Genomic DNA, 144,179 nt, shown 5'->3' with positions numbered 1-144,179 from the left:
CCACGGCAGCAGAAGGGGCAGCTGGGACCCCACAGGGCCCAACAGGGGAAGATGGCACGGAGTCATCCAGGTTGGTGGGGGGTCTGGTGGAGGAGGAGGCCGTGCAAGCACCAGAGACGGGGTCTGGAGGTGGGGATCCAACTGGTGCTAGTGGTGCAGTCCAGGACCAGGGACAGGAGGCAGCACAGGCCGCCGCGGAGGTGCCTGTGTGCAATCATGTCCCCGATCCTGTCCCTGCATCATCTTGCACCAGCAGGGATGCCTACGTCCAGACCCGTTTCCAGGCAGGGGATGAGCTGACGTCAACTGGCCTTCCTCTGCCTGCGGACGTGGCTATCCAGGTCCGGGTTGAGCCTGTCCTGGCTGGTGTGGCGTTGCGTCAACGGGCCATGCGAGGTGACCTGCCGTCTTTTCATGGAGAGACTGCACGTCATCTCGAATGGCTCGTTGACCACGTCAGCCTGCTGGGACAGGTCACCCAGACTGGATTCCTCCGTCTGATGGGGCTTGTTCCGACCCCCTCCTCAACTGGACCCCCTACGCGCCAGTCGTCCTCTGTGCCATCTTCCCACCCATCAGTCACCTGGGTGCCCTGTGGAGCTGCCTCTGACAGTGCGGCCAGGCTGGTGGAGGAGGCATCCCTGCCACAGTCGGGAGTCGGACGTCCAGCAGGGGTGGCCACATCAACAACTGCACCCCAGCCGGCGGAGGATGTGCAGGCAGCAGGAGGCAGTGCACGGGCAGAGGCAGAGCAGCAGCAGCAACATGGTGGGAGCCATGAAGGCTCGGGGCCTTCGACATCGGAGGGGCAGGCATCGGCCGGAGGGCAGGAGGACCCAGGACAGAGAGTGTCTTCCGTGTGGCAGCGGTTGGGCCACGCCATAGGTGCGGAGCGGCGGCGGGCGGAAGAGGCGCGGCTCACAATGGTCAGGGCGGAGAACTCCATGCGCAGGGCCCTGAGGCGGGCCGAGTGCCTCGAGGCAATCCGCAGGGGGTTGAAGGAGGACACGGCGTCGTCCCTGCGGACCCTCGGGGCCATGGAACTGGACCGCCTCTGGGACATCGAACAGGAGTTCGATGATGCCCTGGCCCGGAACACCACGGAGTGAGCCGCTGGACCTGCCCGCCGCCTTTGTATATAGTTTTTTAGTTTTAGTTTTCCTTTGTTTTTTCTTATGATTTGGAGTCGACGGACACTGCTCCACTTTTTGTATATAGTTGATATTTAGGTAGGTTTTTTAGGAGGTTTCCTTAGTTCAGTTGTGATGATGGACCCTTGTTATTTTTGTACATAGTTCTTTGTTGCATGGAGAGTTTTTACATTTCACTTTGGACAAAATTTTTTGGATTTGATTTTCTACTTTTGTGTTTTTATGCGGACATGCAGCTTATTTTTTCACATTTACATTGTAGTTAGTTTTCTTTCTTTAGCATTCGTATTTTTGTCCAATACATTTTTTTTTCCATTGTTCACTGTGTGGTTTCATCTCATTGGTTTCATGCATGTCATGTTGTGTGTTTTCCCATTCAATTGGAAAATATGTGTGTGACGGACATGGGTTCATTTGCTTCATGAACATTGGGGGTGTAACATGTGTTTTCATTTCCATGTGGGTGAATGGGTTACTTGGTAGGGCTTTTTGGCTGTGGAGGCTGACCATTACGCACATGATTGGGGATTGTGAGGACCTGGTGGGGGCTGCACATGGTGGCAGGGGGGTGGGGGTGGTGGGAGACATGAGTGGGGGCCTGGTGGAGGGTGACCCTGGTGGCGGGGGGTGGGGGTGATAGGGGACATGAGTGGGGGCCAGGTGGAGGCTGCCCCTGCACTGCTGGGGGGTGGGGGTGGTGGGAGACATGAGTGGGGGCCTGGTGGGGGCTGCCCATGGTGGCAGGGGGGTGGGGGTGGTGGGAGACATGAGTGGGGGCCTGGTGGGGGCTGCCCATGGTGGCAGGGGGGTGGGGGTGGTGGGAGACATGAGTGGGGGCCTGGTGGGGGCTGCCCATGGCGGCAGGGGGGTGGGGGTGGTGGGAGACATGAGTGGGGGCCTGGTGGAGGCTGCCTCTGCACTGCTGGGGTGTGGGGGTGGTGGGAGACATGAGTGGGGGCCTGGTGGAGGGTGCCCCTGCACTGCTGGGGGGTGGGGGTGGTGGGAGACATGAGTGGGGGCCTGGTGGAGGGTGCCCCTGATGGCGGGGGGTGGGGGTGGTGGGAGACATGAGTGGGGGCCTGGTGGAGGCTGCCCCTGCACTGCTGGGGGGTGGGGGTGGTGGGAGACATGAGGGGGGGCCTGGTGGAGGGTGCCCCTGCACTGCTGGGGGGTGGGGGTGGTGGGAGACATGAGTGGGGGCCTGGTGGAGGGTGCCCCTGGTGGCGGGGGGGTGGGGGTGGTGGGAGACATGAGTGGGGGCCTGGTGGAGGCTGCCCCTGCACTGCTGGGGGGTGGGGGTGGTGGGAGACATGAGTGGGGGCCTTGTGGAGGGTGCCCCTGGTGGCGGGGGGGTGGGGGTGATAGGGGACATGAGTGGGGGCCTGGTGGAGGCTGCCCCTGCACTGCTGGGGTGTGGGGGTGGTGGGAGACATGAGTGGGGGCCTGGTGGAGGCTGCCCCTGCACTGCTGGGGGGTGGGGGTGGTGGGAGACATGAGTGGGGGCCTGGTGGAGGGTGCCCCTGGTGGCGGGGGGGTGATAGGGGACATGAGTGGGGGCCTGGTGGAGGCTGCCCCTGCACTGCTGGGGTGTGGGGGTGGTGGGAGACATGAGTGGGGGCCTGGTGGAGGCTGCCCCTGCACTGCTGGGGGGTGGGGGTGGTGGGAGACATGAGTGGGGGCCTGGTGGAGGGTGCCCCTGGTGGCGGGGGGTTGGGGGTGATAGGGGACATGAGTGGGGGCCTGGTGGAGGCTGCCCCTGCACTGCTGGGGTGTGGGGGTGGTGGGAGACATGAGTGGGTGCCTGGTGGAGGGTGCCCCTGCACTGCTGGGGTGTGGGGGTGTTGGGAGACATGAGTGGGTGCCTGGTGGAGGCTGCCCCTGCACTGCTGGGGGGTGGGGGTGGTGGGAGACATGAGTGGGGGCCTGGTGGAGGCTGCCCCTGCACTGCTGGGGGGTGGGGGTGGTGGGAGACATGGATGGGGGCCTGGTGGAGGGTGCCCCTGGTGGCGGGGGCGTGGGGGTGATAGGGGACATGAGTGGGGGCCTGGTGGAGGTTGACCCTGCACTGCTGGGGGGTGGGGGTGGTGGGAGACATGAGTGGGGGCCTGGTGGGGGCTGCCCATGGTGGCAGGGGGGTGGGGGTGGTGGGAGACATGAGTGGGGGCCTGGTGGAGGCTGCCCCTGCACTGCTGGGGTGTGGGGGTGGTGGGAGACATGAGTGGGTGCCTGGTGGAGGGTGCCCCTGCACTGCTGGGGTGTGGGGGTTGTGGGAGACATGAGTGGGGGCCTGGTGGAGGCTGCCCCTGCACTGCTGGGGGGTGGGGGTGGTGGGAGACATGAGTGGGGGCCTGGTGGAGGGTGCTCCTGGTGGCGGGGGGATGGGGGTGATAGGGGACATGAGTGGGGGCCTGGTGGAGGCTGCCCCTGCACTGCTGGGGTGTGGGGGTGGTGGGAGACATGAGTGGGGGCCTGGTGGAGGGTGCCCCTGCACTGCTGGGGTGTGGGGGTGGTGGGAGACATGAGTGGGGGCCTGGTGGAGGCTGCCCCTGCACTGCTGGGGGGTGGGGGTGGTGGGAGACATGAGTGGGGGCCTGGTGGAGGGTGCCCCTGGTGGCGGGGGGGTGGGGGTGGTGGGAGACATGAGTGGGGGCCTGGTGGAGGCTGCCCCTGCACTGCTGGGGGGTGGGGGTGGTGGGAGACATGAGTGGGGGCCTGGTGGAGGGTGCCCCTGGTGGCGGGGGGGTGGGGGTGATAGGGGACATGAGTGGGGGCCTGGTGGAGGCTGCCCCTGCACTGCTGGGGTGTGGGGGTGGTGGGAGACATGAGTGGGGGCCTGGTGGAGGGTGCCCCTGCACTGCTGGGGTGTGGGGGTGGTGGGAGACATGAGTGGGGGCCTGGTGGAGGCTGCCCCTGCACTGCTGGGGGGTGGGGGTGGTGGGAGACATGAGTGGGGGCCTGGTGGAGGGTGCCCCTGGTGGCGGGGGGTGGGGGTGGTGGGAGACATGAGTGGGGGCCTGGTGGAGGCTGCCCCTGCACTGCTGGGGAGTGGGGGTGGTGGGAGACATGAGTGGGGGCCTGGTGGAGGGTGCCCCTGGTGGCGGGGGGTGGGGGTGATAGGGGACATGAGTTGGGGCCTGGTGGAGGCTGCCACTGCACTGCTGGGGTGTGGGGGTGGTGGGAGACATGAGTGGGTGCCTGGTGGAGGGTGCCCCTGCACTGCTGGGGTGTGGGGGTGGTGGGAGACATGAGTGGGGGCCTGGTGGAGGCTGCCCCTGCACTGCTGGGGGGTGGGGGTGGTGGGAGACATGAGTGGGGGCCTGGTGGAGGGTGCCCCTGGTGGCGGGGGGTGGGGGTGATAGGGGACATGAGTGGGGGCCTGGTGGAGGCTGCCCCTGCACTGCTGGGGTGTGGGGGTGGTGGGAGACATGAGTGGGGGCCTGGTGGAGGGTGACCCTGCACTGCTGGGGGGTGGGGGTGGTGGGAGACATGGGTGGGGGCCTGGTGGAGGGTGCCCCTGCACTGCTGGGGGGTGGGGGTGGTGGGAGACATGGGTCGGTACCTGGTGGAGGGTGCCCCTGCACTGCTGGGGGGTGGGGGTGGTGGGAGACATGGGTGGGGGCCTGGTGGAGGCTGCCCCTGCACTGCTGGGGGGTGGGGGTGCAGGGGGACATGAGCAGGTGTGCAGGGTACTCCCCTGTTTTGTGGGCTGCCTTCAGGGGCCGTGGAGGGTGTACAGGGAACACCTGTGAGGACCCACCCAGCCTAATTGCGTGTGATAATTCCCGCACACCCCTGTAATACACGTACCTGGCCAAATCGCATGTGAGAATTCCCGCGCATCCCTGTAATACACGTACCCAGCCGAATCGCGTGTAGAACTTCCCGTGTACCCCTGTAATACACGTACCCAGCCAAATCGCGTGTGATAATTCCCACGTACCCCTGTAATACACGTACCCTGGCCAATCGCGTGTAGAACTTCCCACGCACCCCTGTAATACACGTACCAAGCCAAATCGCGTCTGATAATTCCCGCGCACCCCTGTAATACACGTACCTGGCCAAATCGCATGTGAGAATTCCTGCGCACCCCTGTAATACACGTACCCAGCCGAATCGCGTGTAGAACTTCCCGTGTACCCCTGTAATACACCTACCCAGCCAAATCGCGTGTGATAATACCCCTGTGATACACGTGCCCTGGCTAATCGCGTGTAAAACTTCACGCGTACCCCTGTAATACACATACCCTGGCTAATCGCGTGTATAACTTCACGCGTACCCCTGATATGCACGTTACCCGCTTTGCGTTTCTTGTTTGGCAGCCCTGTGGACTGGTCCAGGGTTAGCGCTGCCCTTTGCGATGATTTAGCGATTTTGATGGCTTTTCCTTGCGCGAGGGCGTTCTTGGGGGCGTTACTGGCGCTGCTGCAGGTTTGCTGCGATACTCTGCGCCACGGCTGGTTTGGGAGCCTAAAATCCATGAATACGCTGTGCGCGGAAATCGGTTTTAGCGCACGTGCCTGGCGCAGACAATCGCACGCGGACACTCTGCGCCAGCCGCTTGCGACACTTTTCTGCGAAATTCTATGAATTACCCTGTTAATCTTTTGAAAAGTACTCCTCCAGACATTCAAGTTTGCTTGCCAATTCTGTCAAAATATAGAATAGTGATATTTTCTTAAGAGTAATTTTTATACAATAAATAGGAAAATAAAGTTTACTTACTATTTTGTCACAGATTAATTTGCACTGTGTGGTTGGTGTGTATCGGTGAGTGTGAAGAGCTGTAGTAAACTGATAATATGAGGTGTACAGTTATGCTTTGTGTTTGGTATACTGCATAATATTATTTGATAAATCAAAAAGAAAATGTTTTGATTTGTAATTGTTGAATTGTATGAAGATGTATATTCGAGTGTACTAAATATTAGTAATGTTGGTTTAGACATACATTAATTGGTATTACAAGGTTGGACAATATTGTGTTGTCCCTGTGATTTTGGGTTATGTTGCTGCTAACTGTTGTCAGACAGGTCTGCAGACTTTTATACAGGTCTGCAGACGGTACAGCTGCTACTTTGCAGGTGAGTGTCATTTTTAGGTACATTCATTGAAATTAGATATATGGAATGTTTAGGAAATTAGGGTGCACACAGAAAACCCTATGAAATTCAGTAAAATAAATTGTTAAAGGGACATTATGGTTAAGTTGCACTAATGAAAACCTATCAAATTCACTAAAACAACTTTGGTAAAGAAATGTTATGATTCATTTGCACTAATAAAAACCTATCACATTTAGTAAAACAAGTTGTTAAAGGGACGTTATGGTTACAAGTAAAATCGAAAAACCAAAGCATTGTGCCATTTATGGTAAGCTATGCAACCATAACTTGTGCACCCACCATGCACTGCTGAGACTAACACCCAGGACATCAAATATGACTTCACAAATGACATCATTGATGGCATCACTGATGACACCACATATCTAGAATGTTTATTTTTGTTTAGTAACAGTGTGAATCTTAAGTTGAGTATGTGGTATGTTCATACTGCATTAAACACATTATAGACATACTGTAAAGGTGCTGTGTATGCACACCTTACCTTTCTGCAATGTTCTAAAGTTACTTTCCTTAGGGTCTGGCCCTAAATTCATGGTGCACATGCATGGGAGAATAAGCAGGCACCAGGAAGACAATTAATTGTTTGTACATGATGAAGACCTTTAAAGTTAGTGTTGTTATCTGGCCAAGGTGTTGATTGCTTCCTTCTTACAAGAGCTTTCCTGTCTGTGCCTGAAATGTGTATGCGTTGATACTGTCATATGTGTTTCTTTTGTTCTGACAGTTGTGTGTAGTTATTGTTAACAGTTCATTCATGAGTAAATATTCTGATAGGTTTGGATTTATGATTCTGATGGCCAATATTACGAGACTGAAAATACCCTTCAATGGTGCATGCTGCAGTCATTGTCTATATGTATGTATTATTATATATTTGGATTAACAGCAGCACTTCAATAGAACGTTGATGTTGCTATAAATAGATTTTGTGATATATGCAGTGGTTCGTGAGAGGTCTCACAATCACTGTTTATATGTTGCCAGCAACATTCTAAACAAAACCCTTGAAGAAACTGTCCAGTGCAATCAGTGGCATATGTGATTTGATCACTGGTGCCATCAATGGTGTCATTTATGATGTCATCTTTGATATCCTATGTGTTATTCTTAGCAGTACATGGCAGTGGCACGAGTTATGGTTGCATAGCTTTTCCATAACTGGTGAATTTTGTGTTATGTTTTCATTTTAGTTGTAACCATAACGTAACTTTAACAAAAACATTTCACTACATTTCATGGGTTTCTATTAGTGCAACTGAACCCTAATGTCCCTTTAACAATGTTTGTTTGCTGAATTTGTTAAAACACGTTAGTTTCGTTAAGCACTGTTAAGGTGAAACAATCGGATGCAACAAAACCCTTGAAATTCTCTGAAAAACGCTATATGAAGTGCCGTAAAAGTACTGATTTAAAGTCACAAAATGCCTGAAATTCAGCAGGTGCTCAAAGCTGTGCCACCTGAACCACAAGGCACCATTGCACAGCCCGTAAGCACTCTGAAAACATCACAAATTACATCACTGATGATATCACATATAGCATAACTTATGGAATCCTGAGAGGCATTACTGGTACAGCAGATCACGTGTGCAAGAAAGAGATGCACATTTAAGATGGGTGTTTTTGCATGTAAGGGTGGATTCTGCTTGGTTGGAGTTTACATTTAAAAATACTGTACCTGTGATAATTATTTGGGTAAGCTGCCCGTACATTTACATTTCCCAGTTTGTCACATTGTGCCTCTCGTCATGGCCACATTTTCATGCAAATCCACCCTGATATCGACATGTACATTCACTGAAACCAACTAATAAATGCAGGCCAATGTGTAGGCCAAGGTGTGTCCACACTCAACAATGCTCGCAACATGTACAGCCCTTCCACTTAACCATATTCTCATTCCAAAGGTCCTCACCAAATACATGACATTCTAAACTTACTCCTCACTCCTCCTAAACCTAAGATTATCATGGAGTACTAGGAGGAGGGGGAGGTAGGTGGGGTAATGGATTACTGGTACCGGGACGTTGATGGTAGAGGTATGTGGGGGATTACTAATGTGCTACTGGGAGGAGGAAGAGGAATATGAAAGATATGCAACATATTAATAGGACGAATATGAGGAAGAGGGAGGAGGAGATAATGTACCAGACTACTAATATGGTAATGGGATGAAGAAGAGGAAGTTGGGGCAATGCAAGAGATTACTAATGTAGTACTGGGATGAGTAATACAGAGCTGGGGTTAATGGAGTACTGAGATGACGAAGAGGGGAGGTGAGAGTAATGTTATGGATTAATAATGAGCTAATGTGAAAATAATAAGGGATGTGGTGGTAATGTGGTGGTAATGGAGTACTGGTTGCATTGTACTCTTCTTAGCACTTCTCCATTAGCACCACAGCACCTATTTCTTATACCCTAACCTATGCACTTTCACGTTCTGAACTCCCACAAAGCATAGTAGGTGCATCTCCCCTCCCAATTTTTCTTCTGATTTGTTGTACTGTCAATTCAATTGTGTATCTCTGTTGTAATTCATTGCCTCTCTTCCACTGTCCCCAACCCTGTTGCCCTGTGGGCTCTTTCAAACAATGTTTCTAATTGTATAAGCACCTAACAAGTGCCAAATAATAGTAATGGGGTACTGGCATGAGGAAGTGGGAGGTTGGGGTAATGTAACATATGACTAATAATGTACTGAGATGAAGAAGTGCGAGGTTGGGGTAATGCAACATAATACTATAGGGGTAGTGGTACAAAGAAGGGGGAAGTGCTAATTACTAATGTAGTACTGGTATGAGCAATAGGGAGGAGTGAGCGATGTAATAGATTATGAAATTGGGTACTTGGATTAGGAAGATAGTGGCAGTGGTAATCGAGTGCTGGGGTGAGGAAATGTAACGCTCACCCGGGATCCACAGGGACGTCACTCAGCCTGTTCTGACCTATTACGACCTCGAACCCTTCCCTGGAGTCTACTCGACTAGAGACTGGGCCTGAAACACAGGATTGGTAGAGTTTAACTCCCTATTGTCTCTGTGTGCTTCAACTCCTTCTTCCCCGGGGTCCAACCCTTCCCTTTGATCCACAGCTCACCTTGTTTTCTTGGAAAGTGTGCTCTCCGTCCTGCTTTCAGCGCAGAGGCATGTTGATTGATGCAGGCTTGTTGCTGCCTAGTTACTTCACTGGCAACAGTCCAACAGGTAAGCATAATGAGTCTTTTGAACAGTTCTCTAACTTTGTTCCTTTCCTTCCTTAGATGATGGCCGGCATCCGGGAATAGCGACGTGCTGCTGAGATGAGTAGCGCTGAAGGTGAGTGAGAGTGCGATGTGCAATGCAACCCTTTCGTATTTGTATTGAACTGAGTTCTTTTTCTGTGTCTTTTAGGTGTCGTGACGTTTTCAGCGTGGATGCCGGTTATGAGAAGAAATGTGGTGAGTAAGCGCGGTATGCAGCGCCTCTAGATGTTTCCACGCTAACCTTGAGTGTCTTTTCCCTCTTGCAGATGGATGAGAAGTTCCAGAGATTGAGTTCCCCCAGAGTGGCTGGGATTCAGGTAAGCGTTTGAAGCTCGTACAGTGTTAAAAAATAAGCGAAGATATGCTGAATGCCTGCTAATGCCTTTTTTCTGTTCTTTTCCCTTTTCCTTAGGAAGCAGTATGCCGGGATGGGAATGACACCACTGAAGATGCCCGCAGAACAGAAGAAGCGATGCATGATGGACAGAAGCGCTGCAAGGTAAGGCTGTTCCTAACAGTGTTCTTGTTCTTGCAGGAGCTGAGCGCAGAAGAAAAATGCAGTCCTACTGGAGACCGATCCGAACACAGTGATTGTCACGCTGCAGGTGCAGAAAACACAAAGCATGTTTCTCAGCCAGGGCGTGGCTTAAACAGTCTCTGGGTATCCCAGGTGTCTGTGGGTGAACCACACCCAAAAGACTAGACTGCACATGCAGTTCTGGGAACAGAAATATGTGGGGGCATCAATCTTGTCCCCATCAATGCACTACAAGTCCAATTCCCAATGTTATCCTATGGGAGTGATTGAGTCTGGTGCCACAAACGCCAAGTCTGACTCCAAGTGGATCTTTTGGGGGATGGAGAGGCCCTTGAGGGCCGTGTAGGTGATTGTGGCCTAGCTCCAGCCTGCCATCTTGGAGGGCTGGGAGCATGAGGGGCAGGAATCATGACAGGAAACGGCTGGTGGTTTAATGTAATGGATTACTAATGGGTTACTAGGACAAGGAAGTGAGATGTGGTCATACAATTATGGCTTCATATTGTGGCAAAGGAATGAGGAAGGGGGAGGTGGGGCTATTGGAGTCCTGGGGCAAGAAAGTGAGAGGTGGGGGTATTGGACTACTTGGGAGAGGAAGAGGGAGTTTGGGTTAAGGATGGATTACTAATGGGCACTGTGATGAAGAAGAGGGAGGCACAGACATCCTTCACGTATATTTGAAATTAGTCCAGACAGAGTTTCCATGTCGTGATCAGTTCTCCGAGCGGGAGGACAAAATGGACACTTATACATATGTTTGTCATGTTTATTGCTAAATAAGGCTCTTCCAATTCCGTGGCTGGGTGGAACAATGAGTGTGCAGACGCAAAGGGACTGAGAATTGTGCCTGTGATCATACAGTAGAGCTTACCGTTTAGAACAAATAGTTCTTTCTTCTCAAGCCCGTCAATTGCATAGAAATATATCCAACATGGCACCTTGGCCTGTTTCTCAAGCCCGTCAATGGCATAGAAATATATCCAACATGGCACCTTGGCCTGTTGGTGTACTTTTGTTCTGCAACAGTGTACTGCTCTGCTGTCTCACAAAAAGATGTGAACATGAGGTGCTGCAAATGAAGGTTAATCTACGTGGTTGGGTACATGGGCGTAGGACATGGAGGGACAGAGGGGCCAAATCACCCCCACAATTTTAAGTGGGGGCGATAGAATGCCATTTATCCCCCCCCCCAGAATAAAAGTGCTTGTTGGGTTGGGTCGTGCACTGTCTGCAGTTGCAAACGTCTGCAGGATGCTACAACCATCGCTGAGTGTGTGCAAAAGTAAAAGTTTGTAAATGCCCTTATTTTGCTTGGGCCTTTAACTTGGGCCTAGGGCCATTGCCACCTGGTAATACCCTTGGCCCTGGTAATACCGTTGGAATAAAGCATTTTTGCTTAACAATGTTACAATTCTTTTTGTTGAATACAAGGGGTGGATAAACAATTTGACACAATTTATGACATGATGATGATGACATCTTAAACGTAATGATGCCAACAGCAAGATATCCTGCACAAAAAGATGCTGCAATGGACTCCAATGTAAGTTCTTGTCCCGTGAAGACAATGTTCTAATTGGCTTTTTACACCTCGCCTCTGTGGTACTCTATTTGCCTTAAATGTCACAAACACTTCCAATCTGACAAACGCCTTGTGGCCGGAAACAGCAGAAGGTAACAGTGGCAAGGTCAACACATGCAGACAGCAGCAGGCCAGCACATTAATAACCTATGCTGTGTGATGTTTTCTTATGTAACGTTATTATGATGTAAATAGCACAACATGGGCATGTTCATGCTCTCTTGTAGCCAGTAGGATGGGACACTGTGCCAGTGAACGTGCTGCAGAGAAAGCAGTCAGATAAAAGTGATTGCATTTATAGTTTACATTACCTTTCACCACATTTGTTTAAATGCCTTTCCTCAAAAATAAGTATGTTTTCATGAAATGTACAATATTATCTATGTATTAGATAAACATAAGAAATCAATAAAAACAGAAAGTGGAAACATCAGACAGATAGATAGGTATGTGGTTAGATAGATAGATAGATAGATAGATAGATAGATAGGTAGATATATAGGTGGTAGGTAGACAGACAGACAGACAGACAGATAGATAGATAGATAGATAGATAGATAGATAGATAAATAGATAGATAGATAGATAGATAAACTACCACAGTGTTCAATGTGCTACCTTTAGACTTTTGGGGGGAAGCAGCGTTTTCCACAACGAAGGGAGCAGCCAGGCAGCAACGCGTGCTCTCGTCATGCTGACTGAGAACTTGAAGGCTGGGCTGCCCTCCGCTGACAGCGTCATCGAGGAGGGAGAGAGAGACAGAGACTCTACTTGACAGCTATGCACTATTTAAGGTAAGTCAAGTCGGCCGTCTGGCCCTGTTGGGCAGATACAACAGTCATTTCCTAACTTTCCTGTTTGAGAAGCATCGTGCTGTGCCACACTTTAAACCACTTCCCCAAAACACTATTAATTAAACTTCAATGGTGGGGCCACTCAACGAGTGACTGGGATCCAACCCTGTGACAGTCTACAGTTGTTAGCTTTGGGGCCAAAACGTTGCTCTCGGGCTATTTTCCCCAGCCCATCTCTAGCAACTTAGCTACTCCTTGCAGGCCCCTTTACTGGTGCTATCTCTGTAAATGAAACATGCGTGTTCAAGGTAACGGGACCCGTCGGCCCTTTAACACTTCTAATTTTTGCCGTGATGCTTGTGACAACCCGACTGTGTGTTTTCATGCACCTGTGCTGCCTGTGCTCTTGACGCGGCTTACCCAAAGGCCCTGTTGTCCTCCTTCTTTAGTTTGCTGACTAGAACATTGGCCCGATCCTTTCCACTTCTCCATGTGCTCTTTGTAATGCTGAAAACGATCTTACTGTGACTGTTGCCTCCATTTGCTTCTGCGCTCAGTTTGATGAATTGCAACATTTCGCCATTTTCACTTCAAACTTCCAACTTGCCGTATTTCGATTCTGCTGCCCACCGTATCAAAATCGAGCAGAAGTGCATGAGGAAAGGAACCAGGAGTCTGTCTGGAGTTGAGGGACACACTGTATACGCCAAGCTGGCAGGGATTGTCAGCTAGTCATTCCAGGCTCTATGCACAGGGCCCATGCACCCTGATCTGGTTAAACTCTAGTCCCTCTGGGCAGGCATAGCACCACCTGGGCCGAGCCTTCTAGCACTGATTTAGGGTCCTTTTGCTGACTCCGAGCAGGTCGGATAGGTGCAATTTTGAACTGGCTCGTGGGGGACCAGTCACAAAAGCAAAGGGGGCTTGGGGCAGAAAGACAAATGTGAAATGGCAGTGACATTCAAAAGAGAAGAGAATTAAGGGCCTGGGAGATAGGAGATAGGGTTGAGACTAGAGGAAGGGACCTTTGTGTGAGGGAGTGAAAGAGCAGGAAAGCGAAGGGGATGGGCGAAAGATGGGGAGGGGAAGAGAGGAGGAGGAAATTCATTACATGAATGGAGAAAGAAAGAGAGAAAGAAAGAGAGAGGGAGTGGCAGTTTGAAGTTGGAGAAGTCTTTAAAGAGAGAACTCACTTTCAGAAGAGCGTCGAGGGGGCTAAGCACAACATCCATATCCTGGTTCCTTTCCTCACTGCTTTCCTTTTTCTTAATTTTCTTCTGTTTTCTTTTCTTCTTTTCTATTGTTTTATACAGTGATGATATATGTAATTTAATACGTACTGCTATTTTAATTTTGTGGAAAGTTGAGTTCTTTGACTAAAACACAATAAATAAATAAAAACGCAAAGTCCCTAAGGTGTCCCCTGTCCCCTGCCAGTTTTTATGTGTCTCCTACACCTGTGGTTGAGTAAATCGCAATGGTTGAATTGAGGGTGTTGGTGCAAATGGTGTGACCGCTGACGTTGAAGTCTTAGAGACTTGAAAATAAGGATGTCCACGCCTGTTGGGGATTTCGGTCAGCATTTCCAAGGGCATTGTCAGGAAACAAGTAGGCTAAAACGAAACATGAATGAAAGACATCCTGCAACAGGATTAAATCTTAGGCCATGTAACCTTGTTTAAAACATGTTACCCACTAATCCGAGGAAAGTCCATTCAACAATAGAGCATAGCTTGGATGAAATTGACAGTTTTTGTTCCAGTATTTTAAAACTTATTAGAGAAAGTCATTCTATGTACAATGTTAAACGATCTGTAGTAGAAACGACGAGAATAAAGGGACTGGTTTGAGGTTGTTAGGCTTATTTTATTTTAGGAATGCAAATAAATGACATGAAACAACACTTCCATTTTTTGTTCGCCCGGTAGTGCTGCTGTTTAGACTCCAGACTGCGACATCATAATGGATGCGACCTTCCACAGCGATTATCCAAAATAGTTTTCACAACAAACATCACAAATCTGCCAGTCACATGCTAGGAACCACATAGTGTTCTGCAGATCATACTCTATTGTATCACAGCTGTATTAATTACTCAAATTAATGTGACAGCCACGGGAACATTTGCTATTTTTCTCTGAAGTTTATGAGATTTCAAAGAAAGAAGACAAAAGCCACGTTAATTCTCAATTAATTTGCATTTCAAAAGCTTGATAAATGTGCATATTCCATGGATTTCTTGTCCTATCTTCCGAAGAAACACTTTAAAGAAATGCCATGCCATGTACTTTCATGTTAAGAACAATGCAAGGGAAGATGACAACTTAACACAAATGCTTAAGAACTAAAACAATGCCTGATTATGATTCCTTTCAGTAACTAATATGCAAAATCTGTTTTGACAAAACAGATAGAAAAGGACTATCGGTGTCTTCACAAAAATGCGCAGTTGGAAGTAACCTTGGATCCTACACGATATTGGATGTGCTAGCTTATACAATACAAGAAATATGGCTGCTTGGGGATTTTTTTTATTTTAATTTTGTGCTAAATCCCCAGCTGTTTATTTTTTTTATTCTTCTGTTTAATGGAAATATATGCCTCTATATTGTCAAGTTGGATAATTGCCTTTTCAAAATCAAAATGCAAGAATGCTGAGTTGCTTCTTCAAGGAAAATTCTGCATCGTTCTTCTGCTTTATTCTACCATTCTGGTTTACGTCAGCTATAGGACAAAATATGTCATTTCATATTTTAGAAACCAGTTTAAATACAAACAATCTGCCAGATTATTGTGAAATTGAATGCTATGGAAGGGTTGTGTGAAAGTAGCTGGTATTAAGACGGATTTTCCCAACTGTAATCCAATAAAATAAAGGTCTCAAATGTAACTTCCTGCTTAATAACCAGTCCAATAATTAAGGGGGTTAAAACAATGTGTAACATGTTGGTATTACCTGGTTGTAAAGACCGGAGGGGGGGTCTGCACTTCCGCTCTCTATATGATAGAGGGAAGGCACAGAGACCCCTGCCAAGATTCTCTATTACGGTAGCAATGGACGAGCAATCAAGGCCTAGCTTATCAGTAGGTGATGCGAGCTGGTTCTTTAGTACAGTGTAGTCCCAATCACCCACAAAGGAATGTCCACACACTGTATCGGTTACAGCACAGTCTTAATATAATTAATGTTCAAAGGTATATACAATAATCACGATAACTCACTTTGTACGCCGAAAATCAGCAATGGTAAATATGTACAGTTTGTAAAGTGGTACCACTAACGTTATTAGATCTCATTAAAGTGCATACGGTCAGAATGACACACAGATCAGAATAAAGAGGAAACCAGCAGTAGAGAGAGGAAGGAAAGCAAGATGGTTGAGCAATTGGCAGAATACTGACCCGTCACCTTGTTGGGTGTCCTGACCCACGTTTGAGCTATCATGCTGCAACATTTGGTGCTGTGGGCTTAGAAAATCCAAGATGGCCAAAAAGCCCACAAGTGCGCCAGAATCCAGGAGAACCACGCAGTTTGTGCGCACACCAAAATGGTTACCTCACTTGCCACCCACCAGTGTAAAGAAAGATCTTTGTTAACAAAATCCACTGTTACTGATGTCAAAAAGTTGCTGAAATCGTGGCTCACCGGACCACTTTAAAGATTCAACCCTTTTGTGCGGTTCCACATAACCATTTTACTGTAAGGAGCCCCATCAAAACAATGTTAAGCAAGGATTATTTACTACCATGTAAGAACCATTCCTGTTTGGAATGCATTAATCCAAGAAAGATCCCAAAAATGGATTCAGTACCAACAAAATCCTCAAGGCGGCACTAGCGGTCTAAACTCTGACAGGAGAACTAAGTGCAGTTGCTGACAAAGGGATTTGACTCAGCTGACTTCAAAGGCTGCATTTTAATTAAAAATTAGCCACCTGCTGTTCCCAGAGGCCAGAAGCCTGGGAAAACCTCTCACCTCCAGAGATTCACACCACAGCCCAGGTTATCACATGGTCACAATAATCAAATGCAAAGTGACCCCCTGGTCTGCTGACCTCAACCTCCTGGAGACCACACAATAGGCTATTGCACTTGAATAGAATATGTTCATTTTGACTGTTTCCTGTCAACAAAGGCCTGCCTGCCAGAAGACACATGTGATCACTGACCCACCCAAGTCTTGGAGGCGGACTCCAACACTCTGAGAACTGAATTGAAAGCAAAATATATATTTTACAGAAACACTGATAACTCTTTGTAATCAAATGACAGGAATGTATAACTTTGAGAGCCTTCATTTAAAAAATGTACCTTCGATTCAAGCCCACACTCCAATTTGTGTGATGTTCTGGGGCAAAACCCTGCTATTTATGTATACTACAGACTCTGTGTTTACGCTAGAAACATGGTAATTTACTGGAGTATGTATGGACAGGCCCGTGTACATGATAAATCTGGAGAAAAATCCGATGTTGCAAAACCCACTAAAAAGCACCAAAGGTTGCCATTTCTGAATGCAAGCCCCCAGGAAGAGCAGAATTGGAACAGGGGCTACCTCATGTGATATGTGATGGGTGCATGTAATTTCAAACCACTGTGTATCTATTAAATATGTCTTTAGGTCAAATATAGATTATGTGTTAAGTTGACAGGGGTGGGTTCTCTGTATCATAAACAGACCTCATCATGATGACACTTTATTTCATTCCCCCAATCAAGGGGAAGAGGAGGAAGTGGTCAGTGACAAGTGGAGAGGGGTAGGGCCTAGAAAGCTAGCCTCTCCACCCACTTTCAAAACACATAAAAGCAGACAGTCAGGAAAGATAGGGACATTCTATTCCATCTGCTGCGGGACGCTCTGCCGGGAAAATCCATACTTTACCTCCTTCAACCTCCAGAGAGCCAACACAGAGACTTCAATCTATCCACCTTCAGAGACCAAGACTTTACTTCAGAATTTGTAGCAGAGAGGTCAACTACAAGCTAAATCCCTCTTTAGCAGGCCTCAAATCATTGCCACTATTCACAGCCAGGCGAGCTGTTTGAATTCTTTGCAAGAACTCTGGCCATTTGCCAGGGAGCAGTGTTGTATCCAGAGAGAGACCAGCTGAACCGGAGACCGCTCTATCCGGACCCACAGACCTGATCAGAACCAGAGACCCAGACCAGACCAGCAGAGTAGAGCTGACCCAGACGCTGTGCGCAGAAACCGTCCGTGGCGAGTGAAGAAAACCTGTTGACCAGATCTGTGGCGAGGCCTATTTCTAAATATATTGTGAGTACCTAGCAGAACTGTGCAGAACCAATCTCTTAGTTAAAATAATATAATTCAATCTATTTTAATCTAACCAGAACTGCCTCCTAACTGTCACCTGTCATTTGCAAAGCTGTCACTTGTCATTTTCTAGCTGCAAGCTGTAACCTGTCGCTTTGAACTTTTAAAATTTCAAATCCGAAAAACTACCTTTATTTAATCGTCCGTATCTCTGGAACCGTTTGGGCTAGGAACTTAGAATCTCAGCTTTTCAACAAGCTTAGAACCGACTTGCTACTCCATATACTTTTGCCGTAATCACGATTCTCGCACTCGCAAATTTTACCGCGATTTGCGATTTCGTTAAAAATCCAGCCATGAGTGAAAACAGCAGCTTCATTGCTTTCCTTTGTCAAAAATTCGTTTAACATGCTAGTTACTCCTAGATCCTTGCTAAAGTGAGCCTGAACTCATCCTAAGTATATTTCACTCACCCTGAACCTCCTAAAGGGAATTAAAACCATTTTCAGCATATTTCTCACTGCATTGTCACCATATTCAAAGCATTTTGCCTGTGTTTCAAAACTCCTTCTGTAGTCTAAGCTTGCTGGGGTGAACTGAATTACATTTGATTGCATTTCTGAGAACTGTGTGCTTTCCTTCCATTTCCTTGCATGGCATAAAGGGGGGAGTGGATTGCCAGAGAAAAGTGATTACATTGTTTTGTTGAAATCATATTGAGTATTTCTGTACTGCAATTTCATTCCACCTTGCATCCATTTGAAACCATAAAAGTATTGTTGCTATCTTGTCCATCTTATAACCACTCATCATTGATTATAAAGAAGTGTGCTAGTGCCGGACTATCCATTATTGATTACTGCTCAGATTAAGTGTGATATTCAATTATTAATTTATTATAAAGTGTGATATATATATATATATATATATATATATATATATATATATATATTGTTTAAATTATCAAATAAACCGTTTAAACTTGCAAAACAGAACTACTTCGTGGCTCAGTGAGGTCAGGGGGATTCCAAGAGAGGGGTGTTATATAGGGGTAGTCATCCAGAACGCATCAACTGGACGTAAAGATATATCAATAAGGGTTTCCATTCAGTATCCCAGACTAGGCATTGACTTAGCTGTAGTGTTGAATTGAATCCTCTTACAAATTAGACACCGTTCTGTGTGGAGATCCCCCCACCTGGGCAACCTGTAGAAGAAAGATACAAGCCCAGTCCATATATTGTTCACACTAGACATTCCAATAGTTCTGCAACCCCAAAGTACCTTGGCGTTGTAGCGTTCCGCGTCAGGGAATCGACGGCTCTTCTTGAGTGTCCTCCCTTTCAGGCAGGAGTTACAAGTCGTCGAACGTCTGACGGAGAACAGGTCGAGCTACGATGGTGAAGTGGCCGCGTCGTTCCTAGCGGCGCTCGTTGATGGAGAAGTGTAAACGTCCCGCCAGGAAGAGGCGTGCGGGGCACCTCGGTGTCGATAGTTCTGGACCGCAAAGAGTTGAAGAAATGTGGCCCAGCAAGGGCATCGAGTCGTCGGCGTCTCTGTGGTCTTTGGGTGGCGGGACACCCACCGGTGGATGCTCTTCGGCGTGTCGACGGTCAGGCTTTCTCCAGCAGGATACAGCGGCGACGATGCAGACGAGCGCATCCTTGGATCAAATGAAGTTCTTAGGCAACGGGAGCACAGCGGCTCCAGTCGGCAATGGCGGTCGCTGACAGTTGTGGACAACAGTCTGGGCGCTTCTCCTTGGAGTTCCGCAGCAATCCCTGTATCGGGTCGGCAGCCTGTTGAAGGTCTGTCTACCAGGGAGCTTAGGCAAAGATCTGCTGTGCACGATGGTCCCTCGTAGCTCGGAAATAGGGCCCCTTACCAGGTCCTCTCTGAGTCAGTTCTTGCAGCACAGCAGCTTTCATATTGCGAAAGAGAGCAACAGCAATTCTTCTCGACCAGCAGGGTTTCAAGATCAAGCTCCAGTTACTCCAGTTACTCGTTGTAGTGGATTCCAGCTTCTGAACACGATTCCTAGCAGTGAGAGGACCCCAGATGTACTGTGGATCTCCCATTCATTCCGCTGGGTCACACTCAAGCATCCAATCACAACTACGGTCATTCATGCAGGCAGGCTGCCAATCAGGCACACGGGGCATTCAGGCCATTCACTTCTCTCCAGACACTCACAACAAGTTATGTGTATTGGGACAAGTACCGAGCCATTCAACACTCCAAGCTGCATTCATACTGGTTTCAGGCAGGGCTGTCTCAACCATTAAGTCAACCACCAGATACTAGACAGCCACAACATAGAATGCACATTCGTCACACACTCCATTCACCCAGGTCCCACCCACAGGCGTACCGACAACATACATTTCTTGAGAAGGCTCCAACCAGTCTGGTCCGCACTACCCCACACTACCATATATGGAACTTCCATCCAACAGCCAGTCAGGGGGAAGGGACAGAGGCAGGGCTTCCCGGGACTTCCGGAAGATCGAGGTAACAGGTGATGGAAGGCAAGAGGCCATGGGGCCATTTTGTCTCCATCCGGAATCTACCGATTCCAAATGACAGGGCCTGGACATCCCAAAATGGAGGACGCTCAGGGCACCAGGCATTTCAGCATCGAGCTGCCACCAGCCCGTACCCTGCTCTGTGGGTCACACACAGGTGCCCAAAAACATACACTAGGGGCACAGGGTTGCACCCCTACCGATGGGTACCATAAGGGTATCCCATGGGTCTGTTCACCAAACCAAAAGAGAGAGAGCTGCACTGCCAGGAGTCCCACATGAACTCCTGCGTGGAAAACACGACAGAACATACGATAAGAAGCAGTAAAGGACAGGGATACAGAGGCCCTGTCCCTCTGACGCATTTCCAGCATCACACTGGTCTCCACTTCAAAAAGATATTTCCCAAAAGGTTTAAGGACTCTGAACTACAATGCAGAAGCCAGTCATTTTGTTTAAACATATGTAATGTTGCACCCTTTTCTTTCACATTGCCAAGAGAGGCCCCAGTCCCCTTCCACAAACTACCATTCTGTGAATGAACATTACTGCCTCTACAGAGGGCCTCCGTACATTATTATTTTACCTCAGACAGTGTTGAAACAAGAGCTCTCCTGCTCTTCATCCACCCCTGGTATCCCAGACATCAGCGGATGCCACCACTGGATGATGATGCTCTGCAGCTGTGGGACCTGTTTGCTATGCGTCAGTATATCCTGCCAGCAGTTTGCTACCAGAAGCAACATTATCATTATTATAACTTCTAAGTAATCATGATGAAAATTGAGCTCCTTTCTTCAAGCCACCAAAGAAAGTCAGAATATGAGATGGGCTGTATTACTCCCTTGCCACTGTGGCTACCATAGTGCAATAAGCACAAGTGCATTTACTGCTGCATTATTTACTTATCAAGATGTGGGTTTCCTGCACCCTGATGAACCCAACCCAGGAATATGAAGCAAACACAGACCTGCAGTTTAGGTCTAATTTATTGTGGTGTCATTTTCAGTGTTAGATGATTTTCACTGTGTGGCTCCTAATCATGAAATAACTTATATTGGTCGACCCGGCTGTAATTTGCCTGGGTCCCTTCCCTCAGTATGGCATAGTCCTTCACAGCACAGCTCACTTGTTGGGCAGAGGTTTTCAGTCTATGGGTGTCTTCTTCTCTTCTCTATTTGCTTTACTTCATTTTATATACTCATTCATCACACTTGGGGCCTCATTATAAGTGTGGTGGTCTGGAAATAAAGGTGTCGTTAGCAATGTACCATCCCCCTTTCCGTACCGCAACACTCTGACTCTGCAGGCGGGGGCCATTACGCCTGGCAGGTCTGACCTGCCGGGTGCAACGGCACCTGTCTGCAGAGTTGTCATGGAAGCACTGGCACCGTTAACAACAGTGCAGGTATTTCCGTGAACCCATTCCAGTGGAGTCCTGTGGGGCTCCACAGGAATGAGGACTTACCAAATCTGCTGCCTAACTTCCCGCTCCGCTGGGACTTGTAATGTCACAGTGGCATTGGGAAATCAGGTAGAGGATTCAAAGTTACAAGGACTGCAGCAACCCGCCAGTAGCACCGTTGGGTTACTTCCGTCCTCGTAATGAGGCCCCTTGGTCTTAATGTAATCTTCTCATAAAATGTTACTATACACTTGAGGGATGTGGGACAGATGAAGCAGGTGGCATCACAATGTATGTTTCTTAGGCTTTATTCAAATTATTCCTTCCAAAAGGTTCTTCTTAATTCTTAGGCTACACACAAACAATGGAGACAGCAACAGGTCCCTACTCACAAGCTAGCTCAGCCCCAATCGAGAGAGACACACACACACACACACACACACACACACACACACACACCCCCCCCTCTGAGCTAGCATTCACCGTGCACACATTAACATTACTTTTCCTATTCACATTGTCCGGCAGGATTGGGAAACACCATTTCATGGTGGCTATGCCCTCCTTAGGATCTGACCCAACACAGACAGTTAACATGATCACATCCTGGGCAAAGCCCCGGCGAAGTATGGCAAAGTACTACCCTGTCAGTCAGCAACAGTCCGAGGATGGAAGCAGCCAAATACCTCTGTTTTCTCATCCTTTCCTGTCTTCTACAATGACTATAATGTTCTCCTCTCTGTGCTGCTCCCACCACTGGGTCAATATCTCGGCCTCTATGGCACACTCCTGCAGCCGTCTTCTGCCCATGACTGCACCCACACCCTTTTAACCCTCAGTTGTTCTGTTTTTTTTTCTTTTTTCTTTCTCCCCTTGTCTCCTCTTGTCCTTGCTGCAACTATGCTGTCTCCTATCCCCTCTTTCTATATTTCTCACCACAAGTCTACTTATACCACTCACGCTTCACCTTGCAACTTTAACAATCTTATATAGCCTCCTCTTTCTACATCTCTAAATCCTCTTTATCTCAGTCTCTGGAATGTGAGGTCCATTTGTAACAAGGCCCAATCGGTTCCCGATGCCTTTCTTTGTCTTAATCTCCATTCTATTTGCTTGACAGAAACGTGGCCTAATGTTGTCACTCCTGCTTCCCTATTTTCTGCGTCCACTTATTTTTTACACCCCTGTCCCTGGGACGGTGGGGGCGGTTTAGTTTTCTCTATCTTTCTTACTTCTCCCTTGCCTCCGCCCTCTGAATCTTCAGATTTTTCGGTCTTTTGACTAACAATTATCTTATTTAACTAAGCCCTTCCTTATTGCTCTACTATTAATCTACCCCTCCCCCCGGACCTTAGCTCCCTTTGCAATGATATTGTTCTTCTTTTATCTTCTCTTCATCCACTTGATACCCCATTGATTCTTGTGAGTGATTGCAATGTCTACTACCCACTGTTCATTCTCTCTCCTTGCATTTATTGACTCTTATCTTCTTTTCCAGTCCTCCCCTACATCCTCTCAAATGTCTGCCTCATACCTGGATTTTATGTTCTCTTCTCCTCTGGCTCTTACTTCTGTTTCATCTCTCCCTCTTTATTTATTTGATCATTCTCCTTTTTCTCTCTCACTTATTCCATCCTTTCCATCGTTCTTCCCTTCCTCCTCTACTTTGTCTTTCCATCGGGACTTGTGTTCCTGTGATACCTCTCTATCTCCTCTCTTATATCCTCCCTTCCTTCCCTCAATGCTCTATCTCTTTTTCAGTTGACTCATTTGCTTCCCTTTTCTCACCATGATTCTAAAGACCCTTGACTTGTTCTATCCATCTTCCTCCTTCTCACCTTCATGTAAACCATTTCAACCTTGGCTTTTCCCAGCTCTTCGTTGATGAGTCACACTCTGTGTTGTGCTGAACATTTTATAAGGAAATCTCAATCTACGTCTCACCTTTAAACTCTCCACGTGGACTATGACACTGGTCTTCTCCTTGCTAAGCAATATTTCTATTACCTATTAGACTTCTTTTCTTCTTATCCTGCCCATATTTTCCAGATCTTGAATTGTATTCTTCCCCTTTTTCTCCTGATCCTTCTCTTTCTTTGTCACTCTCTGAATCTGACTTTGCCTCTTACTTTTCCTCCAAAGTGTCTCTTCTTTACGCATCTATTGCCTCTTCTTCTTCATCTTCCTCCTCTTGCTTGCCTTACCCAGAGCCCTCTTCTCTTATTTCTTCTTTTCTTCCTCTCTCCACCTCTGATATCATTTCCTTTCTTTCTAAACCCAAACTTATGGCAACTCCTTCTGATCCATTACCTTCTTCTCTTTTCCCTGTCTCTTTCCATACCTTGCCTCCCTTCCCAATCTTTCGATTCAGGATTATATCTTTCCCTCCTCGTTTAAGCATGCTAACATTCTCCCTATACCTATGAAGCCCTCCTTGGATTCTTCTCTTCCTTGCAACTATCGTTCAATTTCACTCTTGCCTTTCCTTTCCTAATTACTAGAGAGCATTTTCTACTCTCAAGTTTCCTCACATATTAACATTGACTCTCGTCTTCCACTCTGTATTTATTTATTTATTGTGTGCAACACTTTACAAAAACTGTTCACACATACGTATCTAAGACTCATCTAACACATATAAGAAACAGAACTTTATACATTGCTAAAAATCAACTTTTAAAAAGTTAAAACAGCAATTCTCAATGATATTTCTTGTACATTTAAAATTCGAAACCAAAAGACATCAGTACATACATTGCCTTCATGATGAACACATTTATCCAAAAACGTAATGCCCAGAGGAGCTATCACAGAACAGTCCATAAGAAAGTGATGCAGTGACTCTACCTCAAGTCAACAGAATCAACAAAGCCAATGCAGCCAAGCAATATTATTTCGAGCACCTATCACATCACGTGTTTAAAATACATTAATTTTAAATGTTAATATATAATTCCTGAAAGAATGCAAATGTTTCATCAAATATAATGGAATCAAACTAAAAGCTTTGATTTTCATCCTTGAATGATAAAACAAGTTATACCCCTTTATCGACGTTCTATTCTCTATCCAATCTACTTCCAGGATGAATTAGTTTTACTTTCAGAGGTGAAGTCAGAAGCTCCTCTCTTGTAGAAAAGTTACTGTGTGCTATAGCATCACATGTCCTACCCTTAACCTGGAGCACATGACATTTATTCAATCACAACTCATTTAATTTTACAAACCAACTCCCCAACAGAGGCAATAGCACCTTACTAAAGAGTTGCATTATTGCCCACATGATTTGTGCTCTTTATGAAATGACTTGATTTTGCACACAAGACCTATGTTTGCAAATACGCTGCCTGATTTTTCTCTTGCATTTTCCAACATGGATGAGTTTGCAGGGGCATTTCATGCCGTATATTATCCACTTGATGTGGAAGTTTGTGAAAGAATTGTATTTCCATTTGATTCCGTAGAGAACAATCGCTTTGAGCTCTTTTGTAAGTCCACATATGGAGCATTTCCCACACTTGTAATGTGCAACTACGGGTGGTAGATTCCAGATATTTAACTGTGGATTCCTTTTGGCTCATGGTTCTTCATACGTGTGCACCAAACAGGCTTTTAAGTTCTTGCTCTGCTTGAATGCAAAATGCTGTTTTGCAGGCTGAAAAGTGTCCGTTTTTAAGATATCCCAGTGTCGAAGGATGGTTCCTCTCAGATGGTTACTTAATGGAGAGAAAGTTGTCACACATGTCATTTTGTCCAATTGTTGGTCTCGGGGCTGTTTCCAGAGAAATGTGACTTTAGCATAATGACAGGCACCTCTTTCTTTCCAGAGGGCCTCCCGGTTACTGAGATAGCATGCACAGTGCGAAGAGCATTATATCAGCATAGCTCCAGAAGAGCTGCTGTTTTCGCCTCGTTAACCTCGCAATCAGGTAAAATACAGCTCTCCATTCTAAACATATATACCCATAATGAAGTTTTTCAGACTGAGCAACAAAGTAATGAGGAACCTGTTGTCCTCTGTTGCCCCTCTCTGCAGTATTTATCAGAGCACTATCAAGACATATAATTGTATTGATGACAGTTCCACATGAAATTAGCCCAAGACACACAGAAACAACAGAAGGTAGGTAGTGATCCACAGCCACAAGAGCACACGTTGACACTCTCCTTCTGATCAGGTGGCATTGATAGGTACATTCTATTCCGACACCATTTAATTTTTTGTTATTTAGATTGAAGGACTGTTTCCGCCTCAAAGGGAATTCACACTAAGACCACATCGCATTCAGCAATACAGTCCTGAAGAAAGTGTGGAGGATAGATTAGACATTCAAATTGAAACCATGTTCAGACATCCCGAGCTGGAAACACAAAACGTGTCTATCAATGAAGTGTGCTGATAATGAGTACAGCACACCAAGTCACTTCTACTACTAACCCCACTATATCTTTGTTATCTCTGTCATATCATGTGCAATTGTTTGTTTGCTTTATTATTTGTATTGCGCACCAGATCCATGGGTATCACGTGTCAACCAATGAAGTGTGCTGATAATGAGTACAGCGCACCAAGTCACTTGAACTACTAACCCCACTACATCTTTGCTATCTTTGTTCTATCATGTGCAATTGTTTGTTTATTTGTATTGCGCACCAGACCCGTGGGTATCAGGGCGCATTGCATAAGACAATTTACAGCTTAGTTACATATCTACGCAATCACATACATATGAGTTATTCAGCAGAGAAGCAATATACATCCTGAAGATACAGATACATCAATAGTAATTGAATAGCATATACAACATATATAGAAATATACAAAGGTCAGCCACAAATATGGCTTAGAAGGGTTCATAAATCGCGGGCAGGTAGAGTAGGGCTGCTGGGGGACACTCTATCTGAGTTTATTTACAATTTGGAGGGTCGATTAGTAATATAATAGCGAAGCCAAGGGCATTACTTGTAAGAGTCTTTGAACCAATTTATAAGGTTCTTGCTGAAGTTTGGGTAAGGTTGATCTGCTCGCAATGTGGGGTGGAGGGGTAGGGAGTTCCAGAATTGAGCTGCCTTGACTGAGAAGTTGTGACCCCCGACTCTGGAGAGATTGAATCTTGGGTCTAAGAGTCAGTTGGTGCTAGATAGCCTGGTTGGTCTTATGCGTCTCTCCATCAGATAGCAAGGCGCAGCGTTGTTCAAACATTTATATGTGAGTAAAAAAACTTGTAGTTGGATTTTGTCATGTGTTGATAGCCAATTATTTACTCTTCTGGTCTCGGAAATGTGTTCTCTCCTAGTAATTCGGAGTGCCTCTCTAAGGGCATTATTCTGGAGGGATTGGATTTTTTGTATGATTTGCTTACTAACCCCTATGTAAAGAGCATTACAATAGTCCAGCTTTGAAAGCATAAGCGCTCTGGCCAGGGTAATATAGCTGTTATTAGACAGAAAGGGTTTACCTGATCTTATCAATTTTCAGGTATATGCCATGGCGTATGCCATGGCATTCACCTGCTTTTTGAAAGAAAGGGGGGAGTCCAGGTAAAAACCCAAGGTTTTCACCTCATTAGCAACGGTAATAGTGTTACTGTCGATGTTAAAGGCAGAATATTTGCGTCCCAGTTTTTTTGGGGTTGAGATAGTGCCCAGGATGATGATCTCAGTCTTATCATCATACAGCCATAGTCCATGGGTTGCCATCCATGCCTGGATGATGAGATATACTCTGTTCACCAAGGCCAAATCCTTATCATAATCCCCAGTAAGTGGTAGGAAGATCTGAGTATCATCTGTATAGTTTGTGTAGGGGATACCAATATGGACCAGATCATCAAAAAGGGGCTTTGTGAAGATGTTATATAGCGTGGGTGAGACGCATGATCCCTGGGGCACTCTGCAAGTGATGGGGATAGGGTCTGCAGCTGCAGTGGGGGAGACGACTCTCATAGCCCTATTACTTAAAAAGGATTATAATCATGCTATAGCTTCTTTGGAGAAGTGAGCAGCCGAGTCCAGATGGCCGCATAAGACCCCAATGCCAACAAGGTCAAATGCAAATGATAAATCCAAGAGGAGGAGTAGGGCCGATTTCCCTTTATCCCTGAGCTCATCTATCTGAGTAGGCCATCTTGTCTATAATTTTCAGAAAAAAGGGCACTGTTGTTATCGGTCGGTAATTAGTAGGTATGGCTGGGTCTAAGGTCTGTTTTTAAGTAAGGGGAGCATCCAAGATTCTTTGAGGTTATTTGGGATGGTGCCGAAGAGAAAGAGGAGTTGATAAGTTTTGTGATAAAAGGGGCCAAGTCTCTGGCAGCATCCTTTTTGTGTTGGGCAGGGAATTGATCACCCTGATAATTTGAAGGTTTGAGCGATAGTAAAGTTTTCTCAGTCTCACTAATGGAGATTTTAGAGAACTGAAAGCGTGGGGGACATACAGTGTTTTTGGATGTGAGGGGGAGATTTTAGGAAGCATAGTGGGGGCTAGTGACGCTTTTTTTCTTGACAATTTTAGCTTGTAAAGTAGTGATTTTATTGGCTAATGCTTGCTGTTTGTGGACCAAGGTTTATCTTTTACACAGTGTCTAGCACTGGGATGGGAGCTTTTAATTCTTTCAAGATAACAAAGCGTTCCTTCATAGTTGAGTTGATTTATGCTATTCTGGTGTTATTGGTTTCACGTTTAGCCAAAAGTATTTCACTCTTATAGAGAGTAGTTATGGTGCTGAGGTTGGTCATATTTTCATCGGAGGCAGTAGTCTCCAAGAAACCTCACCTTGGGCCTCATTACAAGAATGGAGGTAGCCAGGCCGCGCTATTTGCGGCATGGCTACCCCCATTACGGGTACCGGGTCTGGGTTCCCTGAATGGGGAAATACCAGGCCATTCCGACCTTGGAATGCCTGGTATTTCCCCATTCAGGGAACCCGGACTCGGACCATCCCCATTCCCATTTGAGCCCCCATAGGGCTCAATGGGAATGGGGAGCATGCTAACAACGGGCCCGTTAATGATGGGCCCATTGTTAGCATGCTGGGCTGCTCGCAGGACCCGCTAAGGACGCCTGGTAAAACCAGGCGTCCTTAGCGGGTCCCGTGAGCAGACCTCATAATAGGGTGGTAAGGGGTTAACAGCTCTGTCGCCTTTACCGGCGCCGTTAAGATTTCCACATCATTTAATGTCAAGGGGTGGAGCTAGTCTAATTGATGGATTAGAATTGGCATTAATGGCTAATTTGGCAATTGATCTGGAACTCATTTGAAATGCTGTTAGACACATGTCCATGTGTTGCTTTAATATTGGTGTAGCTTGAATTATGAATACATTTTGTTTGACCAGTTTTTGACTATTACCTGTTCATTAACAACAGAGTGATCCACACTCCTGTCCCACTGTTGTTTCCTACCTGTGCCATATTGTGTTAAAGAGTGGGGTTGCCTCTACTGACTTGTACCTTATTTCAAATGACTAGTCCCTCATGTGTCAGGCCCCAGTAAACAAAAAAGTGGGTCTTCCCCCATACAATTATTTATGTGCTAAGGAAGTGGTGGGTACACTATATAATTGGACCTGGAATAAATGACCATTGTTTAGTTCACGCGGTGGAGGACCATTGTTCAGTGCTAAATTTATTCTATTTCTTGGATTATCCGCTATCCTAACATATGTGCTTTCCTTCAGTAGCCAGTTGGGGCACTGTGTATTCATTTGTTATGGGATCAATTGGCATGGCAGCTACTTCGACCTGACATTCAAGCTTATGTGTATGTCTCACTTCTACCAACTTAAACTAGTTATCTGTAATAATTGTATGCTGTATACCCTGGGAAACTTTATCGGGTGTGGTCTCAGCTTGCTAAGCTGAATTCCCCTAGGCTCATTGACCATTGTGCTTGTGGCTCTTCTCAGCAATGTGAGGCCTGTAATCTTGTGTTAAGCAATTTTATGTCAGGGTGCAGTATTTCAGAAGGGAAGCCTTAAATGGTTTGTTCTGAGCAAGGGCAGTACTTCTGTTCATTCCCCGCAATATTAGTGTTCAACCATACCTGGGTATTCTGCAACCCTCCTACTCATGTGACTACAAACTACTTTGTGCTCTATTTGTGTTGCCCAACCTATTCTACTCTTAATGGTGGCCACTGGACTATCAATTTCACTGTACAAATACAGGATATCCCAAACAATCAACGTAATGCTGTCAAAGAGGTAAATAGTCGTAACTTCAATAAAATCAAAGCATCTCATCTCCAGAGTTGTCTACATGATGTCATGCCTAACACAAAAAACTCACCCGAGTCCCTATTAGAGACCGGTAACTGTGCTTTGACAGAAATGTTTAATAAAATAGCTCAATTTAAGAAAAAGGTTGTGATGGAAAACAACAACCATAACAAAATGTATTCCCCTGATCTCTCCATTCTGAAAAAAAGAAAAGGCAGTGTGAGCAATAGCAGTTGAAACACCCAACTGTCCCTGATAAGGCAGGCTGTAAATTATCAGAGCAAGCCTACAAATATGATATTGCTACAGCCAAAAATAATTTCTTCAATGAGGAAATAATTGGGCCAAAAACAGCCCCAAGAAACAATTTCTGATCCTAAAACTAAAGGCCCTTTCCTACTTTATCCGGTTCCATGTGTTAATATCCCCACAAAAATATCGCCATACAAGAATGGTGCCATATTTTTGCAGCAATATTAACACATTAAATCTGCAGGGGACACCACTGCAGTCCCCATATTGTTTTAAAGGGAGCCGGGGACACCTCTGCAGCTCCCACTCCCATTTACCCCAAAAATTGTCCCCACTAATAATATCGCCTATGGCCGTTCCCAACGACCATATGTGTGGCGATATCATTGGTGGGGAAAATATTACCTGATACCACTTATCCATCCCACTGACCACGATTTTGATGATCTGCAGCAGGCCTTTGCAAACAAACATGCGGTAGCCCATGACAAAATAAAGAAGGATCTATAAACTGTCCCTTTCCAGGATTGTGCTCACCCCTCAGCAATACAAAACAAGGAACAGCATGAATTCACTTTTAAACACATTACGAGCCTGGAGAAGGATATGACCATTACTTCAATGCATTTACATCATGCCGAGAAAATAGTATCTCTGCCAAATTTGTTCTGGATAATGAGAATATGTTTATCCCTTTCTTCTCTAGATGTCCCGGAATCTATCAAATTCGTTATCATCACCCCACTACTGAAAAAAGTGGAGTCAGACAATAAAGAAGCAAAATACTTGAGACCAATCACTAACTCACATTTTATCTTGAACGTTCTGGATAAAGTGGCCACCTTCCAGCTCCATTCTTCACTCAAATCATCTTCTAAATTTCACAGTAAACAATCGGGGTTCAGAGAAGATCACAGTACAGAGACAGCTTTACTCGATCTTAAGACCAACATGCTCGTGTTACTGGACATGGGGAAAATTGGGCTATTGATCTTTCGTGATTTGTCTGCAGCATTCGACCAACTTGAACACAAATGCCTGCTACACACGCTGGCAGATCGGGAAACTGTACTTTTAAATCCATCAGTTGGATTCAATCCTTCCTATCACACAGACATTCCTCTGTGTGCTGGTAGAATGCCTCATCTAAACTAGCCCTGATCCTTTGTGGGTGGTACATGGGTTTCTCCTACTCTTTCCAACTTGTACATTAGAACCCTCTGCAGTATCTAGAGAAACAGGGGGTCTTTTTCACAAACTGCGTGATGATACCCAGCTGAGAATGGAAATCAGCAGGGACCATGATTCCGATAACATCAACCTCAATTCCACCTATTGCACAATTTAACATTAACAGAATGAGAAATAGCTATGTTTAAACAGAGTAAAACTGAATTATTAATGTTCGGAACACCTTTGGCTAGAGCCAAATTGGGGAAAGAATATTCTTGCTTCCACATCAGGGACTGCACCGTTTCAATCGCTAGGAAAGTTAAGCCCTTAGGTGTTTTCCTCGACTCCTCACTTAACGCTGAAACCCAGGTAAAATATATCTAAAAAAGGTTCACTATCATCTGAGACTCTTAAGGAACATAAAATCGTTCATATCTGGGTCAAATTGTTCTCAGTTGCACAAGCAATTGTTCTCTCTCGACTGGACTACTGCACCGCAATGCTGGAAGGGGCTAATAAAACATTCTTGCAAGAATTCCAGACTCTCCAAAATGATGCAGTTTGCATTATTAAGGGAATTCCCTGACACGAGCATGTATCATCTAGCAGACAATGCCTACATTGGCTCCCTATTCCTGCTTGGATACAGTTCAAGACTGCCACACTCGTGAATACATGCCTCTATGGTAAGGCCCGAGCTTACCTGAAGGCTTGCATTACTTTATAAAAGCCCAAATATACTTTACTTTCAACAAACCTTGTCCTAGTCGCTAGGTCAGATGGTCAAATGGACTTGGAAGGGCTTTTCCCATTCTAGCAGCTCAGCTGTGTAACTCTCTGCCACCCATCATACATTTGGATAAAGTATTAACACGTATGGCACTTCATTGAAAACCTTACTCTTCAATTAGAGTCCTAACTACCCTGAGGTGACCTACCTCCATCGATTCTGTTGAAGTTTCTCTGTTTCATCTTTTCTATGTATGTCCTGTCATGTTCTTGTGCGCTCTGATGCCTGTGGGTTACCGGCACTATAGATGTAAATATATAAATACATAAATAAGTAAATAAATAAATATATAAATACAAACGCTTCAGAATTCCCTTCCCCAAGTTTAACACAGTTCCAACATCCCGGGGTACCCTTCACCAAGAAGGCAGCTCTTCTAGCTTCTCATGTACAATTAATTCAACTTGTTCAACTTTCAATATCGATTCAAAATCCACTTAATAACTTTTCAGGCTTTTCAACAATTTACTTAGCTTGCTTTTCTCTTTAGTCACTTTAACACTTGTTAGGCAAAACAGCTTCAGCCTCTTGACTTTCCTTGGTTCATTCCAAGTAGGGGTTACTCAGTCTATGTGCAGTTGTCTGACCACACAGTCCACCCATCACAGGTCACGCAACTGATAACCCTTGGCACTTTATTATTTTCATTGATTCTCATTGGACTTCCTTGCCAACATAGGCTTCCTCTCTGCATCTATGTCATTAGTCCATATGTACTTCTGTTTCTTCTTGGCAGTTTCTTGGGTCTGCCAACACCTGAATTTCACACAACTCAATTTGTGGTGTTTTATTCTTTGTCACCACATTGCTTTCAAAGTATCCAATAGTGCTTATCATTTACCTATCACTTGATTCACAAGCTCACATTACTGGCTTTCCCTTGGCTTGTACTTTCACATTATCCATGAATGTTTTTTTATGGGGTTTCACTTCTTTCGTAAATGTACATCACTTTCCTTTCACTCGTGCTGTATTTTCATTTATTTTGCATATCTTTTCCTTAGTTCGGTATTGCAGCTTGCTCAGTATTCAATACTTTCCCTTCATTATCCAGAACCATTAATATAAGTTTTCACTCGATTGGCATTTTCCTATGTCCGCGCCAAGCTCCTGGAGCGCGCCGGCATGAGTGTTCCTCTCTATCACTCACTGGTGTATGGCCGCTCCTCCCAGTGCTTTTGAGTTCCTCTCAGGCTTTTGTTCGAACCCCTCTATCTTGTCAGGAGCTCCGCCCAGCACCACTTGCTTCTTCTGAACCATCTTGCTGCTGCTTGCAGCATATTGGAGACTTCTGTGCCCCCCTGCTGCAGTGGGAGATATATGGCTCAGGGCTCTGCAGTGTTCTCGATCCTTTCATGGCCCTTTCTGGCCTCAGCATTTTTCTCGATCTTCTGCAGCTCTCGGTGTCCTTTTCACTGGTCTCTCTCCAGCCTGCTCCACATCAACCTGGCTTCCCAGGTGGTTCTCTCTTTTTTATATGCACCTGTAGCCTCTCAATTGGCTTCAGGTGAAAGTGATTTTCCTGAACAAAATTACTTCTGTCACTGGGACATGCCTGACCCTTATAGTGGTGTTCCACAGTTCTCTTCCTCATCCCAGTACCAAAGTGGTGTGCCCAGATGGAAGTGTGCATTACTACTTGTTGCCTCTTCCTCATCCTAGTCTTAAAGGAAAATGAATCAGTGACAGTTGGTGTGATTGACAGTGGAGAAGACTGGTAGTAACCTGCAATGTTAGGGGATGGTAGGGTGTATTCTGACAAGGGAAAGGGGGATACCATGCATCACCTAAATAAATCTTTCCTCCACTCCCCAATGTTCCTCTACAGAGGTTATCCTCCCTCGCATATCCACCCCCAGGGTCAGGATCCAAAAGCAATGGCCCTTCACTGGCCACCTGAGAGGTAGATCCAAGGGGAGTATATCTGAGGATGCCCTCAGGTTCCTCACTTTAGACAATACCTCCCCAATCTCAAAGTTGACATTATTATTTCCTTTTTCTATCGTGTTTAGAATACAAGAGAGGACCAGGAAGGAAAATAAATCCACCATTTGTTCAACAACATTAGTGTTAGGAAAACTATTAGGATTCAACATATCATCCTCAAAGAAAGGAGCAGAGGATGTATCAAGCAGGGAAACCCAGCCTGAAGGAATCAGTGAGCATACTGAGTCTACAGTTTCATGCTGAGGAAAACTACCTACAAGACCTTGAAACCAATTACTCCTGCTAGACGTCACTGGCAAAGATTCCATAGAGTAGGAAAGTGTAGACCCATGTAGAATCCGTTCCTCTTTATCAGCTTGTATTCATCAAATATTCGGTCTCAAATCCAGGGAAAGTCCTACCCTTTAAGAAAGTTCATGTGAGATCACAGGGCCAGAATGGAAACGTCCGATATTAAGTCAATATTAAGGCAATGTTCTAAATCACCTACATACATGTGCTCCAAGGTGAAAGAATCCATGTCTGTGGGAATTATTTCCTTATAACACTCAGACAGCCCCAGTGCAAACTACTGACCCTCTGCCTTTCGAGCAAAATTTGTGATATTGCTAGAAGTATGTCCGGTCAGGCTGCATAGAGGTTTACCGGTTCCAAGAACAGCCACAACTTTATCATATTTGACTCTATACAATTTGGGCTACCAGTTACTTGCATGGGGCTTCAGGGAAGGTAAGGGATCTTCACAGACAATAGACTCAGAGCCATTTGCCGTCATGCAAAGGCCCTCTACCTGTACATCTTTGCTTCTTATAGCGTATGCCATAACTAACGAAGGATGCAAACTTGCCAAAGTTACATCCACTTCCTATACTCTGCAGTGCCACACGGTTAATAAGCAATATAGAGATTTCTGGGATTTCCAGTACTTTCAATTCAGGTCACATCAAACTTAGAATAATCCAAAATTACAAGGAGCAGTGAATCGAAAGAGCAAATGCATTACTGCAAGAAATAACTTTCTGCCAAGAGAAACAGGCAGTCCATACCCTCCCCCATCCTGTTTCTGTCATGATGAAAACAGAGCAGGTCAGCCAGCAGGCCAACAGAGAAACCAGACAATTTGGGGCAATCAAGGAGAGGAGCAGGGAAGGCTGTACAGGCCACCTCTACCACCTGACCCACTATAAAGCATTTGCTCACTAGTCTCACAAAGCTACAGCTCCAAGACTCTATGTTCTCACTTACTAACTATGGACCTCGCTTAGCTCCACTAGGGCCGCTGCCGTCAACCATTAGCATCACTCTACTCTTTTCGGGTATCAGATGCCCAGTGCTGAATACCTTCAACCCGAGGCACAAGGACAACACAGCACGACAGCCGACCCTGCAACAACTGCTCACTTGTCGATGATAGAGGAAAGAACCTCTGTACATCCAAACGTCCAAAGGTCCAATACAGCAATCATGGTATTGTAGTGTCAAGCCACACCACACCAGATCTGAGGCCACTTCTGATCTCTCAATCTGGCTTTCACCCTTTTCACTCCCACTGAAAATATTCTGTCTATCTGTGAGTGACTTTTTCTAACTGTCACCCCCAGCAATCTTCTCTCCTGGTCTTACTCGACTTGCCATCCACCTTTGACATTGTCAATCACTCTCTTGTTCTTCACTCTCTCTGGTCTTGGTTTAATCTGGTTTCACTCCTATCTCACTAATCCCACTTACTCGGTTTCCTTGGCTGGTCTACATTTCTCTGTTCTCCCTTTGCACTATAGTGTGTCTCGGTGCCTGCTTCTTGGCCCCCCTGCTTGTTTCTCTTTACACCATCCCTCTTGGTTCTCTTACCTCTTCTTTTGGCCTTGATCATCCTTTCTATGCTGGCGATACACAGTTCTTTATTTCTTTCTTGTGTATCCCTTCTCTTCACTCAACTCTTATGTCTTGTCTTGTTGCTATCCAGTCTGCGATGTTGGCTCACTAACTTCGTCTAAATGCATCTAAGAATGAAGTTGTCTTTTTTCTGCTATGACTTTCCCTCCTCCTCTTCCTTCTTCTGTTTCTTTCACTCCTACTTCTCTACCCATATCTCCCTCTGCCCAGAATCTCACTATAATCCTTGACTTATCACTTATATCCCCTTCTAATACCTCTGCCCTTGCCCGTTCCTGTTGTTCCCAGCTTTTTATTATTCACAAATCTAGGCTTTTTTCCTTTACTGCTATTGCATTTCATTTCTCCTCCCGTGCCTTTTCCAGTCTGTTTTACTAATCTTCACTTCCTCTTTCACTCCATGAAACCCATAATCCTCCTCTTCACTCTAACTCATCTGTGCATCTTCTTTTCTCTCTATCCTCACTGGGCTCTATTTCCCCTGCACATCCCTCTCTTCAACGGCTTCAGACTTACTATTTAACTTACACCGCCTTGTTTTCAAATGCCCTCATGGCCTTGCTCACCCTTATCGTTCTTCCCTTATCTTTCAAAACTCACTCCATCCACTCTCAATCACTGTTCATGTGTTCTGTTCCTCTTCCCTGGTGTGCTAAATCTTGTTACTGCTAATTTTCCTTATTGGCTCCCAAATATGGAGTGCCCTTCTTCTTCCTCTCCACTCTTTCTTTTCACTGTTACTCTTTTGCTCACATCTCAAAGCTCACTTTCTCAACTACTCATTTGGTTTGCTCATTTTGTTCTGCATGACTTTTACCATCTATTCATTTTGTGCACAGCTCTTGGGCATGTAGCACTATATAAATCAAACCAAATCAAATAAAAATAATTAGATAAACAATGTCCAAGGACTGCACCACCAGGGGCATTAATGAATGCTTCACATCTTCACTTACGCTGCACATACACAATACACACACACACACTAACACACACACAAACACACATACACTTGCCCTTAGTTCAGTGGTTGTTTATTCACATTAGAGGCATTGCATTATATTAATTCTTGTCTACCCACTCTTTAGCCATGCTTAATTGCGACATTAATCTATTAGCTATGATGCTAGCCTCACAACTTTGTCGGTGCATAGCAGCGCAAATAAACTCAGACCAAACAGGGTATGTACCTGGTTGTAGCACCACTTCAAATGTACCCAGATTACAACACCTAATTGATCAGACAAAAGGATGCTCAGAACACTATGTGGTAGCATCATGAGATGTGGTCGAAGCCATTGATATAGTGTATTGTGAGTGGATAGAGGCTGCACTAACGGGGTTTGGATTCATAACATTCTTTATGAGATGGGTTTAAATACTCTACACTTCCCCCACAGCTAGGTTCAAAACTGGGAGTATATTTATATATATATATATATGTCAAAGAAGAAGAAGTTATCGCACTTCTTCCAGAGTGAGACGGCGGCACTCGTCAAGTTACAGCCATATGCCAATTCGTAGAATTCCTTCAGGTCAGCCCATCACACAACAACATATGTATTTCTTATATCCAGTTTTATTTAGGCATCGATAGAAACAGATTTGCTTCGTACTATATATATATATAGGCAGCTGGACATACAGAAGGGTACCCGACAGGGGTACCCGCTCTCCCCGATGCTTTACATACTACCATTAGAACCAATAGCGGCATTCCTAAAACAAGAGTACCAGGAGGCATGGATACGTAGGATACGTATAGGGAACACCACACACGTAGGTATTTATGCATGCAATTTGCTCATACCCCAGAACAGACACATGGCTTAAACACACTGAAGGCGGTGGAGGGTGTTAATTGATCAATGGTGTTTTAGTCACGACTGCCCCTCTCGCTTATGGGTAGGGTGGCTATCACGGATATAATCATTTTACCCCGCCTTCTGTATGGATTCACAACTATCACCTTCTACATCACAGCCCCCTTCTTCCAAGAATTAGAAAGCAGATTAAGAGCCTTGTTATGGGGCCTGATGAGGCACAGACTGGCAACCTCATTCTGTCTATCCCCTATGTGCAGGGTGGGGTCCAACTACCATGGCTGGAATATTACTACCTGGTGGATCACCTTAGCTTTGTTGACAAATGGCTGTCAGACAAAGCCACTACAGAACATGGTTTGCTTAGTACCCTTATACACCCTATACTATTGAGAGAAGAACTATGTCACCTTGGGAACAAGCACATAACTTACCAATTACTGCTAACAGTGGGCAGACAGGTCTGGTTGAGGACACAGAGAATGCTGAAGCTCAGCCACCCCTATTCTCCCAATGCCCCCATCCTGGTTAGCACAGTGCGATGTTGGGAGGGGTCAGGCGTTGCAACCTGGGGAGACATGTATGAAAAAGGTACCTACAGAGAACTTCCAGACCTCATACAGAGAGAGGGTCTCCCAGGAGGGCAGTTCCTAAGATATATGAGGATAATCACATTTGCTAAGCATACCTGGCCAGAAGAGCCTGCAGAACCCCGTTGAATGCACTTTTGGCACTCATGTATGATATGGACAACGGCTTGAAGTCAGTGTCCAGACCTTACAGGGCTCTACTGGATAACACAAACACCAACATTATGAGGCTGAAAACACAGTGGGAGACAAACTTAGGGACAGACATCACGGATAAGCAATGGATGTGGGCGCTCAGCTATATGAAAAATGGATCACTCAATACTAGATTTAGACTGATTCAAGTCAAAGTGCTCCATCGTACGTATATGACCTCGGCCAGAGTTGCTAAGTATAAAAAAGATGCAATATATAACTGTCCCCGGTGCGGTCAAGAGAATGCCCACTTAATGCACATGCTTTCGGAATGCGAGTTGATGCAACGTTGTGGACTCAAATTAAACATGCTTGTGAGAGTGCAGGGATTAGTAGGTATAAGTGGATACCACTGGAATGCATACTAGGTGTGTACTCTAGAAGTAACAAACATATCTCTAAGTTCATGGACTTAAGCTGTATATTGGTTAAGAGATGCAAAACTATGACTTGGAAATCAAGTAAAAGCCCGCAGTTTGAAATATGGCTAAAAGAAATGCAGCGTTGGTGTGAGGCTGAAACTACAGCTTGGGGACACTCTATAAATATACATGGTGGAGATGGAGGGTTCAATTTGAGGCATGGAAGTTTCTAATTAATTCTGTTCTCTATCCCTCTGATGACAAACCACCGTGATCTCACCCCAAAGGTCCAACAGGACTTATACTTGTTGTTTTCATTTACACTGGTCTCCTGTAAAATGAGCTGTACTCGCCTCATGCTGAACAGATCACAGACAAATGCGTACACGACCCCCTAACTAAACATGCTGTGCAATCTTTTGAGTGCAAAATGAACACTTGTAATACTACATTTGCTCACCTGATTGGGTATCTGGTTGTTCTTTCCTTCCCCTTGTTCTGTCCCTCCTGCCCCTTTTTTGTTTTTGTATAAAGTTGTTGGTTTATTGGATCATACTGCATTATGTTGTGCGTGTACATCTTTAACATTTTGCATTAACTGTGTCAGGTGAAAATGCCAATAAACATTTTAAAAATTAAAATCATTGAAGGTCTATATAATGTTTTGCAGTACGGGCTGCTTTATTGTTGTCTTTGTATACAGCGGGACTGATTAACTATGTTTTTTTTTCTATACAGCATAGTAATTTTTTTCTTTTTTAAAATAAAAAACAGTTGTGTATTTCCTAGTTTTAGTGTATGCATGTCCTTGCTCTACTGTATGTAATAATGGGTAAGAAGTGGGGGTGAGTGAGTATATTGTGTGGTCATGATAATGTTGGCTGCATATTGTTGTCCAACTCAGAATCATACAGCATTCCATGCTCAGGTGTATAAATAAAGGTTCTGTGAGTATTCAAGAGAAGAGAAATAAACAGCATTCTGAACAGCAGGGCCTCCTTTGATAATACATACTTTTGCAGATATCAACTTACCTGTCTCCCGTGGATCATTCAGGATACTTCAATAATGTTGGATGCATATTGTTGCTTGAATTATGTATTTCCTTGCGTGAGAGTATATTTGTAATGTGCACGCTGTCGGGGGTCAGTGCATATGTTGTGTGTGGTTATGATAATATTGGCAGCACATTGTTGTTTGAATTATGTTATATAGTGGTGAGGCCAGGAAAGATAACGGATAGAGGGCAGGGGGAGACCCTCTTTAGTGATTAAGTGAATTTTAAGACAAGTTGTTTAAAGAAATCCCTATTTGAGCTGTCTTTCATTGTGATGGGCTGGGAGTTTCAGTAGAGCCTGGTGAGCAGAGAAAAATAATGGAAGAAAGAGGAGGCCACTGTGGACATGGGACAGTGGGCAAGTGAAGATGAGGAGCAGAGAAAACAAGATGTTAGTAGACCGAGATACAATCAGAGAGGTACTGAAGAGAAAGACAATTGATAGGCATCTCCTTGAAGTCTTGGAGAAGAAACTTGAAAAATGATGTTTTTGCACAGAGATTGAAATAGCGAGTTATGGATTAGGCCACAGAGAGCCATCCAGACACGAATTGCATTGAGGCAGTTGGCAATCCAAAGGAGGGAAAGGAAACAAGATTTCAGTATCACAAGCAAACAGGTGATAGTGAAATCAACTGGATAAGGTTAGTATTCCTAGGGCAGAAGTTTACAGGTTCAAAAACTAATGTCGCAGGATTGATCACTGGCAGGGAGAGGGTTAAGGTCAGAGGTGTGGGACTTCTGAGAGATTTTCAAGGATTAATCTTCCAGGTAGCAAGCAATTCAAGTGAGCTCAGGATTTTAAAACTACAGGTCCTGGAGATTGAGGAGGGGAGTGCCTGGGTCAACAGTGTTTCGAAGTAGTAGAACGTAGCAGAAAAGTCCAAATGGATGAGTATGGAAGACAGTTTGGAGTGGTGAGCATCAGAGAGAAGGTTGGAGGCATGCCTGAGTGTAGTCGCAGTGGAGTGTTTACTGTGGACGGAAGATTGAAATGGATGTCCAAGGCCATTATCCTCAAGGTACTGAGCTGGTTGAAGACCACCTGCTCAAGAACCTTTGAATAATTGGGAAGGAGGGAAACTGGGCCATATTTCACTGGGACAGTGGGCCAGGAAAGGTGTTTCTTCAGTGGGGTAGGACAGAGGCATATTTGAAGGAGGCAGGGAAGAGTCCAGTCTAGAGAAAGACTAAACTAAAGTAAAATAAAAATAAATTAAAATAAACTAAACTAGACTAAACAAACCAGACAGTCAATCACATTTCTGTGCATGGACATATCTAATTAATACAAGGTATTTACGATCACGGATTGGGACTGACTTATGCACACCTAGTTACATTGAGAAACTGAACCCACATGGTTGACAGGCTTAAGTGAGCCATATAAATTGGAGGTGGGATTGTGAAACAAATAGAAATGCTGATGACAACAATGTCAGCCATGTATATTTCTATTTCTGTCAGATGTTTATATAGGGCATGAATTCTGGGAGTGTTTTATATGCACAGGAGAAACAGCAGCAGGTATATATATCAAAGCAGATTCCTTTGAAAATCAGAGATGTGAAGTTGACACCCAGCAAATTCTGTGACAACTTAGTTCTTCCAATGTAGCAGTTTTTTTACCTACAGAATCACTTTCATGATTTTTGCAATGTAAACAATTATTATTATCATTATGTTTAAAATATTAATAATCACTTTAATCCCTATTCTTCAGCAAGGAATTACCATGATCTCCTCCACATATTTCTGGGATAAACTTAAGAACATACATCAAATGAAAGACTAACAACAATACTTGGTACCCAAACAGTGTCGGTGTTATCGTGGTAAAAATGCAAGTTCTGCACAGAAAAAAGGCGCAAACTTGTCAGCTGCGGAATTAGCCAACTAAAATGAGAAGGTGCTTTGTTGATAGCCACACAGTTCTATGTATTAGGCTGGAAAATGCCTTGACTAATTGTGTTGCAAACAAATACATTTAGGTGATAAAAGTGGGTTACCTGTAAGTATACATGATTAACATTAGATTGTGGCACTGTAAAGAGGCCTCAGAGCGTGCTTGTCCCTAAGAACAAATTCAAATTTTATTAACTTGCTTAGTAGCAGCAGAGGGTGGCAGCACATTGCAAATTAAATGTTCACATGATTAAATGATAAGAAACAAACACAAACATCCTTTGATACTTTTGAGGCCAGGAAGGGAAGTCCATGGGTGCCGAGAAAGGCAGTGAATGCACAAACATTTTATATTTCTACTGACAATTTCGCAGGGCCGCATGGCCCCTTAGCACATCTCAGCCTTGGAAGAGGTTTGAAGAGTTCCTAAGATGTAACATTAAAATGGTAGCTTGTCAGTGGTTCAAGGCTATTGCAGTGACATAACCGGTTGTATTACAATGAGAAACGGATGGAGATGACCGCTGGCAGAAGATCCACTGGCTAGCTCAAATGTCTCAATGTTTTGCACTATGATGTGGGGATTGTGGGCTGGACTCTGACATCACATAGGACGCAAAGGGTGGTGTGGTAAGATTTGCAGGACCCAATCATTTCAAAATGTCCTTCTATAAGGGAGTTAGACAACTTCATCAATCAACTTCGCATGGAGGGCAATTCTGATGTTGCAATATGTGTTGATGCTAATTAGTTTGTATGATTATAAAAGCTTTTATTTTTGAGGCGTATCTTTGACAATGCCTTTCTGCAGTCTTGATCTGCATTCTGTGTGAATGTTGCTTTCCCAGCTGTGCTTGGGCCCAGAATAAATTATGTTACTGTAATGCTTACCTTAGGTCTCCACGGGAGCATAATGCCCTTTCAGCTGAGGAACTGTTGTCTGGGCACTGATTCTGTGGAAACAACAATTATAACAGAACCACTATTGTAATCCCCATACACAAACTAAAAACTGGGATATAGGGCACCTTGAAATAACCCACCCTTCTCACCTGTGCTTTTGTTTTGTGGAACTCTCCATCCTTTATTCTACAAGGGCGCGTTGGATAGGTGACTTTTGATCTGTTGGGGCTGTGGTGTTGAAATATTCTTAAATGAACAATGTCCCAAACTTCTTCTAAATGTATATTGGGCAAGTCTTTTGGTGAAAATAATAATTATATACAGTTCATCAGATACTGAACGGTCGTTATGTTGGAGAGATCTCTCTTGCTAGAATTTCCTTTAGTTTTTGCAGGTTTGTGGGTCCCTAGCAGGGGCTGATGCTGTGGTATGGCTGCAGCTATAATCGTTCACATCAGTTCGTTGAAAAAACAGAGTAATAGCTGCCTTCAGAAACAAGTGCGGTAAGAAATAAGTGTAGAAAAGCCTTGCTGAGACTTCAGGTAAGCACATATGTAACTTCTTTTTTCTTTCCTTTTTACAAGTTCATTCATTCATTAAATACCTTTGTTTTGCAGGTCTTTGGAAAAGCTGTCGAAGAAAATGCCTTAGGAATATGCAGAGACTGCTGAGGATGAAAGCTGCTGAGATAAGAAATGCTGCCGCTGCACTGGAGCTTCTGACAGACGATACAGAGACTACGAATATAACAGCGGACTGAGGAAAATACTTGGCAAATTCTTCGGTTCGGTAAGGCTTTACAATTCTACTGCTATTCTGTTGATTATGCTGTGGACATTAATATCTTTACTCTTTTTCTTCTATTGACAGGTTCATTCAGCGATCACTCGAAGCGTAACCCGCTGTCAGTGGAGAAGAGGCGAAGCGAGAGCTTCGGCGGAGGCAGGGTTTAAGTAGCTCCCTCTGCAACAGGTGTAGAATGCACTGTGAGTTATCTATGGACTTAGCGGCGGCTATGTTGAGGGTAGGCAAGGCAATGTAAGTGTAATGAGCCTATGGGTGCAATGCTAGGAGCAAGGTAAATGTCTCTTGCACCAAGCTTGAAGCCACTGTTGACCCACTCATGGATATGAAGTTCCGTGCCTCCCTAGTTTTACTGAATTGAATGTGTATTCCTGTGCTGGGACCATGACAGTTACTTATTGCCTGTTGTACACTACTTTTCTGGCTTACTTTTGTATTTTACATTGTTGAGTTCTGAGGCAACTCGCAGTATATTACTAAGGCACTAGCAGTACAGCGATGGTACAACCAACACAGGTGACACAGATACACAAATACACCAAACACATGTACGCCAAACACACACAAACATACACACACATGGCAAACGTATGAGGGAAAACTCTCTGAGTATGGAGGCACATTCAGAAGTCACAATGCAAAGGACATGTGGACATAACCATATCTACCTATATTGCCTTTGGACAAAACGTGTTTTACCTACTCAAAGGTTTAACAACCACACATCTATCATGATAACTTAACAAGATTGAGGAGGGGAGTGGCCAGGTCATCAGTGTCCAAAGTAACAGAGAAGCCCAAATCGATGACAGTTTGGAGTAGCGAGCATCAGAGAGAATGTAGGAGACATGCATGGGTGCAGTCACAGTGAAGTGTTTACTATGGAAGCCAGATTGAAGTGGATGTCCAAGGTCATTATACTTGAGGTGCTTAATGATCCCATTGAAGACCACCTGCACACAGACCTTTGAATAATGGGGAAGGAAGGAAACCAGGCAAAGGTTTTCTTCAGTGGGGTAGGCCAGTGGCATATTTGAAGGATGTAGAAAAGTGTCCGGTGAAGTGAAATACTAAACTAAACTAAACTAGACTAAACTGAACTACACTAAACTAAATTAAAATAAAATAAAATGAACTTGGCTAAACAGACCAAGCAGTCACTCATGTTTTGGTGCATGAACATATCAAATTCACAAAAAGTATTCACAATCAAATATTGGGACTGGCGTAAGAGAACATGGATGCACAGCTAGTCCTTTACTTCCTCTAAAATCATTGAGGAGCATTGAGGACATTGAGGATGTCGGAATTTGCCACTGTTGTAGTTGTTGGGTGATCCTGAGCAGTGCAGCTTGACATTTCGCTTGGTTCTTTCCTATAGCCACCGGCCTGCAGGCTTTTGGGCTTGCTGATGCTCCATTTCTATGCTGCGGCTTTGGTGTGATTCCTCCATTATTCTATCATCTTCAATAGCCGTGCCAATTTTGTTTCGCGCTGTAATGATCTACAACTTGATGAGGCAAGGATCCGGATGCTTCTGTGATTTTGGAGTATGTAGCATGCAGCTCGACTTGCGAGTATAATTAGAACTTGTAGCCAGGCGTGGCATAAGGAGACGTGCAGCTTGCCTTGTTGTGATTATTATTTATTGCATCTTTACTGTGTGCAGCAGTGTGATCAGCTGCGTCTGAACAGGCGCCATCTTTATTTTATTTGTCTGTCTTTTCTTATGGGGAGTGGCTTGATACACCTGATATACATCTTGTTACATCTTGTTACATCTGATATACACCTGATATGCTTTGCAGTTTATAACATCTCTCGGTTAGAAGTGGCTTGTAGCTGCCTTTGTTTGTGTGTTTACTATGTGTACTTGCTCAAGTGTACATTTGCTAACTGCACTTTTCTTTTGAGACATGAGTATGAGAGCTGAGCTAATATATGGTGAGCTCACTCTGTTTTCACTGCAGTCGTATTACAATATAATTAAGCACTCGCCTGCAATTGAATTTGTTGGCCTTTTCCCTGTTTCTCCCCCTTATGAGTAAGATTACTGCTTGAACCCTTATTAGTGATAAGAACATTAAAAGACTTATTTCCACTAATTGGTAATTGGCCCAGTGACTGGAGTTTGATCAGAAAATTGGAGTAACTAGCCTGTTTGGAACTCTGCCTGATAGTTCCTGCAGTTTATGGTATGGCTGCTACCTCTGTGTAGTGGTAGCAGTTATGTAGTAACTTAGGGACTGTTGCCCATTATCTTTCTGGAGGGTGTGTGGTGCCTGTATTCTGGCAAACATAACATTATTTTGCTCAACATGATATATCAATTCTAAAATAGAAACTTTGAGATTAATGTAAAAAATGGAAGGACTACAAAGCCAGAAGATCATTGCTAAACCACCACCTACTTGTGTATATTCTTTACATAGCCAAGGGGTTTGGTCTATTGGCAAAAGAAATCATGTCTTGTCTAAATCTCGACCTATGCAGGGAGTGACAGAATTCTTTATAGAGAGGATGAACATAAACACCAATGACCAAACATATTGTGAAGAAAGAGGAGATAGCCCCCTGTATCATTGATTGTGGTTACTGATCATATTAAGAAGCCAAAAACCCACATTTCAGTTTTGAACCTTGCGATGGATCGCCTGCATCGGAATGAGACTATTGCATACTCACACTCTGTAGCTTTTAACTTAAGGTAACATACTCATTGTAACTCTGCATTCCGTACTGTGCTTATCTTGCTTGCTTAATCTATACATGCAGAGGCAAAGAGAAACTTCAATTGTTTTCTTTTTTGCCCTGTTCTAGCTTTTCAAAAAACCTTATACTGGAAGCTAAAATATTCCCCACAATTGGATAATTAAAAAAACAGAAAGGATATATGGCAAATGTAACCAAACAATCTGAAAGCTTCTTTGAAGTGCAATTCTAAAGTATCCCAAGGTGAGTGGCTAAACTTAGCCCTAATGCGCAATGGAATGATTTTCCAAAAATTGCAAAAACATTATTATTAGCTCTTATCTATCCGTAATTTTTTGTTCATGTATTAGGAATGGAAACGCATCACACCATTGTTTATTTTTCACAGATACTCTCCTGATGAGCCTTCTGAATGTAAGAAGGTGAAACACGTGTATAGAGAGTCATTAACAGAAACTGTGAGAGTTACAAATGGAACCTATGAAATAAACTAAGCTCGCAAACTATTGAATGAGTAAACTGATCATTTTGGATCTCACTTTTGGAAAAACTAAACTGTACAATTGAACCTATGTAAAAAAAAAAGGAGCAAATTGTAATTAATGAGTAAAAACCATCTGAATCATTTGGCGCAAGAAGGATAATACCAATTTTGAGAAAGAATCAACTAAATGTTGCTCACTACGACAACGTTAGATGAGTGGCTGGATCCGCCATGTCAGAACGTGGACTTATAAATGAAAAGTGCATACACAGATCTGAATCCAGTTCTTATTTGCTACTCTACACTGCTAAGGAGTTGTAGTGCAGAAGCATTCTATTACCAAAAGAGAACATAAACAATCCAGACCTCTATTTGGGGACATGAACAAAAATGTTTAAAAAAACATACTTATCTATCACTTTATTTAATAGTGCTCTGTATGATTCCACCCACCACTTCAGAACATGACGATTTGAAAGAGGAAGGGGGGTGATGGGGGGCACCGATAGGGGAAATTGAGTTAGGGAGAGACAGGGAGTGAGAGAGGAAGAGACAGAGTAAAAGAGTCCGAGAAAGAGAGCGGAGATATAACGGGAGGGAGAGCACACTGTCCCGGGAGGATAGCTCAGCGGCAGCGTGCGCGTCTTGGAAGCAAGACGACACGTAGCAACAACAGGTTCGATCCCCGGGTCCGCGCTTAGCGCGTTATAAATACGTAACTAAGAAAAAAAAAAAACACACACAATTACGCAACTAAGAAAAACAAAAAAGACAATTCCTGTAACAGCGCCTCGATGCCTGCGGGCTGTGTGAGCGCTTTATTAATGTGAAATAAAAAACACTGTCGTAGTAACATTCAAATGAACATTCCACATCCTGTCTACAAGATAAAATGACAACAAGCACATATATTCCGAGTTTGACATGTTTTCTCCATGACAATTAACACCATTTTACTATACATAATGTGCATCATGCATACTGAAATGGGGCGCATATGTAAATGCCCCATATCATGCAAAGCAGGACCATACATGTTTCAATCCAGATTTTTCACACAGGTCAACTTACTTGGATTCAAAAAATAAATACATGTCTGAAAAATATGTAGACATGTACACAAACAGGTTGCTAAGAATGAATTTTTTGGCGACCCAGCACCCGGTGGCATTAATAAAAGAAGTATGCCAATCCGAAGTCATTCAGGCAACCGTATAGCATCTATGGTATGTGTCCTTTGATATACTTACATGGGCACGAGAAATGAAACGATCAAATGCTTAAAAGTTTCACAAGCAGTAGAGCTTTACTGCAAAGCAATCTCTCTGATACTTAATAGAAGCAAGAACAAAGTAACACTGGTTTCTAATCTGATTTGACCTTAATTGTCATAAATGTGCCTCCAGCGTGCTGGAAGCAAAACAAACCTAACAAGCTCAGTAACAGCCAAACCTGCAGCCTCTCTCATTACTGCACTGGAATGTTCTATGCAAATCACCCTTGCCATGCAATAATCCCCAAACTGAATCAGGCCACCTGCGAACAGATCTGCCTGACATTAAATGTTATCTGTTTTTCAGGGATGTGTTCTTGCTTTAAAACACGTTTTGTTTGATATGTTTTAAGAATGCACTCACTGTTCTTGCAACTGCAATTTGCCTGTAGCTTTTCTGTGTTTACCATCAATACCAGCTGTCAGGAAATTCATGTGCTGCTCAATAAAAGCAACTGATTTTTTAGACAGCTGTTCATCTGTGAATAAACACAATCACTCTAATGGCTGCATTCATTGTACATATTTTTTTTCTTTTTGATCTAATTATTTTCTTGACAACTCACCAAAGCATTACGAATCTACTTTCAGAACAGACATCATCAAAAATATAATTTAAGCCAGAGGCTTCAAGTTTAATTTGTATGTAGTGAGCAAGATAGATAAAGTGACTATTTCAAATTGAAAAGGTTCTAAACCCTTTAATCTCCGTGGCACACTATATAGACTTGCACAAACAAAAACCAAGGAAGGCCCTTACATTATTACATTCATTTTATCTGATAATGATTTAAATAAAAAATAAAAATAGATCCTGGTGGGAAAATACAAGAATGACTCCCATGAGTATATACTCTCAGTTGTATTCATTTGCCATGTACTAAACATGTTACTTCAGAGTCAAGGGCTTACATTCAAGAAATGTTTCAACTATGCAAGTGACGTTATGCACAGAATGACCAATAGGGCATGAAAAATATTTTTCATGGTATATTTGTCCTACTGCTAAATTGCACTGGTTTGGTTTCTGGATGTATATTTTATGTTCCCAGTACCAAGATGCCTCTGGTGGATGTACGCCTTATAAATACACATAACATAACATAACATAACATAACATAACATAACACTTACTCGATGCAGAGTTTCTCAAAACATGCTCCCAGAATTGCTTTGATGCTCAACCCTGGGGTTGTGGTTTTCCCTTTTGCCAATGACATTGGACAATTTAAGAGGCTTGATTTTGATCATACCTGGTGTGACCTCTATATGGACATGTCCTTCCTGGTATTTCATTGTTTGTAGAAATGTGGTCCTTTCAGTAAAGTAAGGTGTCAGTCCCCAATTTCTAATCCTATCCTCTGAAGATAGGTATACAACATGCATTGTTTTTCTATATTGCTAAATAGGCATGGGAGAAGAAGTTCAACAGAATCAAAAATTACTGGAGATGTCAGAATACTTGGCCATTGATCTGATGAATTGAATACTGTCCTACAGAAGCCCAAGGATGAGCAGCGGCTACAATGCACAATTAGCCCTGACACTGCTACAAACCAAGAGCCAATACAATCATAAAGGTAAAACAGGTACAGTTAAGAGATATACCTCCTGCCACGGCTGCAGTAACGTGGGCCGAGGGAAGGCTATGCTCTTAAGAGGGGTGTGATGGTGATTCAGTAGCAACCCAAACAGCAAATTGTAGCAGTCCAAAATAAAGGGAATGGTCAATCAAAGTTTTATAAAAATAGATATACTTTAATAAAACAAACAAGATGCAAAAAAAGAAAATGAAGCACTACACAAAACCCACCTATGAGGAAAGAACAGAGTATAAGCAAAGATAGAACAATGCAGCTCTCTGAGTAGTGAATCATGCATGCAAGACACATATAAAAGGGATATGATTCTTGGATGGCAAAAGGGATTAATGATCTAACAAGTCTCTAGGGACCTAAAATAGACCAAGGGGGCAGATAATTGTAATTGTCAATAGTACCAACGTTTGGTTCTTGCCGGATTGACAGCATTGAACAGCATTGAACCAGGCTTTCTCACTGTTGTGCAACTGGGCTGAACCAATTTTGAGGACTGAAGACGGCACTCTGTGTGTCAAGGTTGGTTTGAAATTAAATCACTTCAATATGGGTGTTTCTGCTGTAGAGGATCAATAAGTGACCCTCCAGCATTTTGTGTCGAGGTCTGACAGAGGGTTTTAAGCAGTGACCCTGACATTCTAGTACATGGTTCAGTGAGGTGTCGATTCACAGTCTAGTGTGATCGAATTGTTTGGTAAGAGCTGGGAGGAAGTCGGTGGTGATGTCTAGTGGTTTGAGTTGAGAGCTGGCAAGGAGAAGTTCATTTGAGCCAGTCAGGTAACAGACTCAGTGAGGTATGAGGCAGCTTAGAGGTTGTTTGACCAGTGCAAGCATGTGGGGTCAAAGAGGTTGAGGGTCACAACTGCGTGGTTGCAGGCGATGAGCAGGTGTCGATGCAGTTCGAGTCATATGTACGTTGAGGATCAAAATGGTATGAAGAGGTATGGGTCATCAGGCCGACTAGTGCCATTTCGACCATCCAGTTGACATTGAGGATGCTGGTGACTGGATGGGCAGATAGGTTTAAGCGGTTCAAGGGGGTCTGGTGGACTGTCGTTGAAGATTGACAACCAAGGTGCTGTTCAAAGGCAGGGACAGCAACAAAGATCTTGTGGGTTGAGCTGAGTCAATGATGTGTTCAGTAGGTGCAGTGTGGTGGCAAACTTGTTCAAAGACGCAGCAAAGTGGTTGGAGAAGGTGGAGGGCCAAAGGCTCTTTTGAAGAGTCCAATAGGTTTGAAGGCATCACATTGGGCTCAAATTATGCTTTGAAGTACCCAGCTTCCTGTGGAGTGCCTGTGCCTGGGAAATTGTGTTACCTGCCCTCACAAAGGAACAATGAGAGGCAATCCCTCCAGGCTACATTCCTGCCAGTACGGTAAGATCCAACTTGTCTGGGGATAATACACATCGCCCTTCCACAGCTGAACTGGGTATACATGGTGGAGACATGTCTGATATCAATTTGATGTGACTGCAAAGATTCTGACCAGTGTCATGCCCTAATGCCCTTTGTTAGTCATCAACTGTCAAAATGCCACCTGTGATCTGAACCTGCTCTGTGACATAGTAGGACAGGTGCTTCAATCAAGCTACTGATGCAGCAGTGCACAAGTCTGTACAATGCTTTTGGCATGGACCTTATGAAAGGGTAATCTTACCAGCAGATTACCCTTTCAGAGATGGAATTACTGCATCATTGTATACAATTTATAAAAATCAAAAAAAGCCAGATGCTTCTACACCCTAGCCAAATGGAAAACTGTCACAATTGGTGAATCTCTTAAACTTATAATAAGTTTGTTTTAACATCATGTTAGGTTCAGGTTCTTCAAACAGTTGGGTGAATGGTCAGAGTCTTTCCTGTCTATTATTCTAAAGAAGCCAATATTCAGTTATAAGTACCATAACCGTTGCCTCTTGTGTCAATGTTTGGCATAAAAATAAAACAAAAACAAAAACAGTTCTTGTTTTCAGTTGACAGAAGAATCATCCATAAAACACTCACGTCTAACTAGGGTGTATGCAACACATATATTTGACACAGAAATAAAACAAAAACGTGGCCTTCTAAACATAGACAAGAGTTGCAACCTGCCATTGGCCCAGCAGTATCACTCACATGTGGTTGTGCTAAAAGCAAATGGTTTCCGGATGAAGATTAAAACTCAGGCAGCTTCAGAAAGTCCAAATACAACTCCCTCCATTGACAGTTCTGCTCTGTGCAACCTTTATGGACAAGCACACTTCACTGTTCTTAACATTGAAAATAGAACACACAATTGGGGGTCTAACTACTTTAAAACATTATATAGGCTGAAAGAGTCATATCTAGCAATGTTATAAACATACAGTAATTTGCACATAATCCAAAATATATATTGCCTCATGAACTGAACGTATGTGTTTTAATCGCTCTTGTATTTTTTACTATGAATCACCAATTAGAAATATGTTACAACAACACCAATGTACTTCCCATAAATGTTGCATACTATATTTCATATATGACAGGGTTTTTAATTAATCAAGTGGGAGCATCAATAGACATACAAGATAAGACATATACATAATGTCAATTTGGGGGTCTGAGTCTAGGGGTGGTTCCTCTATTCCTGCAATGAAACTTGGAGGGATCTCCCCATCTGGCAACTCTCAAAAGACTTATTGCACTTTTGGTTAACTATCGACAGGGTTACCCTAGTGTCTAAGCTTGCCCTAATCTCTGACAGAGATCTCTACCTCTTTCTCCTTCTCTCTCTCGCTCTCCCTCTATCTCTCCCTCTCTCTCTCTCTCTCTCTCTGGGACTTTCTAGATGAGAGAAACATGGATAGTGTACTTATATTGTATTCCCTTTCATTCTGTCAATGGACTTCTGGTCTTGTTCTCACTCTGCCCTCAACTCACCTTTTCTCCATCCTTCTCCACCCTCACAATCCTATTCCTCCTCTTCCTCCTTCTCTCTCTACTCCTCTTTCCTAGTCTTTGGCGCCCTCTCACTCCTCCTGTCTATACTGTAGTCGCTTACTCCCTCCTGACATTACACCTCCTCTCACTCTCTCTGTTAGGCAGAATTGCATGCAGTACCCCCTGGGAGCACCACACATAATTAGGACTACAGGTGTAAGCAAGACCAACCTTTGGTATGAGTCTGTACCACACAGTTTGTTAGTAGCGAGCTGAGCAGCCAGGCTTATCTCAAGAGTGAATGTGAGCAGTACAAGTAGTTAAACAGAGGACTGCTAGTTAGCAGCTAGTCTTTACAGGAAACATCCGCCGGTAGGCGGAGTCGCCAGTGGCCAGCCACGAAGGCCACACAAAGGCCCTTTTTTGCGCCTGTGCCCCCATTCCATCCTTCCTCGCAGAGTGTTAGGGAGAATTCTCTGTTTAGGCTGAATTTCCTAACCTAGTGAGTGCCCCAGCAGCTTGGCTGGATTACTGGAGTTTGTTTTTTTCCATCCTGCCAAGAGTGAGACTCTTTTTCTCCCACTCTTGGACATGAATGTGTGTAATTCCTTTGAATGTCAATGTGTTCTATGGGCTATGGGGTCTTTTACCCCATAGAGTCTCATATGTTTTTCTATGTGTGTTACACCGCACCCTCCGTGCCGTAGCACTGGGGCGTCCTAGAGGACCTCCATCATAGACTCCATACCCATGGACTGACTACTGTCTCCCCGGGCATGTAAAGTCACCATTGGCTTTACTAGACCTAAATTTACTAACAGAACTAGTACACACCATCCTATTGTGGACATACTAGTAGGGGTAATTCGATTACTCCTGGGTCTGTTATTCGAGGGGGCACTGTCCTGTCCCCCCTCGTCGAGTTTTGGCTGGTGGCAGTGGAAACTACTTGTTATATTCGACCCCGAATATAACCCTATGGGATTCTTCCCATTGTTGGAGGTTAATACTTTTTCTCGTTAATCTCTAACATACCACCGGTTTATTTATCTTAAATAAATCTATCGGTTGGTATTTTCTGCCAGAACTCGGTTTTTAAAAAATGGTGTCTGTGTCTGTCTCTGTGACTCCTAAACCAAAGGTTGAGCCCTTTGTTCCACTTTTGGCGGGCCTTTACACAGAGGCCCTCCAAAGTGGTGCCATTCTGTCTGGGTACCACAGGGGGTGTGGGAAGGGGTTTATGCACCCTGGACTGAGTTGCCTTGCCAACTCAAGTCGCGCTCTGGTGTGATTGGCCCAAGTGGTGATCCACCCCGCTCACCACTTAGCGTGTTTTGAGTGACAGCTAGGCTGAATGAATGGGGGTTTTCTGCATAAAAGCAGGGCTTTTGGGACTGGATCCTCAGAAGTCACCACAGGACCTAAGAATCCGACGAGGGTAAAGCTGAGCCGACCTGCAACGACGACACCTCCGGTGGAGCCTTGCTGAACCGACTCACCACTTCCCGACGACAGTGGAGATCTCCCCGCCGGAGAGTCTCTTCCCCTGACTGGTGGGAACAACCAGTCCCCTTTGCTTTCTCTTCATTCCAGGATGTAGTGGTTGAATTGCCCATGCAGAGCACCCCGGCAACCGGATAGCCACTACCCCTGTACCGCGACCAAAAGGAGGTGCCTTGTGACAGAGCACTCCGCGGCTGGTCTCTTCCCTGGTGGTGCAACGATCTTCAACTTTCCTTCGACGACGAGATCACCTCTTCTCTTGGCAAAGACCCGACGTGCATCCACCACCAGGAACAACTGCCCCCGCTGGAGCTGTCTCCCCACAAACAAGGTACCGTGTCCGCCTGGCTTCCCTTGTGTCGGTTAGTGTGAGGTGTCTGAATCCTCGCCTCTCCATTGGGTCGCCTCCAAGCTTTCTCATCTCTCTGTTCTGAACTGGTCCAACCTTTCTATAACAATTTGCGACAAACACTCGAAGTGCATTTCCACTGTGATACTTTTTTTGGACACATCCCCTTGCCTCTCTCCGAGTGGGCCTGGCCTCTGAACTTTGCGATCTACAGTAGACCCTGCCTTACTTGCCTTGCATTTATTCATAAAAGTGTTGGTACCGAGTTGATTTCATACCCTGCCTTTTGTCTCCCGTCCTAACGTATACTAGAGTGCCATCTAGGTTAAAGCATTGACCTCTGTCTGCAAATAAGTGGTGCCGTTGAACCTAGACTTGTCGAACTATTGTTAGGCGGATTGATTTTTCTTATAGTAATTGCGCTTGAAGTGTTTACCGTATTAGTGCCAGTGGCCCTCATTACGACCCTGGCGGTAAGGGGTTTACGCCAGCGTTAGCTGCGCCGACCCCTTACCGCCAACTACGAGTTCCCAAAGCGCCATGGTCACTTTTCCGCCCGCTTTTTGCGGGCGTAAAAATCCATGGCGCTATGGGACCTTGGTGTTAATTACGCCACCGTAATGTACGGTGGCGTAATTAACGCCTTCCCCACTCCCATTGAGCCCTATGGGGCCGAAATGGGAATGGGGAAGGGTAAATGGGTCAATGGGGACTTACCGCCCCGCCAACCTCGGAATGGGGCGGTAAGTCCGCCATCCGCCATGGCGTAAACGGACTTTACGCCATGGCGGAAAAGTCCACCGATGGCGGAAAAAATCTGCCAGGGTCGTAATGAGGGCCAGTGTGTTTTCATAGATGTGTTTTTATAAATAAATAACTATATATCTTTACACGAAGCCTTGTGCCGTGTTTGCTTGTTCTACTGTGTAAATTGCCCTATTTTGTATACTCCACATACTGCCTAACTCTTCTTGAGGGAAGTATGACTGCTCAGCCACAGCTACCAAGTGAATCTGTGTGGTACGGACTGCTACCAAGTGGGTTTACTGCCAAACACCTGTAGTCCTAAATCTTTTGCAGTGGTCCCAGAGGGAACTGCACAGGTTTCCGCATAACACAGATGGGAAGAGGGCAGGAGCCCCCCCTCCATCCCTGAAGCTGCCGCTTGCACATGGAGTGCACCGCAGCAACATCGCCGGCATGGCAGTAGAAGGGCCTGCCTGACCCTGTCCCACGCAGGTGCCCGACTCCCGCATGCCAAGCGCCGCGCGGCACGACAACGAGGCTGAACCTCGTTAGCAGCTGGTCTTTACAGGAAACATCCGCCAGTAGGCGGAGTCGGCGGTGGCCAGCCACGAAGACCACACAAAGGCCCTGTTTTGCACCTGTTTGGCACATGGGAGGTGCGGCGTGGCCCACTCCTTTATCTCTGCTTCCTAAAGTTATCTCGCAAGGATACCTGCCTTCCGCCATGATGGGACCACATAACCACGCACCGTGCCGGTCCCTGCCTCCTGCATGAAACGCTACCTCCCTGTGCTTAAGTGCTACCTGCTCCAGGATGTCACCCTAAGGTACAGTGTTGCAAGCATGGCAATCACTAGCATTGCATACCTTGCCTAACCGTATGGTGAGCACCCGGCCACCATCTGCATTATTCCCTGCTCCTGAGTGCCACATGGACTGCTGTTAATGCCTTCTACCCCCACTAGCCTATGCCGACCCAATGCTAGGCACTTTCTCTGGCTGCATTGTCTTCTTACAAGCAACCGCCAGCCCATGCCTAGGCCTACCCTATCAGCCTACCCTACACTGTTCTACTTACAGCACATATCGTTCATACAGCTCAGCCATCTCACCATAGCCCGTACTTAGATGGTGCTCCGTGCATTTTAGCCTCATGTTATATTTGAAATTTAGTTGGTGTTCCATGCATTTTTAATATCTTGCATTTAGTTGGTGTTCCATGCATTTTTAATATCTTGCATTTAGAAGGTGTTCCATGCATTTTTAATATCTTGCATTTAGAAGGTGTTCCATGCATTTTTAATATCCCCCATTTAGAAGGTGTTCCATGCATTTTTAATATCCTGCATTTAGAAGGTGTTCCATGCTTTTTAGCCCTATTGCCTCATTTGAACTTAGATGGTCTTAGTCACTGCGCAGACTCTAGATTCTTGCCACTGTGCCACCAAGATAGATCCAGGCCAAATCCATGACCACACGACCATGCTGGAAACTATGACCACTCAACCATCACACCTGGTAACAAGCCTCATCCTCACCATGGCTCTCGCCTCCATTGCCCTATGCACCCCAGAGGATAGAAATATGAGACTGAGGGCAAGACTATCCCACCTCCATGAACCCTCATCCCATAGAACCTTAAGAGGCTACATCGACTCATCCAATAAACGTACACAATACCACAACCCTACCCGCCACCTGCCTCCCCCCATCCCAACAACCAACCAGACAACCCTACAAAGAAAAACCCCAACTAAAAATGTCAAACTCAATACTACCTTACCTACCAGCACTTTATCACTAATGGGGTCCCTCATTAATGCTAGGTCTATGGTAGCTCATGCCACAGAGATCTCAGACACCTTAATTAACGAGAACCTGGACATACTGGTCGTGACAGAAACCTGGCTCCACGAGGCTGCAGGCCCTGCAATCATGCTAGCAGTACCCGAGAACTACCAAATACTAAGAGCCAACAGACCCACCTCCAGAGGAGGTGGCCTTGCCATTATCCACAAATCCAACCTACCAATTAGGCTAACCACCTCCTTGCCATATCAGTCCTGTGAACTCCTGACAGCCAAACTCCAACTATCATGCAACCGAACCCTCACCATCGACGTGATCTACAGACCACCTGGACCACTAGGATCCTTCGAGGATGACCTAACCGGCATCCTGTCCAACAACACTAAAGACCACGCACAAACCCTCCTATTGGGAGACTTTACCTCGGCTTCAATGACTGCACCGATAAACATGCCCTTGCCATAACCTCACTATTAAAAGACCTTGGCCTGACACAAAAAGTCGATGCCCCCACACACTCCAAAGGAAGGACTCTAGATTGGATTGCTGATCTGAATTGCAACATCAGCATCACCACCATAACACCGCAAACTTGGACAGATCACCACCTAATCACATTCTCTACCACACTTGATCTTACCCATCCCAAACCTATACTCATGGCCCCGCCACTCCCCGCTAGGTGCAAAAAAGATATCACGGCAGAACTTCTTCTACCTCACCTTCTCCTCACCCTTAACAACCTAGACAATAACTCTAACCCCACCTTACTCGTAGAAGTCTACAATAGTACGGTATCCAAAGCACTGGACACCATTGCCCCGCTTAAAACCTAAAAAAGCAGACAACTCTCTCATCTGAACAACTGGTTCACACCTCAACTGAAAGAATTAAGAACTCAGAAAAGAAAGTTGCAATCAATCTGGCGCCACTCACCCACCGAGGAGAACAAAACTAAGCTTACCAATCACTCCAAACTGTATAAAAAGGAAATCATCAGCACCAAAAAGAACACCTGTAATGACAGAATAGCTAAAGCCAAATCCGACACTAAGGAACTATTCTCTATCCTCCGCGAAATGGAATTACCCATACCTCAGACCGACAATACCCCCAAAGACAAATCATGGTGTACCAATATACAAAACGCCCTCGCAGGTAAAATCAGCTCCCTCCAAACTAAAATTGCCAATAAAAAAGCTTCTCTACCCTCACCACCAGACCCACCCCTGGTGACCGGGGCTTCACAATAGCCTCTCAACCAATCTAAAAGTACCCCCAAGCCTTTCACTTTCAAACAAATAACTATACCAGAGACTGAAAAAATCATACTCTTGCTAATACCTTCCAACTGTAAATGAGACAACTGTCCACCCCAAATTATCAAGGATGCAGCCAGAGATCTTGCCCCCTTTATCGCCAAGCTCATCAATGCCTCCTTCAGGTCAAACCTAGTACCCAACAACCTCAAACAATCCTGGGTACTCCCCTTGCTCAAAAAACAAACACTTGCCCCTGCCATAAAAACCAACTACAGACCTATAACCACCATCCCCTTCCTATTAAAAATCATAGACAGAGTAGCCTACTTGCAAATACAGGACTACCTGGAAACCAACCACCTATTAGGCTCATGCCAATCGGGCTTCCGCCCCCTTCATGGCACCGAAACAGCCCTGATAGACCTCAAGACCAAAATTGACGAGCTGAAGGACAATGGAAAATCAGCTATGCTACTCCTCCTTGACCTATCGGCGGCCTTTGACTTGGTAGATCATGCTGTTTTATGCAATCACCTCAGCTCAGCTGCCCATTTCTCAAGTGACACCATATCCTGGGTGCAATCCTTCCTTGCCAACTGCACAATGAGAGTCTTCTCCCCCCTAGCAGCCGCCAATCCCATACAAGTCTCCTGCGGCGTCCCCAAAAGAATCCTGTGTATCTCCTATGATGTACACATCTTTACCAAGCCCTTATTAGACAAGTTGGACAGCCTGGGTGTTATCTACACAAATTATGCTGATGACACTCAGATCCTCATCCCCCTTTCGGGCAACTATGCCGAAGATTCGGACTTGGTAAACAAGATATATCTCCTCATTCAGGCATGGATGGCATCCCATGGCCTCTGCCTGAATGACGACAAAACGGAGCTGCTAATCCTTGGCACAGAGATAGCAATTAAAAAATTTGACCCAACTATACCTCTTTTAACATCGACAACAATGTCATTAAAGTGATGCCTGCAGTCAAAACCCGAGGGATGTATCTTGACTCAGCACTCACTTTCAAGAAGCAAATCAATACCCTAGCATCCTCCATTGCGTACACCTGTAAATTAATCCGAGCGTGCAGACCTTTCCTATCCGAGACCAGCTGCATCACACTGGCTAATGCACTAATCATATCCAGATTGGACTATTGCAACGCTCTGTATGCAGGATTAAACAAATACATCCTCGATAAACTACAACCTCTCCAAAATAACGCTTTAAGAACAGCCTTAAACATCCCATCCAGAAATCATATATACCCCGCCAGAAGAAACATCCACTGGTTAAAAATTAAGGACAGGATTATCCTAAAAACTCTCTCACTCACATCCAAATGCCTCAACAACATAGCTCCTCCTTACCTGACAGAAAGAATTACCAAGAGATCGTCTAACCGTCCCACTAGAAGGGCCAGCGTAGACACCTTAATGGTGCCCAGATACAAAAAAAGTACTGCCGGTGGCTCCAGCTGTCCGGTCATAGCAGCCCAAACCTGGAACAGACTCCCTGCCAATCTCAGAACTGACCAACCCTACCCAAGCTTCAGATGCCAGGCCCTCACCTGGCTACGTACTAACGACACATAACCTGACTGAACAACCTGCCCTCCTGACTATTGTTAGAATTCTTCCTCTTGGACTTGGCCCTGTAGTGTAGAAGAAGAATTCTTCCTGCCAATATATCACTTTGAATGTGCAAATAAACATACGAAGCAATCTATTGACTGGAAGATTGGATTCCCATCGAGACCTCGTGGCTGTAGAAAATAAACAAGATTGATATGATTAGAATAACTGACAATGGGTACAGTAATTAATTTCTCTAGAGTTACTCCAAACTAACCTGACTAATGTTTAGAGACTTCACAACGGATAAAGGAAACCCAATAGATGTTCTGAAAAAAGAAATAAAACAATGTGAGCCTATAACCCTGGGATCAAAATGAAGAATGACAATAAGCAACAAGAACCATATCTTGCTTATAATAATGGAGAAAGTTTACCAAGTGAGACCTTCTTCCTAGGTAGAGCGGAGGCTGTTCCGCGGTACTGCAGCGGCTCTCCCACGGTGCAGCGGCGGTTGTCCCACGGTGCAGCGGAGGCTGTCCCACAGTGCAGCGGCGGCTCTCCCACGATGCAGCGGAGGCTGTCCCACAGTGCAGCGGCGGCTCTCCCACGATGCAGCGGAGGCTGTCCCACGGTGCAGCGGCGGCTCTCCCACGGTGCAGCGGAGGCTGTCCCACGGTGCAGCGGCGGCTGTCCCACGGTGTCCAATGGTTATGTTATCCAAGCGGGCAAGAACAGGAACAGAAGGAAAAAAAAAAAGGCCAGACGTAATCGAGGGACAAAAAGCAAGAGTTCGTTAACAAGAAGACCAAAGTTTTCAAAGCAGGCAAGGATGATCCAAAAGAGTAGTCGAGTCAGAAAGCCGGGTCAGGAACGTGTATTAAATCAGAGCAAGAAGAAAAAAGGCCAAAATTCGAACGCCAAAGAAAGCTCGATCAGAAGCACTGAACAACGTGGAGGCGTGGTTTAAATAGCCCAGGTCACCTGATCACTGCCGTGAACCCAAACGAACGTTGCGCTTCCTTAGCAACATATCACGTAGTTTCCATGGCAACCTCCATTCACCGTGGCGAGCCGTGCTCCGATTCGAATGTTCTCTTACTGCATTAGCGGGACCAAACTTGCGTGAACCAACGCGCAGCGGTCCACGCATGACAGTACCCTTCCCTAAAGAACGACCCCGTTTCCTTGAGGCCCAAAAATCGGAGATCAAACGGGGAGCATGAATGTTCTGGACAGGCTCCCAGGTCCTCTCTTCCGGACCATAACCCTCCCAATCCACATAATACATCCTGACCCCTTTGGAAACCTTGGTATCCAAAATCCTACGCACCACGTACTCCTCTTCCCCTTGTACCATGATCGGAGGAGGATGAGAAGGAAGGGCAGTATCCGGTAAAAAAGGTTTGACAAGGGAAACATGAAACACCGGATGCACTTTCCACTTTGCAGGTAAAGATAAACGCACTACCACAGGATTAATCACCGCCGTAACAACATATGGTCCTATAAAACGCGGAAGAAACTTCCTCCCTGCAGGTATCCGCAGATTCTTGGTGGATAACCATACTTTATTGCCTACGATGTAAGCGGGAGCCGGAGAACGATGGGCATCTGCGAACCTCTTAGTGTTAATCTGCGCCGTCTCCAAATGTTCTTTCACTCGTTGATGCACTAAACACATGTGTTGAATGCAGGACGATGCCGCCGGATGGCGTGCGGGCAGGACAGGAGAAGCAGGTAACGATCTAGGATGCCTGCCGAACATAGCAAAAAATGGTGAGGAATGCGTCGATGTATGCAAAGAGTTGTTATAGGCGAATTCCGCCATAGAGAGTAATGACAACCAATTGTCTTGATACTGGTGCGTAAGGCAACGGAGATATTGTTCCATGGTGGAGTTGAGACGTTCCGTCTGTCCGTCTGTTTGAGGATGGTAAGCAGTGGAATATCTATCATCGATGCCAAAAGAGGCAGTGAGCGATTTCCAGAAATGAGAAGTGAATTGGGAACCTCTATCCGTGATGATAACAGATGGTAGCCCAAAACGACGAAAGACTTTCCTGAGAAATAGATCTGCCAACTGTAGGGCAGAAGGAACACCTCGACAAGGTACAAAAAGAGCCATCTTGGTGAAATAGTCGATGACCACCCATATGGTGTCATAACCACAGACCGGAGGCAATTCGACCACAAAATCCATTGAAATCATGTACCAAGGATAATCTGGAATCGGCATGGTCTGTAGAAGTCCAACAGGTTTGGAATTTGAGGTCTTGCACTGGGCGCATATATAACAATGAGCAATATGAACGGCCACATCCTTTAACATAGAGGGCCACCAGCACCAGCGTTGTAGAAGATCAACGGTCTTCTTGTTACCCGGGTGAGCAGCCAACTTGGCATCATGACACCATTGGATAGCTTTCTTCCTGCTACCCTCATCCGGAAGGAACAATAAACCGTTGATATGGGGTAAACCCTCTACAATGTTGAGGTTAAGTTCCGTAATGTCTGTGGGGTGGGTCTTTACCCATTCACGTAACTCATTACAGAGAGAAGATTGGAGCGTACACCCACAAATCACCTGATGTGGTAAAAGAAGCGGACCGTCTGATCTAGGGGGAGTTGAATCCCCATGTATACGTGAGAGTGCATCCGCTTTAGTGTGCAAGGAACCGGGTCGATATGTAATGGTGAAATCAAACATGGAAAAGAATTCATGCCACCTAGCATGTCGGGCCGTGGAGCACTTTACGGATTGTAAGGCTACCAGATTTTTATGATCAGTGAATACCTGAATTGGAAAGGCTGACCCCAGTAAATGATGTCGCCAAGTCAAAAACGAGTCACGTACTGCTAGCAACTCCCTTTCTGTGATAGTATAATTCCTTTCATAAGGGGTGAGTTTTCTTGAATGGAAGGCCACTGGATGCAATCCTCCAGTTTCCGGACATACTTGAGACAGAATGGCACCAAGAGCGATGTTAGAAGCATCAGCTTCTACCACAAAAGGTAATTCAGGATTTGGGTGTTGTAGTACCGGTGCACTGGTAAACGCCGATTTAAGACTTTGAAAAGCTCGATCACAAACTCTATTCCAAAGGAATGCTACTTTGCTACTAGTCAATGCGGTCAGTGGAGCAACCAAGGATGAGAAATCTTTGATGAATCTCCTGTAAAAATTAGCGAAGCCTAAAAATGATTGTAATGCCTTCAACGTCGTGGGTACTGGCCAGTCCAAAACTACCTTGACCTTAGAGGTACTCATTTGTACACCTTTACCGGATATCTCATACCCCAAGAACTCGACTTCTGTAGCATGAAAGATACATTTCTCTAATTTCGCATACAAACAATTATCACGTAACCTCTGAAGGACACGAGTAACATGAACCACGTGGAGATCATAGGATGCAGAATATATTAAGATATCATCCAGATAAACCACTACAAATTGGTCCATCATGTCATGGAAGACGTCGTTAATGAAGTATTGAAAAGTAGCGGGTGCATTAGAGAGCCCAAATGGCATGACTCTATATTCAAATAAGCCGTACTTGGTTTTGAAGGCTGTTTTCCATTCGTCTCCGCTACGGATTCTTACTAAATTGTAAGCCCCACGGAGATCCAATTTTGTAAAGATTACGGATGATCCCAACTGATCCAAGAGTACAGAAATAAGCGGTATGGGATACTGATTACGCACCGTGATGGCGTTAAGGGCCCTATAGTCTATACATGGGCGGAGGTCTCCCTCCTTCTTGGGTACAAAAAATAATGGAGAGGCTGCAGGTGAACGTGAAGGACAAATGAAACCTGATTTAAGAGCCTGATCAATATATTCTTTAAGAATGACATCTTCCTTGTGGGTTAGGGAGTAGATCCTTCCGGATGGGATCTTAGCCCCAGGAACTAAATCAATGGGGCAATCATATGGTCTGTGAGGAGGTAAAAAAGTACCACCCCCTTCATCGAACACATCCTGAAAGCCGGAATATTCCATGGGCAATTCCCCTGATACTATGGCTCCGATAGTAGTGGCTGTATCCATCAATGGAAGGCAAGGATTATTTATAAGAGTCTTCCTATCATGACACTTGGTCTCACAGTATTCTGATAAGAACTCAATAGCGCCTGCGTGCCAGTCAATGGATGGATTATGCAGTCGAAGCCATGGTATTCCTAGAATAAGCCTGAACTGTGGAGCGGTGATTAGATCAAAATATATGCTTTCGGAATGTCCTTGAATAGTTTCCATTATCAGATCTTCGGTTTGCTGAACCACCATACCCGATATCAAGGTAGAACCATCAACAGCATTGACCATTACAGGGTTCTCTTTCTTAAGAACGGATAACCCCAAGCTTTCCGCATAAGAGCTATCGATATAGTTTCCGGTAGCACCACAATCCAGAACGGCGGTGGCATGAACGATCTGCCCTTGAGGTAACCGGAATATCACCGGAACGGCTACTGGTTGATTGATTGTAGAGTCCTTAGAAACATGAATGCTCGGCAATCGGACTCCTCTCATTGCCGAGCTCTCAAGTTTCCCTGTTTCTTGGTAGGTTTCTTGGTACATGCTTTTAGTAAGTGTTCTGGAGAACCACAATAAAAACACAAGTTGTTTTTCTTTCTATGTTCTCTCTCTTCTTGAGTAAGAGGACCTCGTGTAGCTGCTCCTATTTGCATTGGTTCAGGCGCAGTCGTAACTGGGGTAGGAACAGGTTGAAGATTAGAAGCAATACCCCTCTTCTCCCCTTTTCTAGCAGCTTTACGAGCATCAATCTGCAGAACTAGCTCAAGTAGTTCCGGAAAGGTTACTGGAACCACAGGTACCATAGCCAGTATGTCTTTCAAAGAATCAGATAATCCCTTGTAGAAGAGTGATGCCTTTTTATCATCAGGCCACCCCGTCTCAGCAGCCAATTGATTAAATTTGGCTAAATAGGCCAGAAGCGTCAAATCACCTTGTTGTAGATTCAACAATTCTAATTCCACAACTTGAGTTTTGTATCGGGTGTCGAACACCTTACCCATGGCTTCCATCAATGCATCGCAATCAAACAATAAAGGACTGCCTGCCTCCAAAAGAGGATTAGCCCACGCTGCGGCAGTACCACCAAGGTGTGACAACAAAAACGCAGCTTTAGTGGCAGAATCAGGAAATGAACCGGGTCGACATAAATAATGGAGGCGACACTGATTCAAGAAGGTCCTAAATTGTCTTGGATCTCCATGAAATCTTTCTGGCGGGGCCAGAGGGAACTGGGATGTAATATACACCGGGCCGGCTTCTGCCTGTGCAGGTTCAATGGCTGGAGCATTAGGCATAACTGGTGCTACTTGGGGTACAGGTTGTATGGTGGTTTGTAGTTCTAAGATCTGTTGTTGAGTGGTGGCATGCGCATTAGCCACGTCGGTTCTGAGGTCTGCCACTAATTGAAGAAGATTAGCCAGGGTCTCGTTGGGATCCATTTAATAAGGCTTCTGATTATGTTAGAATTCTTCCTCTTGGACTTGGCCCTGTAGTGTAGAAGAAGAATTCTTCCTGCCAATATATCACTTTGAATGTGCAAATAAACATACGAAGCAATCTATTGACTGGAAGATTGGATTCCCATCGAGACCTCGTGGCTGTAGAAAATAAACAAGATTGATATGATTAGAATAACTGACAATGGGTACAGTAATTAATTTCTCTAGAGTTACTCCAAACTAACCTGACTAATGTTTAGAGACTTCACAACGGATAAAGGAAACCCAATAGATGTTCTGAAAGAAGAAATAAAACAATGTGAGCCTATAACCCTGGGATCAAAATGAAGAATGACAATAAGCAACAAGAACCATATCTTGCTTATAATAATGGAGAAAGTTTACCAAGTGAGACCTTCTTCCTAGGAAGAGCGGAGGCTGTTCCGCGGTACTGCAGCGGCTCTCCCACGGTGCAGCGGCGGTTGTCCCACGGTGCAGCGGAGGCTGTCCCACAGTGCAGCGGCGGCTCTCCCACGATGCAGCGGAGGCTGTCCCACAGTGCAGCGGCGGCTCTCCCACGATGCAGCGGAGGCTGTCCCACGGTGCAGCGGCGGCTCTCCCACGGTGCAGCGGAGGCTGTCCCACGGTGCAGCGGCGGCTGTCCCACGGTGTCCAATGGTTATGTTATCCAAGCGGGCAAGAACAGGAACAGAAGGAAAAAAAAAAAGGCCAGACGTAATCGAGGGACAAAAAGCAAGAGTTCGTTAACAAGAAGACCAAAGTTTTCAAAGCAGGCAAGGATGATCCAAAAGAGTAGTCGAGTCAGAAAGCCGGGTCAGGAACGTGTATTAAATCAGAGCAAGAAGAAAAAAGGCCAAAATTCGAACGCCAAAGAAAGCTCGATCAGAAGCACTGAACAACGTGGAGGCGTGGTTTAAATAGCCCAGGTCACCTGATCACTGCCGTGAACCCAAACGAACGTTGCGCTTCCTTAGCAACGTATCACGTAGTTTCCATGGCAACCTCCATTCACCGTGGCGAGCCGTGCTCCGATTCGAATGTTCTCTTACTGCATTAGCGGGACCAAACTTGCGTGAACCAACGCGCAGCGGTCCACGCATGACAACTATGCCTTCTATGCTCACCCGCTTGCCTCGTGCTTATCTCATCTTGCCTTAATGTTTTCACCTTACCTACATTTGCAAATATATGTCTCAACTTTTTTTACTTATGTATCACCGTGTAACCAAGTTCTCAAGTATTCTTGTAATATCTGCGCCCTTCTACCTTCGGGTTTGGTTTTGCGCTATATCAAATAAACAAACAAACAGTGGTTCAAGTAGACACTTATTCTCAATGTTTCTTGGTAAAATACTTATTAACTTATTACACAATCATTTAGAAAACATGTCACTAGAAGAAGACAACTTAATATTATATACCAATACTCTAGGTTTTTCAGAAATGTTGAGCTCCCCTGAAATAGGAGCCAAATGGCAGTTCAGTTACTTAGCAGTGAGCAAAAAGGACAAAAGTAAGTAGAATAGATTACATATACTTTCTGGGCAGTGCAAATGGTTTCAGTTCACCAGAAGAGTTCGACTCAAGTAAATAGGCCAGGCCACAGCCAATGGGCTAGTTTTCTGGATAGGAAAGAGCAGTTCTGATATCAAACTGTAAAGTCTTTGCAAAAGTTCTCAGAAATTCTTTAGGTGAAAAAGAATCATTTTTGGGGTCACAAGCTGATTAGTCCTGAAAGTTGGGAAAGTTTCACAAACTTTCATCGCAAGAGTGGCGTTTTCTCAATCGGTTTGGCACAGTTCCTTTATTGAAGAAACAAATGTTGCTGAAGTCGTGGTTCTTGGTGGTTCCTGCAGATCTCGCTGTTCCTGAGCCTCAGTCGTGCAGACAAGAGCGAGGATGTCGGAGGACTCCTGCACTGCACAGGATCATTGAAGAAAGCAAACAAAATAGAGTCACTTCAGTTCGAGTAGCTGTAGATTCATGAACACAAACTGGTGTCCCTCTCCCTGGTTAATCCTAACCCGCCTTGAGAATGGTATCCAGGTGTCATATGAGTTGATTGGTCCCACTAACTCAAAGGAAGAAGCAGTCCTTGAAGGAGCTTCTCTGTTGAATGGAGTTTGGCAATTCGGACCTGCAGCAGGGCTTCAACGGGCAAACCAATGGTCCAGGAGTTGCAGCAGCTGTCCTCTTTCGGCTCGTCTTCAGTTCTTTCGTTCCAGTGGTCGACTCTGCCTTCCATCCACGAGACTCGCCTTTTAGCCAGTTCTCTAACTTTCATTCCAGCATAGCTGTCACTCGCCCAGCAAGGTGGCTGTCCCTGCCAGACAGTCAGCCAGCCAATCATGCCAGAGTGCATTTGGGTCTCCTAAGAGACTAAGCTCAGGGAGGTTCGGGCACCTCCCTCACTTCCTGCCCACCCCAGACACTCAGACGCCAAGAGCGGGTTTCAGTCCTGAAGCCTGCCAAAGGCGCACGAGGAAAGGGACCAAACCTGGCTTGGCACGCAGAAATAAACACTAGAAGGACCTTTCCAAAACAAATGGCAAAAAACAAAGACCCGTTTGAATAAAGGGGCATAAGGCGCCATCTTGAAAAACATGGCTCCTGTGATTTTTAGCTACCGGTGTTCGCGGTCGGGAAAAATGATGGGAATTCGTTGTAAAACCACTGCCACCAGCCTTTTCAATAGGAAAGGGTAGCATTTGACTGCTACATGAATGTTTAGACACAGGGGATACTATGTAACCCCTCCAGCACTCCATAGTAAGAGGGTGTGTGCTGGGTCTAGGAATTTGGAAAAGACTAGTAAAGTCAATTTCACTTTACATTCTCCGGGAAACAGTAGTTGATCCCAGGGACGGTATTTAAACCTTGGGGAAGTAAAAGATGACGCCTTGGAGTTATCTAAAACTCCATAATCAAAGAACACAAGTGAAAAACACACATCAAAATACTTGAACGAGTGGGAAAAAAAGGCTCACACTCTTTCCAGGTAAAATAATCAAGTTCTCAAAATCCAGCAAAGTTGCTGTTGTTCTCTAAGGTGAAGGGAATTCGCACATCTATGACAAATCTCCCTAACACTCTCTTGCACAACCATACAGTAAACATGTGTACCATTTACTCAAGCCCAAAACCTTACATTCGCTATCTCCAAACACAATATTCTCTCCTCTAACTCTGCACCACCTACCTCTTACTCCTCTATGGTTTTTTGGCCCTCCTGCAGCAACTCTAACCTTATCGGAACACCTCTTACTGAAGACTGACAATCATGGGTTTATGTAGCCTACTGCTTGCTGTTTGGAAAATTCCCTAAACTCCAATTGGGCACTCGGATCAGATGTCTCTCTGGGTCAATATATGCCTTGTCAACCTCAAGCTCCTCCTACCACTGCTCCTGGTGGGCTGGAATATTCCATGTGATTTTTCGAAAAGTCTTTTAGCCTTCTACTATTTTAGGCCTCTGTTTTATTGCAGGCATCCACTCAGCAACTGTGTTTTTCTGTTCCCTGCTCTACTTCGATTCCGAGCAAGTGACTGTCCAAAGGGATTTTGCAGAATGTTCCCTTGTCTCCTCTACTTTTGTGCAGCTCCCTGCTGGATCAGCTATTCCACTGCACTGTTCCCTGGTAGCTAGTCTGGGATCCTTGTGGCAGGTGTTGTGTCTCCCATTTGGTTCCTCTATTGAAGTGGAAAATCAATTTTCATCAGGGCAACACATTCTCTACTTCCAGTCTGGGCCAGGTTTTGGCTTTTGTGGTACTGGAAGTCTTGTTTGTTAATCTCTGGAGGCTGATTTTCCACGTGGGTTCACTATTCATTCCCACATTGTGAGGCAATTTGTGAATTCTAGAAGCAGTAGCCTTTTTGACTTGCATTTATATATGAGGTCTCTATGCTGCCCATGGCTGTTAGACAGAGGCTAATAAGCATCATGGCATTGAAAGAAGCACCAATGCACATTAATGACTGAATGAAAACCGCAGAGCCAGGGGCTCTGGTGTTGCCCTAGTAGGACTCCTACCCATGTTGAGAATTGTTACTTGGCACATCTGACATCTGCCAGGGTCATATCCATGACACTGTCACACCTGTCAATAAAGACAAGCAGGCCTCATGCTTATTTTTCCTCAGCACAGATGGTAACAATGCCTATAGAACTTTTAAAAAGCTAGCAACCAACATACTACACACCCAATGACAAACAATCACTTTTACAAGACTACACGCAGTGCATTACCAATGTCTGGGAAATTAGGGCATGGGAACTGTGGTGTGATCCAGACCCATGCCCACTTTACAATGTGACTGACTGCTCAGAAAACACCATCTCTATGCAACATTACAATTAGTTCATCATCAGTGCCACGGGCCACTGATGACGACAAGACCCGCACACATATTTACAAAACTAGCAACCAAGTTGCTACACAACCAACATTCCACAGGCACATTTACAATGCAAAAAACAGGATACATCAATGCCAGGAAAAGATGTGCATTGGCATTGACAAGCAAAGACATGTGCACACTTTAAAGTGAGTCCTGAGGCTCACCATTCCATTGTGTAATGTTATAATCAGTACATCATCAATACATTGAGACCTGAAACAAATAATGAACTACCTATTTACCATACTTTAATCAGTGCTTCATCAGTGCCAGTTGACTAGACCGACAGACCTCTTTCCAAATCAAGCAACCAATATGTGATACATTTCTACACATCCTACATTGCATAGATACTTTTACATTAAATGCAGAATATCACCCATGTCAGGAAAGATGCAGCATTGGGCTTCTGCTGTGACCAGTACTCATGCCCAATATACAGGAGGATTGAGCACTCAGCAAATATTACCTATTTAAAACATTACATTCATTGCATCAATAGTCCTAACTGGTACTGACGGTGACCACAATACCACATTATAAATCTGTTTGCCCTCCTATGCATCCAACATTGTGCATACATTGTGCATACTCTGCCTGATAGTTCCTGCAGTTTATGGTTTGGCTGCTACCTCTGTATAGTGGTAGCAGTTATGTAGGTCCTTACAACTTTACAAGCTGCACATCATGTTGCGCATCATGTTTGCCAGGAGACAACATGCATTGAGCGTGTGCTACGACCAAGACCCATATCCACTTTACAATGGAAAATACTTCAGTTTTACAACACTACAATCAGTGCATCTTCAAGTCCAATTCCCTGTTCTTGATGATAAGAACTACACACTTCTTTACAAAACTACCAATGAAACTAGATCACACCCAACAATCCACGTCCATTTTTGCAACACAACAAACATAATTTCATCAGAGTCAGGAAAATGTGGGCATGAGGCCTAAGCTGCAACCAAGACCCATGCCCACTTACACTGGGATCAAACATTCTAATCAGTGCATCATCAGTTCTAGCTGGCACTGATATCAACAAGAATGAACAAACTCTTCAAAAAACTAGCAACCAACCTATTAGGCACCAACATCGCACAGACATTATTACAACAGTATAAGCAGTACATCATCAGTGGTAGAACAAAAGGGGCATACTGCCTATAAAGCAACCCAACAGAACACTTAGAAAACACTCACACATTACAACACTATATTCAGTGCATCATCAGTGCCAGAGAAAGCTCAGAATGTGTCTAGGTCCCATGCCTACTTTTCCCTAGCACTTTTACAACACTGCATTCAGGGCCAGGAAATTGTGGGCAGGGAGCCTAGGGTACAGTCAAGGCCTATGCCCACTTTACAATGGAATTGAACACTCAGAAAACACTTTGGATCTCATTCCGAGCGTGGCAGTAATTTGGTGGTAAATCTGCCTAATTACCATCAGAATTGGTTACTCTTACTGCCACTTTGTCCTGTGTGCTTACCACGGAATACAAGTGATGTTAGGGTAGTGGTAGTCCTCATTTCTGGAGTCTGTAGGACTCCATGAGGATTTGGGGGGAATTACCATGAGGGCTATGATTTTTAGCATTATAGTAGAGGATTTACCTCCAGCGTGATGGCGGAGGTAACATTTCAACTTCAACTCCAAACTCGGGATTTGGAGGTGCAGTAAAAATTGCATGTATTCCATTACCACCAAAAAAGTTGCAGTAACAGAATTACTGACACTATTATTCTGCGCCACCATCTAGGAATGAGCCTTTTTGTCTTTACAACACTACAATCAGTGCATGATCAGCTCCAAATTGCACTCATGATGACAAGACACACACACTTCATTTCAATATTAGCAATCAATTCTTCTAGGAGCACATACCAACTTTAAAACAGTACAAGTAATATATCATCAGAAATAGGAGTAAACCGACCAAGATATATGTCCACTTTGCGATTGGACTAAAAACTGAAAACGCTACACTCAGAACACAACTTTACAACCATTGAACAATAAGTGCCATCTGGCATTTATGATGCCAACAAGCACACACCTCTATACAAACCTAGCATGCATCCTAATATGCATCCAACATTTCACTCACACTTTTACAACTCTTTACCATCAGTGCATAGTTAATGCCAGGGATACAGGACACACAGCATGTCCTGCATCCTGTGGCCTCGTCCAAGACACACATACCTCCTCTTAACAAAACTACTAACCAACCTACTGCCAGTCCACATTCCACAATCAGTTTTAAAACAATAAAAGCAGGATATAAGAGCCAGGAAACAGAGGTCCTGTGCTGCGATCAAGAGTCAAGTTCATTTTGGAATTGGACTGAACACTCGACAAACACCTTCTCTTTATATCACCAACACTAGTGCATCAAACCATCTTGAAAATACTTCATAAGCATATTAAATATTTTCAACCAGTACCCAACAGGGCCAAGTAAAATTGGGCACAAAGACTGGGAACCTTCAAATATGTTTCCTTTTTTTCCCCACCTGAAATATTATCAGACATCAATAATCTTCATGCACACAGTTGTCCAAACCTCAGACTCCTTAGCAGTATTTTATGTGTAAGACTATTTTTTATGCTTTATTAACCCCAATATGAGAATCGTACTGTCCATGATCTGGTGGGTTTGCTTGCAGTCATAACAAGGGTGTGCTCCCTTTTCAGGTTGTCAAAAGGACATGTGAGGATTTCAAGTTGGCACGTGCAATGACTGTGAGCACACATGGTTATTCATGGACTTCGCATAAGGGGGAAAAAAAACAGGGTTCCTTGTTCCCTTTGAACTCAGATAGATAGAAGTCATTCTGAATTGCTCAATTCAAGCACACGCACAATTGTTCACCATTCAAACGAACAAACACTTGATCAAACCTTAGCTCAACACTTCACATACTTTTTCGGACCTGCAAGAACACTTCTACAGTGAACTAGACAAACATATACAAAGACATCCTGAATTGTTCACTTATGAAAATATTTTCCTTTCTAAATACCTGATGTGCTTTAAAATGTGATTAAATGTTAATGAGTTGTGCAAGGTAACAGGAGGTAGAAAAGACATTCAAATGCCCACACACATCATGCCTATTCGTCCGTGGAGATTTGTATTTCATATACAGGGCTTCATTCCGAGTTTGGAGGCACCCATGGCGCTATTAGCGCCATGGCTGCCTCCCAAACTGGGTCTGGGTCCTGTCTGGTTCAATGGAGACTTACCGGGACATTCCGACCTGTGCTGACCCGTTAAGTCCCCATTCAACCAACCATTCCCCATTCCCATTTAATCCCCCATAGGGGCCCATAATTAGCGCCCTGGTCCCTTAGCGGGTCCTATAAAGGACGTGTGGTCAGACCACACGTTCTTTGCGGCTCCCGCTAAGGGACCTCGGAATTGGGCGGTAAGGGTTTAACGGCACCAGTCTCCTGACCGGTGACCGTTATCCCTTACCGCAAAAGTTGAAATGAAGCCCACAGTTTGCCAACAGATACAATATTCCACTGCATGTAACAATTACATTATTTTCACATCAGTATTAACCAAATTGAATAACTGAATAAAGAAGGAGCCAAACATTGGACGCAAACATGACTACAGTTCGGGATTAGCACCACCGTTTACGATTGCGAAAAGAAGAGCAGAAGTTGAAGATGCTGATGGATCTTCAAGTGATCAGAAGGAATGTTGTATTCATATTTTTAAAAATATATTCTTCAGCACTCACAATTATAAGCAAATTGAGAAAATGCATGGTACAGTTTGAAATAAACATACATGTACATGTATTTTAAATGTGAAAGGAAATAGAATTGCGAGTTGAAGAAAATAAATGTCCTATCACTCACACAACAAACACATGATGGAATGTATAGGGTACACTTGTACAAATGCATATCCCACCTGATGTGTACTGGTCCAGCTCACTTACAAAGTTGTGCACAGAAACATTTTTTATATGTTTAAATGTGTTTTCTTCCAGAACACATTAATGATCGCTTGATTTCAAGATTCAGTTGGTACAGAATATTTAGAATGTCTACTTTATACAGCTATGTCATTATCCGTACCTGTTTCGACGGCCAGAGCGGGAGGAGCTGTCTGTAAGGAAAGATTTCCTTTTAATGTATACTTTTCCCTCCAGTTGTGAACCCCCCAACTTTTTGCTTTTGTTTAAACACCATAGTCTGACTTTACCAGCGGAGTCCAGCCCTCTGTTGCACTCCTCTGGGCTTTTCACTCACTACTTATGGGGAAACTGACATGCCCTTAAAGACAGTCAGTACTGGGAGACTTTGTTCCCTTATTCCTTGTCCATGTTGCAACTTTTCTGCAACATGTAGCAAGTGTACAATGTACCTTACAGTACAATGCACTTGGGTTTAGTCATTTTCAAAGGCCCTAGATATTCTTAAAGGTATTTTTAGGACAGGTGCAGATGTGCCTTGGACAGGGCTGGTGACAGTTTATCATTTTGCATATTTTTAACACTTTCGTGCCAGGTAAACCGGGATTACCGCGTTTGGCACAGTTAGGTGGACTGGCTCCAAAATGGCCACGCCACGAGATTCTTTGTCCTGTCCTTTGGCCATCTTGGCCCTTCAGCTTCCCCAGGTTGAGCCGACCCGGTTCAGTCCTTATTTGGGCATGCATTTTCCTGCAAAGCGCCAAACTTTTGTGGGCTTCTGCATGCCTTGTGTGCGCGCCCCCCAGGATGTAGGCTGGAACATCTGGTTCCAATAGACATCCTGGGTGCCAGAGAGTCTGGAGTGCTGTGACTGCCTGGGACCACCGTGGTCCATGATTGGTCCACGTATGATATGCCTCTATGTGAGCAGATCTCCAATTGGGTCCTCTTTGTTTTGGCGTGAAGTAGATTCTGGATAAGAGAAGGCCACAAACACCCATACCAGGTTGATCTCTGGAGTTCTCACTGAACAAAGGATAGGATCCAAGTATCCTGAAACTAAGAAGCCGAGTTGAGGAACCATTGGTGACCTGCTGGAAGGTTTGGCACCCTGAGCCTGCTGTCATCCCGCTGGACCCCTCTGAATCTGGTCATCCTAGAAGGCCTGCAAAGATGCTTTGGCCCATTAGAATAGTTGGAGCAACTACTCTTGGCACATTCATCTTAACCTGCAAGTAAGCCTTTTCTGAAGTGTCCCTGGGCCAACATGTGGACTGACCAGCTTTTGCAGACTTTTTGCCCTGATACCGCTGTTGTTTCAAGGAGGACCTGAAACTTGGTAGATCGTAAGCTCCATATTCAAGGCACTCTCACACCGAATTTCGTACACATTGCATTCCCAGGTTTGGAGTAAAGTGAGTGCGCCGGAACCAGAGTATATGCAGTTACTGTGTCGCCCAGCCGTGGTGACAAATTTTGCAAGTTCATTGCAGCTGTGGTCCTCTGTGGCCTGAACCATGCTACAGCAGAACTGGCATGATCCATCCACCAGGACCTGAGAAATCGCCACTGTCCCATAGGGGAATCAATGCTGTATCTTTGACGCAGAAAGCCACAGAGCAGAAATGCGAGATTGCCGAATTTGAGCATCCAACTGACGTGGACTCGGCTGCTGAAGTTTGGTCCGGAGTGTGCTGGGGGAGTAATCACAACCGTGTAAGTGATTTCAATCTGGCACACACCCAAGTCACGCCCAGCATGTAGTGCGCAAATGAAACCCTTATTTATTTGTATCTATAAATTCAATATTCTGATTGATATACCACTCATATCACACCCGTCTCCTGAGACCTCCCAGGCCACACTGAACCAGGAATCAGGCTAGTTTGCAAAGGTAAATATTTATTTATGTATTTAGAATTTAAATCACAATGGGGGTCATTACGACCCTGGCGTTAAGGGTTTAACGGCACCATAAAAGGTGTCAGCGCCGTTAAACCCTTAACGCCTGATTACGAGGTCCCTTTGCGGGACCCGACCTTAACGGCTGGTTTTACCAGCCGTTAAAGTAGGGTGCTGCAAAGGGACCTCGGTGCTAATTACGGTACCGCAATTTGCAGTACCGTACTTAGCGCCTTTCCCAGTCCCATTGAGCCGAAGGGGGCGAAAATAGGAATGGGGAAGGGCCATGGTGGAATGGGGAAATACCGCCCGCCAAACTTGGAATGGGGTGGTATTTCCCCATTCCACCATGGCGGACTCGTTACAACACCGGCACCAACCATGGTGCTAATAGCGCCATGGTTTAGCGCCGGGGTTGTAATGAGGGCCAATATGTTTTAATAGGTAACAACGATTACCCATGGGGTGACAGAACACTGAATAATGTCTTTAATGCACTAGGAGTCAAGTAATGAGCACAAAAACAAATGCAGCACAGAAGAGAATACTTTTGGGTTGGTTTGGAGCAGATAGCACTAGGGTTAGAGGTTCCCCCTGCAACAACCCTCAACCCACCAATAGGCAATTAAATAGATGTGAGGAGAGAGCAGGTACTAAGGAATAACACAAATCAAACAGAATATCACTCCCACCTTCCCCCTTCAAACACAAGAGAAAAACAGAATTGACTTTTCAACTGTCAGGATGGCTTTGAAATTGTCTTTGGAATTGGCTGAGCAAAAACACAAAATGTGGTAAAAAATACTTAAATTATTATAAATTCCTATGGAAGCCACTTTGAACAGATACGAACAATCACAAGCAATGATTTAGTCAGAAGAAAACATGTGAAATCTCAAAGTTGGAAACAATTTCAAGCTAATTCACACATGTAACATTCTTCAGAATGTAAAATCGCAGCAAACTTTTCTTTATGCGATTTTCGCAGAATGGACCCATCACACTGTTGCGGTTTAGGGTGTTAGGTACAAGTAGGAAATTAAATTTTGCTTCTATCCCAAAAACTGAGGGAGTTATAGAGGTTTTAGTAAGAGACTTTTTTAAAATAGAAACGAGAATGGAAAACAGAAATTATGTTTTAAAACTGACAAATGGGTTTTCTTATACTATGTTAAGGACTACAAAAAAGAGAATGCCTCACAAGAATCTGTCATTCACGGCCGCTCATAACTATTCATGTGTAATACTCTAGTTTCTGTTTGGTTTGGGAATTACTTTTCTTAATCAAATCAATAAGAAGTTAGGGTTTAGTAACACAGATGAGAGAAAAGTCAGTGCAAGGATAATTTTAGCAATACTATGGTTCTGAATTGAACATGGGATGGTTTTGAGATTGGAATCATGCAATGCAGATATATTATGGGTCACTGTTCTTCCTATTAATACTTACAGAATAAGTTGTTAAATTGGACCGTCAGTTCTGGTCATGGGTTGGGTCTGTCAAGGAAGGACAGTACATCAGGCGCGGGACTGGATCAGCTAGGCCGGTCGCCGGATTTGCACAGGATCTGCCATCCTTGTTTCTGGATATTTCAAATCAGCTGGATAGCGAATTCAACAAGCAAGCCTTGTGGTAGCAAGCCAGATAGTTTCAGGATACTGGTTCAAGAAGGCCTTCCCACACCACAGCGCTACACTGGGTTGTGAGAATAAGTTTGAGAATTTAGGCCTTGCTGAAAATCAATAGTTCTCTACTGCTTGGCAAGAGTCTTGGCATCTGAATCTGGAAGGATGTTAAAGCTGGATGTTGAATGCTGGAACAAAGTGCTTCGCCTGAATCAGGAAAGTGAGTGAATCAGTCAGTCCCTATGTGTTGTCAGCTGTCTCTATTTATCCTTTCAAATGACATCACAAAAGGGGTGTATGGGCCAGCTTAGCTAAATGTACACCTGTGAGCTAGGATTGGATCAGGACCTCATCTCCGCCTTGCATCTGAGTGATTGGATAGAGGCTGGATGATGTCACATTTATGGTTTAGCTTTACAGTTGTTAGAAACCTTCCCTCACCCACTAGTGTCAAAATTGGATTTTATCCTAAATACATATTTCTACCTTGGTCACCTCTACACGAATCACACACAAAGATTCCATATTTTATGTAACATCTGTTCATCAAAATCCCACAGCTGTGGGATCTTGTTTCACCTTTCTACAGAATGTTGACCTTTTCGCCATGAACACATTTTCCAAATGTTCTGCAAATGTTCACAAATGTGTGTGTTTAACATAGGGATGTGTGTGTAAATTTTCACAATTCTAACATTAATACCGTTCAAATAAAACCACATATATTGCCATTCCTGTCTAGAATATGTTACACAGTTCTACCGCCTCTTAAGACGTGCAGCCAAAAATTAGACTAACAACTCTTTTCAATTTCAACTTTTTCAATTTTTTCGCCACTTTGAATAACAAGTTATGAGTCTCTAAAAATTGTTCATTGTTCATTCTTCACAGCAAATGGTCCGTCCCTCCCTGCAGTCCAGGAGTAGCCCCCTCCTTTGGGGAATTCCGTCCAGGTGCAGTTTACGACTCTTTCACACATCCGTTTCCTGGGATGGAGGATCTGCCATTGTTCATTCTCTTTTTGTAGACAAAAGTCTGGCCTAACCCACAATTGTCATCTCCCAGTGAGTTTCTGCTGAGAGGATTTCCCTCCCCTTGGGAGAAACCTGTTTTTCCACTTCTTGCAGCTCAGCCAGGCTAATTTATTCTTAATTTCTTAAACCCAGCATAAACCAAACTTGTATCAAACATAAATACATTACTTTCTTAGCTTTAAATCTGTGTTATAAAAAAACACAACCGATATGTGTATTCCTTTTAGCAACAATCCTTTTATGTTTGCTAATCAGGCAGACTTTTAGTTTAGATACTTTGAAGTTTGAGCAGGAGCTCATCCGACAGCTGTCATTCACAGGTAGCCCATTGTGCTGCACACAGATGTTGACAGGAGCTGTCAATTTACAGACAATCCAGTTTGTCCAAGGGCATGTTTTGCTCTTTACACTTTAGGACCTTGAATATTCACCATGCTTCATTAGATTACATGAATTGTTGTGGCAAGCAAGATTTTGAATGTTGAGAAGTGTTGTGTGTAGGCATTTTGGAGTTTTTAGCAACAAAGCAAATGCCATTTATAGGCACATTTTGGAGTTTCATTTGCAAAGTGCTGCTTCTCTCTCTGCACTCTGTTTGCTGGTCATGGAGCCCACGGCACATTTTCTGCAGTGTGTGCTCTATCCCACTACATATGCACCATGGGTGGCAGGTTATGCATCCATCTTTTTGTGCATTTAAACACGTGGTTTTGGAGGTTTTTGCACACACAAGAGTTTTGCTGCCATTGTTGCTGTTCCTTGCAACATAACTATCAGAGTGATGCCACATAAAATAGCGGGGTGGGTCTCTACACCCCACAACCATAACCGGTTGCCCCTAGCTCATCCATCAATTTTTTTCATGCATGAGTGGCCCCCGAGAGGCCCTCTCCTTTCCACAGCTAGTGCGAACTAGCAAACTATTCCCAACTCTTGTAATCAACTCTGCCCTCATGTGGAGGCCTTCCTCGAATAGTGGGAACCTATTCTGCATCACCTCCCTTCCTGAGCCCCTACAGCCCCTACAAAAGACCCTGCTTTGCCCATTTGAACTACCGCATGCGCCAGCTTCACAAGTACATTTGAACATTAGGCTCCCCTCATTTTAGGGATTGGACTGTCTTTCAGTTAGGATTGTGTTTGATGCAGAAGGGCCTAAAGACTATTTACACTGCCTGCTTCCTTCCCTGTTTAGGTTGTGGACCCATTTGGTGCATTCATTTCATCCTTTAGACTCCATTGGTCTTGTATATATGTGTATAAATAGGATTGTGTTGGTTTAATAGTATTGCTATGATTTTCTTACTGTATGTGTGTGTGTTGAATTGCAAAGGCCGTGGAGTAAATGTATTTGTATTTATATATATATATATATATATATATATATATATATATATATATATATATATATATATATATATATATATATATATATATATATATATATATATATATATATGTATATATATATATATACACCTGACTGGGAGTGATTTGTAAGTATCCTTTACTCTGTGTGATCATTGAGGTCTTTCACTCATCCTCACTCCTCCTGAGACCTCGTCTTGACCACTGCCATAGCTACCTTGATTGGTCTGGTTTGTCCAGAAGGTTACCCTGTTTCAAGAAACTAAGTTGGCCTTCTGAACCTCTGCCCACCAGGTCAGAGTTCGAAAATCCATCTTAACACTGACTTCAGGTGAAGGCCCAGGTCAGGTTGACTATTGAAAGACAAATAACAAGGGGGGGGAGTCAAGGAACAGAGGGACTGTCCCACTCTGACTAGTCTGTTGAAACAGACAGAGAAGTTGCAGGGTGCAGGTCCTAAACTACTCTTAAAAGGGGAACATGCACAGAGGGAAAGTGCTGGTCCATTCTAGATACCACAAACCAGTGCAAGGCAAATGTCATGGTCAGTGCAAAGACAAGGAACCCAAGAATTCTGAGGCAGGGTGCAACCCAAAGTTGGCTGTTCACCAGGCCCCAGGAGTTTCCTATCAGACTTTTTGACTGAAAAACCTTCTTTTCACTTAGCTGGGACATCTGATAGAATGCCCGGTCATTTCTGTAATTCTCATGTGGATTCAGAGATGTAAACTGTACACTCAGTCCAGTCCTGCCTATGTAATGAATGGGCAGGAGAGGTACACAAGAAGCCTGTAATCCACTATGTGTGGTTGGGTGATCATGTGAGAGGAAAAGCAATGTCTCTCAGGTTGGGTCCCTCCAAGATGTCATCATTGAGAGGGAACCCGATATTATCTCTGTGGCTGTAAAAACACTGCAGAAGCCTCTGCAGGCCTCTGCCTGCCAAACTCATTTCTAGCGATGGAAATCTGGCTTAAGCAGAGCCCCATCTCTAGAATTCCACAAGTATGGGAAAGGAAATAAAAGCCAGACAGTAACCTGTAGAACTGGAATTGGGGTGAACTCACTGCAGCTTAGCCTTGACATCACTGATCAGCTCATTGCCTGTCTTCACATCACAGGAGGCTGATTGGATTAGAGAAAGGCTGTGCCATAGGAGAGTGGAGTCCAGAACTTTAGCATCTGTATATCTCTCTGTAGAAAGTTAAAATGGGCATGCTGCCTAGGTCTGGACCTCACCATGCTATTGCAGATGACAGTCAGTATTTCTCTAAGCTAGAAAACCTGACCCTTAGACGGGTGGTTCTCAACATTTTTTGGCTGGAGGTGTGTGATGAATGTAAACAATGTGGCTTTTTTGATTTTTATTAATGAATGATATGATGCAGGTAATTCCAACTCTGCTGATCAGATTCCCCCTTTCATGAACTCCATGCCAAAAGTATAGTGTCTATCTGTGTCCTGCTGCATCAGTATCCTGATTAGCATTGCATGCTCTATCAGTGGCACAGAGCAGGTTTAGAGGTTACAGCTGCCCATTTGACAGCTGCAGTGACAACTAAGTCTCTGCAGTGCATGGGGTTGCATTTAAGATATGCTCCACTGTACCAAAACTATGCTGATCATAAATAGCCCAATAGTACTGATGGATAGTACTGATGTAATAATTCAGTTGGCTTCTCAGGAGAGGCCCATGTATAAAACCATGAAGGCCACCATCCTTAGGAAGTTCTGCAAGACCCCAAGGCAGCACCTCAGGAGCTTTAGAGAGCTCACAAAGAAAGAAGGGCAAACCTCTGTGGAGTTAGAGAATCAATCTCTAAAATATCAGGTTACAGGAAACAAAGTTAACACATTTAAGGGCATGTTTAGCTTAATTTCATTTGAGAGTATCTTGAAAATGTGAGATGGAGTTACATCAGCATTTAGTGGACAAGAATATCACAGACCCTAGGGAGCTTGCCAAGGCTGCTGGCAGGTATATCAGTACTGGAATCCAGAAAAAGGCTCCTAATTCATGTAAGTCAGATGACAAGGTAAATGGCAACAAGCCAGAGGAGGGAAAGGACAGACGTTGTGACTCTTCATCAAAGAAACGGCCCCAAAAAAATGAAGGGAAATCCCATTCTCATTGTTTTTCAGCCACCTTGTGTTAGGGAGAATTCTCGGTTTCGGCTGAATTTCCTAACCTAGTGAGTCCCCCAGCAGCTTTGCTGGATTTCTGGAGTTTGTTTTTTTCTCCTGTCAAGAGTGAGACTCTTTTTCTCCCACTCTTGGACATGATTTATGGGGTTCATTTGACTTTTAATGGGCCTCATTACAACTCAGGCGTTAAGGATTAACGCCGTCGTTAACCCTTAACGCCTGATTACGATTTTAACGGCTGCTTTTAGCAGCCGTTAAAATCCATGGCGCTAAACCGCCTTGGTGCTAATTACGCCACCGTAATTTACGGTGGCGTAATTAGCGCCTTCCCCACTCCCATTATGCCCTATGGGGCAAAAATGGGAATGGGGAAGGGTAAAATGGGAAATGGGGATTTACCGCCCCACTCACCTTGGAATGGGGCAGTAAATCCGCCATCCACCATGGTGTAAACATAGTTTACACCATGGTGGTAAAGTTGGCGTACTTACCGCCTGGGTCATAATGACCCCCAATGTGTTTTATGGGCTATAGGGTCCTTTACTCCATAGGGTCTCATGTGTTTTTACTATGTGTGTCACACAGCACCCTCCGTGCTGTGACACAGGGGTGTCATAGTGACACACCACCATAGACTCCAGACCCTGGGACTGTATTACTGTCTCCCAGGGCATGTAAAGTCACCATTGGCTTTACTAGTCTCAAATTATGAACAGAAACCAGTACAAACCATCATATTGTGGATGTACTGGTCAGGGCAATTCGATTGCCCCGGGGTCTGTTAGTCGAGGGGGCACGTCTCCGTCCCCCCTGATCGAGTTTTGACTGGTGGCAGTAGATACTACTTTTTATATTCGACCGCAAATATATCCCTATGGGATTTTCCCATTGTTCGAGGCTACCAACTATAATTATTTAATTCTCATAGCCTCGAACATACCGCCGGTTTATTTATTTAATATTAATTCGCCGGTTGGTATTTTTTGCCAGGACTCAATTCAAAAATGGCGTTTGTGTTCTCTTCTGTGACTCCAACCCAAGTCGAGCCCTTTGTTCCACTTCTCCACAGAAGCCTCCAAAAGTGGTGCCACTCTGTCTGGGTACCACAGGGGGCGTGGGAGGGGGTTTAGGCAACCTGGACTGAGTTACCTTGGTAACTCAAGTCGCACTCTTGTGTGAATGGCCCAAGTGGTGAGCCGGCCGGCTCACCACTTAGCATGTTTGATTGACAGCTAGGCTGAGTGAATGGGGGTGTGCTGCATAAAAGCGACGAGGGAGAAGCTGTGCTGACCTGTTACGATGACACCACCGGTGGAGCCCTCCGGAACCGACTCACCACTTCCCGACGACAGAGAAAATCTCCCTGCTGGAGAGTCTTCTTCCCCTGACTGGTGGGCACAACCAGTTTACCTTCTTTTCCTCGCATCCCAGAATGTCTTGTGGTCGAATTGCCTGTGCCAAGCACCCCGGCAACCGGATAGCCACTTATCACTGGACCGCGAACCAAAGGACCACTCCTTTTAACTGAGAACTCTGTGGCTGGTTTCTTCCCTGGCAGTGCAACGGACTCCTGTCTTCCTCCATGACGAGATCCTCTCTTCCCCCAGACGAAGCACTGACTTGCATCCGCTGCCAGGAACAACTGGCCCCGCTGGAGTATTCTCACCACTTTAAGTACCGTGTCCGCCAGGCCTCCCTTTCTAAAGATTGCTACAAGGTAATAATAATCCCTTAACCTTCTGGACTGGGCTGGCCGCCTTGACCATCTAACTGGTCCCTTTCTTTTGGTCCAATCTTTCTGAACCTTTTCGAGACTTTTGTGCACTTTTCAACCATGTGACCTTGGACACATTTCGTTCTGATCCTCTTAAAATGGATCCGGCCTTCTGAACTCTAACTTCACGGTTTGCCTCCCTTTCTTGCTGTGTTCTTGTGAAAGTGTTGGGATCTGTTTCAATTTATACTCTGCTTTTCTCTCCCTTTGAAAACGAATTATTAGAGTGCCATCTGCGTTATGAAAATAAGTGGGGCTTTACTTAAGACTTGTCTAATATTCTTTTAAGGGAGTGTATAACTTTTAGTGACCGTGTTTTTGAACTGCTTAATATTAGTGCCTGTGTGTTTTATTAGATGTGGTTTTAAATAAATACTTATATCTCTTTTGCACCAAGCTCTGGTCAGTGTTTGCTTGTTCTACTGTGTTCTTCTGACCTATTGTGAATACTCTGTTTACTGCCTAACTATTCTTGAGGGAAGTCTGACTGCTCAGCCACAGCTACCAAGTGAATCTGTGTGGTACAGACTGCTACCAAGTGGGTTTACTGCCAAACACCTGTAGTCTTAAATCTTTTGTAGTGGTCCCAGAGGGAACTGCACAGGTTGCTGCCTAACACCTGGAGACTGCCATTTGGTTGTAGTGGTACACAGTATACATCAACATAGCATAACATAGCCATAGGAAAAAAAATGAAGGCCACTCTAACTTTGAGGCACCCACACTCTGTTTTTATTTTGTGGGGATATGACACATAGAAAGAGCGATTCAATTTGTTATGGGAGACCCAAGCAAGCATTTGTAACTCTGGAGGACACCATAGTTAATGTGCTCGTCTTAGAGGATGAAGTCCAACTAAATAGAGGCCAAAAATACCCTTATTCCGAGTGGCAATGGTATAGGGTCGTTTTAAGGGGCTCCGGTTTCCACCACTACTCTGATATGGCTGGAGAAGTGTGAAAAATCTCCTTCTTTGCATGATATTGCTGCGAGTATCACAGATGGCAGGCGGCAATGGATGAAGGAAGGGCAGTATACCCAAAGACCAAAACAACTGGTCTGACATATTGTTCCCTGGCAATGGTAGAGTTTTCAAAGACTCCATTGCAGTATGGTGTCTGTTGAGTATGACCTCCCTGATTGAGGCATAGTCGAGGAGGTCACTAGAGCACAAGCTCGAGCAGCACAGGAGGAAGCGCTTAAGGCACCGAGCCATATCTGTATTCTTCAGCTGTAGTGGGCATGCTGATCAGCTTCCATTTGTAGGGCTGCTTGGCAGGATAATAGACTGTCTGCTGGGTCGCATGTTGCTGCTCCAACAGTGAAACATCTGTTAGAAGCAGTACTTGCTTCTGCTGTGTACTGTGCTGTAGTGAATTTGGCCATTTCTGCACATTAATATGCAGCCCCATTCCCTATTTTAAGGAAGGTTTTAGTTGTTGTCCATTTAATTAACAATTCTGGCCAGTTTAGCCATTTCTAGTCCTTTGTTGCCACCATCCTAGATTTCTGTCTGGTATCCACAGTTGTATTTTCATTTGGTGTTATTGATGTTACGCATGGTTTTTGCATGCACCATGATTCTGTCATGCTTTTTTTCCCACGTGAAATAGCCAATCGTAAAATCTCAGTATAGACAATGGAACTAGAGAGGTAATCAGTGTAATGTCCATATGGTTTCACCAACTGTTGGTCGTAAGATGCTTAGGGAATCTAGGATTCTCAGTGTAGATCATATATGCAGAAAACACACCTATATAATTTCCATGCTTCGGAATAGCTGCACGTGCTGAAACGTGGCTGAAAGACCTTTCCTCATCTTTTACCAATTTTATCCGTTTGAATAATAACTATCATGTGCCATGCTCCCTCTGCTCCTCCCCGTCCCATTCTTTCCTCCCTGCCCCCTCCCCTTTGTTGACCTTTTGGTTCCTACAACATACCCAAATACCCTTTCATGAAGCCAGGCCTATTGTGGCTGACACTGTTGGTTTTCCATACTTTCCAATAACCAGAGTTGTACTGTTCTGTTCTCTTTGTTATAATGTAATTCAGGTCTGCGTTTTTTATTTTTATTTTTAAATGATCACTTATTGCAACTAATGTTCTTATTCTGCTGTAGTAGATCAAATATTGCACGCCTGACTCAGTCATCAATCCTATCAACCCACTAACAAATATTTCAGAAGGTCAAATTTGTTTGCATTATATATACCTGATCAAGGCACAGGGCAGAAGAGATGTGTACATGCCCACCTATAGAGCGAGCATGGGACTAGTAGCCATTATTAACTATAGCCGTTCAATTCGGTATGGAGTGCATGCATTAACATTCCATTTAGAAGCAGAGAAACGCCCAATAATATATTATATGTAACAAGGCTTAAAAGAAACATCATCTGGCAACCATCACAAAAAGTAGGTTGAATTGTGCCTGTTTACAATAAGATGTCACTCACAATTCATGCATTCCAAGCGCTTTCGCTGTGTGCCTTCGGCAACACTGTGCTTTGACATTAATGCTGCTAGTTAAGAATATAATTCACAAAATCAATGAATCTCTGCTTGAATGATTAAACAAATTGAAACATATTCCCAACAAAACTCTTTCCCATACAGCTCAGAGGCATTTCAGCAATCTTTGATGAAATTGGAACAACGTCTCATGTTTGAAATGTCTGCAATTGCTTCAAACATGCTTCATGTTAATGTCAATAGCCTTTTAAAAAATAACTATTCCTCTATGGTAATGTGGTGGAAATGAATTTATAGCACTCATAAACAAATAGCATCTCACTTCTGATGCCTGCTCTGTACCCCTATGCACAAATGCCACATTCAGTTATCAGGAATCTTTGTTGCAAATATTCGTGGAGCTCTCATGGGAAATGTATCATAGTTGGAAGAGCTTCAAGTGAGACACTGACAGGCAAGGCACATACCCATCGTTGATTGTGTGAAAACGCATACTAAATTTTTTCTCCATTACCCAGACTGCCATGCTTTTCGTTATATTATTTGTGCTCACACTTTTCTTTTCTGCATTTCCTGCGGCAGTAGGTTGCGTGTACATTTTGACCGTTACCAACAGAGTCGTTATTGCATAATGCGTTCTGCTGGAGATATCTATTACCACTGTTTAAAAAATAAGACACAGGACCGATTTGCCAACATTGCTTGTTAGGTCAAAGTCCAGACAGTCGCAGAGACAGCTTTTCTTCACCGTGGTGTGGGAAATCACGAAGGGACACCTACATTAGGGACGACTGAAGGTGTGTGGCAGATAGTAATAATTTTTTTAACCTTTAGAACAATAATGAGATCAATCCAATGCAGTTCGTTTTGGATAATCCTTCCTTGTGAGCTGGATGAGCTTTCCTTGTGAGCCGGATGAGCCTTCCTTGTGAGCCGGATGAGCCGTCCTTGTGAGCCGGATGAGCCTTCCTTGTGAGCCGGATGAGCCGTCCTTGTGAGCCGGATGAGCCTTCCTTGTGAGCCGGATGAGCCGTCCTTGTGAGCCGGATGAGCCTTCCTTGTGAGCCGGATGAGCCTTCCTTGTGAGCCGGATGAGCCTTCCTTGTGAGCCTTTCAATGCAACTGAAGAACACACCCTTACAGTTTCCATATGTCTCATGCAAGGTGGGCATGTAAGCATACACTTAACACAATAGTCCTTGATATGCATACACTTCCGATGTGTTGCAAAGTCCGGGGCTTATGCACACATATACTTAACACAATTGTGCTTGGTGCACACATGGCGACTGTCACCAACAGAGCCCTGTATATTTAAGGACAGACTCCATCCTTGTGCACACACCCTCCTGTGCACAAGGGCTGTGCACATATCCCAGTGGCATAATTGAATAGCAGATGAAAAGAATCAGCCTATTCCTGGATCACTGTATATGTTCGTACACAAGTATTTAGAGCTGTTGATATACATGTAGAATCAGGCGCGTGTCTCTGATAGCCACAACATCCTAGAGATGTGCATTTCGTCCTGTATAAGTGGGGTGGTGCACAGAAAATGTATTGCCTGGGGAACATAGTTACACAGGTGTCAGAGCTGCAGCATAACCCAGAAAAGTGCACGTGCAACTCAGCACTGGCTTCCAGGTGCATACAACTTTTCAAGTTGTACCAGAACAGAACCCTCGACTTGCAAGTGCACACATAAGCACTTCTTTCTATGTGACAGGGTTCTAGTTAGGACACTGCACACGCAAACACATGTTGTGGTCAGATTGTCTAGTGGATACACAGTTTTGGTCTCTGCCCAATTCTATGTCAGTGTTGCTATTGTAAACGATATTTTTGATATTGCCCAAAATATGTGCCACAATGTCACAGTAAAACATAACCATGGCATGCTGTTGCGTCTCTCTCTCTCTCTCTCTCTCTCTCTCTCTCTCTCTTTCTCCCTCTTTCTCTCTCTCCCTCTCTCTCTCTCTCTCTCTCTTTCTTTATCTCTCGGGAGTAGCCTCCTTTAATGAATTAATTTGATGCAGGGCAAAGTGATTTTTTGGTTATGCCATACTGTGTTTACATGACCTGCATGACGCTTAGCAGCAGGATGTTTCAGCTAGTAGCTCTATGTGGGAACGAGAGGCGGAATGTTCAGCATTGTTTCTGGCGTAACTAATTTGGATAAACTAACACAATTGCGAAACACACCCTACACCCCTCAACCTTGAGTGTACTTGAAGCTTTTGCTCGGCGCTTTGAAACACAATTTACTTGATGTATAAGTGCCTTACAAATATAAAATAAATAAAAAATAGGCCTTCAGTGCAAATGGAGTCATCGCATGGACCGGCCACTGGGTCAGAGAAGGGCTCTGTGAAGGTGTTTCTGGATGAAATCAAGTCTATGAGAAGTGAGGTCCAGTCCTCGGTTGCATAACTGAAAGGGAGAGTCAGCAAATTGGAGGAAAAAAGGGAGGCACTTGAGTACAATCAGCTCTCTATTTTGCTTGTGAATATGTAGATCAGCGCTCGACTACATGACTTAGATTCTAGGGAGATGGAACTGGCAACCAAAGTTCAAGACCTTGAGAACAGGGAAATGAGATGTAAACTGAGGATTTTGGGATTAAAGGAACATCCAGGTGAAATATCGCCCTCGTTGGAACGTCTGGTCCATCTACTGCGCGCTTCTTTGTTTGAGGGAGTGGGCCTTCCCGTTTTTTTTGTTTGATAATAGGGTCCACAGTGGAGGGGGTTCCCCAGGAAGACCACATTTGGTATTGGTTAAATGTCATTACTTTACTCAGAAACATGATCTTTCAAAAAGCGAGAGGAAAAGAGACGATTTCGTACAAATGATCAGCTGTCCACATTTATCAGGATTTGTCTACCGTAGCCTTGATCAAATGGAACTAGTGTCTCCGGCTGACGCAATGGCTGATAGTGTGCGTTATATATGGGAATTTTCCTTTTCTACGAACTTTGAACATGAGACAGAACATTACCATTTTATGATGCTAGGGAGAAGGTGCCCTGGAGCATCTACAGGAGGGGACAAAGGCGGCGAACCAAGAAAGGGTACTGAAGGGTGGATCCCCATTATCTGGTTCTCAACAGCCTCAACCACAGAAAGAAAAGAAGAAAGGCTTCCAGGAAATGTCAAAAGCGGTATATGCCCTGAGGGACACTTGTAATGGACAATATGGTTCCATGTTGTGTCTCTGTTGAGCTTCCTTGATCCAAGGACCAGGTTTGAAGTAGGGAGCTCATATTTTGATGGGGCTCCTTTTTCAGGGTTTGAAAGAAATGGTTTGTTTGTTATCATTATGAATGTTCTCGCTTTATTGGCTGTAGATTCTGGCTGCAATCCCTATTCATTCTTTGGTGTTATAACATTTTTTCTCATCTTCAAAGGGTGGATGTGACCTGTTTGGTTGGCTCTAGGTTCATTGAGCAGTCTCCATTAGGGGGAGGGTTGTGTTTCTGGGGGTTGCGACGGAGGGCAATTGTGGGAATGACGGGGAAAGCCAATAGGGGAACCAGTGGGATAGTTATTGTTCACAGGGGATCTGTTTTAGTTTTGATGGTGATTCTCTTTACTGACGCAGGGTATGTATCTAGATGGTTCTGGTTGCTACAAATGTTTGCAAAGTATTTGTTTTTCATGTTTTATTATTTATGACTGGGGATACATTTGATGCAAATTGGGTCCCTGAATGTTAAGGGTTTGAATTCTCTGCAAAAGCGATGTGTGTTGGGGAGGGAGTTTCAACATTCAGCAGTTGATATATTATCTGTTCAGGAAACCAGATTTAAGCAGCATGAGGAATATAACATCAGAGATAATGGGGTTGGGACAGTTGTTTGGTCATCAGGCCTGGAACAGACGGTTGGTGAGGGGATACTGATTATAAAACCGCTTGGTTAGCAAGTTGTGCACCTCAAGAAGGGGGAAAAGGGCCACTTCTTGGCAATTTGGGGAAAGTTGAATGATATTGAAGTATGCATTGCATGCTCCTAACCACCAACAGATTCCGTTAGAGGGGTGCAGTAGGGGGGGTCACGATTTGTGGAGGGGATTTTAAAGCTTTAGCGGACCCCTTCAAAGACTGGTACTCACTGAAGGAAGGAGCCAAGCGGCCAGTGTGAGGAGTTGGGAAGTCACTGGAAGATTTCTTTGTTAAGTATCACTTCACAGACACTTTTAGGTTTTTACATCCTGACATACACTTGTTACTCAGCACAAGATACTACACACACACACATTGACTATAATGTATTGCATTCCAGCAAGGCCCATGATATTATAAGGTCATCCACTACGGTAATAGCATGGTCGGATCATGATATGGCTATGGCAACAATGGGTTTGGGTTTTTGCTTGACCTGTGAGAGACGATGGGTGTGTAAGGACAACTTGTTTAAAGATGTAGCATTTTGTAAAACATTTCAGCATCACATATGTTACTTTTTTTCAAAATAATGATCCAGGAGAGGTCAGTAATAGTGCACTTTGAAGTCTGGTGAAAGCGACATTCTGGGGCCTCCTTATTGCAGTAAGGTCTGCGAAGAAGAGGGTCAGGGCTTTGAGGGATGCACTATTATGGGAACAGATTAGGTCTTGGGAAGGGACACTGTTTAGGAACCCTCTGATTGGGATGAGAATCAGAAAATTGTAGTTGATATTGAGCAAGAATTGAATGATCTTTGGATGGGTGCAGCATTCCACCAGCTTCGCAGCTTGAAGCAAAAATAAATTGAGAAGGGGGATGTATTCCACACTCTCTTGGTGGCACGGCTGCGCAAACAAAGAGGAGAGAGGTTGGTTATAGAACTAAGGGATTCCCAGGATGGGAAGCTGATACCTCCATACAGCATACTTCCGAGGTTTGCTCTATTTTATAGTGAATTATATACTAGTGACATGGCAGTCCCTGTCCAGGCAATAGAGGATTATTTTAAAGTTGTCCATCTTTCTATATTAAGCCCAGAAGATCTGATCTCGTTAAATGCAACGATAAAGCCCCATGAGATTTTACAAGTTACTGCTAAGATGACGGCAGGTTTGGCCCCAGGACCTGATGGTTACACTGGTGTCTTTTTATAAGAGGTTGACCCCCCCCAATTAGTTCCTTTTCCAGCTTTGCTTTTTAATAGTATACTAGATGGGGACTGGGTTGCCGACACTTTCACTCAGGCTAGGATTGTAGTAATTCCAAAAGAAGGCAAGGACAGGCTTGATTGTGACTCTTATAGCCCAATTTCTCTTTTAAATGTTGACATAAAGCTTTTTGCTGGGGTATTGGTGGGATGATTCAGAGGGTTGATGCCGATGTTGATACATAGGGACCAGGTAGGCTTTGTACGAGGGAGACAGGCAGCAAACAGCCTTCACAAAACAATTTACTTGATTTCATTTTGGCCACTCTGACGTAGACACAATTTTGGTTTTGCTTGATGCAGAGACGGCTTTTGACAAAAGTGCCCTTTCCTTCAGGCAGTCTTGTGCAGGATGGGATTTCAGTCCCATTGGATGATTAGGGTTTTGTCCGTGTATAGGACTTAGAGAGCTCAAGTGACAGTGAACGGTTTATCTTCTGAGTTTTTCCAGTTGCATAGGGGCACCCGTCAGGGCTGTCCTCTCTCCCCGTTACTCTTTGCCTTAATGTTGGAACAGTTGTCAGACCATATATGGAGACATGAGGTAATCCATGAAGAGACAATATAAATTATTGCTTTTTGCGGACCATGTCCTTACGTATGTTACAAGGCCCAGCATTTCTCTTCCAGCAGTGACTGGGGCGCTAGATGCATATGGCGCATGCTTGGGCTTCAAGTTGAACTAAGGGAAATCGGAAGTCTTGCCTTTAGTGGATCTTCTGACCTAGCTACGTCTTTCGCTAGGAATGGTCTTCATATGCAAAGAGAGGGATTGCGTTACCTCAGGGTTATTCCTCAGTTGTTTTTTTTTAGGGAGGTTAACAGGCTCTCTTGCAGTTTTTGTGGAGGCAAGCAAAACCATGCGTAGCTTATAGTATGTTGGTACAACCAAAAGACAAGGCGTGGTTGGTTTCCTGGAGTTATAGGAGTTCTAGAGGGTGGTACAATTAAGAGTCATGTTGGATCATCTTTTAAGCAGTAATGATGAACAGTGGGTCGGCTTGAAAATGATTTGATGGCCTGGGTAACTGTCGGGGAATGGCTACGGTTTCCTGTCAACCATCTCCCGAAAAGAGTTAGGACACTTTCAGTACTTGCAACTTCATGGGGGCTATGGAGGAAATCTCTGTATTGTTGCAGGATATAAAGATTTGGCCTTCTCATCTGGGTTGTTTTGGGGCTCCCCCTCTAAGGAATAAGATCCAAAAACCCACTTGATTTCAGTTCTGTTTAAGAGGGGTTTGATACGAGCAGGACAGATATGGATGGACGTCTCTTTATTTACTAAGCCTGCTCTTGATGATAAATTGGGGGAGGGACTAATGTCTAACTTTATGTATTTACAGTTAAGGGGTATACACAGACTTTGCAGGGAATGCAGTATTGAGTCGCACTTTGATGACTTTTGAGCGGGTGCAAGACTTCCATGTAGGCTTCAAGTGCTTTATTTTGAAACTTTACTCTGCCCTGCTGGAAACTGGGGACACAAAGCAGCAGAAGGCTCGGCAGCACTGGGCACGCAGCATTACCTTTTACGAAGTGCAGGGATCCTTGGTTGTTGATATGCCAGCATTCATGGTCAACCGCAATGGCTATGCAATATGAGATGAATGGATAGAGGCTATTGTAGCAATGGCAGTACTCACCAGACATGCGTTCTAAGATGTTCCTGGGATCTAGCCCTCTTTGTTGGAGGTTGTGTGTTGCTATTGGCAATTAATTGCATGTCTGCTGAGACTGCATGTTAATTCAGACCTTTTGGAAAGAGTATTGGCTTGGGTGAAAGTGGTATATGGTGTTGAGAGGCCCTTAGTTCCCTTACTGCTTCTTTTTGGATTGCATGACGATGGCTAATTCTACACTAAGGTACCTCACCTAACGGCCAACTTGTTTTTTGACGGCTAGAGTTGGGATAAACATACATTGGAATCAACCTCATCCTCCTCCTCAGTAGGAATGGCCGCAAAAGGCATACAATATTTTTGATACGGAGAGCCTGATGGCAGCTTTTTCTGAGTCACTCAAGAATATGGTAAGGGAGTGGCTCCCCTTTTTGACATACTATGCTCTGCATGAAGTGTCAAACTCCTTGGAGACCTTTTGAATCTGATTCTAATGTCAGTAAGATTTTCATTTATTTGGCCAAAGTGTGTGGTGGGTCTCCTCTGCCCATCATATAGAAGGCATGTGATGGTATGTAGTTTTTGGGACCCTGAATGATTGTTTACAATTTCAGTAGCAACCAGATTGCTGAACTATATTGTAATAGGCAACTAGGCGGCAAGTTCCTCTTTGATCTTTGGCAATATTAGATTTTATATTTGTTTGGATGGTCTCCTTGTGTGGTGGGGGTAGGGATGGAGGGATCTGGGTAGTAAGGGGGAGAACACTTTGAAAACATTCAGAAGAGTTGTAGGGACTTAGTTATGCCATTATCTTTGTTCCCATGATTATAGCTGCTTTGTGTATTGTTTTCTTTTTATTGTATCAAGATTGGATGTCACAGTATTGATGGGAGAGTCACAGCTGATTTTCGACTGTACATGTATTTCTGTTTTCAACATTTATACTTCATGATTATGAGACTTTATGGGTTGACTTTGAGATTTGCATGTGTGCTGTTAAGATGTGATGTTGTTTATTGTTAACCTTCTGAATACAAATTTTGAATACAAATAACATGGAAATGGACCTTCACATATATTGTTCTTGTTTGTTTAAAAGTTCTATGTGGTATGGGGCTCCATTCCAGGTGTCAGATTTCAGAAATAACACATGCTGCCAGAGGATATGAACTTAGGTTGTGAAGTGTGGGCTGGAGCAGCAGGTGGCTGTACTCTGCTGCTCAGCATTCCTCCCCCATCAGGGATCAAGCAAATCTATGTAATATTGCTCAAAATGCACTCTGTCAAGTTTTGGCATATGGCAATTGTCCCATTCTACTCCAGCTTTGAAATTGTGTTTCAGCATATCTCACACCTCATCAGTATTGAAAATGACACTTAATAATATCAGAAAATATGTCTATCCTTAATGTGAAATAGATGCCCACACAAATTCATAGCGAGTGTTGTGATAAGGGAGGAACCCCACAACCCAGTGACTTACTCTGTCATAGGCAGAAAAATAAACATTTTACCCAATTGTTTTGCTGGAATGGATAACCTTCTGGTTAACGCACAGTTCAGGTTCAGACCTATGCGCTGCACAGAACTTGTTATGATATCTGTTTTAGTCTATCTGAGACATACAAATGAAGCAGGTACCCAAAAGTCTTGGACCTGTTGGGTGTGTTCAATAATGCTGACCACCAAATTCTGGTGAACAGGCTGTACAACTTTGGCATCCAAGGAGCTGTGTTAATTTGAGTAAATAATTTCTAGAGGGTCAGAATTTGCAAACTCATTTAGAGTCCTTCTTTGCTCAGCCCCACACCCTAATATGAGGTGTCCCCCAAGGAGCTGTTTTAGCACCACTCCTTTTTAATCTATATCTCCACCCACAATGGAAGTATCACACCACTCTGCTGTCACATTTTTATAGCTATGCTGATGACACACAGATTCTGGTGGATCTTAAGGAGAGTGTTGACACAGTTTTTGATTACATCAAAAACTTGATGTTAAGTCCTGGATGGATGTACATTTTATAAAGATACACTTGGCTAAAACCCAAATATTAGTCATTGAGGAAAAACCAAACATTTGAACACCATTACTGTGGACTAACTTTTTTTGTGCAATGCCCTATTCCACATGCTGAGGTAAAGAATCTTGGTAAATTCTGAATTAACTCTGAATTCTCAAGTACCTTAAGTTGTACAATATTGTTATTTTATGATTATGAAAATAAAAAGACATTTACCTTACCTGGATTACCCCCAAACGGTGATGGTGATGAGTTCTCTTATGCCTTCTTGCCTGAATTATAATAATGTCTAAGGGTGTGAAAGGAGGAGACTGACACACACACAGGTGGCATGATTGTTGGCATACACTATGATTATATAAGAAATAAAAAGAAAACCTATCTCTCCCTAACTCTAAGAGGAGGTCAGGATGTCTCTGTAAATCATATGTTCTGTGTCAAAATGCCTACTTCACACTTGCAACTAAACTAACTAAAAGGTAGTGGATCTCAGTAAAATGGCTCCCTTCTTCTGGACAATGTATTAGAGTTTGAATTGTTAGGTGGGATCTAGACATGAGGAATGACTTCCTTTCCCCAAGTCTCAATCTCTTTCTAAGGTACAAAACAGTTCAATTTAAAAGGGTAAAGTTCCAGTTGAAACATTAACATTTCTTATTGCCCATAGTTGCTTCTTCACATTTGGGTTCCTGGAGTTCTCCATGTATCTTGTAGAGTCAATTACCAGGAGAATGGTTCCCTTCACCTGGTGTCTGTCTCTCAGTATATTTTTCCACACACAGCCAGGGGGAAGGACTCCCTTCTGCTGGGCTCTCTTCACCTGGTTTCAATCTTCCACAGTTCCAGGATAATGACTCCCTTTCTCCACACTCGCTTGGCTGTCACATTCACAGTTCACAACACCAGGGGGAATGTCTCCCTTCTCCTGGCCCTTTGAATGAATCCCTTCCTCTGGCCTAACTTGTCTGTAGCTTTGAGGTTCACAAGACCAGGGGGAATGAATCTTTCCCCTGGCCCTTTGAATGTCTCCCTTCCTCTGGCCTGTCTTGTCTTCAGCTTTGTAGTTCACAAGACAAGGGGGAATGACTCCCTTCCCCTGGCCCTTTGAATGTCTCCCTTCTTCTGGCCTATCTTGTCTTTAGCTTTGCAGTGCACAATGCCAGGAGGAATGCCTCCCTTCCTCTGGCTTTTTTAGGCTTTAGCTTCACAGTTCACAATACCAAGACGAATTAGTCACCCCGAGCATTTCTCAAATATCAACTTGTTGGTGTGGGTCAGAGACCCAGGGTTCTTTAAGGCTGTGTGTGGGCAGACCTAGCTCACACTCCTGCTAGGTACTGCTAGTGAGGATCTCCTCCTCAAGTCGCAGGTTCCCGACCCTGTAATCCTCTCTGTACTTTGTTCCTGATATACCATATTCACTCTCCTGCCAGGTAATATCATATGGCCAATTGCTTAAAATATCCTCTGTGAATATATCAAGTTCCCAGACACTGGATTTGAGGTTTGCAATACAGACAGCCAAAGTACCTTCTGAAACATTGCCGGATCTTCTTGGCAGTCGCATGCTTCTCCAACGTCCTGTTCAGCTTCCTGCCTTCTTTTGCAGCTTCCACTGCCTTCTCACTTCACGGGTGGTGCATTTTGCCATGACTGTGCTTGTTTGGATTCTCGCCTTCTTGTGTTGTTTCTGCATCCTCTATAGAGGCTCTGCTTCTTTCTGGGCAGGTTGTTCATCTTGCCATGACTGTGTGGTGCGGTTCTTGCTCTATCCCAGTACTCCAGTATTTCAGTTCTCGGTCTGCTCTGGCATGGCAGACTGTATAGTGATGCTTTAGCTCCTTTGCATAGGTCCTGTTCAGCTCAAACCTCTCTCCTGCATGCTGAATGACCTTCAAATATGTGGATCCTCCTGGGAGGGTCTCACAATTTGGTGAGTCAATCTTTACATTTTATGTTGAATGGGCAACATTCCTGTTCTCCTGAGGGTTCTTCATCACTTTGCACTTCCTCCTCCTCTGCCCCGTATTGGATAGTAAAGTACCTGTTAAGTCATCTCTAATCTTCCTCAGTCTCAATAACATACATGGAGGTGTGTAACATGGAAGTGACATATAAGGGACATGAGGATTTTTGTGAGGTGGTGGTGTGGTTCGAATATTGCGTTCTCTTGAGATGTCCTCCCGTGATCCTCCTCTTGAAATGAGATCCACCCACTGATTACCAAACCCAGGGGGGGCTATCTTGTAGCAGCCTCACCTCCCTGGCCTCATGGGAAGTTGCTCCCCCTCAGGGAGAAGTGATGACCACTAAGGATTCATCAAATATGCTTCCCCTAATGCTGCTGTCTCATTCATCTTCTAAAGAAAAACAGGACAGGAAATACATGTTTCCTTGTTTCTTCCCCTTTCTGTGTTTGACACTAAAACAGAAGGATTGAAGATCACGGAACTAGAGCATTACCCTTGAGTTGGTATCCTTTCTAAGATTGAGCTATGTAAGGGGTGAATGGTCCGTTTTAAGCTGATATTTCCTACCGGTGAGGTAATATTTAAGGTATCCTACAGCCCATTTTATCGCTAAGGCTTCTAATTCAGTGGTGGTGTAATTCCTCTTTCTTGGGAATAATGTTTGGTTTATGTAAAGCACCAGATGTTCCACCCCGTCATAGTCTTGCAATAAAACATCCCCTACCCCTATCTTTGAAGCATCCATTTGATATAAGGGACACATGGATGTTTGTGAGGTAGTGGTGTGGTCAAAATACTGCATTCACCTGATATGTCCTCCCTGATCCTCAGAGGGGGAGTCTCTCCTCATGAGATCCTCTCACTGACTATCACCACCAGGGGGACTATCGGGTAGTGGCCTCACCTCCCTATCCTCATGAGAAGGGGCTCCACCTCAGGGAGAGGTGACAACCTCTCTGGATTTGTCACAAAAGGCAAACATCTTAGCTTTCCTAATTACATGATCATATAATTGCAGGGAGTCCAAAACACAGTAGTCAGACTTCTAACAAATTACTAGAAGTATGAGTACATCGGCCCAGCACTCCACTCTCTACCCTGGCTCCTAATACAAAAATTGGATAATCTTCAAAAGCATGTGTCTAGTTTTCAAATCTCTCTTACACAATATAGCAAATGTGCTGTTCCACAAGTTGATCTCATATACCTCCTTGTGCTTCACAAGATTAAGACCCGACATGGAAGTTATATGTGTCATACAACAGAATGGTGAGACTAGGTGACCGTTCGTTCCTGGTTAATGCAATCAGAACTTTGAACTTGGAATTCCCTACCCGTCAATTTCCTCAGGAAATCTAACCTTTTATCTCTTCAAAATGAAAGACTTTTCTTTTCAATCAACATGAAACGATCACTTATTTAGTGGGAGTTTCAGCCTAGTATGAAACAATAACACATCCCCTCTATATCACTGAGCTACCCGTGATTGATGCACTCTACAAAACTCCCAAATAACATAACGTTTTCATCTAAAATATTTTTTCCAGCACATATTCCTTTATTCTCCACACAACCCTGACAAATAAACATTCTTTCATTCACATATAAAAATCACATTAAAACATAAAGCTAGTTGAAATGTGCATGTTTTCAAAGGGTTTTTGAAGATAACTTTGAAGTGTTTTTATTTAGTACAAGTGAATTCACATTTCTGTGAAGGATGCCTCTTCCTAATTCAGAAACCCTTTCACCCACACACATCTTCCCAACTAGCCCCTAGGACTTACTACCATTAATGGTCTGGTAGAAATGGTTCATGTACATGGTAAACACCTATGCTTGACCTGTAGCATAATGCAAATGAATCCCCTATAGTCATTATTTTTTGTTACTCAAGTATACACCCTTTGCAGGGAGTATTGTGGTGTTTGGCTTGTACACTTGTAAAGCTGTGCAAAAAACGAAGTCTTTCTTCACTTACTATTTTTCAATCTACAGAGGCAGACCGGGCCCTTAAAAAATCCAATTCAAGCAGAGCAAGCTGAGTGCAGGGAGAGTTGTAGTTTGTGGCTCCTGCTCATGTAAATCTGTGCAAAAATTGAAGTCTTTCTTCACTTGCTATTTTTCAATCTACAGAGGTGAAACTTGTCCTTAAAAACGCCAATTCAAGCAGAGCGAGCAGAATGCCGTGAGTGTTGTGGTGTTTGGGCGTTCGGGTGTTCAGCCCTGGTGTGACCGAGTTTGCTTTCTCTGACCCGTCACCTCTGAGCCCATTATTCACCCGCAAACCGTATTATCTACTCTGCATAGCTGCTTTGGACTCCACTAATGTGGTAAGAGTGCTTTTGATTTATATACAATTCCACCTAAATAATCATGTGCCTACTAATGACAGATCATATTCAGTGAGCAGCGTGTACTATTTTATGTCAATTCCTACCAACTGGTCCACTCTCCAACAGAAACTGTGAGATAAATCAGGAGACTGTATTCTTGTAACAAACTCAGCTGCATGTGACACCATCTGACAATCATTGTAATTTTCATTCTGTTAACACATTCAGTATTACTTTCAACTTCGCGAATAAGAATTGCGCTATAGAAACTGTGGCCCAAAGGGCCTTTAATTTCGGGCTTGCACTACATGAATGGTGTAATTCCTAATACGTCTTTTTTGCTATAACTTCAGGCCTCTGACTGATTCCGTAGGAACAACTGCAGGCTTGATAGCCTTTGATCTCCTATGGATTGTATTTGGAAAAGTTCTTTATTTGACTAACTATACCAAACAATCAACACGTTGCAACAAGGTGGCAGGAGAAATTGTGGGATCAATCCCTTTGATCACTTAGTGCCCATTTCTTGACTATCCTCATTCAACCACTGCAGAAATCACTCATCTTATACCTGCTGCAGGAGAGGCTGTGGGCCTTCGAGCCTTTTATCTCTTGCTGGGCAGGCTCATTTCACGTTGGAGAAAGAGCCCCTGTGCGTATTCTTGAAATGCTCTGCTTTTCTTGCTGTGTGTTGTGGGTTTGTCTATGTGCACAGTGTCGTTGGTTTTGCTCTGAAAGGCACGACACTGGAGTCTTCGTGGAGAACTCCAAACCTAATAAGAGGCTGTTTGCAATTAATACACGTTTGAAATTTTGTATCTATCCAGTGCAGATAGCGCTCTGTTGATCCTCGCGGCAGGAGAGACTGCGGCCCTCTATGCCTTTGATCTCTTGTTGGGTGGGCATAAACCACCACGAGTAAGAGTGCATGTCTTTACTTATGAACCGTTTGGCTGTTCTCAACGCGTGTTGTTGTAGTGTCTCTGTGTAATGTGCTGTTGCTTGTGCTATGCACAACACGTCTCTGGAGTAATTACAGCACATTTCAACCTAAACAAATTGCTGCTTGCAATCATTGTAGTTTGCTGAGGATAATTTTGCTATAACTCTCAACTCGGGTTTAACAAATAATTACATAACTTGGTGCGATTCACCTATAAAAGTGTATCTATTGTATCTCTATGACTATGCGTCCAATGTGACCTCACAGCCTTATTATATGCGAAAGCACTCCAAGGTTACTTAAACTTGCACATATAGTTGTTGTGGCCTAGAGCCTTTCATCTCCAATCATTTCATCAATTGAATTAATTCAATGCATATCTTCGTTTGTATAATTAACTGTTCTAATTGATTGTTGTCTCCTCTCAACTTGATTTCTAAATAAATTATTTTAAAAAATGTACTTCATGGTGATTGGCCTGAGAAGCGGAAAGAGCCTGAAAGAAAAGGGCTCTCGCTAACTCCAATGATGTTAAAGTTATATAAAATTTTATTCCAAAGAATAATGAAAATATTCTTGTGAATAAAAACATTGAAGAAGGTATTGCTACAACTTCTTATAAAGAACCACTTGCTGTATGTATGAGCCCACAGGCTACTAGTCTAAATGGAAATCAACTGGGGAAGTTGCAAACTAACCAGAGTGTAACTTCTCATATTGATACGACTTCTTGTAAATAAACAATTGCTGAATGTATGAGCCAACAGGCTACGAGTCTCAATGGAAATCAACTGGGGAAGATGCAAATTAACCAGAGTGTAAATACTCCTCATGCTGAAGATTCCTCCTGTTCCCCTATTCATGTAGATCCGGAGGACCTTCTGAAATGTGTGGACAACAATTTCATTTAAGATATTTCAATCTTAGCACCCGCAATATCAAGTGAACTGGGGAAGCAAATGAGCTTATACACCATGCCCACGTTTCCCTGGAATGATTGATGAAGTATGCGTATATAATGAGACTAATGTATTTTCCAATGGTTTAAACGTCCCGGTTCCCTCCAACTCATTGAAATACTCAAAAGCCCTGCTCACATTGTTGCCCCTTTACATGATGATTTAAAATACTTTATAACATCACCTTTTCATGACAAAGCAGAAAGGGACCATGATCATAGGGGACTGATTTCAACTCCTCTAAATGAAAACTCTCAAACTAAAAATCAATCATCAATTGACAATTGCTCTCTTCCCGTACTCAATAGAATTCTGAACCTATTAGATAGAGGCCATAACATGACACAATGTGAGCTACGTGAGGTCAGGTCTACCTTATTGATATGATAGCCAAGATTACCATTTTTGAGGGATTCATTCTTGCCTGTGGCACAGATATTCTTAGAAAAAAGGATACTTCTGAAGAAAAAAAGAGTATGCAGGGTATCTGTAGCTTATCAAACTAAACCATCTCACTCTAGTGCCACTTCAATTGGTGTGCAGGTATTTGCTCATTCAACTGAGTCAACTCAACAAGTCACTGATCCACCTCAGCAATATAGAGGGATACAGGATTATATAGATCGATTTTCAAATCTACCTAGGGACAGTCCACTGGATAAGCATGGGGTTGACATCTGGCAGATGGTAAACTTGAACAAACACACATTAACAATGATGGAAATTAAAATGCTTAAACTATTATCATCATTAGATACCAATCGCCTCTCAAGTTACATAGATACCAAAGTACCTCCAATACAAGATGATTCTAAATATTCATCACCTAATAGTCCAATGCCTTTGATAGATCTCTTAGCACAGAAACAAATTAAACTAGAACAAGAGTTAACTAATAATTCTATGGTTTTATCTGAAACTGTGAATTCTCCTCCACAAACTATGCTCAACTCGCGTAGAATCAGACAAGAAGAAAGCAAGGCTAGGAGAAAGGCATCTAGGCGCTCCAATAATTGTAAAGAACCAAAAAAAAACCTAAAAACATGCAGGCTGCTAAAATTCACGGACACAACTCCATAATTAAAAACCTGCAAAATTTGTCCCTGGAAAATCAAACTAGCAAACCGGATAAACTGGACAAAAATATTGTTAAAGGTGACACTGAGTCCAATTTTAATAGTTCTGCTATATCTGAGACTATAGACTGCGAGGTTAATAACAAAAAGAAATCAAATGAATGTCCATTGCCCATAAGGGAAAAATCCTCAATAAACGAACAAAAGAATTCTCGAGTTTTATCTAATGCCTTTACTAATACATCTCAACAATGACAGTGAGGGCATCAAACAGACAACAATGTCACTCTTTTTTCCCATCATGGGGAAAAGATATAGTAAGGTCGGCCTGATCAGCTCTGCTGTTTCAAACAATATGGATATGGAACCTGCCCCAAAACTAATAGTCATTACTGAACAAGCCAAAGAGTCTACAGATGTTCCCCTGGAACATTCATCTATACCAACCTCATCTCTGGTACCACATCTATATCTACTTGGTCCAATAATCCCAAAACCTGTCTTTCGATTAATCAAGAAAATGCTTTACATTTGGAAAGTTATTCAATTAAAATAATGGGATGGAAGAGTACGTTTGAAATTAATGGGAGAGGTAGAATAAATAGATCATCCCTGCTGGAGTTATTCAAACAAATTCCATCTTTAGATATTTTGAATCAGATGACATTGAGTGGGTTACTCTGTTGCAAACTAACAAAAACTGTATGTTCTGTGGTTATCACTCCTTAATGATATCTAAATTAATTTGGGAACAGCATTACACTCTGGAGATCCTGGGATACAACTTATTCGATATTGAATCACTGGAGGATGGTAAAGCATTCACAGCCTTTCAAGCGGAACCACCTAAGGTAAAAGCAGAGAGTAATCACATGATTAACTCGGGTAAATCTTCAACCGAATTAATTGAAACTTTTTTAACAACTGCAAATAACACAGTCAGGATTGGTCATGGGTATAACCTGCCATAAAAAATGTATGGCTCTCCAATGAGGGCTTAGCAGTGATTCGATCAAGATTATTTCATGGAAAGTTTGTGGCTCAAAAAATCTGAACTCATGGTTTTATATTACAAAACAACTATAAATAGCGACAATAATAATGTTACAGGAGACCATGATGTGGTCACATTTCCAGTTATCTGGATACAGAATTTATGGATGTGCTGCTTTGCGAGCGGTTAATGGTCGGCCTAGTGGTAGATTAGTGATAGCGATAAATAGGAACCTTCAAAGTAAAAACAAACGTATTTATTCTTCTGAGGGACTGTTAGCCATTAAAATCGAACTAATTGAAAATTCCAAAGCACCTATATTATTACTTAATAGCCATTGCAACCCGTTGAAATACACATAAATAGAATTTCAACAAAGTATCTCCGATATTCTGGAACAATGGGTCATAGATCATTCCAGCTATGAAATTATTATGGGTGGTGATTTCAACTCTAACTGTTTAGAGGGTCTTAAAATAAATAATAATAAATAATGGCTATTTACCTGAAGACTGTGCTACTAAATCCTCACAAAGGGGAATGAAATGGGACTCATCTCCAGCAATGGCACTTGGTGCAATTAGATTTAAACAATACTGGTCCCTTTCTGAATTACACTTGGCATCAGCGTTGCTCCCACTCTACCATAGACTACTTCTATGTATCCTCTAGCATAAGATTCAGTTGCGCTCTGTGGCTATTGTGGACCCTGGAGTTGGTGATCATATGCTTCTTGAAATGGCTTTCTTGACTAAAACAATAACTTTTGAAATAAATCCCTCTTTATCGTTTATTGAAATCGACTATCCTGGTATCTCTGTTAAATGGAATGATAAACTAGCCATGTTATCCACCAAGTGATTAAAAATGGAAATCCAATCCTCTGAAGTCCTAACTAAACAAAATCTTCAGCAAAATCAGGGGGCTAATTTATTATCCAAAATGATGCTTTTTTTTCCCTGAAACTAACTGTTGACATAAATAAATCTAGACCGGTTAAAATAAAATAAAAACACTGAATTTGTTCGACTCAAAACTGACAAGAACAGAAACATTAGAGCTCTTCTTAAACAGGACCTTACTGTTAATCAATATAGAGAGGGAAGAGAAAATTATTCAAACCCACAAAAAAATCTCCTAAAAACAGTTAGGATAAACATTCACACAAAAGACACCAAATAATGATAAAAAGAAATCTGTGTAGTAAAACTCTAGAGCATTTTGGTCAACAATGAATCAGACCAGTGGTAAGACACAGATGATCCACACCTGTCTGAGGTAGTTTGGGAACTGCAAGCTACCAGATACATCTGCGAGGATAACTAATCCCTGTGAACACCTAAGCATTCATGACTTGTGTCCTTGGAATGAAGACAATATTTTATGGCCTATAAGCAAACTCAACTCTTCAAGAGTACCAGGCCAGATGGCATTCTGTCATATGTGATCAAAAAAGATTTGAATCTATTGGCCTCGATTCTGAAAATAAAATTTCATTTGATCTTCAGCACAAAATATATCCCGGAAACCTGGTCTCAATCTCTTCTTATTCCCATCTACAGAAAAGGAGATTTGTCTAATCAGACAAATTAGAGACCTATAGCCTCGATAGATGCATCATCTAAAATATTTGCATATATGATCTTGAAGGGCTTGAAGAATTCTTGCTACTATCAAATAATCTATCTTGCTTCCTAGTTGGTTTCCGAAAAATAATGGGTATTCCATTAAATGCTTCAATTTTGGCACATCTTTTGGAAACTGTAAAACACAATCAAATGGACCCCATTTATATAGCATCCCATGACATGCCCTCCACATTCGATTGTGTCATTCATCAAGTTCTATGGAACAAATTATTGAGGATGGGAATTCCAACTAGATTAGTACAACTGATAGCTTCCGTATGCCATGAAACCACATACAGAATTCAAGTAACACAAGAGTGGTCACTAACAAGGGCTATTCAGACTGCTGCTGGAGTCAAACAGGGATGTTATTTAGCCTCTATGCTATTCAATCTATAGTTAAGTGATTTTGGGAGAACTCTGGAAACACGCAAACATTTCATTGGTGATACTGGGTGGATTGAGAATTCACTGGCTCGCATTGCAGATGACGTTATCTTCTTTGACAGAACCATGATGGGCTTGCAAATTAAATTGGAAATATTTATGCAATATTGTCCAAAGAACAACCTTAAAGCTAATGCTAGCAAATCAAAAATCATATTCTACACTGGGCTAAAGAAGCTTAAAACATTTAAATGCATCCTGCATTCGAAATAATTGAAAAGGTTCCTGTTTTCCCTTACTTGGGTTACAATCTCTGCAATTCGGCTTCAAAGCAGATTTGGAAACATTTCTTGGAAACAAAACTCTGACCTTTACTATCTCAGATGAAATGTTTATTCTCAAACCTCTGCAAGATTTCACTTCTTCCTATCATAGAACACTATACAATGAAGATCGAGCCCATCCTACTTTATGGTTTAAACATGTGTCTGATAGACTTAAATTAATTTTTAAACTTGCTATAGGGTCGGTTATTGAAGGAGTTCTCAGTTTTGGCAAGTCTCACGCACTATTAAGAGATGAGTTAGGCCTGGTATCACTGTCTTCAAGATTTGTCTGGAGACAACTCTTAAATTACTCCAAAATCATTAGCCCCCAAAAAATTGCCTCTACGAAGACATTAATTTTATGAATCAGTTAAATCAATGAATACTTCCGGTCAGCTATGCAAGGTTTACTTGACGACATTGATTCCACTGAGAATGAGCCAAAACGTATAAAACTATAAGCTGTATGAGAAAGTATTCATTGTACAAAGAATATGCCTGTTATCCTACAAAGAGGAGAACAATTAATAGTTATATCAAATGCTTTCCTTGCAGTAAATTAGTGGCACTACATGTGCACTCTCACTTCAATCATTTCCCTTCTTAAGAAAGATCAAAGCACTGGGGCAGTAATCAAAGTATTAGTATTGACCTCAATTGACGGTTCTGCCAATTGCCTGCCAAAACTGAAACTCTTAAACACTGGAATTATTATGTCCATACTTTGACATCCACAGATCACTGCTTCTTGGGGAAAATTCATCAATAAAATCTAAATTGTATCTCTGTTTGCTATGGTCCAGATTGATGTGGGGTAATAATATTTCGCAAATTCTGGCCTTATCTCGTTTTTTGAAATACATCAATTCTCAATTGAAAACTGAGTTTTTGGAGTACTGCAGTATAGATGTGTCAAAATCTTAGGAAATGTCTGTATCGGTTTACTAATCATTGTATATGATTTAGTCAACTTCTTGGATACCAGTCCTAAATTCGTTTTTTTGTTTTATTTTTATTACATTTCATAATTGAAATATGAAGTGTTAAGGCAACCCGATCCGATGCAATTTTAAATAATGACAAGCTACACCTGGTATATAGTGACTCTCTACTGCAAGTAATAAAATTCTTCATTTTATTTAAATTATTTTAACGTTTATCCAAATGTGATGATCATTGTTAAAAACATGTTTGCATCAAGAAATGTTCCTTTTATTTTGACACAACTAGGATATTTTATTGGAAGAAACATGATCTAATGTGATAATCGGTAAGCAATTGATTATGAAACGTTTTAAAATTTGTAAAAGTAGTTTTATCAACTATATACAATAAAAGACAATCATTATGACTGTTGCGGTAAGGCAACAACGGCACTGGTAGTGCTACCGGCTCTGTTGTTGCCATATCACAACATTACGAGTTTGCTCGCGTGTGCCGCTCTGGATGCCTGGTCAGACCATGCGTACAGAGCGGCACCTGTGAGCAGACCAGGATGATAGCAATGGTACCGTTATGAATGGTACTGCTGCTACCATCCTCCCCATTCCCATTGAGCCCTATGGGGCCTTAAATGGGAATGGGGACATACCGGCTTTTGGTCCCGTGAAAGGGAAATTACCGGGCCCTCCAAGGTTGGAATGGCCCGCTAATTCACCTTTCGTGGGACCCGGAGCCGTACCCGAGTTTGGGGCCATGCCCTTATTACAGAGGTCGAAGTGGGCGGGAGCGGTCGAGAGCGGTGCTCCTATACTTTTTATTTTTCAGTTTCACTGTTCCTATACTTTTATTTTAAAAAGAAACCGTTCCGGAATGGTTTAGTTTTAAAATAAAAGTGTAGGAAGAAGTTGAAGCTTGCACTTCAGTGCACTGCACTGAACCTAATAGGGGTGTTTGTTTGGGGGTGTGTATTGTGCGAGGGAGGGGGTGTGGTGATGGGGTTTGTGGAGAGTGGGGCAGACTGGCAGGGAACATAGCTCCACTACTTCTTTTTGTACACTTCGACCACTGCCTTATTAAGGGCATGGCTACCTCTAACCTCGTAATGAGGCCCAATGAGTTTAAACAAGTAAACACCCTTTTTTGAAGCAGTTGTAACTTATTAGTTTTTCCGTGAGTATGTCAGACTTACTCATGAACATTGCTTTGGAAATTAAGCCTACTTTCTGCAGACTTTAATATTCTATGTCAACTATAGTTGTAATACGGTTTGGAATTCTGAAGCTGTCAAAATGATTGGAATCTAAAAGTATTACATAAAGCAAAGTTATGCTGTAAAACTGTTCTGATTCTTTTTATGTGTGGAGTAGATATCACCCAACAATAAACATGGCTACTTCCTCTTTTAAAGTGAAAAGGTGCAAAAATAATGTATTGCTTTATGCATTGATATTTCCCGTAAGTTATTTGATTCCATGAGATACCACACATGACAAATGTCACATAGTGGCCACATGTGCACAGTGTACAGAAAGCTAAAGAAAACCGTTGCTAGGGGCAAAACTTGAAAAACATTAATGTTCAAAATAACATTGGTCTTTGTATTCATCTGTAATACTATAAAATCAAAATATTGATTTATGTTTAAAAAGAAGCACTAGAGGGTATCACATGTTAATGTATTTAAAGTGTGTAAATTGTAATGAAATTCTTATTCACATTATGTCATATACAAAGTAGAAAAGTATAATGAATATTTAATCATAATGGTTTTAGATTCTGTCAATAAATTAGCAATAAATACGTTTTTCATGCACATACAATCAATAGAGAAAGTGGGATGGCTTGGGCAATGCTCGTTTTGTCATCTTGTTTCTGAACTGAACAAAAGTCAAAACTTCACTTCTGCTCTTATAGATTCCAGTATGGGTAGCTAATGTTCACATGATATTGGACTTGGGCCTCTCGCATTGAAAATATGCATGTCCTGTTATCATGAGAATTACCTTAAAATAAATACATCAATGTTCTTTATGTGCTGTTTGCGCTGTGCAAAATAGGGAATTACTTCAGTGCTGACAGTGTAGCATTTTGTAAGTAATAACTAAATTGGATACTGTGGTATTAACAGGTGTATTGTGATAACAGATGTGTTTACGGGTGCACATGTCCACATCTCCAATACTGATTGATGACTTCTGACTTGTAAAATCCCTACATATAAAAAGGTTAATGGGTACGTGAAAAGGAGTCAGCCAACCTAATGTCACTTGCAAAAAAAATAAAAATCCCAATATAAAAAATTCTCTCATCCCTCTTGACACTGCACAGTATGACCTGGTTATGGGGGAAAGTGGGAATGTTCACCCATGTATTACAAAATCACAAAAACATTTTCTTAGTTTAGGTGGCTGAACCAATAATCTGTGTGCTCTAAATTGACAACACTTCTTCCTTAAAATTAACCTGCAAACGCAGATGCAGTGCATAATAGCCTACATTCAATTACATATAGATGTTGGACCCCCAAAATGCCACAGTTATACTGGGGAGGGCTTAGGTCAATAGAAGCAAATTTGGTACCAATACTTTTTTTTTATACTGGAGAAAACTAACAGGGTAATCCATGGAATTATTGTGCGCTGAAATCTGTAGCGTAAGTGTGAGGAACACACAGCACACGTGAGAAAATCAGCGCCTGCATGCGAAACACACGCGTGCGCCCATTTAACGATTCATGTAAGGCACTGCGTGTGGCTTACCTGGGACCTATGCTGAATCCGCGCTTGGCACACACATCACTGCGACATCCCGAAAGCTGTGGGCGAGTCGCCCAGTGAAGACACACAACGTCCAGCACACACAGCTAAAAAGGGGGCAGAACATGCGAAATGGGGAACAACAAGCAAAACTGTGGGCATAATGGGGGAAGTACAGCAGTGAAACACTTGCAACGCCCACACGCGCTATCAACACATATTCATTTAATTGAACTGGGCAAACCCGCGCATGCCAAAAGACGCGCAAAGCCGGAAACACGTTGGCGATGCGAAAACAGGCATAAGTGGCCCAGCACAGCATAACAGTGCGCACAAACAACAAGCAAGCATATACAGCTACGATGAATGTCCCAGTCCTCGCAGCAGTGATCGGGGGACACTGCAGGAGGAGGAAGATAGCCAGGCTCTGCATTTTCTCACCCAGGACCAGCCTTTTTGGGATGCCTGATGACCAGGTCTATGGCAGGTATAGGTTTCCACCTCATATCACCCTAGACCTGGTCACTGAGTGGGAGGATGACCTCACATCACCCACCTTGTGCTCCCAAGCACTGACCCCTTGGAAAAGGTGCTCAGTGTCCTGCATTTTTTGGCCACTGGGTCATTTCAGCGGACAACTGACATAGTTGGGGGCATCTCACAGGCCACGCAGTCACGCTGCCTACACTAGGTGTTGCCAATCATGACTACATGCCTCTCAGTCTGCAGGCACGTATACATGCCCAGAACACCTGTAGAAAGGCAGGCCCTGGTTCAGGACTTTTACGGGGTGGCACACTTCCCCAAAGTGCTCAGTGCCAAGGGAATCATCACCTCTGTCTATGTAGACTATGACAGTTTCATATTCAGAATGTCAGTCCTACACCGGGACCTGGAAGCTGGAGGCATGGCAAAACAAGGCTCATTGGTGAGTACAAATGCCTGTGCACATGCATGCATGTCACACACAGACAAATACACAAACCCAACTAATGACAACCATTATTACCTCCCCAGGGGACAGTGCCTACCCTCTGAGCACCCACATGATGACGCCAATATGGAACCCCACCACACCAACCCAGGTAAGATACAAGGCAGTCCATATTGCTACTCAGGGCATAGTGGAGCACACATTTGGAGTGCTCAAGTCACGTTTCTGTTCCCTTGACCGCTCTGGTGGGCAGCTACCATATGCGCCCCCAGTAGTGTGCAGGATCATTGTGGCAGCATGTGTCCTGCAAAACGTTGCAACCTGACGGGGCATATTGGTGGACATGGTGGTGCCCCCAAATCCCCAACCACACACACAACCGCTGCGCATAAGAGGGGAAAGGGCACACCACGAGGCAGCCCGTACCCAGCTTGTGACTACATTTTTTACCTAAACTCCCCCCCTGCAGAGTGTACACAGGTCTGGCACATTCCAGGTGACAATTGATGATGACAAAGGGACAGTCAACTATCACAACCTTAACACCCTGAGAATGTGCATTGCAGCATTGTGTGCATCCCTAGACACTTAAACAAACACATTCCTGTGTCACCAAAAGGCAAACATGCAAGCTACAGATTTCACCCCCCCATGCAAAATAGCACATCCAAATGCTGGTATGTCACCTACACCTCCCTCAACCCCATGTCACCCACCCCACACACCATGCCATCACATGCTGTGTGAAAAACCTAAAAATATCAACACACATGACATAGCTTTCACAAAGCACACTGTTACAAATGGAAACAAGCCATAGGCAATCCCCTCAGACACGGACTCTGAAGAAAGAGTGAGCAAAAACATCCAACCTATACTAAAAGTACGTTAGTGCATACCACCAAAGGTCTGAACCGCAAAACCTCGAACCTTTGGTAGCATGCATTTCAGGGAATCCGAAAAAAGAAAAGAAAATGTGGATGCTGCGGGGTTGTCCCCTGTAACACTCCGCTCGCTACACCACACAGTACAGTGAGTTTTGGCAGCGGCCTGAAAATCCCTGCAGCTGCATAAAAAAACAAAGGAAAAAAATGAGCCAGCGGCACCAGTTCACGATCATGAACGTCAATGTGAACATGTGCAGCAGGTACACAGCATGTCTCAGAAGGCAAGTAGTGTGTGGGTGGGTGGATTTTGGGGTGGGGGTGGGGTGTGTTCTGTGTGTTGTGGGGGTCTGTTTGCAGGGCGATTTAATTCATGTCAGCATGGGAAATGCATGAACCCACAGTGTAGCATACATTTTCCATGTGAACCACTCTGTTGTGGACACAACTGCAATGGAAACATATTGCTGATCCTGTGACACATCATAAGCAAAGCCAACACAGGATGATCACTTTACCAGCATAACAAACCATGAACACAGGACCCAACAGTGACAATGTCAGACAGTGAGTAAACACCATAGCACAAATGCCTCAATGTGACCTTACCACCACATGTCCCCCTACCATCATGAGAGTGGCCTCGACAGCTAAATGGGGCATGGGACTGCATACAGCATGAAGTGCATGAACAATGTATAGCGTAAAGGCAATACCTGAATTAGCAAAATGAAATCATGCACAGTCAACAATATACTCACCAAAATGCAGTCCAACCATGCACTGGAGAAACCATCATGAATCCCCACTAGGGGCGTATACACAAGTTGGACATCAGACTGGCCACAGATATGACGTATACTGGAGATGTGGTACAATGAGTAGCCAGCCACAGACCCATAGGGACTTGCAGGGAATGCAATGGTACATGAATGAACACTCATGTGCACTCTGAGCCTGTACCATGTGCACGGTCCAAGATAGACACCCTCCATCGAGGACAAAGGATGTACCCCAGAGCACAGGTATGGCAGGGTTGCACAGGGAAGTGTGCATGTACACAGGAAAGGGGAACAGGACATTGTTTGTTTGTTTGTTTCATTATTTATAATGCGCATCATACCCGGGGGTAACAGGGCGCATCAATTACAAGTATAGGCAAGGCTTAGTTACAACCGAATAAGGTATACAATCTACATACATGTCATTAATTACAAGAAGGGTATATACAAATGTTACCAATTTAAAAGACATAGGATACAAGCATAATATACCGATGATACAGACATTTTACAAAAGCAGTATATATTTACAGATGTTTATAGATATTTCCAGGTGGGTGGTGATAAATACAAGTATACAGGCAGTGAGTAGGACAGTTGTAGTTACCACAAGGGGTAACCGGACGGGAGAAGCAAGGAAGGATACACTCCATACAGGCGTAGGATGCCATAGCAGTGGGTCCTAGCTACTTGCTGAGCAGGAGATAATATAATTTACTGGTCATTAGATTTCAGCCACATAATGATGTTGGTTCTGAAGTTTTGGTAAGATTGGTCTATTCTCAGTGTGGGAGGCAGGAAGTTCCACAATTTGGCTGCTTTCACAGGGAAGCTGTTGCCACCAATAGTGGAGCGTTTGAAACTAAGCATGGAGAGGTAACCTCTGTTAGCTGATCTGGGTGGTCTCAGGGAGGTCTGTTTGTGGAATCTCTCAGCCAGGTAGATGGGGCAGCATTGTTGAGAGATTTGTGGGTGAGCGACAAAGTTTTTATAAGGATTTTTCATTGGTTGGGAGCCAATTATTCTGTCGGCTGCTCTCAGAGGTGTGATCTCTTATGGAAATGCCTAATGGTGCTCTAAGGGCATTGTTTTGTAGTGTTTGGATTCTTCTGATAGTGGCATTGGTCAATCCTAGATAGAGGGCATTGCAGTAGTCCAAGCGGGACAGGATACAGGCTCTGGCCAGGATGGTGCAGCTACTGTCAGAGAGAAATGGCTTACCGGAACGAATAAGTTTACACGTGTAAGATGTGAAGGACGCTAAAGAGTTGAACTGTTTGGCAAAGGAGAGAGTTGAGTCAAGGTAGAAGCCTAGTGTTTTTACCTCATGTTCTACGTTAATGCTATTGCCATCAATTATGAATGAGGAATAGTCAGATCCTAGTTTCCTTAGATTAGAAGGGGTGCCCAGGATGATGAGTTTGGTTTTATCATCATTCAGGCATAGACCATGCGTGGCCATCCATGCCTGGATGATGATGTACACTCTATTCACCAAGGCCAAATCCGTGTCATAATCCCCTGAAAGCGGGAGGAGGATCTGGGTATCATCTGCATAGTTAGTGTAGGTAATACCAAGTTGATTCAGATCATCGAAAAGGGGCTTGGTAAAAATTTTGTACAGTGTGAGTGAGACGCAGGACCCCTGAGGAACACCACAAGCAATGGTATGGGGTCGGCAGCTGCTAGAGGCGAGAAGACCCTCATTGTTCTACCATTTAAGAAGGATCTGATCCAAGTGACAGCGTCATCAGAGAAGTGTGCTGCTGTGTCAAGGTGGTTGCATAGGATAGTGTGGTCAACCAAGTCGAACACAGCTGAGAGATCTAAGCTCATCGACTTGGGCCTTGAGATTGATAAGGGCTGTCTCTGTTCCATGTTGGGGGCGGAAGCCTGATTGTCTGGCTCCTAATAGGTGCTATAATTCCAGATGCTTTTGGATTTGAATATAGGTTACCTTGTCTAGAATTTTTAAAAGGAAGGGCACTGTAGTAATTGGCCCATAATCAGTAGGTGTAGATGGATGTAAAGTGTTTCTTATTTAGGAGTGGGAGTACCTAGGATTGTTTAAGGTTGGTAGGGATGATACCAGTAGAAAAGGACGCTTTTATAAGCTTTGTTATGAAGGTTGATAGGTCACAGGCTGCATCCTTGATGAGCTGCGCAGGGCAGAGATCGCACTGACAGTTGGGAGGCTTAAGGGACAGAATAATTCTTTCCACTTCAGGAATAGAAACTTTGGAGAAGTTGAATTGGGTGGATTGGTCAGCACTGGTATTCCCAGTTATTTTGGGTGGAGGAGGGTCATTTAAAGAAGCTCTTTTACAGGAAATTTTGTTTTATAAGGTGGATATTTTATTGGCTAGAGCATGTTGGATATCTGAGAACGATTTTTTTAATCTTAAGTGCATGTGTCAGGTAATGCTATAGGGGTCTCTATTTCTTTAAGAATGGTGAATAGTTCCTTCATATTGGACTTGGCTTGGGATATGCGCTTGTCGAAGGATATTCGTTTAGCTAGACATATTTCTTTTTTATAGAGGGATGAGAGTTTAGTGAGTTTAAGTTTGTTAGCTTCTGATGGTAGTTTTTTCCAGGCAGCCTCACAGTTTCTTTTTTGTTGCCTTAGATTTTTTAGGAAGGGTGTAAACCATTTATTCAAGTGAGTTTTCGGCTTGCTTGGTCTAAGTTTGAGGGGGGGCGATCTGGTCCAAGGAGGTGGTCATAATTTTGTTGTATTCCTCGACCATGCTCTCAGGATCGGTATTGTCTGGTAGCATATTGAGGGTGGGAAGTAAGGCCGGGATAAGCCTATCTGCAGTAATACTCTTTTTGTTTCTGGTTAGTGTAGGTGGAGCCCTAAGGATGGGTGGAGGTGGGGGTCTGTTAGTAGAAAGCATAAATGACACAAGGTTGTGGTCAGTCCAAGCTCATGGTGAGATGGAGAGGATGTTGGCCTGACAGTTATGGTCTGCCACCCAATCAAGTATTCTACCTTTGTTGTGGGTGGGTGTTTTGCTTCTTTGGGTGAATCCAAGTTCTGAGAGTTTGTTTGCTGTAGTTAGGGCAGGCTGGCCTGCCGGGTCATTGAAACCCATATTGAGGTCTCCAAGTAGAAGTACTTGCATTGAACTTTTGAGATTGCTAGACAGAATAGTGTTGATATCCTCCTCAAATGTTCCGGGAGGGCCCAGGGCGATATATCAGGTGGATATTGAGGGTTTGGGCATAAGTCAGGGTACGTTAACTGATAATCGTTCACATGAGTGGACATCAATCGGGGTGGCTAATCTCATAGAGAGGCTGCATTTGTAGGTTATAGCGATGCCTCCTCCTCTAGATTTTAGTCTGTCTTTTCTCAGGATGGTGTAGCCGTCAGGGACTGCTAGCATATGCATAGGACCTGCAGCGGCGTGTAGCCATTTCTCAGTGATGGTGAGGAAATCTAGGTCATCGCTCTGGATCAGGTTGGCGATTTCCATGGCATGTGCTACTAAGGATCTGGAGTTTATTAAAGCTCCTTTAATATGAGGGCTCATAGCGATGGTTGTAGTCGGTTGGGGGGCTTCTGAGGGTTTAGGTTTGTCGTACTTGGCTGTGCCGTTTATTGGCCTGGGGCTACAGTTGTGAGCGAGGTTCGTGCTTGCAGATGTTAGGCTGGGCACAGTTTTGGGAGTCCTTTTTCCTATAATGGTAGGGAGAGAGCTGATAGGAGGCTCATACATTTTGGATAACCTAGCTCTAAGGTGTATGGTCCTGGCCGTAGTTGGGCAGGATTGCTAGGTATAGGAATGTTTGAGTGTTTCCTATCTATGAATTGTTTAGTGGTAGTACTATTGGAAAGATGGGAGGACGTCAAGGTGGGCGGATTCCCAAGCGTTGGTGTATGGAATAACATGATGTAGAGCTTATGCTTTGTATAAGGACTGTGATGTAGATACACTGGCTGGTAGCTGTAGGGAGCATACTAGTATATGGTGGAGATATAACTTTCTATGGAATAGGTGACTGAAGTAAGTGGCAAAATAATAGAGGTGTTAATGTTAGAGGCAGAGAATCACTCTTAGAAGGTGAAGTCAGTGCTTGGGCCTCATACCAAGCTCAGTATGATGGCATCAGCGAGAGGCATCATTTTGAAAGAGGGCACCAGCAAACTAAGGGACTGGCCCATGGTGTATGTAGGTAGGGTTGTGGGTCGCCGTTCAGTATGGATATAGCGCAGAGATTAACAGAGGCAATTGGGCATCAGCCTTAGTAACTCTAACTCTTTGAAGGGCGTGGTGTAAGCACATTCAACACTCAATATATGGCACTAGCCAAGTTCTGCAGTGCAAGTTAGGGCATCATTAAGATTCATTAGCAAGTTAGAGTAGGGCCATGGTGTAAAAACACATTCAACAGCCAATATATGGCATTAGCCAAGTTCTCCAATACAGGTTAGGGCATCAATATAGTACATTAGCAAGTTAGAGTAGGGCCACCACGTGAAAGCTCAGACCAACACTCAATATATGGCACTAGCCAAGTTCTGCAATGCAAGTTAGGGCATCAATATAGTACATTAGCAAGTTAGAGTAGGGCCACAGTGTGAAAGCTCAGACCAACACTCAATATATGGCACTAGCCAAGTTCTGCAATGCGTTAGGGCATCAATATAGTACATTAGCAAGTTAGAATAGGGCCACTGCGTGAAAGCTCAGACCAACACTCAATATATGGCACTAGCCAAGTTCTGCAATGCAAGTTAGGGCATCAATATAGTACATTAGAAAGTTAGAGTGGGGCCATGGTTTAAAATACATTCAACACTCAATATATGGCACTAGCCAAGTTCTGCAATGCAGGTTAGAGCATCAATATAGTACATTAGCAAGTTAGAGTAGGGCCACAGTGTGATAGCTCAGACCAACACTCAATATATGGTACTAGCCAAGTTATGCAATGCGTTAGGGCATCAATAGAGTACATTAGCAAGTTAGAGTAGGGCCACAGTGTGAAATCTCAGACCTACACTCAATATATGGCATTAGCCAAGTTCTGCAATGCATGTTAGGGCATCATTATAGTACATTAGCAAGTTAGAGTAGGGCCACAGTGTGAAAGCTCTGACCAACACTCAATATATGGCACTAGCCAAGTTCTGCTGTGCAAGTTAGGGCATCAATATAGTATATTAGCAAGTTAGAGTAGGGCCACCGCGTGAAAGCTCAGACCAACACTCTATATATGGCACTAGCCAAGTTCTGCTGTGCAAGTTAGGGCATCAATATAGTATATTAGCAAGTTAGAGTAGGGCCAAAGTGTGAAATCTCAGGACAACACTCAATATATGGCACTCGCCAAGTTCTGAAATGCAGGTTAGGACATCAATATGATTCATTAGCAAGTTAGAGTAGGGCCATGGTGTAAAAACACATTCAACAGCCAACATATGGCATTAGCCAAGTTCTGCAATACAGGTTAGGGCATCAATATAGTACATTAGCAAGTTAGAGTAGGGCCACCACGTGAAAGCTCAGACCAACACTCAATATATGGCACTAGCCAAGTTCTGCAATGCAAGTTAGGGCATCAATATAGTACATTAGAAAGTTAGAGTGGGGCCATGGTGTAAAATACATTCAACACTCCATATATGGCACTAGCCAAGTTCTGCAATGCAGGTTAGAGCATCAATATAGTACATTAGCAAGTTAGAGTAGGGCCACAGTGTGAAAGCTCAGACCAACACTCAATATATGGCACTAGCCAAGTTCTGCAATGCGTTAGGGCATCAATATAGTACATTAGCAAGTTAGAGTAGGGCCACCGCGTGAAAGCTCAGACCAACACTCAATATATGGCACTGGCCAAGTTCTGCAATGCAAGTTAGGGCATCAATATAGTACATTAGAAAGTTAGAGTGGGGCCATGGTTTAAAATACATTCAACAATCCATGTATGGCACTAGCCAAGTTCTGCAATGCAGGTTAGAGCATCAATATAGTACATTAGCAAATTAGAGTAGGGCCACAGTGTGAAAGTTCAGACCAACACTCAATATATGGCACTAGCTAAGTTCTGCAATGCGCAAGGGCATCATTATAGTACATTAGCAAGTTAGAGTAGGGCCACAGTGTGAACGCTCTGACCAACACTCTATATATGGCACTAGCCAAGTTCTGCTGTGCAAGTTAGGGCATCAATATAGTATATTAGCAAGTTAGAGTAGGGCCAAAGTGTGAAATCTCAGGCCAACACTCAATATATGGCACTCGCCAAGTTCTGCAATGCAGGTTAGGGCATCAATATGATTAATTAGCAAGTTAGAGTAGGGCCATGGTGTAAAAACACATTCAACACTCAATATATGGCACTAACCAAGTTCTGCAATGCAAGTTAGGCCATCAATATAGTACATTAGCAAGTTAGAGTAGGGCCACCACGTGAAAGCTCAGACCAACACTCAATATATGGCACTAGCCAAGTTCTGCAATGCGTTAGGGCATCAATATAGTACATTAGCAAGTTAGAGTAGGGCCACCGCGTGAAAGCTCAGACCAACACTCAATATATGGCACTACCCAAGTTCTGCAATGCAAGTTAGGGCATCAATATAGTACATTAGAAAGTTAGAGTGGGGCCATGGTTTAAAATACATTCAACACTCCATGTATGGCACTAGCCAAGTTCTGCAATGCAGGTTAGAGCATCAATATAGTACATTAGCAAATTAGAGTAGGGCCACAGTGTGAAAGCTCAGACCAACACTCAATATATGGCACTAGCCAAGTTCTGCAATGCGTTAGGGCATCCATATAGTACATTAGCAAGTTAGAGTAGGGCCACCGCGTGAAAGCTCAGACCAACACTCAATATATGGCACTAGCCAAGTTCTGCAATGCAAGTTAGGGCATCAATATAGTACATTAGCAAGTTAGAGTAGGGCCACCGCGTGAAAGCTCAGACCAACACTCTATATATGGCACTAGCCAAGTTCTGCTGTGCAAGTTAGGGCATCAATATAGTATATTAGCAAGTTAGAGTAGGGCCAAAGTGTGAAATCTCAGGACAACACTCAATATATGGCACTCGCCAAGTTCTGAAATGCAGGTTAGGACATCAATATGATTCATTAGCAAGTTAGAGTAGGGCCATGGTGTAAAAACACATTCAACAGCCAACATATGGCATTAGCCAAGTTCTGCAATACAGGTTAGGGCATCAATATAGTACATTAGCAAGTTAGAGTAGGGCCACCACGTGAAAGCTCAGACAAACACTCAATATATGGCACTAGCCAAGTTCTGCAATGCAAGTTAGGGCATCAATATAGTACATTAGAAAGTTAGAGTGGGGCCATGGTGTAAAATACATTCAACACTCCATATATGGCACTAGCCAAGTTCTGCAATGCAGGTTAGAGCATCAATATAGTACATTAGCAAGTTAGAGTAGAGCCACAGTGTGAAAGCTCAGACCAACACTCAATATATGGCACTAGCCAAGTTCTACAATGCAAGTTAGGGCATCAATATAGTACCTTAACAAGTTAGAGTAGGGCCACAGTGTGAAAGCTCAGACCAACACTCAATATATGCACACTCCCCAAGTTCTGCGATGTAAGTTAGGGCATTAATATAATTCATTAGCAAGTTAGAGTAGGGCCATGGTGTAAAAACACATTTAGCACTCAAAATATGGCACTAGCCACGTTCTAAAGAGCAAGTTGGGGTGTTAGCAAGGTCCATTGGCAAATCCGAAGGGGGTTTGTGGTGTGCAGTGATCTGGAAGAAATTGCAGTGCAACAATTGAGGATGCAGCGGTAATCAGGGAAAGTGGCAGGGACCTAGGAAGGGACCTAGGCATGGCACTGCGAGGAACCTGATTGAAGGCAGCAGTAATATTTAGGCAGGTAAGTTTCTGGGAGAGGCTTGTGAGACGTAGCGACTTTGACCAATATTTGCATCTCTGGTTGATGTTCAGCGATCGGCCAGGCGTATGGAAAGGCTGTAGGGAGCCTGTTATGAAGATATAATGGACGCGGGTGCCAGTAGGTGGGAAGCAGGCAGGTCAAGTGGTGTAGAGCTCAGGCTGATACAAGGTAGGTGGTGGGATGCGTGTGGGAGTTGGTAGTAGCTTAATGTGCGGATGGCAGAGGATGGGAGGTTGGGTGTTGGGGAGCTCACCTTAGTGATGCCTTCGTCGGGGGCCGGCTTATGCCTGCCGGTGCCCCTCCATAGGCTATCAGGCCAGAGGGGGCCAATCAGGAGGCAACTGGGCTTCAGAGGGAGTTGAATTTGGCATTGCAGTAGTCCAACACGGAAACCGCCAGTACCATGGAGACAGTGAGCTGCAGGGTGGTGGAGAGGCAAGGAAGCATGCCCGTGAGGAGGAGCAGCTTGCAGATTGACCATTCATAGCCGTCAGTCATGTGATGACATAGGCTGAGTGTTGAGTGGAACTACACCACAGGCTTTATGCAAACATGTCAGTGTGCTTGTACATGGACAGGAGACGCTGCCGAGTAACTTGCATGTAAGTAGGGTGCATGTGTGGTAATGAGGACTGCCCACATGTGCGGCACATGGCGTGCATGCAGACTGCATGACAACAAGCACACATCAGTAAAACATTGCATGTGTCACACATGGCACTCATTCATACATAGCCTGAACTCGCAGTCAATCACAACACATCACACAATCAAAACACACATGGGCTGGACACACGCACCAAGACTCACCGGACATTTCGTCATAATCCGGCGTCTCTCCCACTCCCTGGATAAGTCCTTGATCGATGAACTCCACAGCGATTTCCTCGTGCGGAGTGAGTTCATCCTCCTGGGCAACCTGAGCCCACCCGCATATTGCAGTTGTGTGCCGACACATAGTCCACAAGGAAGTCCAGTTCCTGTTTATTGAAAGGCTTCTTCCTTGCCGCGCTAGAGGCCGGAGCCGTGTCTGGGGTCCCAACCTCTTGCGCAGAAGCACACTTCCTCCTCTTGGCCAGTTGTGCGTACCCTGAGAGGCAAATGCTGCTCTGGTCAGTAGGGGCAGTGGGGTGGTGGACTGGCCAATGGGAGAAGGAATTGGCATTCAGACGGAAGGCCTGGATTGTGTGATTGGCTGCTGGGTGCTGTTGCCATGACCCAGCAGCACAACTGCCTCAGTGCCCAGGGCTGTGACATACACAGTCCTGGTTGGCAGATTTACTGCTGGGGTGGTGTTGGCTACATCTGCCCATACAGCTCCCACCACGTGGCTGTTTGGGGCAGCAGATGCCAACACTGGCCCAGATACATGTGCCTTGGTCACAGCTAATTTGGACGCACGTAGCTTGGCCTTCCTCACCTGAAAATCTACCTGGGAGTCCTGTGCTAAGGCAGCCTGCGCTGGCTGACCCCGAGCCTGGGTGGTGGTTGGCACCGCTGCACCTGCAGCTTCCACCACCTGGTGGCCCATGCCAGAAGATGACACTAGCTGTGGGGTCAGATGTGCACCAGGGATGACTGCAACAGCAGCATCTCCCTGAGCTGCTTGGGGTGGTGGCATGGTTGTCCCAGCAAGTTGCTGGACATCCTGCCCTGGTAGAACACCCTGGCCCGTCCCCCTTCGCATCCACCTTGGCCTCCCTGGACTCCCTGGACACCCCGGCCATGTGCCCCACCACACCCAGCCCTGGGAAGTTTCCCAGCTTTGCCACCCATCCCTTTTGGTTGCCTCCCAACCATGGCACAGATATTGCCAATGGGAGGTGCACACAACAATTGTCCTGGGCAATTGGGGTGAAGGGGGCAGGGTGCGTGATGATAGATGCACCCCTGTGCTCCTGCAAGGATGTCTGTGACCCCTGGTGAGAAAGGATGGGTCACGCAATGCTCAGGCACCCCAAAAAATGATAATAAACGTGCACGCAACCCCCAGAAGCCCTTGTGCGTGGAATAAAACCCCCGCAGTACACCCAGGGACACAAAAAATATGTGGAACACACAGGCTACTCTGACCTCGAAAATGGGTGCGCGACACACAGGGGCAAACACAGTGGGAAAAATAAGCTTGCGTGACTCACTGTCTGCCTTGCATGGAAAAGAAAAACACACGCACGCGTAGGCAACTCCCCTGCCAAAACAAAAAGTACAAACTTTAAGCATTGTTAAGTAATCGCGTGTGAACCCACAAGAAGAAGAAACACGCACGGTCGGTCTCTATGGAAAGCACGTACAGCAAACTGCTTACCCATGCGTACCTTTAACCCCTGCCGAAGGCAATGCCTGTGTGCGTCATATCACTTGAGTGCTTACACGCTAAGGGCCTTTTCCTCGAATTACACGCACACATGATGTTTTTCACGTGCGGACTCACTCTGTATCATGCTGGCCATGCGACAACACACGGAAGACCACGCTCCTGCCCAGAAAGCCATTTACCTGCCCCCCAGAGCCCTGAGCAGCCTCCTACGAGCTATCTGCTGCTGCCAGCCTGCCTGCTGCCAACATGCCCTGCTATTTGGTGCCTGCACAGAAGCCATTGCCAGGGATCCTGTTCTTGAGACCACCTCTGTTGACCCAGAAGACTCCCGACTGGTGTACCATCACTCCACAGCCCAGCCCCAGGACCCAGTTGCCAACCCACACCTGCCTCGGGGGTTGCCATGTCGGACCAAATACCATCCGGGGCCAGTGGCACCCCCCTGGCAGAGAGGCAGAGGGCTGTCAGCTTCACTGCAAATGAAGTTGGCATCCTGGTGGGGCAAGTCCTGGGGCATTATGGATGGAGGAGGATCTGGTCGGACATCATGGATGCCATCAACGTGGAGGGGGTGGCATCCCGCGACTACAAGCATGTCCTGAAGCACTGGGAGGACTTCAGGTCCAGGACCCACAGCAAGGCCCAGTGCCTTGTTGCAGTGTGTGGAGAATTGGGGCGCCGGGACCAGTTCACCAATATCCAGATTCAGGTCCTGGAGCGCACACACCCAGTGCTTCACCACCAGGTCCTCGAGTTGCAGACCCGTCTGGAGTCGAGTGGTAAGTATCCGTGTCCTTGTCCAGCGTACTGCATGTTGAGGTGTGGCAGGAGTGTGCACCTTGGCCTCATGTCTAGCATGCCCCATGTATTATGTCTGTGTGCAGGAACATGACAGTGCTGCATGTGAGTCCGCTCAAGCTGGTTCCACATCAATGGTGTCTGTGTTGCAATGCATGATGAGCACCAGCATGTGACGACGCACACATGTTTGCATGCCTGTGTCGGGACTTGGACATTTTTGGGGTGTGAGACATGGATGCTGATGTCACCGTCATGGTCATGCATGATGTACACGTGCATGTGTCTGAGTAGTGTGGGTGTGACTTGGAAACGCTATGGATGCATGACACATGACCATCATGATGCGTGAATTGACGGATGCGGCCTAGTTGAACATGAATCCACTGTGATGGGAGGTAGACATGACCAGATTCATGACTGTCAGGTGGTGTGTGTACATTTGATCAGCATGTCCCATGATGCATGTGACGTTCAGCCCCCCATCGGATGTTCCTACAGTGCCTTGGACAGGGATGCAAATGTCTGTTGCACATGCCATGCTTGTTTGTGCATGTGTGTTGCTTGCACTGACCAGTGTTTTGTGGAGGGTGATGATGGAAGTGACGTTTGACAGTGCCACTCATGTGCAATTGGTTTGTGTCTAGCAGACTATTGTCCAGTGCCCTGATGCTTGGGTTCAATCTCTCCCTATCTACAGCGGTGAGTGAGGAAGAGGGCGAAGATGACGATGTGGGGCAGAGCGGAGTGGATGCCTCCACCAGGCGGAGACGCATGGCCTGGTCACCCTCCGAGGACATGTCATCTTCCGGGAGTGAGGGGACTGGTGCCGCATCCATGGCCGTAGCTGCCGAGGGGATGCCCAAGAGGCCGAAGTTGGAAGTGGGCTCCTCGGCAGCGGTAGGGACAGGTGAGCCCCCACAGGGGCTGTCCAGAGCCAAAGACGGTGTGGAGGCATCCAGGTTGGTGGTGGGTGAGGAGGAGGAGGCCACATTAGACCCACACAGGGGGCCTGGTGGGGGCGATTCCACTGGTGCAAGTGTTGCAGTCCAGGGTCAAGAGGCAGCACAGGTCACCGCAGAGTGGCCTGTGCCTGATCCTGTCCCTGATACTGAGACTGCATCACTATGCACCAGCAGGGATGCCCCGTCACAGGCCCATCTTCAGGTACGGGGTAGTTCCACATCAACTGACACTCCTCTACCTGCAGACGTGATGATCTGTGACAGGGTTGAGCCTGTCCTACTTGGTATTGCATTGTGCACACGCGGGATTCGTGATGATGTGCATGCTTCCTGGCAGGACCACGCACGTCATCACAGACAGGTGTGCCAACATTAACCAGCTAGGAGGGCTCATTGTTGGGGGTTTCCTACATGTGCTAGGCGCTCTTGTGACGCTCTCCTCCTCTTCACCCACTATGTGCCAGTCATACTCCATGCCATCTTAGGGCCCACATGCCACCAGGGCCCCCTGTGGACATGCCCCAGCCACCACGGCCAGGCTGGTGGAGATCCCATTCCTGCCACAGTCGGGAATCGGAGGTCCAGCAGAGGTGGTCACACCAGCAACTGGACCACTGGCAACTGAGGTTGTAGAGGCACCATCAAGCAGGGCACGTGCACGACACCCCCGGGGATTACAATCTTTTCGGAGGCAGTCATGGTGACACAGGCAGATGACATCAAGGCGGCAGCAGGCTCGACGTAGGAGGTGCCAGGACTCGGGGCCAACTACATCTCGGGGGCAGGCATCGGCCGAAGGGCAGGAGGACCCTGGACAAAGTGTGTCTTCGGTGTGGCAGCGGTTAGGCTAGCGTATAGATGCAGAGCGGCAGCGGGCAGAGAGGGCACGGCACAATGTGGTTAAGGAGGAGAACTCCATGCGGCGAGCTTTGAGGTGGGCAGTGTTCCTCGAGTAGACTTGCAGGGATTTGGTGGTGAGCATGGCGGCATCCCTGCGAGCCCTCGAGGATAGAGCGCAGTCCCGCTTCCGGGCCATAGACTCGGAGTTCGATGATGCCCTGGCCAAGACTCTTGGGAAGAACGGTGAGCCATAGGACTAGCCCGCCCCCATTGTAAATAGTTATTTAGGCTTAGGTTTTCTTTCGTTTTATTGTTATTTTGGAGTCCATGGACATTGCTCCACTTTTTCTATATAGTAGTATTTTTGTAGGGTTTTTGGTAAATTTCATTTTGTTTTGGGATCATGGACCCTCAAAATGTCATTGTACATAGTTGTGGTACAGTGGATTTTCTTCTTCTTTTTTTTTCACCGATGAAGGAATGATTTTTTTTTTGGTTTACCCTTTGGAATTTGATTTCTGGACTTTGGACATGGACCAATTTGAGGATTTTACGTTCTTTTGGATTTTGTATTTCATTTCAGTTCACATTCATTTATTTTTCATTGTCATGGTTGCTTTTCCTTTGGTAAATTTAATTTTTTTAATACATTTTCATCAAGTCATATATGTGTGTTGTCTGCTCTCATTTGTTTGGTGCATGTATTAGTCAACATTGCCTCAGTCATGTGCCCCTGCTGTGTGGCCATGTTTTGAATGTCTTTGGGAGCATGCATGTGTGCTTCTGGGAATGACATGCCATGGGGGCTGTACTGGGAAGTTAGGTCAATGGATGGGTGTGGAGTTGCACTGTGGGGGGCAGCGTGGGGTGGCATTTGGGTGGTCATTTGCTACATGATTTTATGTAGTGACAATGTGTTGGTTGTGAGTCCCACAGGCAGCCCACACCACAGGGGACCCCCCTACACCAGTGACCATGCCCCGCAGGCAGCCCATCACCCCTGACCATGCCCCGCAGGCAGCCCATCACCTGTGACCATGCCCTGCAGGCAGCCACACCACAGGGGGACACCCCGACACCTGTCACCACACACATAGCACTTTCCACGCGATTTGGCTGACGCGAGTGGGGTACACATATTGAGGGGGGTGCGCAAGTAGATTTTTACACATTTTGGCTGGTGCAAGCAGGGTACGCGTAATCAAGGGGGTGCACAGGGAGATTTCCATGCATTATGGCTGCCACGAGCGGGGTACCTGGATTCAGGGGTATGTGAGTGCACTAATCACGCGATTTGACTGGTGCGAGCAGGGTACGCATATTAAAGGGGGTGCGCGAGAAGATTCTCCCAAGTTTTGGCTGCCGCGAGTGGGGAATGCATAGTTTTTAACAGGATTACAATGTAGGGGGGCTGTAAGCTGGTCCAGGGTTAGTGCGGCCCTTTGCGCCGTATTGGGGATTTCTATGGCTTTTTCTGGCGCAAGGGGCGTTCTTGGGGGTGTTACTGGCGCTGCTGGATGTTCACTGTGCCACGGCTGCAAAGGGCTAGGGGAATCCATGAATATGGGGTGCGCCTAAATGCTGTTTGGCGCACACAGCTGGCACACACTCCCTCTCTGCGCTAGGCGCGTGCGCTACTTCTGCGCTGAATTCTATGAATTGGCCCGAAAATGTTTCTGGATTTCTTAATGATTGACAGACGTTGATTTGTATCAAAGCAAACTGAAAAGAGCCTTAATATACTGAGGCAATATAACGTGAAATGGCAGGCAGACCCTGGTGGTAATGGATACGCAAGCAAAGTGAGGGTCCCTAAACACATTGGACAGTGCCATTGCCATGTGAAAACAGAATCACATTTTGAGGCTGAGTACCCAAAAGGAAATACACCAAACACGGGTTACAAAGGAACATACAAAGTACTTTATTTTATACTGAATCCAGTTACAAAAACATAGCAGAAACAGATAGCTATCGGCACTCAGTACAACACAACGAACTCCAGCGTGGTTCAGTGTGTTCAGTGAGAGACGTTGTATATTAGAATGCATTCGCTTTTTATACACTTGATGGGCACGATGTCCAGCCCTACTTCGGGTTAATATTCCATTTAATTCATTACCGATCTAGGGTTCGTGGCAAGTCTCAAACAACCGCATATAACTGGTTTGCCTTTAATACATGTATCAACAAACCTATGCAATAACTGTGTATTCTAAGTTTTTCCATGCAGGCCTTCTCAAACATTAATACAATGTAGTTAAACAGAGGTTCTACGTTCAGTATTTGAATACATTGTTTCAACATATGCTCGTAGATTAGTTTCATTGCACGAGTAATCCTTTTACACACAGTCAATGAAGGACAAGGTCTCAGTTCATGACCTCAACAAGTGGCCTGCAGGCAAGTTACATATTAGCTATGTACAGAGGTCAAGACGGCCATGTTGTATTCTGGAATGACATCGTCCACCATTTTAACTCACAGGGTGACTTTTACAAAGCGAATCCTAAAATGGCGGTTTGACCTAAAAAGGCGGCTTACATTGATTTAAGGTCAGGACCTTGCAACACGGATTCTTTCGCAAGCAACTTTCGAGCAGCTTGGCGTAGGCCAATATAAATATATTTATTGCAATAGGAGGAACAATATGATTTCTATTTTGACAAACCCTCCTTTTGGCCTATGCCAAGTGCTAAAAACTACTTTGGATCTCCTTGCAAATAAGTCCATGCACCCTGAATCACCATCGGAAATATCTATTGCCATTAGGTCATTTGCTACAATATCTTTCAACACATATTCTTTGGGAGTTTTATCCGGGGCATACACTTTACTTCCTATCGAACCTATCTGTCCTATCTTTATGTCCTATCGAAACTATCTGTGCGCAACATCCCCCTAGCATCGAACACATACCAGGTAGACACTGAATACAGCAACAAAGAAACAACATGATTGCCAAAATAATTAGTAAGACCGAAAGTACCTTCCAACCCCAAGATCGCAAGAAGTCCCAGAACCAAGCGCTTAGATCCCAATTTCACTCGAGAACATGCACTTTGGAACTAAGGACGTGCAGATTCTGTATTGCCTTGAAGATAGTTGGGGAGGAATCTGGTACAAAAACACAGCAAGCAGACCTCACTAATTTGCACACTCCACCACGCTCAGCTAGAATGACATCTAATGCCATTCGGTTTTGAAGTGCTACTAATCTTATCGCCTTTTGTTCCAACATCATATTATAGAGTATGTCCCTGGTCCGGTTGATGGTTCTCTCCAGTACTCTCGTTAGTTTTCTGATATCTTCCAAATTCGCTATCTGCCCCCAAAATGGCACAACTGACTTAGCTATATCTCCCAAGATTTGTGCTGGGGTGTCACCATTCTCGTCCCGTCGTGGACGAACCTTCGAAACTTCTTTTGTACTATCTATAAACACCCCAGGTAACAGGATCCCTAAATAACAGGTTCCCTGCTAATCCCTGGGCAACCATGGGAATGCTACATTACCGCAGACAAAGTGGACAGGTTCGCCTACATACAAAGGTCTGTTTTCCCCAGTCAAATTTGGAACGTTGGCACAACCTAGAAAATTTCCCATTGACTGAGTTCCATTTCTCTGTATGCAAAAAGAAACTGAATCGGGCCTATGGTTAACAATGTAAGAAGGAGGCATGGCATCCTTATTGCCTATTGGAGCCATCTTAAAGGAAATCAAAGATTGGAAAGGACGAGACAGTTTATCAGAAGGCTTAATAGAAGCAACATTCGGTTTACTCCTATTTGCAAAAAGCGAGCATCCCAGGGGAGTCAAAACACGTTTCTCAAAACTATTCAAATTGGTGCCATCAAAGTTCCCTGAGATGCTATCATTCCATCAGCCAAAGAACAGTGCTCTAAGAGAAGCATAGCAAGCAGTTGTCAACGGTAAAGGATGAATATACCAACCTAGCCCCTTATCCCTGTGTTGCGGTAAATGTGAGCAGACCCAACAGTTAGATTTATTAAAAATGGCATGTGCAGCATTCATGATAAGCAGTAAAGTGTTATTGTGGTACCTTTGTCTGTGCTGAGAATCCCTAGGGGATAGAGTATGCAAATGTACAAAGGGACTAGGAACAATTGGTGCACTTTCAGTAGGCAAAAACAGTTCTAAAGAGTGAGTTTCTTCAAGGTACCACAATCCTAAGGCAGTGACTATTAAAAACCCAAATATCATTATAAAAATACAGCAATACATTTTCGGGGCCCAGGCATTTTGTCCATTGTCCCGGTTGGTCACCCCCTTATTTACAAGTCCCATACGAGCAGTAGAGGTGGCGGGCATCGTAATCTTCAAATGGATACTCCAAAGTTTGTTGCTGGCGACCTCCCGGTCGAGCGACTTCTTAGTCCTTCCACAACCCTAGCCAACATAATCCCCTTTCTCAAATTTGGGCAAAAAGCAAGCCCTCGATGACTCTTTTCCTTCTCCGAATGCACAGCCGAACCGTGCCGTAAGTCTATCAGATGCACAGCAAAACTGTGCCGTAAGTCTATCTTCGTGGTCGTAGATTATATCGTACTTTTCCCGGTACTGATTGATCCGGAAACAAGATTTCGTCACTTCCTGCTGGAAGCAACGTGTCGGAAGCAAGTGAAGGTACTGAATTCGAAAGAGCAGTTTCCGGATGCAAAATTTGTGGAGAGTGTGGAGACAAAATGGTAGCTTCCCCAAGCCTCACGGGCCCAGAGAAATTCTCCTACACACTCTCAGTGACACTTACTGCTTTGGGATCATTGGTTGCAGTGTCAGCGAGGGGTTCTGTTTCTTCTGTAACGTGTGGCACAGGGTGAGGAAGTTTCTTGATGTGGGATGCGTGTATCCAGTTCTTTCTCCCAGCGACCCGCACCGCTGTCTGGGTGACCAACAGGACTTGGCATGGCCCACACCAGCGAGGCGCAAGGCAAGCGGAGCGTTCAAACGATTTGACAAGCACCCAACTTCCAGGCGGTATGCTGTGGCCCGGGCCCTTGTATCACACAGGTAAAGCATCTCATACCTGATGATAAATCAAATACAGGTTTTTAGTCAATTGGCTACAATAATCTGAAAGTAGTACATTTTCAACATTTCTTAACGAGTTACATTTAGGAAGGTTCCAAATATTGGCAGGTCTCCCCATTACCACCTCAAATGGAGAGAGCCCAGTCTTAGTTTGAGGGGTTGTGCGCATGGATAACAACACGATCGGTAAGGCATCCGGCCATTTTAGTTGGTGCCGGCACACGTCTTAGCGAGCTTGTTCTTGATGATACCATTGTGTCTTTCTACTAGTCCGGCGCTCTGAGCATGTCTGGCCGAATGGAACCGTTTGTCAATTCGTAATGCTGTACATATCTGCAGAATTACAGCGGCGACAAAATGTGGACCATTGTCCGACCAGATAACTCTTGGCAAACCGAACCAATGGAAGTATTCTTTTAACATGATTTTTGCAGTAGTCATAGCTGTAACATCTTTAACAGGGAAAGCCTCAACCCATTTACTAAAAGCACAGATAACCACCAGTACATCAGTACATATTTCTTATCATTGCATCGTTCCATTTCAATGAAATCAAAGTGGATCACTTCAAAGGGGACAGAGGGTGGCCCAAAACTACCCCTTGGAATTACTCTCCCCTTTCCCACATTGTGTTGTAGGCAAATCATGCACTCCCCGACATAGCGCTGGGCAATTTTCGAAATTTTGTCATTTACCCAAACTTTCTCTAACATTTTTGTCATTTTCTGGGCACATACATGCGTAGGACCATGCGCCATGATGACCATCATCATGACGTACGCGTCAGGGAGTAGCCATTTCCCTTCTACTATATCCACCCAACACCCGTCATCATCAAGTTTCCACAAGCCTTCAGCCCACCTTTTGGATTCTTCTAATGTGGCATCAGCTTGGATATCCCGTACAGGCCCAACACCCTCATCTATTGCATAAGCATCTACAGACTCCCTTGAGACGTACATCTCCGTAAGGAGATCGGTAGCAGTTTGCCTAGCTATCTGATCAGCGAAAACATTCCCTTTCACTATATCATCTGTAATCTTTCGATGTGCTGCACATTTCATAACTGCTAACTGATTAGGGAGCTCAAGCGCTGAGAGTAGCTGTACTAATAGGGAGCCATGTTGAATTGTGCTGCCATGCAAAGTTAGGAACCCTCTCTCTGACCAAAGTCTCCCAAAGTTGTGGACCACCCCAAAGGCGTACTGACTATCAGTATAAATATTTACTGCAAGCCCTTCGGAAAGTTCACAAGCTCAGGTCAATGCTATAATCTCTGCGGCCTGCGCAGAATTATGCGTGATTCTCTTAGTTTCCACAACCGTGCTCAATGTAGTGATCGCATAAGCAGCTGTGGATGTACCATCCGGAAGTTTGAAGCAGGAGCCGTCACAAAACAGCTCTCCGTGCGGATTATCCAAGGGAGTATCTTTCAAATCAATTCTACCCTTTGTCTCTTGTTTGGTCGTGTACAAACAATCATGTGGCACTTCATCGCCACAAGTAGTATCTTGTGGGAGAGGTAGGAGTTCAGCCGGATTAAGAACACAACACCTCTTAATTTGAATGTGAGGAGCAAACAAGATCAATTCATATCTTGTCAACCGTGCAGAAGTGTGGTGTTGCGTTTGAGTTCGGTTCAATAGAACATCTACAGAGTGAGGCACCTTCAGGGTTAGATCATGGCCTAGGACCATTCCCTCACTCTGTTTTTCAGACGCAGCAGCAGCAGCGACAGCTCGCAAACATCTTGGCAAAGCGCATGCTACATGATCAAGGGCAGAAGAAAAGTAACCGCATGGCCTATTCTTCCCTCCATGTTCCTGTGTTAATACAGCCAAAGCACATCCATCACATCCATGCACAAACAACACAAAGGCCTTTTCATAGTTTGGTGTGCCCAAAACTGGTGCAGAGCATAATGCAGTCTTAAGCAAGTCAAACGACTGCTGGTGTACCGCGTTCCATGGCAATGGCGAAGAAATGCCCTTCTTCGTCAAAGCCAACATCGGTTTGATCACTAGTGAAAAATTTGGGATCCACAACCTATAGTAAGAAACCATACCTATCAAGGCCCTAACTTCCTTCTGTGTATTTGGGACAGAAATACCAGAAATGTGTTTTATTCTTTCAGGTGTCAATCTTCTTCCCTCCTTTGACAGGAGATAGCCTAAATAGGCGACCTCCTGACAACAATATTGACATTTTTTAAGCGAAGCTTTGTGACCATGCTTAGCTAGATGAATAAGTAATGACACAGTGCCCTCCTTACAAGCACTCTCAGAGTCAGCAGCTAGAAGCAAATCATCAACGTACTGAAGCAAAGTACAGGTAGAGGGCAATTCAAGGGTATCAAGCTGTTCTTTCCAAACCCCTACTGTAAATGCTAGGACTCTCTGTGTACCCTTGAGGTGCACAAGTAAATGTGAATGAGCGTCCCCCTAAGGTGAACGCAAACAAATATCTACTATCCTTGTGTATAGGAATACTAAAGAAAGCATTCTTTAGGTCCACAACACTTAAGTAAGTAGCTGTAGCTGGAATCATGATTAGGATTCTCGTTACATCAGGCACAATTGGATATTGTGGTGCCACAACTTTATTAATGGCACGTAAATAAATTATGAAACGGAATGGAATTGCATTATCGCCTTTCTTGTACACGGGTAAAATCGGTCTGTTACATAAACTTCCTGAAATTTCTTCAATCACCCCACGATGCACAAAATCGGAAACAATGCATTTCAAAGCTTGCTCGCCCTCAACCGAAATCTTATACTGGGGAATGCGTGGCAGCTCAATTCCATGTTTCAAAACTATCTTGACAGGCTCAATCTGCCAAACACCGACATCATTGTCGTCGACAGCCCACAAACTCTCTGGTACATTAATGAATTCTGGAGGCAAAGGTCTAGTCAAGAATTGCGAGGCAGCACATTGCTGTGGTGAAATCGTCAAGCGTACTCCATCAGAAGAACAATAAATCACTGCATTTAATTCTTTCAACAGATTCAACCCCAGCAAGTTCTCTACGGAATCCGAAGTCAACAGAAATGGACAATGGTCCGTAAAGGGACCCAAAGAAATAGGTACCGGCAAAGAAACCGGACAAACAACTGGTGTACCAGAAAACCCTACAGAAACATTGGTTTTCCCTGACAGTGGAATGTTTGGAACCCGTGAATGATCAATGGAACACTTCTGTGCTCCAGTGTCTATCAAAAACTGATGTTTCCTATTTCCCAACACCATTTCAACGTAGGGACCTTTCTGATTGACGGTAACAGGTGTAGGTTCCAAACCCTGCTTCAGGCAATCCCAACGAAACAGAATATCATCAAAAGGAAGCTCTTCAGATAGATATGCAGCGGAAGGATGATCAAATATGTTCCTGGTGTCCACACTCGGAGTATGATTGTCCTGCGAGAAAGGTTGCTGAGGGTCCTGTGTAAACTGACCTCTACCAGGGCCCCCTACACCTGGGCGACCTCTGGATCGCCTACACATGTTACCAAATGTATTATTTGACCTTTGTTGAAGGACGGGGCATTGTGCTCGCCAATGACCCTCTCGATGACAATAAGCACACTGGTTAATGTTCACAGGAGCCAAGGGCACATTCCCCTGTTGGACATACTGACCTCTAACCTGAAAACTACCCCCTCTGGGGCCTCTAACAATTTGCTGCAATAGCACTTTACTTTTCAAATCTCATTTTTGTTTTTCAACCCTATCTTTTTCATTATTGACATGGTTCTCGTAGTACTGAGCCATGTGCAGTACTTCTGATTGTGATTTCGCCTGCCAAGCGCTCTCAGAAGACATAATTTTTGACTGGATGTCAGGCAGCAATCCACGCACAAATTTGTCCACAAATAATCTTTTCCCAGACTCTGTGATTAAGTCTTGTCCACTGAAATCCGAGAATACCTGTTCAAACCGATTAAAGAACTCGGTAGCACCCTCAGACTTTCCTTGGACACAGGCCGTAAGCTTGTCCCAAATAATTCTCTTTTCGGGAATTATGGTTTTTAATTTAGCAACGCTTCTGTCAGGCAAAGTTAATATCACCTGAGACGTTCTTTTACCAGCTGGCCTTTCCCCATCGAATCTAGTTATATTCACCCATGTATCTTCCAACTCGGGTACGTCGTCAATAGTTCTAACTTGTTTCCATAAATCTACAGGCAGGAGTACAGGAAACAACAAATCAATGTCGCCCAGGGTGAACACTGAGGTGTTGGGTGTCCTGACCCACGTTTGAGCTATCATGCTGCAACATTTGGTGCTGTGGGCTTAGAAAATCCAAGATGGCCAAAAAGCCCACATGTGCACCAGAATCCAGGAGAACCACGCAGTTTGTGCACACTAAAATGGTTGCCTAACTTGCCACCCACCAGTGCGAGCAGGATGGGCCGGGGTGCCATGAGTGAAATGTGTGCCAAAGGAAAAAACGCACTTTAAAATCACCTTTTGTTTCCCTGAATGCCAGCTCAAAATGCCTTTTTTCAAACATTGCAACACATCCAAAAATCTCACTGAACACCAGCGGACATCTAGCAGAATGAAGTATGTGTGCATACTAAATCTGGGAAGTTGAAGAGCCCCAAAACAATGTTCATAACAAGACTGGCTGAGCTCTGCAGGTCTGCAGCAGCCTAACTGAAACTGGATTTAAATCTGCCAAAAATCGAAAATGTTTAAATTAACTGAGTGACCTACTTTGAGTGTCACATAGTTTGTCACTGTTGAAATGTCATAGTTTTGAACTTAGAATCAGCATTCTAGCTGCATATGTAAAAATTGTCTTGACTTAAACTGGGGAACAAAAAGTGACATTTTATCTGAAACCTGGCTTAATGAAACTGAATTCTGCCTGACATCTACCCACACAGGAGTTAAAACCTGCTCAGCCACTCTTCCCCTTGCCAAAAGGAGTTGTCACCTCTCTGATTAGATTAGGGGTGGGGCAGCTACAGGGAGTTGAACAAAGGCCTGTCCTAGGCCCAGGCAGATGGTTTATTAGGGTGGCCGTAAAATAGCTTCCTCTTGGCAGAAGCTGGGAGGGGCAGGGTCTCTGAGCTTGGCAGAAACTGGTTAAACTGGTTTCTACACCATATGACCTGAAAAGACACACCCCTGTTGGCCAGAATATGATTTTAAGAAAGATGTATAACTCACAGTGCGGACTTGTCAAAATTATTTAAATGATACCATAATTCTTGTGATTTTTCTGTGCATGTTTTAAGACGCGTTGGGAATTTGTGTGATGTTCTGGGGCAAAACCCCGCTATTTATTGACACCACAGACTCTGTGTTTAAGCTAGAGACATGGGAATTTACTGGAGTATGTATGGACAGGCCGTGTATATGTGTATAATTTTTAATGAAAAACTAATATTGCAAAACCAGTTAAAAAATGCAAAATGTTGCCAGTTCTGAATGCGAGCTCTTAGAAACATCAGAGTTTGTACAGAGTATACCTCATGTGATACGTGATGGGTGCATGTAATTTCAAACCACTGTGTACCTGTGCAAATATGTCTTTAGGTCAAATATAGATTTGTGTGTAATCTGACAGGGGAGTGTCCTTTCTGCAAGCCATTAAATGACATCATTCTGACACACAATCTTGCTCTCCAGTGAGAACGCAAAGAATTCTCCAACCTATCAGAACTCTGAAGGGGTTGGGCCTAGAAAGCTAGCCTCTCCACCCACTTTAAAAACACATAAAAAGAGACTGCTGGGACAGGTAGAGACATTCAATTCCATTTGCTGCAGAGCATGCTGACCGACGACTTCACATCCAGAGATCCAGACTTCAAATCCATCAATCTCCAGAACCTGTAGCAGTACCCAGAAAGCAGAGCAGTATCCAGAATCCAGAGAGGCTAGACCAGCAGAGCAGAGCTGACCCAGATCACTGTGAAGTGCCGAGACCAGAACCGGAGTCCAGTCCAAAACCTGACCAGATCCGTGGCGAGGCCTATTTCTAAATATATTGTGAGTACCTAGCAGAACTGTGCAGAACCAATCTCTTAGTTAAAATAATCTAATCCAAACTATTTTAATCTAACCAGAACTGCCTCCTAGAAGTTGTCACTTGTTATTTTGCAAAGCTGTCACCTGTCATTTTCTAGCTGCAAGCTGTAACCTGTCGCTTTGAACTTTTAAAATTTCAAATCCGAAAAACAACCTTCACAAAATCGTTCATAACTCCGTTACCTTTCCAACAGGCCTAGAATCGACTTCCTACTCCTTATACTTTCTCCGCAATCACGATTCTCGCACTCGCGAATTTTGCCGCGATTTGTGATTTGGCCCGATTTCTTTACTTGTAAAAAGATAGCTGCTTTTGCCTGAACTGCTAAATTTCGTTTGCCTCTTAAGAACCATCCCTGAAGCATTGCTAGAGTGAGCCGGAACTAATATTAACTAGATACCACTCACTCTGAACCTCCTGAAGGGAATTAAAACCATTTTCAGCATATTCCTCACTTCAATGCCAGCACATATAAAAACATTTTGGGTGTAACGCTCACCTGACTCCCACGGAGGCGCTGGTCTGGTTTGGAGTGCTGTTGCCTCTTCAATGGTAAAACGCAGGACTCGAAATATGGAATGGACCGGCTCTTCAAATTTGACTTGTCTAGCTCGCAGAAATACCCTCCTGTGCGTGAAAAGGAAGTATTAGCGATCGGAGGAACAATGCTCAAACCTACCACACCCTTCTTCCCCTCCACGAGACCCTTCCGTGATTCCCCGTGAATTCTCACCTTAGGGTCTGGAAGGATGAGCTCTCCATCCAGCTTTGGTAGCTGGGGCGCGTTGAGGTCCAGTTACTTCACTGGAGCGTGGTGTGATGAGAGTTCAGAATTGCTTGAAAATCCGGTAAGATATAGTAAAAGTTCAATTGCCGGTCCAAGCTTTTAATAATAATTGTCTTTTGCTTCTTTTGCAGATGCCGAATAAAGATTCCGCGGTTGGCCGTGACACCGAAGAAGGAAGCTCAGGTGAGTCTCTTTTTCCCCATAGGGGCAGGGGTACGGCAATGCCGGAGGATTGGCGCCGACCCGAAGCGAGATGTGCAATCTCAGGTAAGTCTGTAATGAGCGTTATTATAATGTTTTTGCATTCGTTCACTAATGTTTGTGTTCTTTCCCCATAGGGGCCGGGGTTCGGAAATGCCAGGGATGAGGCACCGACCCGATGTCAAAAAGGAAAACCCAGCAGGTAAGTATTATGGTAGAAATTAAGGATTCCCTATTCACTTCCCTAGCTCACCTTTGTTCTTGTCTTTTTTCCTTAGGCACCGAAAAAAAAGGCCGAGGATCCTAGTGGTCGCTGATGATCGTGCCGGCGCCTGGTAAAGGTGAGTAGAATGCAGCGCTGCAGCGGGCGACGCGATGCGCCTTTTAAAATGAGTGTCTTTCTTTGCAGGATCGTTGAGGAGAAGATTCTGGGATGCAGATTCAGCAGGTAAATGTCTTCTCTCCCCTTTTCTCTTCCTTTCTCCCCCTTGCAGGTTTTCCAGGATGGTGACAGGCGTGGCTGAAGCCAAGATGCAGGAGCAGACACGGTGAGCGTCCAGCTGCTAGATGCAGAACAACGCGAAGCTTGGATTGCTGCTTAGGTGTGGCTTACATAGCCTTCAAAGTAGTTCCAAGTATGTATCCTTCCTCCAAAGGTATGTATACTTCCTCCAACCACACCCGTGTGGTTAAGTAGTCCTGAAGATAAAGTAGTCCCATTCAGGCCTCTGGATAGTCTGGATGTTGCAGCATGGTCTGCATCAGGTAAGTCTTTCACCAAGCACCTTCTTACACACAAGTTCCCCTTTATGAGCCTGGCGCCAAAGGCGCCAGGACTGAGTCCAAAGGGCCCCTATTTGGGGCTGCTGAGGCTTTCCCAAGTAACATGATGTCTGCCTCTGGGGGTGCTGGACCGGGTCTGGCTCCTTGGAGGTAGGCATCATGACATTGGGCCTGTGTTTCAAACTTCTGTAGTCTAAGCTTGCCGGTGTGAACTGAATTACATTTGATTGCATTTCTAAGAACTGTGTGCTCTCCTCTTCATTTCCTTACATTGCAAAAGGGGGGGGGGGTGGATTGCCAGAGAAAATGGATTACATTGTTTTGTTGAAATCATATTGAGTATTTCCTGTATTGCATTTTCATTCAACATTGCATCCATCTGAAACTAGATAAAGCATTCTCTACCACCTTATTCTTCTGTTCCTATTCCCAAGCGTGCTACCTCATCCTTTATACTACTTCTGAGTAACCCAATCAGTTGTTAGTAGAACATTACCCATTGTTGTTAACTGCTCATGTTCTGAAGTGTGATATTAATTATTAATTTATTATAAAGTGTGATATATATATTGTTTACATTCTCAAATAAACTGTTTAAACTTGCAAAACAGAACTACTTCTTGGCTAAGTGGGGTCAGGGGGTTCCAAGAGAGGGGTGTTATATAGGGGTAGTCATCCAGAACTCATGAACTGGACATAAAGATATATCAATAAGGGTTTCCATTCAGTATCCCAGACTAGGCATTGACTTAGCTGTAGTGCTGGATTGAATCCTCTTACAGAGGACTGCAAAACGGACTCTATCTCTATAGAACCCTGTCGGATTTTTCCTAATGTCAGGAATAGACTGTCTAATGGTGTTCACTTCCTGCCGTGAAAACGGGACGTGAACAAACTGTGATACATAATGTGCGGGAATGTTCACAGTGACTATATTATGTGCAGGATCAGCCGCAATCTCAACCTTTGGGAAAAATGTCGGAGGAACCTCTCTCATAGGCAAATGAGAAGTAGGTGACTCTGAACGCTTACTAAGCAACAGAGCCAAGTCTAGCGCCAAAGCAGTCGAAGAAGTGTCAAGTGAAAAAGCTCTCTTATAAATGCTCAATAACTCTGTGGGACAACTAATCTTCGTTTTTACACACTCATCCTGCAGGTACTCTACCATTACCTGTATCACTTTCCTCTGCATTTCTAGCTTATATTGACTATATGTGTCATATACCTCAACTGGAGTTATCGATATGTCTGAAATCCATCTAATCGCGTCTTTCTTACAAATTCGCGTTTCCTCAGATATCGATTTACGACACGGAAGGAATTGTTTCTGTACATACATATTTTCCTCCTTGCCATCCTCATTCTGTAACTTTTCTAACTCCTTTCTATACCCAAATAACCTCTCGACATGCTCATTTACCTTCTCCACAGTGTCTCTAGAAAGCGCTAGAGTATTTAGATCCCGTAACCCTTGCAGAAGATCTGCATTATTTCATCTTCCCCACATTATATATACATGGATCCCTAAACCTTCAATAAAAAAATGTTCTCAGGAATATTATTCATATTACAAAGTGTGGCAAAAACGTTAGCTTGATCATCCTTCTCCATACAATGCTTAGCCCATGCAATTAACTCATGTTTCTTCTCCGGCAGTACAGTATTGCGAGTGACAACCTTTGTTCCTGCAGCTCGATCAATAACAAGCGGCTCAGGACCACTTGGAAGAGAGGGAGCAGGCACATTTGATGGAGGTAATATAACTGGTGCGATAAAAAGAAGTGGGGGAGCTGGAGGAAGGGGAACATTAGGCAGAGCAAGAACAACAGGAACAACAACAGGTGGAGCAGGAATAACAGGAGGAAGAGGCAAAGCAACAGAAAGAGGAACATACGGAGGTGACACAGAAGCACCAGGCCTTCGTTCATTTCATATTTTGTTAATAAACTCATCAGAAATATGAAGCTCTTTAGAAGGATAGATTTTCTGAATACCGAGTGAGAAAGCACTATCCATATTTTTAGTCGCCTCAGACTGTTTGTCCTGATAATTAACGCTTTTTCATGGTTCGTTTTATGACTGCATGCATGTTTCTCTCTATTTTTGAGTTGTTGCAACGCTTCTTTTTTCCAATTCTGCAAAACATCAAATGCTGCAGGTCTAGCCTTTTTCTTTAATAGAATTGACTCTAAATACTCAATACGAGGGATTTCAAAACTACCATTGATTGGCCACTGAAGTTCGGAGGCATGTCTGGTTTGTCTGTGCCAAATGTCATTAAATACTATACTTCCAATGCCATGCTTACAGTACATAGTACATGCCGGCGACCCGTCCTGTGGTGCGGGACGGCTAAATTCCAAAGATTGTCTATCACTGCAGAATAATTGTCATGATCTCTGCTTCCAAAAGATCAGGACTTGCCCGACTCCCTTGGAAGCAGACCCATAACCCCGGTTCCAAGTGCCAGCCAGTCCCAATTGGGACCTTTTGGACGCTGTCCTGGCGCCAGTGTCACCAGGCTCATAAAGATGCCCAGTCCCAGCGCTGGAAGCGCCGGGCTCATAATGCTTGGGTGGACTTACCTGCAGCAGACCATGCTGCTTACTTACCTGCCAGTTGAACCCCTGATCCTCTTCTGTTTGGGACTACTTTTCCTGTTGGGTGGGGCAGGAGCCACTCCCTAGGTTCAGAACACTGGAACTCTTCTGGAAAGCAGGAACTCTTTTCTTAGGCGTGGCTGTGGAAGGAGGCACCTAAGCACTACAGGAGGCTATTTAAACCACACCCGATGGATGAATCTTGCTTTGCGTTATTCTGCATTCTCTGCAGCAGAACGCTCATCGTGTCTTCTGCTTCTGATCCTGGGCCTAAGGGAACAAAGGCTTACCATCCTGGAATCCAGTCTTCAGCAGCAACTGTAAAGACAAAGAAAGAACAGGTTAGCACTACGGTCTTCAGTGGCAGCGCATCTCTTACGTGGTCCATCGGCTGTCACCAACGCCTCGCGCTGCATTCCGGCATCTGAAAGACAAAGGCTTACCTACTCTTCGCATGCTCCGGAGGTCTTCGCACTGCATTCCGGCATCTGAAAGACAAAAGCTTACCAGCTCTTCGCACGCTCCGGAGGCCTTCGGCGCTGCATCCCGCATCTGAAAGACAAAAGAAGGTGCGTTTAAAGACATTGGGCAACTTTATTACTCACGTGCCATTACTCCTTCCCACGCCGAATCCAGTGGGTATTCCAGCACCCTTCAGCTTCTCTAAAGCTCCGAACTTGTACCTGCAAGATAAAAGGGACAGTTAGTGCGCATCGTGAAGCAGGCTACAAGCGCTTACTTACGTGCTTCCAGGCGCTTCTATTCCTCACGCGGGTTCGATCCTCAACTCTCATCAGCCCGCCATCCGCCATCGCCGGAACCCTGCAAAACAAGAGATATCATTACAAAAGACTTTTAAGACATTTGAAGTGCCCAGAACTTACCGTTCGTGCAGTTAACGACGGACAGCAGTCCTCTGAGGTCAAGAGGCCTGCACCCTTATCCAGTGAAGAAACTGGTTACGGCACCCTGCCCCGAGGCAGATGGAGAGCTCGGCGTTCACTTACCTAAGGTGAGGGTGTTAACCTTTGGGGTTCTACAGGAGAAGAGAAAGGGAAGAGGAGAGAGGCACCCAATAACCCCAGTTCATTAATCCCATATTTTCTATCTGCAGACATCTTACTCTTCGAGTCAGACATACAGTGCACAGAGGTCGAGCCCAAAGAGCCAATCGTGTGTTACACATCACCTTTGAAGATACGGCATTCACCCAGTCAAGACCGGCGCCTCTGCGGCAATCATGTGAGCGTTACAATAACGCAGGCAGACAATTTCACAGGCATATCTCACATTCTTGGTGTTACCTGGTCAATAATTGTGTCTGCAGATACAATGCACCAAAATTCAAATTGTCAGTATTAAATTAAGAATCGGGTCACGACTCACCTGACCAAACCTAAGGAGGTCCGATCGGATTTCATAGAATCTTACCTACCTAATCTTACCTCGTGTATGGTGATTTCGACAAATCTGCCCGCCTTGATAAGTGGACCCTCATCAAGATGCCGCCTCGGACCACACGCTTATCGTCCAACAATCGGGTCGTGCAGCGCTGCTGAGGTGTCGCGTCTCGTTCAGGGGCCCCTTATGTCACACTGTCTGATCCCGGTCCGATAGCGTGCGTCAACCTTCAACAATCCGGCATCAATCTCGAGGTTCCCTATTCGGGCGCCAACTGTGAAAACAGAATCAAAATATCGAGGCTGAGTACCCCAAAAGGAAATGCACCGAACACGGGTTACAAAGGAACATACAAAGTACTTTATTTTATACTTAATCCAGTTACAAAAACATAGCAGAATCAGATAGCTATCGGCCCTCAGTATAACACAACGAACTCCAGCGTGGTTCAGTGTGTTCAGTGAGAGACGTTGTACGTTAGAATGCAGTCACTTTTTATACACTTGATGGGCACGATGTCTAGCCCGACATCGGGTTAATATTCCATTTAATATATCACCGATTTAGGGTTCGTGCCAAGTCTCAAACAACCGCATATAACTGGTTTGCCTTTAATACATGTATCAACAAGCCTATGAAATAACTGTGTATCCTAAGATTTTACATGCAGGCCTTCTCAAACATTAATACAATGTAGTTAAACAGACGTTCTACGTTCAGTATTTGAATACATTGTTTCAACATATGCTCGTGTATTATTTTCATTGCACGAGTAATCCTTTTACACACAGGTCAATGAAGGACAAGGCCTCAGTTCACGACCTCAACAAGTGGCCTGCAGGCAAGTTACATATTAGCTATGTACAGAGGTCAAGACGGCCATGTTGTATTCTGGAATGACATCGTCCACCATTTTAACTCACAGGGTGACTTTTACAAAGCAAATCCTAAAATGGCGGTATGATCTAAAATGGCGGCTTACATTGATTTAAGGTCAGGGCCTTGCAACACGGATTCTTTCGCAAGCGACTTTCGAGCAGCTTGGCATAGACCAACATAAATATATTTATTGCAATAGGAGGCACAATATGATTTCTCTTTTGACAACCAGGGCATTTGGCCTCCCTTTGAGAGTTATATCACCACTAGCACCCAGTAGTAATGACACGCAGGTGTTGAAGGTGAATTGAAATCTTTAAAAAAGAATAATGTACATTATGAATCAACACTGTAAACAGACTCCTGTGTTAAACAGGGCATTACAGGTTTGCAGAAAGGTTTGATGTTATTTTGTGTTTTGTTTTTACTTTGCCTTTAGCTAAAGGGTATTGGTAACCAAAGGTGGCCCTGGATTTCTTTTCCAAAATGGCCCCACACTTCATTGACAAAATGAGCCTGCACAGCGAGCAATGTGAGCTTTCCATGCCCTTTGAAGAAGTTGTTGCAGGAAATAGATCAAAGGGTGCATTTGAACAAATGATTTGAACGTTTAGGGATTAAAAAGTCTTGTTTTAAATGAGTTCAGGATCTCTATAAGTATAGACTTTGAAGGATGGTGGGAACACAAGTAGTAGAATGGAATACCTTTCATCAAGCATTTCAAGTGACAGGTGGCGTTGCCCCTTTACCATGCCCCTGAACCACTATACATTTGATTGAACCCCTATTCATTTAATGCCCACAAAATAATTGTATACACCTTTTATATAAACTCAATAAAAACTCCACTGTAGTGTATATAACATTTGATAGAGATGTATATGAACCCCATTATATGTAATTGAACCCCAACACATTTTCTAAGAATTCCAATGAGTTTGACCTAAAAATGTGACATAGATTTACCGGAACCCCTATACATTTAATTGGATCCAAGTAAATGTGATAACCCCCAAACATGTGTATATAACGTTTATATAAATTAGATATAAATTTGGTAAGAACTCCAATGGGCTTGATATAAAAAATACCACTTTTATAGCACTGCTACAGTTTGTATGGGTCTGTGTGCTATATAGGCATATTTATTTGGGCAGCTTTTAGGCTGTGATGCAATTAGAGTTGAAGTCACAATATGAATATATAGCTGAAACTGTAGTCCTCAAAAACACGTGCGCTCTTCAGATTTCATAGGGCTATCCAGCATGGTGTCAAGGAAAGTGTAATTATGAACAACTGCAGTTATAATCAGAAGAAAACAGCCCCTGGCATCCCAACAATCCAATGTTCGTTATTTACCTTATTAGAAGATACAACAGTCTTGATGCAATGGATGACTCACAGGGGTTGATGGTGGACCATGAAAATCGGGAGTTTAAGGAGAACAAGTATAAACTTTATGTGTGCAGTCAGCCCCCTCTCATCGCCACTATCATGTGGCGGTCTGTTGGAGATGTCCTTCAAAACACTCAGCCGAGTGCAGTAGAAGATATGACTAATTTGCAAATGGCTAATGATGCGGACACTGGTTCTAGAGCAGAAACTGGGCGTAGAAACCATACAATCATGTCTACATATGCATCATTCTGAAATGCAGTCTGAAGACAACCCATACAAGCCTATGATCATGCAGAATGACAGAGTTGAGTTTGGGGGGTGACTCTGACTACCTCATCATTTGGGGAATTCAGAAGGACATGGATAGTCAATATAGGACATCATGCCAGCTGGTGGGTGTATTTTTAAAGCAAGCATTTGTACTTTTTTATGTTTGTACCTTTTTAGGGGTGTGACACCTAACCAGGAGTTAACACCCTGCATTTCTGTTTGTGAATATAGGTTCTAGCAGAAAAATAGATGGCAATGAGGAGAG

This window comes from Ambystoma mexicanum, chromosome 5p (assembly GCF_040938575.1).
Source record: "Ambystoma mexicanum isolate Mex_15411 chromosome 5p, UKY_AmexF1_1, whole genome shotgun sequence".
NCBI lineage: Eukaryota > Metazoa > Chordata > Amphibia > Caudata > Ambystomatidae > Ambystoma > Ambystoma mexicanum.
The sequence above is the reverse complement of the archived record's forward strand: the minus strand, read 5'-3'. Positions refer to the sequence as shown.